The 104,520-nt window shown below is 42.2% G+C and overlaps 1 protein-coding gene across 1 annotated transcript; it reads right to left on the reverse strand.

Annotated features, from left to right (window-relative positions):
- Positions 1 to 5,469: 5,469 nt before the first annotated feature.
- ANKDD1B (ankyrin repeat and death domain containing 1B) lies at positions 5,470 to 102,953 on the reverse strand. Its single transcript, XM_073624041.1, has 15 exons — positions 102,522 to 102,953; positions 87,135 to 87,238; positions 85,872 to 85,970; positions 63,560 to 63,658; positions 54,030 to 54,134; positions 48,651 to 48,749; positions 36,467 to 36,571; positions 22,806 to 22,904; positions 20,978 to 21,076; positions 18,473 to 18,571; positions 17,745 to 17,843; positions 15,779 to 15,874; positions 13,058 to 13,250; positions 11,034 to 11,165; positions 5,470 to 6,186 (listed from the first exon to the last, which is right to left on the reverse strand). Exons 1-15 carry the CDS (start codon positions 102,703 to 102,705, stop codon positions 6,128 to 6,130), a joined length of 1,671 nt encoding a protein of 556 aa, XP_073480142.1. The 5' UTR covers positions 102,706 to 102,953; the 3' UTR covers positions 5,470 to 6,127.
- Between the last annotated feature and the right edge of the window lie 1,567 nt (positions 102,954 to 104,520).

The raw sequence follows: 104,520 nt of genomic DNA on the forward strand, positions 1-104,520 counted from the left end.
TGTAGGTGCTTGAAATATCTCCTGAACCTCAACGGTTTAGGAGATATTTACTAAAAAGACGAGCGCCAATGACTATGGCGCATGCGCCCTTTAGAAAGGGCACATTGTGCCATTTCTAATAGGGGTCATGCTGTGACTGGCACGCAACTCCAGCCAGTCACAGAGTCGGAGTTCGCGACCCTAGAAGGAAGAGGGGCGAAGATGGACGCTCCCTGCTCGTGGGGACAATGGCGACAGCACAGGCTTCGGTGTCAGGTAAGTGACACATACTGTGCAATGCATAGTAGCCCATTATGCTTTACCTTTGCAGGGAAATAAAGAGGAAGTAAAACCCACCAGGGTTTACTTCCTCTTTAATTGAACAAGCTGAAGTTAGAAGCTATTTGGCTACCATGCACAGCTGCACCGGGTTTTGCACTCTTCAGTTTTAGTAAATCAACCCTTTTCTGTCCTACAGTGCCTTAACCACTTTAGCCACAGAAGGATTTACCCCTTCATGAGCAGGCCACTTTTTTGCGATACGGCACTGTATCGCTTTAACTGACAATTGCGCAGTCGTGTGATGTGTTACCCAAACAAAGTTGATATCCTTTTTTCCCACAAACAGAGCTTTCTTTTGGTGGTATTTGATTACCTCCTGCGGTTTTTATTTTTTTGCGCTACAAACAAAAAGAATACTGACAATTTTGGAAAAAAAACAATATTTTTTTCTGTTTGCTATAATTAATATCTAAAGAATATATATATAAAAAAACTAATTTATTCATCAGTTTAGGCCAATATGTATTCTGCCACATATTTTTGGTAAAAAAACCCAAAACAATCGCCCCATACACACTATTAGATTTTCTGCAGATTTTTGTCTTCAGATATACCAAAACCATATAATATGACCCTTTTTGGTGACCAGTGACACCAATACAGTGATCAGTGCTATACAAATACACTGATCACTGTAAAATGGCACTGGCGGGAGGGGGGGGGGGATTAACACTAGGGAGCGATCAAGGGGTTAGTGTTCCCTAGGCAGGTGTGTCTATCATGGGGATGGACTGAGTAGAGAGAGGTGGCTGTTCCTGATCACTAGGAACAGCGCTGATCTCTCTCTTTCCTCCCCTGTCAGAACACGGATCTGCCTTGTTTACATAGGCAGATCCCCGTTCTGCCTCTCTTCATAGCGATCGCAGGTGGCCGGCGGACAGGTACGTCGGTTTGCGCAGCCGAGCCGCCTAATAAAAACTGGAAGCTGATTTGTTAATATGCAGAGCTGCACCAGATTTTGCATCCTCGAGTTTTAGTAAATCAACCCCTGTGGGTTTTAGCAACATGTGCTGAAAGAATCTACAGAAAACACAGCATTGTCATTTTGGGGACCCCATTAATATAAAATGTAGTAAAATACAAATGTAGTGAATTTTAATTTTGTCATATTACCAGCATGATTTTTTTTTTTTGTTTTTGTTTTGTTTTATGCCAAGAACATGCAGAGAAAATATATCGATAACTGCATGCTTCACAACCCAAAATCCTCAGTTCACAAGGGAGGAACTTTATTTTAGTTGGTTAGGCTGAAAAAAAAAAAACATAAGGCCATCTAGTTCAACCAATAAAAACGCCATGTCAAAAATCTTACAAGAACACCTGTGCTGTGAATAAGATATCAAAAACAAAAACTGACCCCAAAAATATGTGAAGAAAAAATAAACCTAAAACACGTAACATAAAATGGAGGTTGCTGTTATGCTATGTAACAACACATAAAATGCTTCAATAGTAATTTCCAAATGCCTGTGGGTAACAGCGCTACCGCCTCTTATATAAAGTGATTGCAAATAAAATGGTAAGCCTGGGTTCACACTTGTGCGTTGCAAGACACCGCATGTGATTTGCATCGCATAGCTGTGCACATCGAATGCAATGTCTGTGCGGTGCGATTTGAGACATGCATTTTGTATGGCTCAAATCGTATCACATCTGCACCGAAATAATACAGGACCCTTTTTTCTTTCCACACTTAAATCACATCACCTGGGTGTTCATAACCATGCGATCCGATTCTGGCAATTGCGCTGCATTTTGTGAGCTGTTTCGGGGTGGTGTTAAAGTGGAACTTCAGCCATTTTTTCATCTTTCCATCTATTAAATCTTCTGCCCTTGTTTTAACTTTTGGTAGTAAAACATTTTTTTTCTGCCAGTAAATACAATATACAGCCCACTTCCTATTTCTGGTCTGGTAAAAAGCCTAGGTTTATCACATCATACACAGCTCTCTCACTCTTGTGAGAGTTTGCCAGGAAGGGAGGGGGGGTGAGTCATAAGAGGGCCAATGAGCCCTGTATATTAGGGGAGGTAGTGCATTTGAGGATTAATATAAAAAAAAAAAGCCATATGACTATAATTTTCAAATCTCATCTCGGCAATGGCTCATTTACACTAGCAAGGGATGCTCATGCTTGTTCGGATCACTTGCCAGGTAGTGAGGAGGTGATATGTCACCCCTCACGACATGTTTTAACTTCCTAAATGCTACATGCATTGCGCGTGATTGCAGTGCTACCTGTTCACTTAAATGGGGCACGTTTGGTGGTTGGTAGTGCTAGCTAAACATGACGGGATATAATTCATGCCCCAACAATGAAGCAAAGTACAGCCCTGGTCACTGCCTTTCCAGCTAAGGGGTAGTGGTTGGGAGCCCTGTGTGCTTGCTTTGTAAATATAGCTTTAAGTATGTCAAAATGATCTCGTGCGCTGTTATAGGTTCAACAAGGACATAGGTAAGTGTGCCTCCACACTTTCTAAGTGCAAGGAAACAATCAAAATGTAGTGGTGCGCTATCCCTTTTAAGTGAACCACAAAAATAAACCAAAAACATTCTCCTGCTCACAACAATGTGCATACAATATTTAAATTATATAAAAATTTCCCTTACAGTGAGTATAGTATAACTCTTTTGAAATTAGTGCAACAAATATTGGATATACAAAATATACCGAATTGTTCAAGCCACCCATCAACAATAAAGTCTTAGGCCTGGTTCAAACCTATGCTTTTTTGGTGCTCTTTGCAGAAACGCACTAGAGTTCATTTAACATGGTTTCCAATGGGAAACATTCACATCTATGCTTTTTCAACCACTTCATTTTTGGAAAGAGTCAGGGACTTTTTTAACCTCCCTGGCGGTATGATTATTTCGGATTTTAGGTGCTGAAAGCGGTACAATTATTTTGCATGGAAATTTGGCGTTTTATATTGTAGGTCTGTAATTCTTAATAATAACACACTTAAATCTGTCCAAACCAGAGTCTAGTAGATATCCCGGGTATGATAAAGTTTGAAACACAAAAACATAAATTATAATATAATAAATAATTAAAAAAAAAAAATAATAATAATAATAAAATACATTTCCCCACGATTCACTATCGCTCAATTCTGCAAGTGTTCTAATTTACTATCGCTGTTTTCTAGCTGGTTTAAAGCCACTTTTGATGTAAAGGGACACTTTTTGGTTGCTATGGACAATCTCCAGTTTCCAGGCAGAAAGAACAGTATATATAACATAAAACTGCATGCAGGGCATAGGACAAAGCACTGGGGACAAAAGAGATGTGAAATAATTTCATACAGTACTGTAATCTGTAAGATTACAGTACTGTATGTGTTAGGATTTTACACTTTTTTTAATTTGCCGCCAGGCTCCGCCCCCGTGCATCACGACGCTCGCTGGGAACGGAGCCTGGCATGGAGAGGCTTCGGAGGAGGACAGAGCCCGCAGACACAGCGGGGGACATCGCAGGATCCCAGGGACAAGGTAAGTAAAGCCACACCAGGATCCTGCGATGTAATCCCAAGTGTGGCTCGGGGTTACCGCTAATAGTCCTGAATTTTAACCCCGAGCCACACTCGGGAAAACCGCCAGGGAGGCTACATGCAAAACTGTGCTTTTTTGCTTCTATAGACTGCAATGGAGAAGCTGCAGAAAAGCATGTAGTGTGTTTTTTACTGTGATTTTTGCCATGGTTTCCATTTTTCAATCCACCCAACTACAAATTTGCCAAAAAAAAAGCACAAAAACTACAAAATGCATGAAAAATGTATCAAAAACGCGTGTGCAAAAACACAAAGTGCACTGCAGAAACTGTGAACCGAGCCTTATAGGGGTTAATTTACTAAAACTGGAGAGTGCAAAATCTGGTGCAGCTGTGCATGGTAGCCAATCAGCTTCTAACTTCAGCTTGTTCAATTAATTAAGCTTTGACCAAAAAAAAAAAAAAAATCTGGAAGCTGATTGGTTTCTATGTATAGCTGCACCAGTTTTTGCTGAGCTTCAGTAGATCAATCCCACAGTGTAAAAACTGTTGTCCATATTCCATTAATTAAGGCTGGGTTCACATGGAGCAGATCCGTTGGACGGACTCCGCCAGTTCAGCGGGGGATCATTCCGTTGATCCCCGCAGAGCAAGCGGATGACAGGTCTGTCTCTGCTACTGTCTATGGGGAGATCGGATGAACATGGACCACTTGTGCGTTTTCATCCGATCCGCTGGACGGGTGGCGAAAGTATCGCCATCCTTCTGTTTTGAGTGGATCTTGTCTGATCGGATGGCAGGCGGTTGTCAGCGGACACATATCCCCTGACATAGAAGTCAATGGGGGGGCGCTTGGATCCGCCTGAAAATGGACTGGCGGATCTGAGCGGGCCGATCATGTGAAAGGGGCCTAATTGTGTGAAGTGAAAACTATAATAAACCTTTAATCGTGACAAATCCAGTGCTAAGCTTCACTATGCCACCAATCCACCACTGTGTGCAGTGTCTGCTCACCTCCAATTTTTGGCTGAAATTGGTTATTATGTACTGGTTGCAGATCCACCCTTTGACTGTTAGTGCTCACTTCCCAGTGTACGTCCCTTTAAGAGACCGGATCAAGCTGCCTCCAATCACAGTATAGCTGAGTGATGGAATTTCAAACAAAACCACACAAGGCCAGGGTATAATGGCAGATTTTATAGTGGAGGTAGGTTACAGAGGGAAGCAGGCAGCCCAGCTGTGACACCAATCCTAGCCTTGTGTGGAATTGTTTTGAGATCCCTTTATTTTTGTGGTTCACTTAAAGCAGTGGTTCTCAACTCCGGTCCTCAGGACCCACTAACAGGCCAGAATTTAAGTATTACCTTGGGGAGATGCAGACTAGAATACTGCAATCACTGAGCAGCAAATGATATCACCTGTGATGTATTTCAGTTATCTTGCAAACCTGGCCTGTTAGTGGGTCCTGAGGACAGGAGTTGAGAACCACTGACTTAAAGGGATAGCCCCCCACTACATTTTGATTTTACATTTCATTAAAATGACCCCGAAAACAACTAGGATAAGCATCATGACATTTCCAGCACAGTTACTGTAGGAGACAATGACAGTGTCTGTTCAATGGCATAACTTTTAAAACTGCTGAATTAATGTACACTGATAATTATTACAACTGTATTTAGTTTTGAAGGATATTGCACATTTATATAAATTATTATAAAATGCTTAAACTCTAAAGGTAAAAAAAAAAGAGAAATTATTTTACAACAGAATAAAAAAAAGAGACAGAGAAGTAGATTATAGACAATTTGAAGGTACTGATTTGTACAATGTAGACCTTTTTAAATCTGATCACAATGTCAGGTAAAGCAACCAGCACTGTCTTGCCCGTAGCAATGTTGCAGACTCTAGCAACATGAAAGCGAGAAATAAGTTTCTATGGTCAACAAATCCTGTTCTTACAATCAGACACTCTATAGGAGGCCCATATCATGATAGCCTTTACACTAAATTTGGATGTATAAGTGTCCTATGAAAATATTCATATAGGGAAGTCTGGATTAGAACAAGTCCATTATGGTCTACAGATCAAATTGTTCATCTTTACTGGAAGCAATTGCTTTAACCATCGAACAAATGCACCAATCTCATATCTTTTACCTATTTGTTTTCCATCTTACACTATTTAGTATAGTGCAGAGACCTCCTGACCAGCTTTTGAGCTCTACCATTGCATGTTGACTTGGTATAACCTGCAGCAGGCAATGCACCATCCTGGTTTAAATCGAGTTTGCCGCATTCTCCATGTTTGTCCACTTTCATGAAATAATACATTTCTTAGGCTGTAGACCATTACTGCTCTGAGCTCTGAAGGTTTCTGGGGAAAAAATAAACATGAAAATATCAAGAGACATCTTTCCTTACATTACCATTGTTATAGCAATAGACTAGAAATCAAAGTATAGGGAGTGGCGCTGTGTTAGAACAAAGGGTGTGGCTTGTAAAATTAACAAGTGCTCTAGTGTGTGATATAATCGCTTCTTAGAAGTGAAGAAATATGTTATAATATGAAACTCCCAAAAATCAATGTATCCATATGTAATTAGTAAGAAATCCTTATTTAGTGGTAGAGGGAATTTACAACTATATGTGCAAGCAGTAACACAAATTTAAATTATCACCATTATATAACATGTGTTGACAATAATATATAAATCTACTAATTAGTACATATAAAGTGACAAATACCAAGTGGTGCTGTGTATAAAAACTGTGGTTATCAAACCATTGTGCATTAATGTGCAAAAAACATTTAAAAATTGTAAATCATTAATAATGTGTAAAATCCACAACTATGTGTTAAAAGAGTCCCATATACTGTTTGTTGCAAAGTGTTTGTAACCGTAATATAATGTGCCATGCACCAAATCCCCGTAGAACTCGTACAGAAGGTCCCTCTTTGGTGGTAAGGAGCCATGCTGTAATTATTGGCAATCACCCCCCAATGTGGTTGCACTCACCAGAGTACTCCACCCCTGCAGGGGTACGAGTGTATGATGTTGATACTGTTGGTCTCTCTGATTATATGGGTGCCAGTATCCTTCCACGCGTCCCAATCCAAAGCAGCTACTCGCATACAGAGAGATGGGGACTCAATGTCCCTTGATGTAATGTAGGTCCCCACTAGATATCCACTTTGATGTTAAAAAATAAAATAAAAGGTTCCACATAGCGTGATTCTGTTTAAAATGGATTCATTTATTTATATTAAACAGTCCAGTCATATAAGACTGATTTCACACTAACGAATAAAAAACACTTTAAAATTAGTGTTCCCGGAGAGGAGAGGGAGCTCACAGGCTCATATGCTCTCCACGCAGTCCGGGGACGCAGCGCTAGCATGAACCACCGCTTGCGTTCCACCGGTCAGATATCCAGAACCACGATCCGTGGAAGTGACTTCCGCGGATCGTGGTTCCGGATATCTGACCGGTGGAACGCAAGCGGCGGTTCATGCTAGCGCTGCGTCTCCGGAATGTGTGGAGAGCATATGAGCCTGTGAGCTCCCTCTCCTCTCTGGGAACACTAATTTTAAAGTGTTTTTTATTCGTTAGTGTGAAATCAGTCTTATATGACTGGACTGTTTAATATAAATAAATGAATCCATTTTAAACAGAATCATGCTATTTGGAACCTTTTATTTTATTTTATTTTTTAACATCAAAGTGGATATCTAGTGGGGACCTACATTACATCAAGGGACATTGAGTCCCCATCTCTCTGTATGCGAGTAGCTGCTTTGGATTGGGACGCTTGGAAGTATACTGGCACCCATATCATCAGAGAGACCAACAGTATCAACATCATACACTCGTACCCCTGCAGGGGTGGAGTACTCCGGTGAGTGCAACCACATTGGGGGGTGATTGCCAATAATTACAGCATGGCTCCTTACCACCAAAGAGGGACCTTCTGTACGAGTTCTACAGGGATTTGGTGCATGGCACATTATATTACGGTTACGAACACTTTGCAACAAACAGTATATGGGACTCTTTTAACACATAGTTGTGGATTTTACACATTTTTAATGATTTACAATTTTTAAATGTTTTTTTGCACATTAATGCACAATGGTTTGATAACCACAGTTTTTATACACAGCACCACTTGGTATTTGTCACTTTATATTTACTAATTAGTAGATTTATATATTATTGTCAACACATGTTATATAATGGTGATAATTTAAAATTTGTGTTACTGCTTGCACATATAGTTGTAAATTCCCTCTACCACTAAATAAGGATTTCTTACTAATTACATATGGATACATTGATTTTTGGGAGTTTCATATTATAACATATTTCTTCACTTCTAAGAAGCGATTATATCACACACTAGAGCACTTGTTAATTTTACAAGCCACACCCTTTGTTCTAACACAGCGCCACTCCCTATACTTTGATTTCTAGTTTTTTGGGGGATCACTTAGGTGTCCCCTACTTACATAGGGGGGCTGCAGGTGTAAAATAGTCTGAAGCGCGGATCTGTTTATATATTTATAATTGTTATAGCAATATTAGTAACAGAAAAGTAAGTTGGCAAAAGAAACCCCCAAAAAAATTTTTTAAATATTATAGAACTGTGACAACAGACTGACAGTAGCTACTGATGTGGACTCCATAAATGTGAGAATTATAGCGATATGTAGGTAAGAGCAAAACACGAGGCAGATGATGCTGTAGGCCGAACAGTAACTTTTTTTTCTTTAAAATAGGGCATTTGTTCTGGGTTTATTTAGGTTCAGTACCAATGCAATCAGTTTCTGGCAAAGTCCTAACTAATTAAAACTAATTGATCTCTAGAGATCTGAAGTGCATAGGAAAGGAAAGGAAAGGAAACGAAAGGGATTTTCAAAGTTTTCCTGGAAGTGAAATTCTTTTTAGAAGAAATTAGACTCCTGAAGGTTGTGCAATAATTCTTCTAGGATAAGCTGGGACACATTTTTATTAACAAATCTCATACCATGGAAAGATGATCATTATAATAACCTCCTAAAATGTGCAAGGGATCATATTATATATACCATATTGGCACGCACATTAATTTTAAGAGGGAAATTTCGGGGGAAAAAAATTAAATTTTTAATAAGGAACTTTGAAGCAAAATAAGGGTCAGTGCCCATCTGCAGCCTCACCATTGCCATCAATGCAGACTGACCAATGCCCGTCTGCAGCCTCACAATTGCCATCAATGCAGCCTCACAAGTGCCATCAATGCAGCAGCCTCACCACTGCCTTCAATGCAATAGCCTCAACATTGCAATCAGTTTAGCCTGATCGAAGCCCATCTGGAGCCTAAAAGGGACAAGGAGGGGGGCGGGATGAGCGTCGACAGATCACATACAGTGAGAATCTCCTATGACAGACAGAGCAGTGGTCCAATGGCGGCCCACGAGACGGGACGTCCTATTACAGAGGCCTGCCAAGTAAACAGGAGATTCTCACTGTATGTAATCTGATGGCGCTCGTCCCGCCCCCCTCCCTGTCCCCTCCGAGGCAGCTATTTGCACCCGATTTTTTTGGGTGAAAAAGTGTGTGTTATACGCCAATAAATACAGTATTTATGTAAAAATTATATATTTATAGTGTGTGTATCATCATTTTAATATAATTTATCCTGGTGTTGCAGTGGGCAGCATTGTAAGCTATTCAGTCTAAAACACTTTTCCTAGGCCACAAACTCTAAGCTTTCTATGACACTCTAAAGGCTTGTACACACTATAAGAAAACTGGACGAACATTTTCATCCAAGGAAGGATCGTACGATTTTCTGGTAGTGTGTACACAGCTTTCAACAACTGATTCCGACTTTCTGAACGAAAATTTCCAAATGGGACAAACTCCAACATTTTTCTTGTTTGGGAACAGAACGAACGATTTTCATTCAATGTGTACCATTTCGTACCATTTCCGTACAAGAAAAATCAGAAAAGAAAGACTGCACGTGATCAGAATCAATAAACAACAACAAAAAGCCTTTGTCGTGTAAGAATTTTCATACATTATTTCCTTCCTTGGTTCCGACTTTGCTGTGATACAACTAGGAAAATCAGATGATCGTTCACCCAATTTTCTTATAGTGTGTACCCCACTTAAGGCTTTTCCACAGCAAATTGGAGTTTGTTTTTGCCCTGTATCATGGCTCTCATCAAGTATGTGTGTAAACCACCCAATGCCACATGATCCACCTATTTTATTTGTATTGAGAGGAGAGGTGACTCTGCTCTGCAAGAAAAGACTGGGGACAAGGGGAAGGGGGTGGCATTTGGTGGCCCAAAGTGGAGGTACTGCCCCATTCAGAAGTTGATCAGAGTGGAACCTGCAGTCAGTGACACATGCTGGGTGTTCTATAGCTATCTACTCATTGTTCAGACCTGCCATCACAGCACCTTGCAAGAGAAGTTTTTCAGCATCAAAGTCTTTAGCAGCTCTGATGTGTCATGTTACCAAATGCTGAGTGGTATTAAGTAAGTCAATGCTGGAAGAATGCAGTACTCTAAAATGTTTTTTGTTTATTTATTTTATAGCCTGGCCCACCCTCCTATTGGCCCATCACTATGGCAGATGGCTTTACTGACCAACGTGGGAGGGGTGAGCCAGCCTTTGACACTACCAGGAAGTGTTAAAGCTTGCAGGTTAGAGGGCCTCAGGTTTTGGGATCCCATAGTGCTCTAATAGAAAGCTGGAGATAGGTGTAGACACCTCTATGATTCTGGCCATTTGCATTTTTCAAAGGATAGTGAAACATCATTAAAGTATAACCATAGCTCCCAACTTTCCCTGATTTCGATGGACTGTCACTGATTTGGAACAATGTTCCTCTGTCCCTCATTTTAGTCTGATCTATATAGTTGTATATAAAACGCACTTTTTATATATCAAAAAGTGTTTTCCAGCGCTAAACCTTTCATCATATTTCTAAATTGCTGCATTTGTAAATTCCAAAAGCCAATATAAAGGAATAGTAGAGGTAAAAAAACACTTGTGGATTTAACCTATCTTGTTTTTTTTTGGTACAATTCTCCTTTAAGAGGGCGTGGCAAGGGGTGTGCATACTTTTGCTGATAGGTGTCCCTCATTCCCAACTCAAAAAGTTGGGAGGTATGGTATAACTATCACTATGTAAATATAGTAGGAATATGGAAATATCTATATTTACCAGCCATTTGTTGATGTCCCATTCGAACCAGATCTTCATATAAAGCCTTAATTGGATTTTCTTTTTTCAGCAAAATTCCATGCAACCAGATGAGAAGCATCCTGTTTCCATGTTCCTTGTAACTTGCTTTACCTTAGGATGAAGATAACATTACATTTCTGCACTGTGATCATGTGGATCCATTTATTTGTAAGTTAAATCAGTATTGATTTCTTAGTGGAATGGGGAATGTCAAATTTCTGTAAAAACCCAATGGGAGGATTTTCCCTCATTCCTGTTCATAATATGATGCCCGTAAAAGAAATATGGGAGAGGAGATGAGGTCACTAAGACAGGAAAGTAAACATACATTGTAATCCTCATGTATTATCATATATCATATTTGTATAAAAATAAACAAAATTTTTATGAATAATAAAATTGATACATAATACCAGTTTAAATTAACAAAACTAAGCTCCAGCCATGTTTTTTATTCCCTTTGATAAGCAGTTGTCACCAGAGCAGGAAGACCTAGACCAGGGGTGCTCAACCTTTTCGAAGAGCGAGGGGCACTTAAGTGATTTAGTAACCGATCATGGGCCACAATGAGCTATTGGGTTTTACTGCCCCCCAAACCACAAATGTTAATGAGCCCTTAGGCCCCTTTCACACTGGGGCGGTGGGGGCGTCGGCGGTAAAACAGCGCTATTTTTAGCGCTGTTTTACCGTCGTTTTTGTGGCTGTATTCGGCCGCTAGCGGTGCGGTTTTAACCCCCGCTGGCGGCCGAAAAAGGGTTAAAACCGCTCGTACAGCGCGGCTATAGCCGCGGTATTGCCGCGGTATAGCCGCGCTGTCCCATTGATTTCAGTGGACAGGAGCGGTTTAGGAGCGGTGAATACATCGCTCCTTCACCGCTCCAAAGATGCGGCTCGCAGGACTTTTTTTACCGTCCTGCCAGCGCACCACTTCAGTGTGAAAGCCCTTGGAGGCTGTTTAGGGGCGGTTTGCAGGCGGTATTTTTAGCGCAATAACGCCTGCAAACCGCCCCAGTGTGAAAGGGGCCTTACTGTCTTGAGACCCCTATAAGGCTGCTTTCACTCTAATGCACAGTGTACATTGCACCTGCAACATTCTTGCTGGTTAGCTGCGCTTTGCCATAGACTTCTACTAAATATTGCAGGTGTGGTGCACTTTCTGAAAGTGCACCAAAATGCCTGTATTGAGGCGTTTGTGTGCTTTCAGAAATCGCATCAAGCCCGCAGGATATAATAGAAGTCTATAGCTCAGTGCAGCTAATCCACAGAAATGCCTCAGATGCACTACACTGCACCTGTGGATCAGTGTGAAAGCAGCCTAATAACCCTTTCTTAAAAGTGCTAATATGCCCATTGCAAAACTGATGTGATGTTTAATAAACTGACCTTTTTCTCTTCCAGCTTCTAGGAAGGTCCCAGGGGAAGTGCACTTGGTATCACTCCACCTGGGACAGGAATTGGCGCTACAGAGGAAGCATTGGCTTATGCGGCTTATGCTTCATCCTCAGCTGCTGGCTTCCTCCACTGCCAGTGCCAGCTCCATGCTGATGCTGTGGGATGGTGGATTGGCAGCCCGTGATTTGGGCTTGCCACTCCACCATCCCAGAGAATGAGGTTGCACATCAAAGGGCTCTATTGGCCACGGGTTAAGCACCCCTGACCTAGACAGTGCTAGTAACCTGACAGAGGTTTTACTGAAATGAAGTGTCCTCTTGCAGTCTGAGTCCTCACTTAAAACATTTCTCATTACTTCCTGTCCAGACAGGAAGTGAGGGAAAATCTACCCCAACAAGAACAGCGACCACAACAAAAATCTGACATAGGTTCTCATTTCCTTCCTCACTCTGTCCATAGCTTAGAGGGAAGCTAGGCCAATTAACATACAGAAAGTATTAACATTATTTTAAAATATTATTAACAACCTCTACCAGTTCAGTAAAGCCTGGTTTTCTTTCATGGTTGACCTCCTGCCCTGGTGACTTATCTGGGTCAGGGTCCATCTTTACCTGTCCACTGTGTCTCAATGGCTTTAATTTGTGGCTCTGTGAACTTCCACAGCAGCGCCAGTTTCTTCCATTCGTCAGGCTTCAGGTGCTCATATGCTACACTCCAAAGAGCTGAGCGGAGCGGGCTTGTTTGTGATGAGTGGTCTTGTTTGAATGTCATATACTGCTCAGAGTTAGTACCTTCTATAAGCTCCTGTGAGGAGGAAAACAGAGCAAAAAACGAATAAGAGGAGAAATCAAAAAGCATGTTAATAAATTTATCAGGAATTTTCTGAGATCAGCATGTTGGGCATCCTACTATACCCTTTAGCCACTGATAGGAAAATGTAGCAATGCTTATACAGGAGAGGGAAACATGGGGTGTCCAGCCAATGCATATCACCAGGCAGATATAAAATACACAATTTCATGCAGCTTTGTATTTAACAATACAACATTAAGTTTATATTATGCAACAAAATACATTAAATCGCCCCAGGACTTTGAATGCAGTTGGCCAACAAATGCAGTCTCAAAATTTATTAAAATTGTTATGCAAACATAAACAGCATGAATCATAGCTAAGCCACTGAAATGATACATACAGTAAAAAATGTAATTACACGTATCAAGGTATAACATGTAAATTGCAAAGTACACAGGCATGAGAAGTAACCCAACGCGTTTCACAAGACCATGCTCACTTCATCAGGGGTAGATGTGTGTGTAGTACATCTGTAGGGGGTATAATGAACCAAATAGGTATCAACACAGAGATGTTATTGTGACAATTAGTCAAGAGGGTCCAAAAATGCACGGCCCTATACTTACCAAAGGCTGGATCAGACTTTATTATAGTATTACTTATTACTATTATATTATTAATAGATATTGGGAGATCTTTGGTGACACACACCCCCATCCTGGCCATGTCTGACCCCCATTTGTGCTTTGTTGGGTTGGTTTTTCTTCTGCCTCCTTAGCTCCCGGACGCTCATTACTGCCACCTCTGGGTATTCAGCATTTGGTAGTCTGATCCAGCCTATGGTGAGTATAGGGCCATGCGTTTTGGACCCTCTTGACTAATTGTCACGATACCATCTCTGTGTTGATACTTATTTGGTTTATTATACCCCCTACAGATGTACTACACATGCATCTACCCCAGATGAAGCGAGCATGGTCTTGCGAAGCACGTTGGATTACTTCTCATGCCTGTGTACTTTGCAATTTACATTTTATACCATGATACGTGTAATGACATTATTTACTGTATGTATCATTTCAGTGGCTTGGCTATGATTTATGTTGTTTATGTTTGCATGACAATTTTAATACATTTTGAGACTGTATTTACTCTGTCAATTGTTGGCTAACCGCATTCACCTCATTTAAAGTCCGGGGCAATTTCCTTTATTTTTTCGCATATATTGGGATGGAGATGGTTTGCAGGTGACATCAGACCTTTTCCTTTTTGTAAGTTTATATTATATTTATTTTCTCTTTCTTATCATTTTTTGTTTTTAACCACATTACCTCTTTAAGGTATTTGATCACCACTGGGTTTCTTATTTTTTATTATATAAACGAAAAAACAATATGTTGTATTTCCTGTAATAAAACATATCCAATAGAAAAACTGAATTGCTTCAAACATTTAGGCCAAATTGTAGAATTAAAGAATACAGTGGAGCCATCTGCCCCCCTGCTAATTGGGCCATCTACATACTCCAAATGGATACACACTTTAAAGTGGTTAGTGTAGAGCCTTACATATACCCAGTGAAGTGACAAGCCTCAGGCGATACATGGAGATTAAACTAATCCTCCTACATAAGTCGTACCTGTTTATCTGCAGCTGTTTCTCCTCTACAGCCCTTCAAAGCACAGGATTGCACAGCACCTGTCAGCTACAGAAGTCAGTGGGCGGGGATCTGAAAATAGCTGCAGTACCAATCCCAGCTGCAGCTGTCCCCTGCCAGCTCAGTGAGAACTGAACAATCAAAGACCATTAATCGCTCATTTCTCTGTATTCAGTCTGAAGAGAGCCGGTGACTGTAAGTCATTGGCTCTCTGCTCTGCCCCTCCACTGGAGCACTGTGCTGGGGAGGGGGCGGGATAGGGTTGCTACTTCATCCCTATAAACCCGAACACACATGAATTACACAGGTTCTGAGGCTAATTTAATGCAGATAAGGGACCTAAATGAGTTTAATTACCACCTTAATCAGCCTCAGAACCTGTGTAATATGTGTTTGGTTTTAAAGGGATGAGATGGCAACCCTAGGGTGGGAGTCAGCTGCCGGTCCAGGCGTCTGGGTGGGTCCCGACTGTTAAGTCGGGATCTTTCTAGAGCAGGGATCTCAAACTGGCGGCCCTCCAGCTGTTGCAAAACTACAAGTCCCATGAGGCATTGCAAGGCTGGCAGTTACAAAGCATGACTCCCACAGGCAGAGGCATGATGAGACTTGTAGTTTTGAAACTTCTGGAGGGCCTCCAGTTTGAGACCCCTGTTCTAGAGCCTGGACCAGCTAAGTTACTTCAGCCAATGCCAGGCTTTAGCCCACTGTTGGCTGAAAAGGGGTCACAGGACTGCAGAATGAGGTGCACTTCTGTGATCTATAGGACAAGCAGGCCCAAAATAGCTTTGTTCATACTTTTTCTTTAAGTATATATTATTGTTACCATCAAGACACATACTACTACTCTGTACCATAGTATTATAGATTTTTTAGTTCTTACCTTTCTCCATGTGTAGTATCTTTCTGCTTTAATGATCATATCCACAATCAGGAAGTGATTGCTTCTTGCTGATACACCTAGTGCTGTTTTACCTTGCTGCCGAATTGAAAATAAAAATGTAGTCACTAAGGATAAAAACAATTGCAAAAAACAAGGAATCAAGGAATTCTGACATATCACCAACAATTAAACTCTTTGGATTTATTTATTATATGCATTTATTTAACATATACAATTTATACAGCAGTTTACGTTCACTGTTCACATCAGTCTCTACCCTCAAGGAGCTTACAATCTAAGGCCCTTATGTGACATTTATACATACTAGGGCCAATTTAGACAGGAGACAATGAATCTACCAGCATGTCTTTGGAGTGTGGGAGGACACCCCTGCAAGCACAGGGAGAACATGCAAACTCCATGCAAGCAGTGTCCTGGCTGAGACCCAAGGGCAGCAAGACAGAAGTGCTAACCACAGGCCACTATGACCTCTCTAAATGCATATGGTATGAAGTAATTCATCCTCTGAGAACAAACACAACACAGACTCTAAAGTCAGGTTTCAGTCACTTTATAACAGCTTAGAACCACCACATGTATTTACATAGGAGGGCTGGCAGGTTGCCTAGCTGCCATAGAAGATAAAGGGCAAATGAACTGTGCCTTTGTTGTGAAGATGTATTTCTCCACAGTGTCTATAGCTGCAGAGGCGAATAAAGGCTTGTTTTAAAGTTATTTTACTGCTTTTCAGAATATGTAAACACTTTATTGTGTATAGTGTGGGCATGGGATAACTTAAACCACTTGCTTCAATAAAGCTTTTATAAATAGCGTGCACTTCAAGTGGTTAAAACAAGATTACAGCTTGTACAGCCACCCAATCACTTTTACAGTCATAGGCGTGTGCAGGGGGTGTGCCAGGTATGCCTGGGCACACAGTAATCACCCCATACGGCACAATTCCCACCTGCTATTTCACCAAAGCTCCTCAAATTTTTTTAAAAAATAATAAAAATATCAAATGTGCATGTGTGTGTGTTTGAGTTTTGGGATACATACCCTAATGCAATAGGCTGCACACACCTATGTTTACAGTACTGAGAATGGGGTGCCATCTCCCACACCTCCACCACCACATACCCACACATTCCCCACCACCACCCATGGTTGTTTTTAGACTCTCTCACTCGATGGGAACCCGTGACCATGGTAACTCACTTTAGGATGTCAAGTGTGAGGAGCATTTGTTCCCCATTCTGATCTGCAATGAATGAACCAGGAAGCAACAAGCACAAGCTATTATTGCAAATAAGCAAAACAGCATAGGGCAGCTATCACCTAATGCACATGGTGAAACCTGGATCATCTCAGGATAAATTTCTCTCAATTTGGCAACCATAGCTCAAATGCTCCCCACCACTCAGCAGACCCAATGCCTTCTTCAACTCTGAAACCCCGACTTGCATCTCCACCTTGAATGAACATCTAATCTTTTCTATCTATAAACATTTAAAGCTATAATGGCAACCTCTGAGGACCCCCCTTACTTTTTTCCCCTCCCTTTAATCCCCCCTTCTCATTCTGCCGTCATCTCTCCATAGCGTTCTCTTCTTTTGCTCCCTTCTGGTCTTCTCTTCCCATTTTAATCTCTCCACTCTCTCCAGCCTCATACTTACACCTTCCCCCTCTCGGAGCTAGATATGTAGAGTCATTTAACCTAGACCATCTATTATTCTAAATGAAACCTCTGGCAACTATTTTGTGGCATATATCTTCAAACTAGATCTTGGTCTCTCTGGTGCGCTTATGTTGCTACACTAATTATGGTATCTTGCCCCTTATCTCTCAGGATATTGTATTTGATTATTATATATTTCTGCTCATGACATTTAATTTGGCTTTATAAGCTATAAGCTCTAATTACCTCAGAACTTACGTTAGTCTTGTGTAATGTACATAATCTTACCTTATCTGCAATCGTGAGATCACAGCCAGCTATAAGAAGCCTCTCTACTAAATCTGTGTTCTTCAGTTCAGCTGCTAGATGCAAAGGAGTCTGTCGCCTCTGTGGATAAATAAAGGAAAAGAAAGTGATCAGCCACAGTGCCTACTGACTTGGGGAGGACTGGGCTGGGGAAGGGAACATTTGCCCCCTGGGCCAATATTAGTGGGATATGTTGGGCTGATGGGATCTGATTAGCGGTGCTTCACCATTCAGACCTCAATCAAAGTGGGTTTTTGCAGTCAGTGACAGCTGTTCAGAATTATTTATCTACCTGCTCTTTATTCAGACCTGTGATCACAGCTGGCGACTCTGAAGTGTCATGTGACCAAATGTCAAGAGCTTGAGGAAGAAGGCAGATGTTGGAAGACGCAAAAAGCTGTGTCACAACAGACGATGTCCTTTTGGAATACACACCATTCACCAAGCCCTCCAGTCACAGTACACTTTCTTTAGCCACCAAATTGCATTCCTACAATTTAAGGGGGTGTTTGTGCCCAGGCCAAAAGTTTTCCAGTCCTCACCAGTATAGATATTAGATGACAGCAGGACATTGCATGAAGAAATATTGTAGGGTGGGACTACAATTATGAGGTTCAATTAGGCACATACAGTGATTTGATGCTTATTTATTAAACTAACACCAAATGATTATACTCTCCATACTTCTTTTTAATCCATATTATACTTACCACATTGATTGTATTAATATCATATCCAGCCTCTAAAAGAATGTCTACTATATCCATATGATCATTCAGGATAGCCAAATGGAGGGGAGGGTTCATATCCTGTAAATTAAATAGAACAATTAAGGAGAAATATAAATATACTGTATATGAGCTTACATGGAGGTATCTATAAATATACTGAGTTTATAGTCTTTGAGTTGTTGTTGTTTGGTTTGTCTTTAAGGGATCTCTGTGAAATGTTTTACAAAAGATGAAAATTATGGCACTGCATATACAGTGCTTCCAGGTTCTGTACTATAGTGGAACTGCAGAAAATGCCAAATATTATTATTATTATTCAGGATTTATATAGCGCCAACAGTTTGCGCAGTGCTTTACAACATGGGGGCAGAGAGTACAGTTACAATACAATTCGATACAGAAGGGATCAGAGGGCCTCGTTAGAGCTTACAATCTAGAAGGGAGGGTCAAGTGGAACAAAAGGTAAAAGCTGTGGGGGATGATCAGATGGAGAAAATGAAAATACAGTTGTTAGGTGTGGGTAGGATAGGCTTCTCTGAAGAGGAGGGTTTTCAGGGATCGTCTAAAAGCTAAAGGAGTAGATGATAATCAGACAGATTGGGGTAAGGAGTTCAATAGGATTGGAGAGGCTCTGGAAAAGTCCCGGAGGTGATGAGGGAGCTAGAGAGCAGGAGGTCTTGAGAAGAACGAAGAGGACAATTAGGTTGGTATTTTGAGATTAGATCAGTGATGTAGCTGGGGGCAGAGTTGTGGATGGCTTTGTAAGTAGTTATTAGTATTTTGAATCTAATTCTTTGGGTGAGCGAAAGCCAGTGGAGGGATTGATAGAGAGGAGTAGCAGACACAGAGCGGTTGGTAAGGTGGATGAGTTTGGCAGCAGCATTCATGATGGATTGAAGGGGGATAGATGTTGTGCCATTAGTTAGAAAGGGGCATATTTTGGAGATGTTGTGGAGGTTGAGGTGGCAAATAGTCTGCCATTAGTGTAATGCAGTACAGTTCCCAGTGATTCACAGTTATCAATCTATTATTCAATTTATAAAATGCTTGGTGCTAATTGGTACCAATAAGTATGGTGAAAATATTTAAAAATGACCAGATGTTTATTGCCTTGCATTTGATTTTTATTTTATTCTCTTATATTTAAGGGTGTATAATTAAATAGTTTTGGTTTACCTGGTAAAGAAATAGTTTAGGTTAGCACTTCTGCCTGGCAGCACTAGGGTCATCAGTTCCAAGTCCCAATCGCAACACTACCTGCATTGGGTTTGCATGTTCTCCCTGTACTTGCATGTGTTTTCTTTGGGTATTCCAGTTTCCTCCCACACTCTAAAGACACACCCAGAGGTTAATTGCCTCCTTTCTAAATGGCCCTAGTATGTGTACATATGAATGTGAGTAAGAAACCTCAGATTGTAAGCTCCTTGAGGGTAGGAACTGATGTGAATGTTCATAAAGCGCTGCATAAATTTTCAGCGCTATATAAATTCCTGTAATAAATAAATAAGGAATTATTTGGTTGGTTACTATTTCCAACAAAGATGATTTTTTTAGGCAGCTGGAAAGCGAACTGATCATCAAACCACTCATAACTGCTATATAAGTTGTAGGTAGATATATTTGTCACGGACCCCTCGTCCTCAACAGGATTATGTCTGCTGTATACGCTTCCTTTGTCCGGTACCAGCACGATCCAAGAGCCCTTAGCCCACCCAGTCACAAGCCATAACTCAGTGTCAATAGGAAATGCTGAGTCCGGTGTAGTTGTACAGTGAGTCGGGTTAAGCAGACCCAACTGGAGTTCTCCGTCACCCTATGCCCCTAATAGACACAAGGTTACTTACACATAGGAGGGGCTGGGGGAGCTGGACAAGGAACTTCCCAACCTCTTTAAGGTAAGCTGGGTTCCACCAGCCCCCCCGCTCAAAGTGACTCCCGTCACAATATTGGATCTTTATAAAATACACAATGCATTTGTGTAATTCATTATAATACATTGAAAGTATGCTTTTTAAGGCTGGGGAAAAGTATGTTCCCCACTTTTGATGTTAGCAGCCTTAGCCACCTTTAGTTTTGCAGTTTTAACAATGTATGCCACTCTTCAAAAGGTATTCAACCCAGAAGCCTGAGCTCAAACTGCTATATAGAGCCAAACTGACCCCTGACACTGCTAGGATGGGGGGCGCCAAAGTATATTGAGAATCATCAGAATTGTCTGCAGGGAAACTGTTATTTCCAGTAGCACATCATTTTGTTTACCACAATATCATTGCTTCGGTATAGATGACATTGTCACATCACTCGTAATAACATCATTATTACAGCAGGGCCCCAGGCCATTATGGGGATTTCCAACTGTGCTGTAGCCAAAATCATTTACAACACTGAACTCCAGTTTTATTTAATCACCCATCTACTGTAAGTATAATCAAATGCAATGTAGAGTCTCTAACATAGAGACAGGCCAAAGTTTCCATTACTTACATTAGGTTTTGCAGTTAGGTCAATGTTGTTTCTAATAAGGAAAGTGACCAGGGATAAGTAACCCTTTTCCGCTGCTATGTGCAATGCTGTGTAGTCATCCTGAAAATATAAAATATAGTAAACAGCACTGTTTGCAATGCCACATTAAAGATAATGTATGAGGGTAATGTGTACAACTAGATTTGTTTGATTAAAAGTTAAAACATGTTCATTTGATTTTCACAAAGGAAGAACCAGAATATATTTCACACAAGTGACAAAAAAAACAATATAAGGTCAAGTTAAGGCCCAACTAGAGTCATATTATAATTTATTTTTCATTTTGGATAGTGAGTAAGAGCTAGTTTCATTGTCAGGTTTTTATCACTGTCTGTGTTTTATTAGGGAGAATACCCTCCTTTTTGTACTGCTGACACAGCGCAAACATTGGGTGTCACTTGGACAGGAAACATAGCACAAAAAATATCTGGGAGATGGTTTAACCTGGACTTTCTCAACCTTTTCAACACAGAGAAACCCTTAAACTAATATTCTGGCCTCGGGGAACCCCTGCTAAAAATGTCTATATCTACAACTCATGATACATTAGAGTGATGGTTAGTGGGAAGAATGCTCCTTAAACTTGTGGTCATTAGTAAGAATTACCCCTCTTACAGATAGCTAAAAAGATCAATGGTGTCAGTGGGAATTTATAAGAGAGGCAAAAATTGCTTATTGCTCAAGGAACCCCTAGAAAGCTCTGGAAGAACCCTAGTTGAGAAACCCTGGTTTTGTTTACTAAACACATTTGCTTATGTTGCTGTCTCTGTCTATCGAAGAGATATCTCATCACCTCCTATTATTGTGACCCACGTTTTACTTGGACAAAAAAAATAGGGTTTGTAACCTTTAGTTTCCATAAAAAAGTAAAAAAATAAATATTTGGATGAAGTTGGGCTTTATGTGTTTAGGGTACACCTCAAGGATCATTTTAGGAGTTTGGTTAAATAATAGCATAGATAAAATATGTAGACACAGTGCAAAGCTCAAACGAAGGGTCCTTGCATGCGTGATGAAAGGTTCATGTGCATTCTTGAAATGTCTTTCTGTGTAATTGCTGTTATACACCATGACTATTTGGAAGTCATTGCAGCACCCTTTTAACCATACGGTTGGTTCCAGAATGGTGTGCAAAAAAAAAATTCTCCATGACTAAGTTGGGGATTAAACTTTAAAGCGGTAGTAAAGTCACTTCAAAAATGTAAAGAAATGGGCCCCCCTGCAAGCTTAAATCATAATGTACTAGAATGCACTACATACTAGTACATTATGGCAGACTCACTGGCACATGGAGCCGTCCAGCACTGCGCTGTAATGGATCTCGCTTGTAGCCGGTGATTCCATGTTCACCTGGTCATTCTTCTGAGATTCTTATCATCGGCCACTTAAATGGCTGGGCTGATATCACTCCCATGCATGCGCACAGGAGTCACATCGCCGTATCACACAGAGCAGGCCATAAACATGTTCATGCGCAGCTCAGATCACATTTACCAGCTGACAGGCGGGGGGATTTATGACAGAAGAGACTTCTAGGGTCTCTTCTGTTATAAAAACCCTGCCTGTTAGTAAATTTTATAATTGTGACTTTACTACCACTTTAATTGGCAGTTTCAAGGTTAAGTGATCCATCAAAAAAACTACTAGTGCCACATGCCTGGCACCAAACTAAACAATTACATTTCCACAGTCAAAAGATTATCAAACACGTGGGAATTTTTGTTCAGTAGTAATATACACAATGTTTTCCCTGTGAAAGGTTTAAGGCCCTCCTCTAAAAAATACTTACATAGGTTATAGTGTTGATGTCGCTCCCAGCTTGCAGTAACTGATTGGCACAAGATTCATGTCCTTCTTCCACTGCCAAGTAAAATGGTGTGGCCCCATCCTAGAGAACAATAAAAGAGGTCATATCGTCACACAGGAATGTACTTTACTGTCATGAAACAACTACTGTGTACAACATTTAGACCAGTCATATGGGTAGATTGTTGAATAGATTCAAATCAATAGCCAACATCTGTCCATTATGACAGGTACTGAGAGCTTAAACCAGCTCAAATTTTCCTTTATTTTTGCCACTTCCAGTAAGGAACATTAGGAAGATTCTCCACTTTTATCTTCAATGTACCAACACCATAATCGATATCTAAATGAGGTTTCCTTCCTATATACCCATTGTGAGATGACCAGATAACCCTTTTTTTACTGATGACAACACCTTTGACGACCTGCATGATGCCATATTCCCAATGCCTGCTTTGACCTATCTTTAATTAGATGGTCACTGCAATTTGGTAAACCTCATATGATGTCACCTGATAGAGGATTTGGTCAGCAGTACACCTAATATCGTTCTTTATACCGGTGATTTGAGTCCCACATCTACCTGTCTACTGATCACGTTTGGCATGCACCTTTATTTCTTTCATTGCACCTGGACTTGGTTGCAATTAACTTTTTCTATATTTGAATTCTTAATATGTATTGGGATATTAGCGCAACTTTTTTCTTTATAATATAATATAATATAATATAATATAATATAATATAATATAAGCACAGTGAACACTAGTTACTGAACAATTCCAAATGTAATTTCCAAACTGAATTCAATTTCTACATGGGAAATTGTTTACTGGGTAGGCGTACGCTTTCAGTGATCCTATGTTTTTCACTACGTTTTCTAATTACTAATTTCTACTAATTTTCATTCTAATTTCTACTTATATTAAATTTACTAATAATTTTCAGTTTTGGTGCTAACTTTACATTAAATTAGAACACATTTTAAAATTGAGCTCCAGGCAATAAGATTAAAAATTATATATATATGAGAGCTTTTTTTAGCTACCAAAAGGAATTGTATTTTTGTCAACGCAGTCCTGAGATTTAAACAGCTCTGTCACACACAACAGCCAAGACTGATGACTACATATTTCTATACTCCACCTGTGAATGGACAGTGAAAGAGCAGTGCAATGTATGTTAACTAAAATTCCCTGTTTTATGCAGTTTGCTAGAAATGTGTAAGGGTGTATAGCAGTGTGCAGAGGATTGGTCCAGATCCAGAGTTCTTGAGCCCCTGGATACATTCCAAACCGGGCCCCATATTGGCACTATGTCCACTGAAATACGCTATAAGCAAGTAAATTGCATTTTGCAGAGTAGGGACTGGTCGGAGAGGGATTATTTTGACACAGTGGCCAGATAGAACATATATTGCAAAAAAATCCCTGTTTTTATGAAAAGTTTGCTAGAAATGTGTAAGGGTGTAAAGCAGTGTGCAAATGATTGATCCAGAGTTATTTAGCCCCTGCACTCATCCCAAGCTGGGCCTGATATTGGCACTGTAATACTCTATAAGCAAGTAAATTGCATTTTGCAGAGTGGAGTAGGGACTGGTCAAAGAGGGATTACTTTTTTTTTTTTTAAAGGTATAATTTTTTTAATTGTTTACATACAAACAGACAAAAACATAAATGCACAATGTAGCATTAAAGGAGCAAACAGTGCTCACTTAATCAGAACTAACCCCTGGATTGCAAATCTTATGAAACTTTTTTGGGCATCCTCTGGCCTCATAAGTCAATTTGTATAAAGGCATAGCTTGATTGACTATAGTGAGCCAGAAGGCTATAGTAGGTGAAGATTGGGATTTCCAATGCATAGTTATTGTTTCTTTGCATAAAACAGGATAATTCTTAGAAAGGTTTGTACATTCTTAAATATATTTTCATCATATAAATATCCTAGCAGGCATCTCAGGGGATTACAAATGTTAGGCAACTGAGTGAGGGAGCTGATAAGGGCCATGACCCCTGACCAGAATTATCTAATCAGCGGGCATTCCCACATTAAGTGGAAAAATGTTCTATCAGCCATGCCACATCGGGAATATATTGCGGAGGGTAGTCTCTTTAGTCTATGGAGTAAACAAGGGGTAAAGTAAGACCTGTATAATAATTTGGTTTGAATAACATTATCCTGGGAAGAGATAACAGACAATACCTGGAGGGGAAGCACTTTCTGCCAAATATCCTCCATCAGCTCTCGTATGTCAGAGCGCCATTTATTTTTTGTGGTGCTAATCCTAGTTGTCGTAGTATGAAGGAGCGTTTTGTAGTACGCGGACACACGTTTAGTGTGAGACGGGTCGGTCAATAAGCGTTCAAGTGGGTAGGGTTGGATATCTATGTTTCGAAGGTCAAACTGTGTTGTGGCTGTATGGCGTATCTGCAGATATTGGAAATAGGCCGTAGGAGGAAGGCCATAGTCCCTGTGAAATTCGGCAAAGGATCAAAAAACGTTCACTATAAATAGGTGGGTGATCAGTCTAACCCCACACTTGAACCAGAACCCACTGTCTGTTCTGTGGAAGAATTCTGGTAGACCTGGGTAACTCCATAAGGGGGCATTAGGGGAATAGGTAATATGCGCACTGGACGGCAGTAGCTTCGAAAGTTTGAATATCCATAGGGTCATAGAGAGAACTTTCATACCCTCCCTTTCCCTGGTGGAGAGACAATGTATTTGATTTTGGAGAGATTCATAGGAAGTAAGGATGGCTGTTGCCGCATTGTTCTCCTCGGGGTAGAACCATCAGTGTGCATGGGCCAGCTGTGAGGCCACATAATAAGTTTGAAGGCAAGGGAGCGCCAATCCCCCCTCCAAAATAGGTAGTTGTGGCGTGTCTTTTGCTATTCTAGCTACCCCTCCGCCCCAAATAAATGTAATAAGAATCGTGTCAATTTCCTTAAATTTGTTTTTGGGGATGTATATTGGGGAGTTACTCAGAATATATAGAAAGCAAGGTAAAAAGATCATTTTAAAAATATTTATTCTACCCAACAGCGTCAGGGGAAGATTGGCCCAGGTCTTAAGCGTATTCCTCATTCTATTAATGAGTGGATTCAAATTAATTTTGGCGTATGAGGAGATAGGCCGTTGTATCTCAATACCTAGATAGCAAAAGGTATGTGCAATCTGTAATGGACATGAGGGTGGTAGTGTATTTGGGGAGGATTGGTCTAGCATAAACAACAGGGATTTGTCCCAGTTTACTTGGAAGCCAGAAAAGTGCCCGAAGTGCCGAATAATATCCAGTAGAGTAGGAAGTGACGACTGGGGATCTGCCAAATATATCAACATGTCGTCCGCGTGTAAGGATACCTTTTCTTCCAGGCCCCCAGTCGTCAGTCCCACAACTTCCCCACTAGATCTGATCAGCGCTGCCAGTGGCACTATCTCCAGTGCAAATAGTAGTGGCGACAGAAGGCACCCCTGTCTGGTACCCCTGCATATCATGAAGGGGTCGGAAATAGTTGTTTTGTAATTTACTCTTATGCCCCGTACACACGGTCGGACATTGATCGGACATTCCGACAACAAAATCCTAGGATTTTTTCCGACGGATGTTGGCTCAAACTTGTCTTGCATACACACGGTCACACAAAGTTGTCGGAAAATCCGATCGCTCTGAACGCGGTGACGTAAAACACGTATGTCGGGACTCTAAACGAGGCAGTAGCCAATAGCTTTCATCTCTTTATTCATTCTGAGCATGCGTGGCACTTTGTGCGTCGGATTTGTGTACACACGATCGGAAATTCTGACAACGGATTTTGTTGTCGGAAAATTTTATAGCCTGCTCTCAAACTTTGTGTGTCGGAAAATCCGATGGAAAATGTGTGATGGAGCCTACACACGGTCGGAATTTCCGACAACAAGGTCCTATCACACATTTTCCGTCGGAAAGTTCGACCGTGTGTACGGGGCATTAGTTGTATACCCTGAGGAGATGTGGAATCAGTAACTCTCTATATTGCGTATACCATTCTAAAGGGAATCCGTCCAACCCTGCCATCCTATTTCTAGCAAAGGACTGGATGGTTTCTCCTATTTCCTCGGTCTTTAGGGGGGCATCTAGCAATGAGACCTGAGAATCTAGTAATTTTGGAAGTGAAATATCTTGTAAATAGTTGTCTAATTCCACAATAGTATAGTGGGCCCCAGTGGAATATAGAGTGAAGTAGAATGTAACAAAAGCCTCTACTCCCTCCTTTGTCTGTTCTACTATTATGCCCTCCGAGTTCTGAATTCTAGGGATGCTGCATGGCTGATATAGTCCAGTCTAGACAGGTAGGCTAGAAGGCGATTGTTTTTGTCGCCAAATTCGAAGAGATGCTGATTTTGATATAACAGTTTTTTCTGAGTGCGTTTGAGTAATACCATGTTTAATTCCCTGGCCTTGTGTCGCCAGGCAGCGTGTTTTTTGGGCATAGAGGATGCGGAGTAAGCCGCCTCCGCCGCTTGAAGCTCCCCCTCTGCATCCACCAATCTGGAGTGATATGCCTTGCGGGCCTGCCCTATGGCCGCAGCAAACGAGCCGCGCATGGTAGCCTTGAAGACATCCTAGACCACAGGGACGGATGCACTCTGTGTATAAGTAGCTCAATAGGAGTTCAGATCAGCCGTTCCCCGATCTGTGACAGCCTGGTCCTCCAGCCATAGCGGGCTCAGTTGCCACACCCAAAAAGTTGGCAATACCCCCAAAGCTAGGTCCACCAACAGTGGAGAGTGATCAGACACCGCTCAAGGGAGGTATCTGACATTGTTCACCATGCCGAGTAAATCAAAGGATAGTAAACACAGATCAATACGTGATAGTGTACCGTGAGGGTCAGATTGACAGGAACATTCCATCCCATCCGCATCTTTCCATCTCCAGGCCTCTACTAGGTCATATTTGGTCAGATAAGTGCCTAAGGGAGTGGGGGATACAGTAGAGCATCAAAATCTGTCAAGAGAGTTGTCAAGGACCGTATTATAATCTCCAGCTATCAATAAAGGATCTTCTGCAATTTCCAGGATGGAAGTGAGTACACGATCAAAGAGTTGTTTAGTAAAGGGTGGTGGGGCATACAGGCTAGTCACCGTGTATAGTTTACCAAGGAGTTCTAACACCCAAATTACGTAGCAGCCATCAGGATCTAGGTTAATATGCTTAATAGTAACAGGAGCTGATTTAGCTATGAGAATAGATGTGCCTCGGGAGTATGTGGAGTGTAGGGTGTAAGCTATTTTCGCCCTATTTAGTGCCATTACTCTGGAGCCAAGTAGGTGAGTTTCCTAGAGAAGGATCACATGCGGATTGTGTCGTGCCAGGTACTCAAACATCAGTGAACGTTTAACCTTGGAGTTAAGCCCCCTAACATTCCATGAAATTACATGTAGTTTAGACATAGCCATGCAATGTATACCATAAAGAAGAATATTTACTGTATTGTAGTGAGGTTAACCACTTAAGCCCCAGACCATTTGGCTGGCCAAAGATTTTTGAGCTATAAACAAAAAAGGCTACAATTTTGAAAGAAATGCATTATTTTTTACATTTTGCTAAAATAAATATCCCCAAAAAATATATAAAAATTTTTTTTTTTCCTCAGTTTAGGCCGATGCATATTCTTCTACATATTTTTGTTAAAAAAACGCAATGAGCGTTTATTGACTGGTTTGCACAAAAGCTATAGCGTCTACAAAATAGGGGATAGTTTTATGGCATTTTTATTAATAATTTTCTTTTTACAAAAAATGGCGGCGATCAGCGATTTTTATCATGACTGCGACATTATGGTGGACAGATCGGACACTTTTGGCAGTTTTTTGGGACCATTCACATTTATACAGTGATCAGTGCGATTAAAAATGCATTGATTACAGTGTAAATGTGACTGGAAGTGAAGGGGTTAACCAGGAGGGGGAGCTGCAGGGGTTAAGTGTGTCTGAGGGAGTGATCCTAACTGTAGGGGGGGATGGGCTACGTGTGACATGACACTGAGGGAGCTGTGATCAGTGTCAGTGTCATTAGGCAGAACAGGGAAATCCTTGTTTATATTATCATTTTCCCGTTCTTCCTCTCCGTGAGACGATCGTGGGTATCCCCACAGACATCGAGTCCGTGGGACCCATGATCACACTCATGGAGCTCGCGGCAGGGTTGCGCACATGCGACCACATGGCGGCAAATTTAAAGGGACGTACCTGTAAGCCCATTTGCCTGTCCATGCCATTCTGCTGACGTAAATGTCCGTACAGCGGTCGACCAGCGGTTAACCAGGTTTTAGAAACCTGCAACCCCAACCTAGCATGAGTCGCTGATAACAACACATAGATAAGAAGGTATAGTATTTCGATCCTACCAAAAGCCATGGGGAAAAAAAGACACAAAAGATAAACGTAAAAATAGAAAAGTGAGGAGCATGTCCCAAAAACAAGGGAAACAGGTAGAACAGCTCTACCCCTCCTGGGCCCCCAATCCCCAACACTTGGGGGCTTTGATCCCAGAAACAAAACCGTAAAACATGGGGGACATGGTGTAGTCCCGTACCCAACAAACCGTAGTGGGTGGTGATAGAGTTTGCAACATATAGACTCCATCTGTGCCTGCAAAGTGAACTATGCTAGGTGACCCGTGCCCTACAGGGATGTGTCAGTTATCTCAGTAGGACATCATCAAGGAGATTGCGGTGACAGCTATCCAGGAGTAGCTTTGTCCAGTAAATGGAGGACAACATAAGGTAATGGTTCATCAGTCACTCGGATGAGAAGTGTCAGAAAAAAAGGGGGGTATCATGAGTGAACAAGCTTTCTCTGTGCCTAATCTTGCTGATTGGTGCATATGAGAAAAGAAGAAGGGAGGGGAGCTGTGAAGGATAACTGAAGGTCAGTGAGGTGGAGATTTTCGTTGCTGGTGACGTTGATCAGGAGGACCCAATGAATCCACCTAGTGGGCCGCCTCTTTCGGATCTGCAAAGAAGTAGGCCTTTCCTTTATGGATGACCCTCAGTTGTGCAGGGCATAGCATACCATAGGACAGTTGGAGGTCTCGAAGTCTCCTTTTAATGGCCAGGAAGGTAGCCCTCTGTTTCTGCATAGCCACGGAGAAATCAGGAAAGATAGTGATTCTCTTGCCATTGAAGGATATGCGGCCCTTTGTGCGGGCGGCCCTGAGAATGCTTCTCTGTCCCTGAAGTGCAGCAGTTTGATGAGCATAGCACGTGGGGGGTGTCCCAATAAATAAGGGGAGCAGGGGAACTCTATGCGCTCGTTCTATGGCCAGTAGTGGAGAGAAGGTGGAGGCGCCAAAAGTAGATGTTAACCACCGCTCCATGAAAGCCTCAGGGGCCATACCTTTCAAACAGCCCAAAAAATGCAGATTATTACGCTTCAGGCGGTCCTCCATATCTGTTAACTTATCGGTGGTATACTTTTGGGTATTTCTCTAACAGAGGCCTGCAAGGGACGGCTATCATCCTCCAAATCTCCTATGCGTTGTTCTGCATTGGTCACTCTATGGCAGAGATTGTGAAGATCTTGCTTCAAGAAAGGAAGATCTGATCTGATAGAGTCTGAGTGGTGAGAGAAGCATGGCTGTGCTGAATAGCCTCCATAATTTGTGTTAGCGTGGGTTCGCAGGACCTGTGTCAGCATGGTCAGCACTGGGGAGAGAGGTGCTGTGACCTCAGGCTGTGAGAGCAGCAGGGGGTCATCGGGGCTAGAAGCAGGGGGTTTTGTGACTCACCCCTCCATGGTTTGTGTTGCGCTGCCGTGGAAGAAGAGGAGGGCTTGCTGTGATTCCTTCCATGAGGCTGGCCGGCGATATTTTGTTGCGGCTCACATGGAGAGAGCAGCGGTGGGAATTCGGTGATATCCTCTAGCGCGGGGTCGTATTTCATCATTCTCAGGTGTTCTCAGTGGTCTCAGGAGGGTAAGAAGGCTTGTGGGTTCTCACAGGGGCGATCGGGTCAGCAGGATCAGGCTAGGATAGGAGCGGGACAGACGGAGCTCAGGCAAACTGCTTCCTCATATCCCGGTAGTCAGCCACGCTCCTCGTCGGGCGGTAATCTAACAGGCGAGGGAGCCAGAGTTTGTGCTGTGAATTGTCTGTCAGGGTTGTGGAAGCAGAGGAATGCTTCAATGGAAGCTGCATGTGGCAGTTTGACAGGTTGGAGAACCTCGGTGGCAGTGTATTGAGTCAGCCGGGTGCAGAGGGGGAAGGAGATCAGGACACTGTAGCAGGGTGGAGCAAGATAGCCACTACACGTGGCTCTGGAGCTAGGACTAGGGCTGTGGCTCTAACTCGTGCTACTGACAATAGCAGCCATCCGCTGCTGGGGGTCACGGCATGACCTACTAAAGCATTCTGGCTTCCATGGCTGGCCCGGATCAGGCATGGAGGAGTCAGGTAGGCGAGTCCTGGGGTCCAGCAGGCCGCTGTGAAGCAGTGTCACTGAGTGCAGCATCAAGCGGTCGCAGACACGACAGACACGGCAAAGCACCACAATGTCAGTCTCGAGCGGTGGCTGTGTAGCTGCAGGGTCAGATGCAGAGTGGTCAGGGGGGCCCTGGTACCGTGGCCGGGTGGAGCAAGATGGCCACCACTCCTGGAGCTAGGCTGGAGCCATGGTCCGTCCTCCAGGTGGCTACAGATGTGGAAAATCGCCACAATTTCGGTCTCGGGGAGCGCCTGGGGAGCCTTGAGTGCAGCAGAGGGAACAAGATGGGTCCGCTGGAGAAGGGATTCCAAGGATGTCTAGCAGGATGGTAGGAGCTCTTCACAAACATGTCCTATTTAGACTGCCCTCAAGCCACAGAGAGGGATTACTTTGACACAGTTGACATGCTAAAACATATATTGCAATGAATGTGAACTAAAAATCCCTTGTTTTTATGTAAAGTTTGCTAGAAATGTGTAAGTGTGTAAAACAGGGTGCAGAGGGTTGATTTAGATTTTTCCCAACAAGGCGCACCATAATGCAAAGCTGCATGTTGTGGTGCTGTGCAAGTTGTGTTGTGCAGATTTGGAGAACATTGCGGAACTAGATAGAGCAAGCTTGTGGCAGAAGAGGAGAGAAGGTGATTATTATTTACTGTATCCACATATTTCTTAGAAACAATGCCATTTTATTCAGATTTAATGAAGGGTTTTTTTGTTGCCTTCCTCTGGATCAGCCATGTGTTCCATAACATACCACCACCTACTAAGTACATACAGAAGAAACCACTAAGAATTTGTGTCCTGCACCTACATCGTTTCCCTCTTGATAGAAACCATCAAGCTTCATGCCCGGTGCCAAAAGACACAGTGAAACCACCAATAACTTCTTCACTGTAGGTGTTTTTATAGTACTTTTGCTCTGTATGTATGGAAAATACAAATAAACTTCTAATGCCGCGTACACACGGGCGAACTTTTCGGCAACAAAGGTCCGACAGTCTTTCCGATGGACTTTCGACGGACTTTTGACAGACTTCCGACGGACTTTCGAACCAACAGACTTACCTACACACGATCACACCAAAGTCCGACGGATTTGTACGTGATGATGCACAACTGGACTAAAATAAGAAACTTCATAGCCAGTAGCCAATAGTTGCCCTAGCGTCGGTTTTCGTCCATCAGACTAGCATACAGACGAGCGGATTTTTCGATAGGAACTGGGTCCGGCGGAGTTCCGACGTAAAGATTTGAAACATGTTCCGTCAGATTTTCGACAGAAACAGTCCGCTGAAGGTCCGATGAAGCCCACACACAGTCGGATTGTCCACCGGATTCGATCCAGGGCATTAGTCTACTTCAGTCTATAAATGTGTGTAGCCATGATCCCCACCCCTAGAGGCCTAAAGGGGACCTCCAGAGTCAGAGAGAGCTGACATCCTTCTATGTAGAGTGGGTTACAAAGCGTGGTGGGTGTAGTGCAAGGTAGATTCATGGGCGCCAGACACTTCTTGAATTTACTGTGTCTTAAACAGAACTGTGGGGGAGAGGGTTTAGGGCCAGGACACCCTTCAGTAGTTGCAAAGCTAATTGGCAGACTCCGAGACTTCTATAGGTAGACAGCCACGCAGGGAAAGGCACCCAGCCGGACAACACATCTGCCTGTCTAGACATGCTGTCTCCTATGGCAACAATCTTAAACAGTTCCTAACAAAGGTTACAATTAACTCTTTCACTTCCTCTACAGTCTCTTCTTGTAGATATTCACTCAACTGAGCTCCCAGTCTCTCTCACTATACTTGCTGATCCACTGCCACTGGATCTCCTGAGCTCTTCCAATCTTCTCACTGAGTATCTTCCCCAGGTGTCACCCCCACGTCCCTGCTGGGTCCCTAGCTTGGCATTCAGGATGCTCCTCAAGCGTCACCCCACTGGCCTGCTCGGTCCCTGGCTTGACACACAAGGCTGCTCTGCAAGCATCACCTCTGCTGGCTGGGTTCCTGGCTTGACACCTGCTGAAGTTTCCCAATTCTTCATCCTCCCCGGTTGGGGAGAATATTGCTCTAGTACTTGCTTCAGCTACTCACTGTGGTCCCTGGTAATAAGGTGGATGGTCCCTTAGTGGCGACAGCTTCCCATCTACCTCCGACCACGACAGGTTCCCTGGCCGGCAGAACCGTCACTTCTGGTTGGACTGCAAGTCGCAGTTCCAACCCTACACTGCTCTTTTGCTTCTGGATAGCCCTCAGACAGCCTAGCAGCCAGATGTCCCCGGGATAGGCCCCAGGCTCTGGCCTAGCAGCCTGGGGCAGTACAACACACGTCCACCCAGACAGCCGTCCAGGTGACACAGAACCCTGATCACCTGACCTCACCCAAATAAATAGGCTCTCCCAGCAGGCTAAGGGACCTAAGAAAATCCCTGCCCATTGGCTGAGACACCCCATTCATTCCTAATCTGTCCTTGCAATGCCCTTGTCTTATCTAAAACCACCAGATACCCGGCCATCTAGTGGCAGAAGAGAGAAGTGCAGAATTAGGGTGAAATCAATTGACCTCCTATCAATTGATCAAGGCAACAATCACTTGGCAAATAAATTTATTAGCAACCCTGCCTAAACATCAGGGTGCTACATGTGTTTTATTGTAGTTGCTATTTCACTGTCTTGAAATCCTAACTGTGTGGACATGAAGCACACCTGAGCCAATCTGTTTACTTGGGGCAGAGGACACTTCTACCTCTGGAATGCTCTTATGGGGGCGATTGGTGAACTGTTATATTAGCCTTTTCATAGCTTTACCCAATTCAGTAATGAATTGAGGTAAATTAACTATTGCCTAATAGAGCTAGTAGTAGACTTCAGTCAGCAGGGTCAACAGTGGAGTGAAAGTTTCGCTCATCTGTAACATATACATCAAGACAACCTATGCTCAGTTCACAAAGCTATAACACATGTTATTTTTTTAATTTGTACTCTCGTTGGCTCTGTTGCTAAAACATTGGAAAATGATAATTATTACCACTGAATGAGCCTTATGTGTTATAGAAAAGAATGTTTGGACACATCACAATTTGATAACATATTTTAATTGTGTGGTGGGATGAAAAAATTGCCTTGGTCATTCTAGACTCCACCCCCTGTCCAGATTCCACCCAATCCCCAGATCTATTGAATACACCTCCTGCTAATCTCTGCTCCCTTAGTCTTGGTTCACACCGATGCAGTGTGGGATTCTCAGCGATTGCTGTGTGTTTCCCACATCACATCACAATTGTACTCTATTCATGTGAACCGCTGCAGGTGTCAATGTTAAGTTAATGACACCCCTAAAACAGGCAGCAAAATGCAGTGCGATTGGCTGAATCAGATTGAATGGGTGTTTACACCCATGCGATCTGCTTCCACTGTGGAAAAAAAGGTGCATGCACCATTTTGTGCGGGTGCTGTGCGATTTGAGCCATACAAAATGAATGGCCTCAAATTGCACTGCAAAGAATTGCATGTGATTTGAAAAGGAATGTGGTGCAATTCCTCTCCGAATCACATGCAGTTTCCCACACCGCATCAGTGCGAGCCAGCACTTAAGGAGCTCCTAGCTTCCCCTAAGTTTAAAAGTACACATCCTCTGATGAACACCACCGTTCCGCACGTGTTAGCTGTTCATTTGTGTCTAGGAGACAGGGAAAGTATTTTATTTATGCGCTCCTCCTTTCCCCCTATTCACTAGCAGTAGACTTGGCGTCTTCACATCTAGTGTAGGACTATGTGCCCTACGTCGGTTTAGGTGATGTGAAAGGCAGTGGCGGCTGGTGGTATATTTTTTTGGGGGGGGGTCGATCGATCCCCGCACTTACCCCATCTAGGTCGTGGGTTTCCTCTGGGCGGTGACTTCACCCTGCGTCTCCTCCTTCCTCGGCTTCACGGCGGCACGGATTCCCCTGCGTCTCCTCCCTTCTCCCCCTCAGTGGCCAGTAAAATCCCTTCTCCTCTCGACCAATCGGGTCTTAGGACCCACTTCCTGAGCCGGGATTGGCCAGGAGGAGAATCAGGAAGAAAATAGTGAATATTATTTCGCTATTGTCACACAAGTGGGTGGACTCGGGGCGCAGCGCTCTGAACCCCGAGCCTACCCTTTTTTGAAGCCAGAGAGAGCCTCCAGCTTTAATCATGTGCGTTTTTAAAAAAAAAAACAAAAAACATTGGAATCCATGCATCCAGCGCCCTGCATGTAAATTATGGGCTAGGCACATGGATTAGGGGGGGCGGTGCCCCTGTACACCATATGGACGGGCCGCCGCTGGACAAAGGGCATCCAAGTTTCCATCTTGTAGCATGAACAGGGCCAGTGCAAGGGTTTTTGTGTACACAAGCGAAGGTGCATTTTGCAGCAGAAAAAAAAAAGAGGAACATGAATAGGAGGGGAAGCGGGGGCAGCATTTACTGGAACCAATCCCATTTATTTTTCTCCTTCAGCAGCTGAATGCTTGCAGGAGAAAGAGGAGAATCCAACTTTCAGCTGCTGCAAGAGGAAAATACAGGGAATCAATTTTAGTAAATGCTGCCCCCACCGCCCCTCCTGACGCGATCTACCCGTCACCTGCCTGTGATCGACATATTGCCAACCCCCAGAGCTAGAGACCCCAGTGTTGGTGTTGCAGCTGAAGTCAGTGCAGTGGGAGTATGCAGCATACTGGAATTCAGATTTTACCGATCCCCTCCCCCTTCCCCCCCCCCCAATCTTGTCACCCTAAAGCGGCTTAGTGCTGGCAGCGACCCTGATCCAGACCAAAATAAGAGGAATGTAGGAAAGCAGTCAGCTAAACACACCTCTACAAAGCAGCACTAATGGGTCTGTTCTGCCCAAAAGTTATATTATAGTTTGCTTAGCTGTTAGAAAGTTGAATTATACACACAGGTTTGTTATGTCTTCCAGGAATTCCAGTGGAAAAATATTCCCACTTTTTTCATAATGTAGACAAAAAAATAATTAGGGAGACTAACTACAAAAAGGAGACAGTTTTGTTAGGACTTCATGGAAGACACTAAGTACAGTAGGGAAAGTTTCCAGTGATAAAATAAATGGAGGGGGGAAGGGTTATTTTCCCCAATGCCCACCCAAAATGACAACTTTGGATATAGTCTGCCTTTATGTTTGTGATAGGTCAATACCATGTTGAGGCTGTCTTTATCTTCCTTTTCCCATTTCTCCAGCAGAACTCTCACAACGGGATCATGGCCATTAGCGGCAGCCAGATGAAGAGCTGTATTACCATCCTGCAAGGCAGAAAATGAAGAGTAGAGGATTTTAAATGATTTATAAAATCAGACTGCATTTTGAACGTGTTACAAGAATATGTTACATTAAAAGTAAGTGTTTTGAACAGCTATGAATCTCAGCAAATGGTACAGTTATAAAAGGCTTTGTTCTTAAAGGTATTTACAGATTACCTCTAAGGCCTCACAGGCACATTGGGAGTTTAGCCCCAGTAGATAAGAATGTGGCATTTAGGTGCAGGCAGAAGGCGCAGATGCACTGTTCAGGCCCGCTTCCAGCAGCCTGTAAAAGTCTGTGAGAGGTTGACAGCTGCTGCAGCTGGATGGGGCTGGGCAGTGCACCTGTGACTTCTATCCACACCTAAAGGACTCATTTACACTTGCTTCGACTTCAACACACATTAAAGCACCTACCGCTTCAGCATGTTTTTTGATGTGTTTTTGATGCTTCCGTAAAGCTTTGAAGCTGCTTCGGTGGGGCTTCGATGATGATTCAGTGGTGCTTTTTTTAAGCTTTGATGAAGCTTTGCAAATGCCCTGTATGTGTTAATTTTCGATTTGTTTTAAAGGGGCACAGTAGAACCCCAGTGCAGTAGTATTCCCACTCATTCAGCAGATCTCCAGCTTAATAGTACCCTCATTCAGCAGATCCCCTGCTCAGTAGTAACCCCAGCTCTGCTGATCCCCCTGCTCAGTAGTAACCCCCAGCTCTGGAGATCCTTTGGTTTGCTAATCCTCCTCTCTCTCTGGTCCCCACTCACTTCCTGCTATATTGTTCCCATGCTGCACACCACATGTGACATTGCTAGTTTCTCCTCTCCGGTCCCCCAGCTCTGCTGATCCTCTGCTGCTCAGTTCTTTCCGGTCTCTGCTTACCTTCTGCTATAGCGTTCCCATGCTGCACAGCACATGTGCCATCTGCTAGTTGCTCTGCTTCAGCCCTGTTGCTCTACTCTGCACACCAGATGTGATGTCTGCACCATACACTTCCAGAATATATACAGGCAGTCCCGAGTTACGAACTACCCCTACTTACAAACGGAGGTGGCGTGACATCACTGTTTGCACTCCACGCTGGTCCTGGGTACAGCTAAGCAGCTATCTTGAGCACCAGACACATCCCACACTGCAGTATTACATGGCCAAAAGAGCCCCAAATAACACAACTGCACGCTCAGAAGCACCTGGAACATCTCACATCATTGCACATGCTGGAGTTACACTTAAAAATGTACCGTTCCGAGTTACAAACAAATATGACTTAACAAACCTACAGTCCTTATCTTGTTTGTAACCCCAAGACCGCCTGTATACACATGAATCTGAAGTGACTGCTAATGACGTCTTTCTGGTTCACTTGTTGGTTTACCAGTGCATCCTGGGATATCTTATACCTGGAATACGTCCAAGTGAAGCTAAAGCTGAAGAAAAACCTCTCAAAAGCTGCAGTAAGCAAGCTTTGTCATAGACATCTATGTAGGCTTTGAAGATGCTTTGTAGAATCAAGAAGGTAACATGGGGTATAATTTTTGAAGCCCAGCAAAGCAAAGCAAACACAATGTGTAAACAGGACTGTAAGATTACCATTTTATTTAGTGACAGGTGCTTTGATTGGCATTTAAGGTGCTTTAAGAAAGCGTGTCCAATGCCCAGAGGTGGCTCTCTAATTACGAAACTGCCTTAGGCCTCGCAAATCCCATGGGCCCTGCGGCTGCCTAATTTGCCTATACCTCACCCTTTCCCGGCAAATCAAAGTCATGGAATGCCTGCAGCTTGTGCGGGCTATTTTCGTTCCCGCACGCCACCCACAAGCTTCACTTTTTACTGCAAAGAGAGCTGAATCAGCCGACATCTCTCCCCGCAGTCCCTGGCTGCCTGACACACACATTGCAGAGTGCGCTGGAGTGAACTGAACCCACCCCTCCTTCTCCTGCTGTGTGATATTTCCTGTGTACACAGAGGAGGAGGGGGAGGAGGAGGCTCACCACACTGCGAGACAAAGCTGCTCATCTGAGACTGCCTGAACTAATGCAAGTGAGTTTCCAGAGGACGAGGGGGACAAGCCTACAGTTTACTTTGAGTAATTTGGGGGGAGAGGATATGTTTTAGGGGGCACTTTAGGACTTGTGCTACAAGGGGGCTTGGATATGAAATCTACCCCCCCTTAGCACATATCCTCCCCCCCCCCAATCAAAGAGATGCTGTCTGCCACAGAGGGGGTGGCCCTTGGCACCCCACAAGTGATGTGCACAATTGCTCCAGGTGCCAAAACTAGTGCCCCCCTTCCAGGCATGTTAGTGCAGCAAAGTGAAAAACACAGGAACACGCTGTGCGTTCTGTGCAATACACATGTGACCTGGGTGCAATTTCAGCCCAATTATGTCCGCACACTCTCTGACCATCTCCTGTAGTATTTCTGCAGTCTCTGACCATCTCCTGTATCATGTCCGCACACTCTCTGACCATCTCTTGTATCATGTATGCAGTCTCTGACCATCTCCTGTAGTATGTCTGCAGTCTCTGACCATCTCCTGTATCATGTCTGCAGTCTCTGACCATCTCCTGTATCATGTCTGCAGTCTCTCATCATCTCCTGTATCATGTCTGCAGTCTCTAACCATCTCCTGTATCATGTCTGCAGTCTCTGACCATCTCCTGTATCATGTCTACAGTTTCTGTCCACCTCCTGTATCATGTCTGCAGTCTCTAACCACCTCCTGTATCATGTCTGCAGTCTCTGACCATCTCTTGTATCATGTCTGCAGTCTCTGACCATCTCTTGTATCATATATGCAGTCTCTGACCATCTCCTGTATCATGTCTGCACACTCTCTGACCATCTCCTGTAGTATGTCTACAGTCTCTGACCATCTCCTGTATCATGTCTACAGTCTCTGACCATCTCCTGTATCATGTCTGCAGTCTCTGACCATCTCCTGTATCATGTCTGCAGTCTCTGACCATCTTCTGTATCATGTCTGCAGTATCTGACCATCTCCTGCATCATGTCTGCAGTCTCTGACCATCTCCTGTAGTATTTCTGCAGTCTCTGACCATCTCCTGTATCATGTCCGCACACTCTCTGACCATCTCTTGTATCATGTATGCAGTCTCTGTCCATCTCCTGTAGTATGTCTGCAGTCTCTGACCATCTCTTGTATCATGTACGCAGCCTCTGACCATCTCTTATATCATGTACGCAGCCTCTGACCATCTCTTTTATCACATATGCAGTCTCTGACCATCTCTTGTATCATGTATGCAGTCTCTGACCATCTCTTGTATCATGTATGCACACTCTCTGACCATCTCCTGTATCATGTATGCACACTCTCTGACCATCTCTTGTATTATGTATGCAGTCTCTGACCATCTCTTGTATCATGTATGCAGTCTCTGACTATCTCTTGTATCATGTATACAGTCTCTGACCATCTTCTGTATCATGTCCGCACTCTCTCTGACCATCTCGTGTATCATGAATGCAGTCTCTGACCATCACCTGCATCATGTCTGCAGTCTCTGACCATCTCCTGTAGTATTTCTGCAGTCTCTGACCATCTCTTGTATCATGTATGCAGTCTCTGACCATCTCCTGTAGTATATCTGCAGTCTCTGACCATCTCTTGTATCATGTATGCAGCCTCTGACCATCTATTGTATATTGTATGCAGCCTCTGACCATCTCTTGTATCATGTATGCAGTCTCTGACCATCTCCTGTAGTATGTCTGCAGTCTCTGACCATCTCCTGTATCATGTCTGCAGTCTCTAACCATCTCCTGTATCATGTCTGCAGTCTCTAACCATCTCCTGTATCATGTTTGCAGTCTCTGACCATCTCTTGTATCATGTCTGCAGTTTCTGTCCATCTCCTGTATCATGTCTGCAGTCTCTGACCATCTCCTGTATCATGTCTGCAGTCTCTGACCATCTCTTGTATCATGTCTGCAGTCTCTGACCATCTCCTGTAGTATTTCTGCAGTCTCTGACCATCTCCTGTATCATGTCCGCACACTCTCTGACCATCTCTTGTATCATGTATGCAGTCTCTGTCCATCTCCTGTAGTATGTCTGCAGTCTCTGACCATCTCTTGTATCATGTACGCAGCCTCTGACCATCTCTTATATCATGTACGCAGCCTCTGACCATCTCTTTTATCACATATGCAGTCTCTGACCATCTCTTGTATCATGTATGCAGTCTCTGACCATCTCTTGTATCATGTATGCACACTCTCTGACCATCTCCTGTATCATGTATGCACACTCTCTGACCATCTCTTGTATTATGTATGCAGTCTCTGACCATCTCTTGTATCATGTATGCAGTCTCTGACTATCTCTTGTATCATGTATACAGTCTCTGACCATCTTCTGTATCATGTCCGCACTCTCTCTGACCATCTCGTGTATCATGAATGCAGTCTCTGACCATCACCTGCATCATGTCTGCAGTCTCTGACCATCTCCTGTAGTATTTCTGCAGTCTCTGACCATCTCTTGTATCATGTATGCAGTCTCTGACCATCTCCTGTAGTATATCTGCAGTCTCTGACCATCTCTTGTATCATGTATGCAGCCTCTGACCATCTATTGTATATTGTATGCAGCCTCTGACCATCTCTTGTATCATGTATGCAGTCTCTGACCATCTCCTGTAGTATGTCTGCAGTCTCTGACCATCTCCTGTATCATGTCTGCAGTCTCTAACCATCTCCTGTATCATGTCTGCAGTCTCTAACCATCTCCTGTATCATGTTTGCAGTCTCTGACCATCTCTTGTATCATGTCTGCAGTTTCTGTCCATCTCCTGTATCATGTCTGCAGTCTCTGACCATCTCCTGTATCATGTCTGCAGTCTCTGACCATCTCTTGTATCATGTCTGCAGTCTCTGACCATCTCCTGTATCTTGTATGCAGTCTCTGACCATCTCCTGTATCATGTCTGCACACTCTCTGACCATCTCCTGTATCATGTCTGCACACTCTCTGACCATCTCCTGTAGTATGTCTACAGTCTCTGACCATCTCCTGTATCATGTCTACAGTCTCCGATCATCTCCTGTATCATGTCTGCAGTCTCTGACCATCTCTTGTATCATGTATGCAATCTCTGACTATCTCTTGTATCATGTATGCAATCTCTGACTATCTCTTGTATCATGTATGCAGTCTCTGACCATCTCTTATATCATGTATGCAGCCTCTGACCATCTCTTTTATCACATATGCAGTCTCTGACCATCTCTTGTATCATGTATGCAGTCTCTGACCATCTCTTGTATCATGTATGCACACTCTCTGACCATCTCCTGTATCATGTATGCACACTCTCTGACCATCTCTTGTATTATGTATGCAGTCTCTGACCATCTCTTGTATCATGTATGCAGTCTCTGACTATCTCTTGTATCATGTATACAGTCTCTGACCATCTTCTGTATCATGTCCGCACTCTCTCTGACCATCTCGTGTATCATGAATGCAGTCTCTGACCATCACCTGCATCATGTCTGCAGTCTCTGACCATCTCCTGTAGTATTTCTGCAGTCTCTGACCATCTCTTGTATCATGTATGCAGTCTCTGACCATCTCCTGTAGTATATCTGCAGTCTCTGACCATCTCTTGTATCATGTATGCAGCCTCTGACCATCTATTGTATATTGTATGCAGCCTCTGACCATCTCTTGTATCATGTATGCAGTCTCTGACCATCTCCTGTAGTATGTCTGCAGTCTCTGACCATCTCCTGTATCATGTCTGCAGTCTCTAACCATCTCCTGTATCATGTCTGCAGTCTCTAACCATCTCCTGTATCATGTTTGCAGTCTCTGACCATCTCTTGTATCATGTCTGCAGTTTCTGTCCATCTCCTGTATCATGTCTGCAGTCTCTGACCATCTCCTGTATCATGTCTGCAGTCTCTGACCATCTCTTGTATCATGTCTGCAGTCTCTGACCATCTCCTGTATCTTGTATGCAGTCTCTGACCATCTCCTGTATCATGTCTGCACACTCTCTGACCATCTCCTGTATCATGTCTGCACACTCTCTGACCATCTCCTGTAGTATGTCTACAGTCTCTGACCATCTCCTGTATCATGTCTACAGTCTCCGATCATCTCCTGTATCATGTCTGCAGTCTCTGACCATCTCTTGTATCATGTATGCAATCTCTGACTATCTCTTGTATCATGTATGCAATCTCTGACTATCTCTTGTATCATGTATGCAGTCTCTGACCATCTTCTGTATCATGTCCGCACTCTCTCTGACCATCTCGTGTATCATGAATGCAGTCTTTGACCATCTCCTGCATCATGTCTGCACACTCTCTGACCATCTCCTGTATCATGTATGCAGTCTCTGTCCATCTCCTGTAGTATGTCTGCAGTCTCTGTCCATCTCTTGTATCATGTATGCAGCCTCTGACCATCTCTTGTATAATGTATGCAGCCTCTGACCATCTCTTTTATCACGTATGCAGTCTCTGACCATCTCTTGTATCATGTATGCAGTCTCTGACCATCTCTTGTATCATGTATGCACACTCTCTGACCATCTCCTGTATCATGTATGCACACTCTCTGACCATCTCTTGTATTATGTATGCAGTCTCTGACCATCTCTTGTATCATGTATGCAGTCTCTGACTATCTCTTGTATCATGTATGCAGTCTCTGACCATCTTCTGTATCATGTCCGCACTCTCTCTGACCATCTCGTGTATCATGAATGCAGTCTCTGACCATCACCTGCATCATGTCTGCAGTCTCTAACCATCTCCTGTATCATGTCTGCAGTCTCTAACCATCTCCTGTATCATGTTTGCAGTCTCTGACCATCTCTTGTATCATGTCTGCAGTTTCTGTCCATCTCCTGTATCATGTCTGCAGTCTCTGACCATCTCCTGTATCATGTCTGCAGTCTCTGACCATCTCTTGTATCATGTCTGCAGTCTCTGACCATCTCCTGTATCATGTTTGCAGTCTCTGACCATCTCTTGTATCATGTCTGCAGTTTCTGTCCATCTCCTGTATCATGTCTGCAGTCTCTGACCATCTCCTGTATCATGTCTGCAGTCTCTGACCATCTCTTGTATCATGTCTGCAGTCTCTGACCATCTCCTGTATCTTGTATGCAGTCTCTGACCATCTCCTGTATCATGTCTGCACACTCTCTGACCATCTCCTGTATCATGTCTGCACACTCTCTGACCATCTCCTGTAGTATGTCTACAGTCTCTGACCATCTCCTGTATCATGTCTACAGTCTCCGATCATCTCCTGTATCATGTCTGCAGTCTCTGACCATCTCTTGTATCATGTATGCAATCTCTGACTATCTCTTGTATCATGTATGCAATCTCTGACTATCTCTTGTATCATGTATGCAGTCTCTGACCATCTTCTGTATCATGTCCGCACTCTCTCTGACCATCTCGTGTATCATGAATGCAGTCTTTGACCATCTCCTGCATCATGTCTGCACACTCTCTGACCATCTCCTGTATCATGTATGCAGTCTCTGTCCATCTCCTGTAGTATGTCTGCAGTCTCTGTCCATCTCTTGTATCATGTATGCAGCCTCTGACCATCTCTTGTATAATGTATGCAGCCTCTGACCATCTCTTTTATCACGTATGCAGTCTCTGACCATCTCTTGTATCATGTATGCAGTCTCTGACCATCTCTTGTATCATGTATGCACACTCTCTGACCATCTCCTGTATCATGTATGCACACTCTCTGACCATCTCTTGTATTATGTATGCAGTCTCTGACCATCTCTTGTATCATGTATGCAGTCTCTGACTATCTCTTGTATCATGTATGCAGTCTCTGACCATCTTCTGTATCATGTCCGCACTCTCTCTGACCATCTCGTGTATCATGAATGCAGTCTCTGACCATCACCTGCATCATGTCTGCAGTCTCTGACCATCTCCTGTAGTATTTCTGCAGTCTCTGACCATCTCCTGTATCATGTCCGCACACTCTCTGACCATCTCTTGTATCATGTATGCAGTCTCTGACCATCTCCTGTAGTATGTCTGCAGTCTCTGACCATCTCTTGTATCATGTATGCAGCCTCTGACCATCTATTGTATATTGTATGCAGTCTCTGACCATCTCTTGTATCATGTATGCAGTCTCTGACCATCTCCTGTAGTATGTCTGCAGTCTCTGACCATCTCCTGTATCATGTCTGCAGTCTCTAACCATCTCCTGTATCATGTCTGCAGTCTCTAACCATCTCCTGTATCATGTTTGCAGTCTCTGACCATCTCCTGTATCATGTCTGCAGTTTCTGTCCATCTCCTGTATCATGTCTGCAGTCTCTAACCATCTCCTGTATCATGTCTGCAGTCTCTGACCATCTCTTGTATCATGTCTGCAGTCTCTGACCATCTCCTGTATCATGTATGCAGTCTCTGACCATCTCCTGTATCATGTCTGCACACTCTCTGACCATCTCCTGTATCATGTCTGCACACTCTCTGACCATCTCCTGTAGTATATCTACAGTCTCTGACCATCTCCTGTATCATGTCTACAGTCTCCGACCATCTCCTGTATCATGTCTGCAGTCTCTGACCATCTCTTGTATCATGTATGCAGTCTCTGACTATCTCTTGTATCATGTATGCAGTCTCTGACCATCTTCTGTATCATGTCCGCACTCTCTCTGACCATCTCGTGTATCATGAATGCAGTCACTGACCATCTCCTGCATCATGTCTGCAGTCTCTGACCATCTCCTGTAGTATTTCTGCAGTCTCTGACATCTCCTGTATCATGTCCGCACACTCTCTGACCATCTCTTGTATCATGTATGCAGTCTCTGACCATCTCCTGTAGTATGTCTGCAGTCTCTGACCATCTCTTGTATCATGTATGCAGTCTCTGACCATCTCCTGTATCATGTATGCAGTCTCTGACCATCTTCTGTATCATGTATGCACACTCTCTGACCTTCTCCTGTATCATGTATGCAGTCTCTGACCATCTCCTGTATCATGAATGCACACTCTCTGACCATCTCTTGTATTATGTATGCAGTCTCTGACCATCTCTTGTATCATGTATGCAGTCTCTGACCATCTCTTGTATTATGTATGCAGCCTCTGACCATCTCTTGTATCATGTATGCAGTCTCTGACCATCACCTGTACCATGTATGCAGTCTCTGACCATCTCCTGTATCACGTATGCACATTCTCTGACCATCTCTTGTATTATGTATGCAGTCTCTGACCATCTCTTGTATCATGTATGCAGTCTCTGACCATCTCTTGTATTATGTATGCAGCCTCTGACCATCTCTTGTATCATGTATGCAGTCTCTGACCATCACCTGTATCATGTATGCAGTCTCTGACCATCTCCTGTATCATGTATGCACACTCTCTGACCATCTCCTGTATCATGTATGCACACTCTCTGACAACCTCTTGTATCATGAATGCAGTCTCTGACCATCTCCTGTAGTATGTCTGCAGCCTCTGAACATTTCCTGTAGTATATCTGCAGTCTCTAACCGTCTCTTGTATCATGTATGCAGTCTATGACCATCTCTTGTATCATGTATGCAGTCTCTGACCATCTCTTGTATCATGTCTGCAGTCTCTGACCATCTCCTGTAGTATGTCTGCAGTCTCTGACCGTCTCCTCTAGTATGTCTGCAGTCTCTGACCTTCTCCTGTATCATGTCCACACACTCTCTGACCATCTCCTGTAGTATTTCTGCAGGGTCTGACCATCTGTTGTATTATGGCCGCACAATCTCTGACCATCTCTTTTATCATGTCCTCACAGTCTCGTAGTGTTATATAGGATGAAATCAGAGCCAGCAAGCTGGAGCCCAGAGAGGACCATCTGACTGAGCCCTGCATGGTGCACCCGAGTGGTGGTCAGTGACAGCGTAGCAAGGCCAGTCTGAGGGGTAATTGCTGATGTAGGGGGCAGTGAATACAGTAAGGTAAGGGGGCACTGATATAAAGGTTCCCCGTTATATCAGTAAGCCCCCCCCTTTACCTTAGTGCATTCACTCTGCAGAAGGTGCTCTATGGTGACCAGAGTCCTCCCCACATTAGAGTTTCCATTTTAAATACAAGTTGGAACTCTGTGGACAATGACATAAATGGGAACTCTGATATAAGGTGATCTTGTCACCGGAGCCCCTCCTTACATCAGAGGTCCCACTTACACCAAAGTCTGCAACATTCACCCTTTCATCAAATTTCCCCTTGCACTGTTAGGGGGAATCCTGCACACTCTGATGTAAGGGGGAACTCTGTGTTGGGTTAAATTAACCTGACCTTCATGTAAATGGAGAAATATGGTTTTGACTCTTGTTATACCTTAAACATATTGCTAGTAGCAGCTGCACAAATGTTATCTATATTTGTGTGCGTGTAATACAGTATATATATATATATATATATATATTTGTAATCTAATATATATGCAGTATATATATTTGATTAAAGAAGAATTGGTTAGAGAAAGTTCTAGAAACTGTAAATTCATAGTTCATAGGATTTAAGGCTCTTTATATATGCAATTTATACCGTTAATTTTTCTCGCTTGAATTATTTTTCTCATTATGGGAGTTAGTGGGACCTCATGTCTAAGGTTTCCCTAAGGCCTCACAAAACCTAGAGCCGCCTCTGCCAATGCCACATTTTCAAGCAAGTGTAAATGAGCCCAAATGCTGGAGTCTTACACACCAGGGCTAAATGGCCAATGTGCATTAGGTCTAAGGCTTCTTAAACATGGATGTAATCATTTACTGATGTTTATACTCCGGATATAAGGCTGTTGTCATTATCAGTACAGGTTAGTGTTTGGCAGCATAATTACTGGGAACATCATTATCTGTATCAGAGTTATGGAAAGTATTCACTAATAAAGCCACTTGCACACAGGACCATCTAGTAGTGTAGCCTGTACCCGTGCGTGTACCCATGTAACCCAATAAAGGACTTTTATTCAAGAGCATCCAAGTCGCCAGCCCTTTTCTGATTCAAGTACTGCATTTTGGGGCCTGAACGTCCTGGCTAGAGCACCGGATCACAGTTCATAGAGCATCATATTGGCAGTGGAGCTGGGGTATTATTTTGCTTCTCATCTAGTTGCAGTGTGTCCCTCCTGGTATTTTACTGCCTGCAGCCTGTCAAAGGTGTCACATGGCGACACTTGTGTTACGCTGCTGTGCAGTGACATGTGGTGCCATGATTCAGTGCTATGCTGAAAAATGCAAACATGCTGCATTTTTCTGCACTGCACTGCACATCACACCAGCATTGTGGTGTGAACAGGGCAAATAAAAAATAATTGTTTGTGCCCTAGTGGTGACCTGCATTTATCCAGTGTGGAAAAAACACAGGTCACTGCACACAGTGTAAACGAGCCCTGAGTAATGCAGATAGTATTATTCCAACTTAAAGCGGAGTTCACCCAGAAATGGAACTTCCACTGATCGGTATCCTACCCCACTCCGGTGCCACATTTGGCACCTTTCAGGGGGAAAGGGGGAGCAGATACCTGTCAAATCAGGTATCTGCTCCCACTTCCGGGCATAGATCCCCAAACTTTCTGCGGCAAACTATGCAATGTCCGGCCCCACACACAGGTCTCCCAGAAGACAGCAAGGACCATTCAGATCACGCAGTGCGACTCGCGCATGCGCAGCATGAAAACAGGCTGTGAAGCCGCAAGGCTTTACTTCCTGTTCCCCTTAGTAAGGATGTCGGCGCCTGCACCCGGAGCTGAGGGACGGGTCAGCTTCATGTGAGGACACTGCGGGCTCCCTGGACAGGTGAGTGTCCTTATATTCAAAGTCAGCAACTGCAATATTTGTAGCTGCTGATTTTTTAATATTTTTTTTCCCAGGCGCAACTCCGCTTTAATAATATGCACACATATTTCTCTACATACTTTAACAAAATAACCTGAAAAACCAGTGAGTCCTATGAAGGAATGTTTCCATCCAACCACATAGACACTGCCACATCTCACTCTGTCACACTGAGAGACAGAAAGTGATCGTTTGGAGACATAAATGTACTGACCTTGTCTGGATCTGATGTAAATAATTTCATATTCAGCAGATTGTTGATCATATTAACATGGCCATTTTCAGCTGCAAGGTGAAAGGGCTCCCTACCTCTCTGTAAAATATTACAGAAAATAATCTTATTATACATCTTGTAAAAACATGTATTCATAAACAAAATAGTTAGCTAATCAATAATAGTTAGATAATTTATTTTAATTTAGATCATTACAATAATTACACCATGTCAATATGTATTGTTTGTTCAAGCATATCACCTTTATCTGTAGGTATTGTTTAGTTTATGTTTGTCTGGGCAAATGTGTTAAAAAAGTCAACAATTTCCTTTGGGTGAACCTAACCTCTTTCCAACCACCTAACCCATATGTAGTATGTACACAGGGAAGGTGGGCCCTAATGCCAACAGGCTGCACATATACTTCCACAGCTGCTAAGGTGCCTGTGCCCACTCACCATCAGTGGCGGTGCGTCCATAAGGGCACACGGGCGCCGCCCCTTCTCTCCAGCCACCCCCTCTATCACCAATAGATAGATTCATGCATTGCATGAATCTATCCATGGCCGCCGCTGCCACCCCTATTCAGGCGCCGGGTGCCTGCATTATAGTGGCTGGAGGGGTTTTGAAGCACCTGATTAGAGCCATAGGCTCTACTAGGCGTAAATGCTTGGCGCTTTTAGTTCACCCAGCTGTGTTAGAAAAGCGAATTAATATTCCCTTTCCTAACTCTGAACCGCCTCTCTGCCAATCAGGTGCTCGGGTCTGTAACCCTATCAGGCATCCAATCATAGGAGAGGACAGGAGAAGAAGACATTGAAGACATCACTCGCCGCCTGCCACTGTCACCCGCTGGCCCACCGAGACAGGGTAAGTGCCAGGCGGGGGCACAGTGGCAGCATTCGATGGGCACAGTGGAAGCATTTGATGGCACAGTGGAAGCATTTGATGGGCACAGTGGGAGCATTTGATGGCACAGTGGCTGCATTTAATGGGCACAGTGGCTGCATTTAATGGGCACAGTGGTGGCGTTTGATGAGCACAGTGGCGGCGTTTGATGGGCACAGTGGCTGCATTTGATGGGCACAGTGGCTGCATTTGATGGGCACAGTGGCTGCATTTGATGGGCACAGTGACTGCATTTGATGGGCACAGACAGGTGATGACAATTGATGTTTTCTTTTTTCAGAATTTTTCAGTTTGTTTGCACCCCCCAAAAATTTTAAGCACCAGCCACCACTGCTCACCATGCACTCCCAGCATAGTGAAAGAGATGTCACAGACAGGTCCCAGGCTCTGTGGTTGGAAGGTGGCTCAGGACGGGCCCCTATAACTTTTCATGTGACAACACTGAAGAAATTACACTTTGCTACAATGAGTGTACAGCTTGTATAACAGTGTAAATTTGCTGTCCCCTCAAAATAACTCAAAACACAGCCATTAATGTCTACACCGGTTTTTTTAAGGTCATGTGACAATGTGACCTTAAAAAAAAAAAAAAAAAAAGACCAGTTTTGCAGGGCTTTCAAAGCACTTTTAAGGCACTTTGGAAGCGCTGCCCATTCATTTCAATGGGTAGGGGTGTTTTTGGAGCGCTACAAACATGCCCCAAAGATGCTGCTTGCAGGACTTTTAATTCATAGAAGAAATTTAAAAAAAATGTGGTGCACTGCAATATAGTATCCAATCAAATTTAAAGTATAGCTAAAGCCAAAAAATTTATTTTATTTTAGAGGTAGGTAGTGATGGCTGCATTTGTTTTTCCTTTAAGCTCTTTTTCATTTATTTTCACTTGTTAATCCTGCCAGTAACACATTTACTGTCGTAGGATGAAAGCACTAACTGCACTATATGCAATGTTGTCACCCAAAGTTGTTCTTTTGATTTTGGACTACAGCACACCTCCTCCCCTTTACATCTCCATTACATGAAGGGGGTGTTTTGTAGCTCTCAAAATATAGCTGGGAAAGCTGATAACATTGTTTGAGTTACACAGACATTCCAATTTTGGCAAAAGCAACAGGTACTTTCAGAAAATGTACTTAACAAAAAAATCACAAAACAAATGTAGCCACCGCATTTAAAGCCTGGTAAGCTTGGTGTATATAACTGTATATAGGAAGAGTTGTCCTTGAAGAGTTGATTGAAGTCATGTGTTCATTCCATAAACTTCCCAATCCCTATCCAAGTTTTATCCCCTCAATAACATACCAAAAACAAAGTACTGGACCGTTTTCTGGCTCTGGGAGACAAATTTGGTGTGCCAGGCTCTGCAGGGTGGGGGATCCCTTTTCCCCAGTGGCTCATACGTGGGGTGCGCTACAATAGATTTAGATATACTTTAACCACTTCAACACCAGCCACTTTCACCCACTTCCTGCCCAGGCCAATTTTCAGATTTCAGTGCTGTCACACTTTGAATGACAATTAGTCATGCTGCACTGTACCCAGATGACATTTTTATCATTTTTTAGACAGATAGAGCTTTCCTTTGGTGGTATTCAATTACCACTGGGTTTTTTTTTAATCTCTTACTATGTAAATGAAGAAAATACTCAAAATTTTAAAAAACTGTGTTTTTTTTAGTTTCTATTATAACATTTTGCAAGTAAATAATCTTTCTTCATAAATGTAAGCCAAAATGTTATCTGCTACATTTCCTGGGTAAAAATAACCAATATCAGCGTATATTATTCAGTCTGTGTGAGTCCACAAACTATGGTATATATAGGGTGTCCTAAAAAATGTATACAGAACTTGAATGATTATACAGTCAGTAGTTATTATCATGCAGTTCACTTTCAAATTTTAAAATGAAATACATAAATGTACTTTTTTTTATACTTAGCGCCTGTTACCAAACTGATGACCATTTTTGTCTCGGCATTGCTGATAACGCAAGGCATAGAATCACAAACATCAAGAATCATTTTAATTGCTATCTGGGCGTATTATCTTTCAATGGCTACTCTTAATTCCTCAAAGGATGCCAGTTTTGTAGCATAAAATTTTTCTTTTTGAAATCCCCATAAGAAAAAATCCAGTGGGGTGAGGTCTGGTGAACGTGGAGAGTATTTTACTGAACCTCTTCTCCCAATCCATCTGTTTGGCAGATTCTCATCAAGATAGGCCTGTACATCAACGATAGTAGTGTGGAGGCGCCCCATTTTATTAGAAATAAAAGTCCTCATCTCGAAAATATTCTTGAATAAATGGCATGACAGATTCAAGCAGTAAGTTTAAGTAATGGCACCAGTTACAGTACAGACAAAAAAGAATGATCCAATTAATTCATGCACTGACAAGCTGCACCACATCATCACTCCTGGTAAATTAACATGATGTTCATCCATAATATATGGATTTTGAGGAGCCCAGTAAGCGCAATTGTGGTGGTTAAGTATAAAAATAAAAAGTGACCTGTATGGTAATAAACACTGTCTTTATAATCATTCAAATTGTGTATACATTTTTGGGACACCCTATATATACCATAGCTTGTAGACTCTAAAGTTTTCACATAGACTAAATAATATACTGTACACTTATTTGGGTTACTTTTACTAAAGAAATGTAGCAGAATACATTTTGGGGTGCGCACAAGTGACAAGAGTGACAGGACTTCCAGGACATCCACCTTGGATAGGGAAATTCCCGCCCAGCCGTATTATTATAATAGGCCAGGCAGGAGGTGGTTAATTAAACTTCACAAACTTTTTTCATTGTATAACATTCAGCACAGGTTTAGGAAATACCAGCTTTTATTCAATGCAGTTAACATATTAGGATTGCTTATATTGTATTAGTATTGAAAATGTAACTAATGAATTGGGAGGAAGGGTTTCATATAGGGCTCAAAAGTGCCCAGGTGTCCACCCATGGCAGTAGGTATGACACTAATGGGCACATTTTGTATGTACTCCATTGTCCACAAGGATTTCCGAATCACATGTTGATATGTACAGATACAGTGCCTTGAAAAAGTATTCACACCCCTTGATATTTTCCACATTTTGTCATGTTATCACCAAAAACGTAAATGTATTTTATTGGGATTTTATGTGAAAGACCAACACAAAGTGACATATAATTATGAAGTGGAAGGAAAATGATAAATGGTTTTAATTTTTTTTTTACAAATAAATATGTGAAAAGTGTGACGTGCAATTGTATTCAGCCCCCTTTGCTCTGATACCCCTAACTAAAATCTAGTGGAACCAATTGCCTTCAGAAGTCACTTAATTAGTAAATAGAGTCCACCTGTGTGTAATTTAATCTCAGTATAAATACTGATATAATATAATAATAGTTCTACAGTATAATAATAGTTCTGTGAAGCCATCAGAGGTTTGTTAGAAAACCTTAGTGAACAAACCTCCTCAAGAAGGCCAAGGAACACACCAAGCAGGTCAAAGAAAAAAATCATTGTTGAAAAAAGCCATAAGAAGTCCCATTTGCTGTTTCCCCCACATGGCTTCTTGCAAAGTGCAACATGTGGAAGAAGGTGCTCTGGTCAGATAAGACCAAAACTGAACTTTTTGGCTTAAAAGCAAAACACTGTGTGTGGCGGAAAACTAACACTGCACATCACCCTGAACACATCGTCCCCACCGTGAAGCATGGTGGTGGCAGCATCATGTTGTGGGGATGCTTTTCTTAAGCGGGGCAGGGAAGCTGGTCAGAGTTGATGGGAAGATGGATGGAGCCAAATACAGGGCAATTTTACAAGAAAACCTGTTAGAGTCTGCAAAAGACTTGAGACTGGGGCGGAGGTTCACCTTCCAGCAGGACAACGACCCTAAACATACAGCCAGAGCTACAATGGAATGGTTTAGATCAAAGCATATTCATGTGTTAGAATGGCCCAGTCAAAGTCCAGACCTAAATCCATTTGAGAATCTGTGGCAAGACTTATATATTGCAAAGAAGAATGGGCAAAAATGTCACTCTTTAGATGTGCAAAGCTGGTAGAGACATCCCCAAAAAGACTTGCAGCTGTAATTGCAGTGAAAGGTGGTTCTACACCTGAGTCAAGTATTGACTCGGGGGGGCTGAATACAAGTACACCCCACACGTTTCACATATTTATTTGTAAAAAAAAAATGAAAACCATTTATCATTTTCCTTACACTTCACAATTATTTGCCACTTTGTGTTGGTCTATCACATAAAATCCCAATAAAATACATTTATGTTTTTTGTTGTAACATGACAAAATATGAAAAATTCCAAGGGGTATGAGTACTTTTTCAAGGCAGTGTAATACATATCTGTTTTATCTTTAATTTATCTTTAATTAGGTCTTTTTTTTTAAAAAAAGGGCAGAAAACCTTTCAACTTTTCAAGATCCATTGGAGTAATGGAAGCTGTAAATTGTACCTTATCCTTAATGTTTAAATCACTAAGCTGTAATTCCTTTAGAAGATAATCCACTATTTCATTCTTATCATTCTGGGCAGCAAAATGTAAAACATTCATTCCATCCTGTAACAAAGAAAAAAAAGGTCATCATCATTTCATAATTATTATTATTAATTTGTGTTGGGGTGTCAGGGTTTTTCAAATATATATCAAATTATAAATAATATGTAATAATAATGGAAGCACAACTTAACTTCAGATGAACTCATCATCACAGTTGTCTAAGCCTCAAGAAATGCTAAAAACTGTGTACATCAAAAATCATTAACGATGTACAACCTTATGGAACCTCTCTACAAATGAAATCCAGAGAGAGAGAGGTCAAATAAAAGTGAACTGGATTTATTTCACTATATTACAAAACAAAACTATTCCAAACCTCGTAGACATCATTAGAATTCCGAAAATATTAGTGCTGATGGTTATCATTGAGAACAGACTAATATGTCATACTACATTTTTTTGTTGCATACCTTAAACAAAAAATAAACAAAAATTCAGAAAAAAATAACTGTAAAATGTTTCAATGTTTTACAAGTTATTTATATATAGAGCACCATGCTAGAAAATAACAAAACAGAACAATAATTAGGATTTCATAATATGGATGTTTTCAGAAATGAGATGGAAAATGATGATGTAATATTTATCTAGATGTCTTTTGAGGATTATCAATTAGTACATAAAAATTGACCCATGGGTAAATCACACATCTTTACCAAATGTTCAATGAATATAATAAAGGAACATTCAAAATTAAGATCATAAATGATATTATCCACATCATGGATTGCATACATCCTATTATAAGGATAATATATATAGATTTTACCCATGGATAAAAATATAATACTCCAGTTAAGGTCAATTTGGGAAAAAAAACAAATTTTAATTCCAGAAGACCTAAAATTTGAATCCCTTGTCTTAGAGCGACATCTGGCTGACAGGTACAGTCAACCCCTAAACAAGCATTAGGTTAATCTTTACAAGTGCCATCCAACCAGATGTGGGTAAATACTCTGAATTACACTTTCTAGGCTAGTCCTTAGAATGGGAATTTTGAGAATAAAAAGGGAAAGCTCAGAGAGGAAAGGGCTAATCAGTCACACATTTGAAGACACTCAAAGGTCACCACCCTCTCATACACTCTCATCTGAAACATCATGCTATCTTGATCTAAGGCTCTGGTGATCGATCTCCTTGAATTTCCCCTGGTGTGGTTCTCTACTCCATCACAAATATTGTTGTTGGTAAGGTATAATTTAATAACTTTTTCTCTCACTTTTGAATCTAATTGAATGTGTACTGCATTATTTGGTGTGAAAGAGCTTTAGCATTACAGTGGAACCTTGGTTTATGAGCAACGTGGATAGCGTTTTGAATGACGAGCAACTTTAAAAAAAAAATTCTGACTCGGTTAACGAGTGTTGTCTCGCAAAACGAGCAGAATTCAAGCTAATGGGCGGTGCAGTACCGCATTTGGCCAGAGGTGCGGGGGTGCCGGTGACACTCGAAACGGTTTTGAGCTGTTCAGAAATACTCGGAAACACCCGGAAGTACTCAGTTCCCGAGTGTTTCCGAGCCTTTCCGAGTTCAGTCGAGCTGTCCCCGAGTATTTCCGAGGATCTCCGGCGCCCCCCCACCTCTGGTCACATGCGGTATTGGGTGTAATAGAAGTCAATGCGGAACTAATTATCTACGTTTCCATTGACTTCTATGGAGAAACTCGCTTTGATATGCGAGTGCTTTGGATTACAAGCATTCTCCTGGAACGGATTATGCTCATAATCCAAGGTTCCACTCTATATCATATTCAAAGGCATATTCTCCTGCTGTGTCAGTCAGTAGCATAGGCTTGACCATCACCTTCTGCTGCAGGAGAATTTGAGAGGAGGGTCTGCTTGGGTGGACCTTATTGTTTGCTAGTTTAGTTGTGATCACTGATAATCTGAGGTAGTGATGACTATACCTAATTAACCTCCCTGGCGGTATAATTATGTCTGATTTTTGAATGTCAAAGCAGTACATTGTTTTGCATGGAAATTTGTTGTTTTATATTGTAGGCCTGTAATTCTTAGGAATAACTCACTTAAATCTGTCCAAACAAGAGTCTAGTAGACATCCCGGGTATGATAATGTTTGAAACACAAAATCATAAATTATAATATAATAAATAACTATAAATAATTATAACAAATGTAGCACTGACCCCCGCAGGAGCTGCTGTATTTTAATTGGGCCTGTACTCTGCTTCGTTTCCCCTTTGATTTCTCTCAGTCCCCCTGACACAGCTGTGGTGTAATAGTGTGCAGTAAAGATTCTAAAGACAATTTCACAATATACAATGTAATATACCTTTTTATCTTTACCTTTGGTCTCCACTTGGTCGATAATGCAAAGGAAAACAACACTCACACAATTCTACTTAAACAAGAACTTTGTTTACTGTATTTGCTTTAAAGTAAAACACTCAATAGTTGTACTGTCAGACCAACGTAATCTGACAGTTAACTGACTTCAGCTTACAAAGATATTATACAGATGTAAAGTGTTTGTAATAACTTGCTAGTAATGTGCTAAGGAAAATAGGATAAATGGCAGAGTGACTTGATTTCACTATGTGCACTGTCCTATGCTTTGCACGCTTTGTAGCTATAAGGAAATCAAATGCTGATTTAATAAAGTATAGTACGATATTTAGGGAGCTCCCATTATCTGATATCACAGTAACACTTAATATGGCAATGAAACACAAAGCCTTGTGTTTTATTAGACAGTCCTTCTTTTCTTCTTTCTTCTGCTAGCTATGAATAAAGTGAATTTGTAATCCAATGGTTAATGACTCCCGATAAAAGCAAGCTGGATATTAAATCAAAGTTATGATAAAGCAGTACTGCAGCTATCTCTAATGCCAATGACACAGTACCAAATCCTCAATGAGACACAGGCCCGAGGCCTAGTTTTAGCTCAGCCTAATCCTCTTGACTTTGCTTGTGGGACTATGGATCCTAGCAACTCTGTATTGTACAAATGAATGTGTAAAAGTGCATCAAGGAAACTTTTTGGGCAACAGCCCTCTCACCCAACCAGGACAGTGTTGTCAGAAAGTTCCGCTCTGGTATACAGGGACCTGTCTTCGGCCGGCAGGCTCCTCTGTGCTGCTCCACTCCACACGAGATGCTCCGACACTGTCAGATGGCTCCGACGGGCTCCTCTGGCTCCTTCCCAGTCTTGCCCCGCCGTCAGCCCAGCTCTCTGGTGTGTCACAGTATCGCTGCTCGGATCGCTCTTCCGTGAAGGTACGGCGCACTGCGCTGGAGACCTCACACAGATCCTCTCAGCCTGGCCATGCGTTTCCAAGAGACCTAAGATGGCCACGCCGAGCCCTTTTATAATCTTCCCACAATGCAGTTCTGTTCTCCTGATGTTCATGGGAGTTAATGGGCATTATGGGTAGGTCAAGTTAATGTCCAATGTAAACAAACACTTCCATGTTAACTTCTTGAACGATGAAAAATAAAGATGCAGTCCTTTCATATTTTGGCCGCGAGATGGCGCCAGATGCTAAGCTATAACATACATTAATTTTATATATCAAAAATGTGACCGCTACACAAACAATAATACATTTTATTCAATAATGTAATCAAATCAAAAACACTGAAATTTGTCCAAACAAGGGTGCAATATTACTAGTCACTGTAATACTAGACACTGAATATTAGTTTAGTAAACATCCTGGGTATGAAACATTTTGAAACATGGAACTGGACAAAGTCCGACGTCACAATCAAGACAATGGAACCTGATTTCCTTTTCAGATTTTCTTTCCACTGTCATCTCGCTTTGAGCAACAAACCACACACGTCCTTGTAGGTGCTGACTTTTTCTCGGTTGGTGGGATGCAGTCCATGAAGTGACGACCAGTCAAGCGTTCCGGGTTGACAATGCCAACAGCACGGTGTCCAGCTCTATTCACAGCCATTGATGGTGTTTGGTGGTTCACAAAGATTCATTCAGCAACTTTCCAAATGGAGTTAGAATGAACCACAGGCTTTTTTTTTTTTTAGCAGAATGTAGGCATTCCACAAGCTTTGCTCAAGGAGATGCCTGAAGATCTTCTTGTAGTACTTTTTTTGCTGTTTCCTCATTGCTGGGTAGAATGTCATTGCTTTGTCAGCTCTGACAACACCTCCCATGGTTTTATTGTAGTCTATCACTACTTGTAGCTTCATGATTTCTTTCCCACCTTTTGTGCGTACCATGACAGTGGAGGTATTATGAACTGCACTCATTAGGCATACATCTTTCTTGTCACTCCATCGCAGTGCCATCATTTTGCATTTCTGCCAGGCAACCATTTCTCCAGTCTTCAGTTTCCTATTGCCAAACATTGGCAGCATGTCACACCAGTTAGCCTTATCGGTTTGATTGGCATCTGTTTTGTTTTGCAGAAGAAACTCATAAAGTTCAGGAGGTGTGTAAAATTTGTTGGTTCTTACGCAATAGCCCTGATTTAGCAATGGCTCAATTAGTGAAAGAACGGAAGATGTTGCCATTCCATAGTTGCTGTATTTTGGACTAGACATGTGCAGGATGAAAACATTTGTTTAGTTTCATTTCGTTTCGATTTGTTATTTAACTAAATTCGTTTAGGTAAATTAGTTGCATTAATTACATTTGTTTTCGGATTCGTATTCAAATTTGAAAAAATTCTACCGCATTCGAAAAAAAACTATCAAATTTGAAAAAATTTGACCGAATTTGAAAAAGTAAACGATATATAACCATTCTGCGAAATTCGAATTTCATATAGAATGAAATCGAATTCCAATAGAAAAGATTAGAATAGAATAGAAAATAAGAATAGCATAGAAAAACAATAGAACAGAATAGAAAAAATATAATATATTCTATTCTAATCTTTTCTATTCAAATTCTAATTCATTCTGTACCAAATTCCAATTCCAGAAGATGTTTTTCCTATTCTGTTCTATTGTTTTTTTCTATTCTAGTCTTTTCTATTAGAATTCGATTTCATTCTATTTCTATATAACCATTTTCCGAAATTCGAATTTCGTATAGAATTAATTTGCATTCAAATAGAAAATATTTGAATAAAATAGAAAATAATAGAAAAGAATAGCATAGAAAAAACATAGACCAGCATAGAAAAAAAATTATATATATATATATATATATATATATATATATATATATATATATACACACCGTATTTACCGGCATATAACACGCACTTTTTTCCCCTGAAAATCAGGGGAAAATCGTGGGTGTGTGTTATAGGCCGATCCCCGCCAATTTTGTGTGATCGGAGCGATCGCGGCGATTGCCACGATCGCCACCGACATACACAGCCATGTGTAAATTCAAATATAGGGCCGACACTGCAGGGACTCGGCGGAGCCGAGATACACATACCCGAGAGTTCTCGGCTTTTCTCGGCGCCGCTTACAGTCCCGCCCAGTCCCGCCATTGGACCTGTATGATGTCCATCATTGGGCGGGACTGTAAGCGGCGCCAAGAAAAGCCGAGGACTCTCGGGTATGTGTATCTCGGCTCCGCCGAGTCCCTGCAGTCTCGGCGCCATATTTGAATTTACACACGGCTGTGTATGTCGGCAGGGATCGCGGCGATCACACAAGGCTGCACTGGGGCAAAGCTGCACTGGGGCAAGGCTGCACTGGGGCAAAGCTGCACTGACATGGCTGCACTGACAAGGCTGCACTGACATCTTCCGAAATTCAAATTTCGTATAAAATGAATTCAAAATCGAATAGAAAAGATTAGAATAGAGTAGAAAAGAATACACTAGAAACACAATAGAACAGAATAGAATAAAACATAATATATATTATATTTTATTCTATTCTGTTCTATTGTTTTTCTAGTCTATTTTCTATTATTTTCTATTCTAATCTTTTCTATTCAAATTCGAATTCATTCTATATGGAAGCCATCTTCCGAAATTCGAATTTCGTCTAGAATGAATTCAAATTCTAAAAGAAAAGTTTAGAATAGAAAACATTAGCATAGAAAAACAATGGAACTGAATAGAAAAAAATATTATATATATCATGTTCCGAATATTATATATATCATGTTCCGAAATTCGAATTTCATATAGACTGAAATCAAGTTTGACTAGAAAAGATTAGAATAGAATAGAAAATAATAGAAACGAATAGCATAGAAAACAATAGTACAGAATAGAAAAAAGATATAATAAATAAATAAATAAATATATATATATATATATATATATATATATATATATAGAGAGAGAGAGAGAGAGAGAGAGAGAGAGAGAGAGAGAGAGAGAGAGAGAGAGTGGTGTAGAGGAGAACCGCACACAGCTTTCAATCTAGTGTCAGCAAACAGGTCCCCCCACTGACCTTGTATATATAAAAATAAAGTTCAGATGTGTTCTGACTGATCTAAGGAAGGGTGCGAACAAATCAGCCTGAAACGTAATCTTTGTCTGAACAGATGATTGTAACGATTTTGCTTGGAATGACTCTACTTGCTTTGTAATCTTTTTCTAAAGATTTGATGGAATAAAGCAACACATTTTTTAAGTGCAGCAACCTTTGGTACTTTATCTATCTATCTATCTATCTATCTATCTATCTATCTATCTATCTATCTATCTATCTATCTATCCATCTATATATATTCTATTGTTTTTCTAGTCTATTCTTTTCTATTATTTTCTTCTATTCTAATTCGATTTCATTCTATATGAAATTAGAATTTCTGAAAATGGTTATATATATATATAAATCCATTTTCCGAAATTCAAATTTCGTATAGAATGACTTTGAATTTGAATAGAAAAGAATAGAATAGAAAAACAATAGAATAGAATAAAATACAATATATATTTTTCTAGTTTATTATTTTCTATTATTTTCTTTTCTATTCTAATCTTTTCTGTTCAAATTTGATCTATTTCTATATGATATTTGAATTTCTAGTCTATTCTTTTCTATTCTTTTCTATTCAAATCTTTTCTATTCTAATTCAAATTCATTCTATATGAAATTTGATCTTCAGAAGCCATGATCCGAAATTCGAATTTCGTATAGAATGAATTTGAATTTGAATAGAAAAGACTATTATAGAATAGAAAATAATAGAAAAGAAAAGAAATGAAAAGCATAGAAAAACAATAAAACAGAATAAAAAAAAATATTATATATATGTATTCTATTGCTTTATGATTTTATATTCTATTTTATTGTATTTTTTAGAAAATCGATTTCTATTGTTTTCAAATCCGATTCAAATTTGTTTTCAAATTCGATTCAAATATGTTTTCGAATTTGATTCGAATATGTTTTCGAATTCGATTTGAATTTGTTCGTTTTTTTTCGGATTCGTTTAAATTCATTACTTTTGTAATTCAGAAATTCGGATGCATCCGAATTTCCGAATAATGAGAAATTTGTCCGAATTTCGATTCGGAACGAAACGTAGTGCACATGTCGATTTTGGACTGAATTGTGTTCCTTTCCCAGTGTATAGGACTGAATTCCAAATGTAGCCAGTTGACAATTTGCATAGCATGAAGCATTTTACGCCAAATCGTGCTCTCTTTGATGCAATGTATTGTACTCAGCTGAGCCTTCCCTTGTAGGCCATTAGACTTTCATCTATGCTGATATCTTTTTCTGGCACATAGCTCTGTTTAGAATCATTTGAGATACTTCCCAAGTTTTCTCGAGTTTTGGTAGAGGATGAGTAGTTTCATCAAACTCTTCATTGTTTTCAAAGTGTAGATATTTCATGATCAGGGAAAATTTGTACTCTGACATGAGCGTGCCAAAGAATGGAGTGGCAAGTCATTTGTTAGCTGACCAATACCACTTCTGCAGGGGTTTCCCCACCACTCCCTGAAGTATTATTAGGCCCAGAAATTTCCTAATGTCATCTTTGGTCACTGGTTCCCACTTTCTGCTTCTTGGAAACTTCCGATGCGTAGTAGCTAATTGTTGCTCTTGGTATCGGTTTGTCTCAATAACTTTTTTTTCAATAACCTCATCGGTCAGAAATAATTGTAAGTATGTCAAGGGGTTGTCGTCTTTAACGTCTACTTTCCTACCAGATGCTCCAGTAAATGTGAATCTTGAGGGCGCTGCGTGATCCATACCACAATCAATAGAGCACCAAGTTCATACATTACTGAGCTCGTCGCTGTCGTCACTTTCAGTGTTTGATGACAAATTTCCCTACGAATCACTATCGCTCAACTCTGCAAGTGATTCTAATTTATTATCACCGTTTTCAAGCTGGTCATAAACTGGACAAAGCACTAGGGACAAAACTGATGTCAAATGATTTGATGCAGTAATGAAATCCTAACAGATTACAATGTATTGTGTGTGTGTGTTGTGTTTTGTACTTTTTGAATTTGCCACTGGTTCTGCCCCCAATGCGTCGCAATGCTCGCAGGGAACGAAACCCGGGAACAGTGTTACATTGGGCGGAGGATCCGGCCGGGGGACACAGCACATCACGGGATCCTAGGGACAAGGTAAGTACAAGGTAATATAATCCTGAGCGTGGCTTGGGGTTACTGCTATTGGTACTGAAAATTAAGGGAGGTTAATGAAAAATAGGCTATCCAATTTCTATTACATTTTTTCAGCCCCAATATATATATATACGGTTATATTTATTATTTCTAAAGCATAGGTTATTGACATAAAGGTTATTCTAGGTTGCATGATAAATCCTACACATTTATGATTTTTAGTGACTTGATGATAAATAAATTGTTATCTATTTTAGCGTTACATAGTCCATACTTTCATTAATAATTTTATTGGGCTAAAAAATCTCTATACAAAGTAAACCAACTGCAAAAATGAATCAAGCCAGTGTGGTTTATATTTACTAATCTATTTATGCTAATTAGCATGCCAGAAGGCATTGTCATATATCAATTCATTACATAACCAATATTGCTGTCTTGATTAATCATTTACATTTCCTAACAGGGGTATACATATTTTTTCCCTTTTATAAATTATTTTAGTATTACTTTTTACCTGGCTGATGCCTTATTTAAGAAAGATATTTTTTCTAGGGGCACTTGAGAGCACCTTAAAAATATAGAGGGGTAGCAGACAACTATTCAAGCTGTCAACTATTCAAGCTAATCAAGCTGTCATCCATAACCACTATGTTACTATGATTATATGTATTTTACCATATATACATGCTATTTTGTTGCCAACATTAATACTATATGTATTGCATTTTATCAGACATCATAATTGTATTTTCTACCAAAACTTATTAAAAACTTGAATCAGAATTGTCACCAGAATTGTTGATGACCCCAATAATCTACCCTCCCTCTTTTCACCAGATTAATCCCAACATCAAGAGTGCTGATTGAAAAGAAATTTGAAACATCAAGTTATTTTATCTCTACGATTACTTACAGTCAGATGTACACTTACCTCATTTGCTACTTTTTGGCTGGCTCCAGCTTTAATCAACATCTGCACAACGCTCAAGTCAGCGGACCAGGCAGCCAAATGCAAGACTGTTAGACCATGCTGAAAAGAAGCCAATTGGTCAGAATATTGAAGGGAATGAACCACTTGAGGTTGTTATGAAGGTTATGACTAGCAAATATTTTACAGGAGAAAGACAATGAAGCTATTTAAATCACCACTGTCTCAGCACTGGACCTGATAATACAGTGTCATAAACCACAAAGGATTGTCCATATCATGTCATCCCAAAAGTCAAGAGTATAAGAATCCCCTCATGACAACCAAAAGAGAAAATTGTGGGACATTAAAATGAAACAACAACATATGTTAAAAACAGTGTTTATTATGTGTATGTATATATATATATATTATATATATATATATATATATATATATATGTATATATATATATATATATATATATATATATATATATATATATATGTATGTATATATATATATATATATATATATATATATATATATATATATATATATATATATATATATATATATATATATATATATATATATATATATATATATATATATATATATACACACACAGTAAAACCTTGGATTGCGAGCAAATTCTTTCCTGAAACATGCTTGTAATCCAAAGCACTTGTATTTCAAAGTGGATTTTCCCATAGGAAATAATGGAAACTCAGATGATTCATTCCACAGCCATTTATTCATAAGTCCTTCAGTTTATAGTCCATATAAAAAGATTATAGCAATGTGATTGTGTAACAATAAAATGTCCATCCGCAAATGGCAGCCTCCACAAGGGGATTAGAAGCAAAATCCAGCAGGAGCCACAGAGTATAAAAGAGAAGAGAAGCACCTCTAAGTGTAGCAATATGGTTACATTTAATGAAGGTACAACATTTAGCATGGTTGATTAAAACAGGCACATCTAAGTATGCAGGCATCCGGGGTAAAGCTGTCCAAATAGACCATCCTCCACACCACCGGCTCTCACCGCTGTCAGTCTGCAATTGTGACCGGGAAAACTACCGTGCAGTAGAGCGATCTGAAAGTGAGGCTTGATGTGGACAGCTTTACCCCACATGCCTGAATACTTGGATGTGCCTGTTTTAATCATCAGCCAAGTGAGTTGCTAAATGTTGTACCTTCATTAAATGTAACCATATTGCTACACTTAGAGGTGCCTCTCTTCTCTTTTATACTCAGTTGTGACGTGACGCTAGTTGTTTATCAAGTCAAAATGTATTTAAAATTTTTGCTTGTGTTGCAAAATGCTCTAAAATCAAGTTACTCTCAAACCAAGGTTTTACTGTGTATATACAGTGGAACCTTGGATTATGAGCATAATCCATTCCAGGAGAATGCATGTAATCCAAAGCACTCGCGTATCAAAGCAAGTTTCCCCAAAGAAGCCAATGGAAACTAAGATAATTCGTTCCACATTGACTTCTATTGCATGCAATACCGCATGTGGCCAGAGGTGGGGGGGCACCAGAGAGACTTGGAAAAACTGCTCGAATGCACTTGGAAACCCTCGAAAAGGCTTGGAAACACTCAGGAATGGAGTATTTCCAAGTGTTTCTGAGTATTTCCAAATGATTCTGAGTATTTCCGAACGGCTCCGAACAGCCCGAGTGTCACCGGCGCCCCTGCACCTCTGGCCAAATGCGGTACTGCACACCGCAGAGGCTTGAATCCTGCTCGTTTTGTGAGACAACACTCGCAAACCGAGTCAAGATATTAAAAAAAAATAGCTTGTACTGCGAAACGCTCGTTAACCGCGTTACTCGCAATCCGAGGTTCCACTGTATATTAAACGAATAGTACATTGTCAAATTGCAAACCCTTTGTGGTGGGAGTGTAGAGGCAATCATACAACTACTAATGTATTAAAAAATTTCATATTTTGAGAGGCGCATGCGCGGCAGCGCCCTAGATGGCCACTTTGACCAGGAGCTCCGCTGCAGCCTTTTAACCCACACCGCAGCCATCTGAGCCCTGGTTCGGCAACACCACCAGCCGACCGGGGGAAATACCCGGCCACCACCCGATGTCTGCAGGCTCAGCCCGGAGGGACCTGTCCCAGCAATTGGACTCTGCAGCAACGCGGCCCAGCCATTCCAAAATGGCGGCCGCATCCACACGGGTCGTAGCCTGTGCAGAAGAGGAATCCATAGCAGACCAGGATCAAACTGACTAATCAGCCTCACACCAGAATGCGGCCACAGTGGGTACTCCACTGCAAGTGGCTCCCTCCCCTGCATCCACCGAATCTCTGTTAGGGAGATCATTGGGAGACCCTGCCATGACGCCATTACAGGAGCTGCTGACGATCCTGGACCCCTGGGAACAGAAGACCCGAGACGCCACTCTCACCCCCTCAGGCTTTCCCTCCATGATGGCTGCATTTTCCAAAATACTAACTCGGGGCCTATGCCAAACTGCGGCCCAGATCACAGCCTCTATTCATGCCGATCTGCAGCAAATAGGCACAAGAATAGAAGTAATCGAGAAGAAAGCAGACCAAGCGGTTTCTAGAATTAACCAGAACTTGGCCAAAATCCAAGATCTCCAGGACCAACTAGAATCAGCAGTCTCCAAAATTGGTGACCTCGAAAACAGATCGAGACGCTACAAGTTCAAAATCGGGGGACTACCAGAATCTGTTAAAGAAGTCTATCCAGCAGTTCAAGACTTTATTAAAAGTCTGATCCCTGACATCCCAGTACACCGTCTGGAACAGGATATAGGTCATAGAGCGCTACAACCATAATGCTCTGATGGTCTGCCTAGAGACATTATAGTAAAACCCCACTTCTATACAGTTAAAGAGGAAGTGATGAAGCTGTCCCGCGCCACGGATAAGCTAGAAATCATGGGTCATTCGATTCAAATCTTCACAGACCTTTCGCCATACACGGTACGAAAGCGTCGATCTCTAAAACAGTTACTCCAAGTCCTGGCGCACAAAGACATCACATATAGACAGGCTTTCCCGCTTCGCCTGAACTTCTCATACTGTAACAAACCCTAAAATTTCTCCTCCTTTGAAGAAGGCAAATGATTACTACTACACATGGGACTGATCACTCAAGAACTGCCTCAACCATTATCCAATAGAGGGGCACCATCATCAAAACGGCCATCACCAACAAGTCCACTGACTCATGTGTGGCTGAAGCAACAACCCAAGAGATCAAGGAAATCCCCCGTGATGTCGACAACCCACCTTCAAAGCCACTTCAACCTCCCAGTTCTCTCTAGAACTGTGCTGTGGGGACATCTTCCCGCCTTACAACCAACAGGCCGTCTACCCCGAGTAACTTTCGGGTTTTAAACCTCAAGTTCCAAAAGGGGGAATTGTTCCAGGGGATCGGATTCTTGCGAAACTCCCCAGGCCCCCGGGTTACCTGTTTTTTTTTCTTTTTCTTACAGTTAACTGTGCTAATGAAATGTTATTTCAATCATTTTTTTATTTCCACATGCGGCTCTGGATCCCTTTATATCCTGCAACGCCCACATTGGACTCTACAGTTAAGGGAACCCAACGGGCCACAGCAGCTCACTTCAGGATGCATCCCCGGCTGGGGCGTGGTCCTCCTCTCAAATCATTCCACAGGCCAGTCTATGGCGGCCGCCTCATTCTCTCCCATGGCCGATAGTAGGCGTCACCATGAAGCTTATCGTTCCTATACATTTTACATCAAGGTGATGTGTGTTGTTGAGTGGGGGAGTGGGGGAACGGTTAAGTGGGCCTGGCTGTTCTCAATTGCAATGCCAACAGGGCTCAGACTATAAGTTTGTTATAATGTCACTGTTTATCTTTAAGCTGGAGGTGACTGGAGCCGTCACAGTGCGCCTCCATCTGACGCTGATAGGAGAGTTTCATTTTTTTCTCCTCTCGGATTCAGATTATCTAGTCCTATTTAGGACGACTTGGTTTACTTTTGGGTAAAGGGTTGGGAAGGGACGGGTCCTTCACCAGCCCTAGTGGGATTGGGATTGCATTGAAAATTTGTTTTCTAATGCTTCTTCTTTTTCGTTCACTTCTTTCTCTCCCCTCTTCTGCATAGCCTCCTCTCGCTCCTGTCCCCCACTCCTCACAGGGCCTTGCTGGAATTCCTACCTCAAAGCACACAGGATCAGGACACCATAGAATGCATACAGCCTTCACTCTGCCAGGGAAGCTACCTTGAGCCAGTAAGCATGCTCAATTTACAGCACCTTCCTCTCACCTGAACCATGTCTAGTACAGCACCTACAGATCTGAAACTCCAGATCTTCTCCCACAATGTGCAGGGATTTACCTCCCCAGTAAAACGAAGCAAAATACTTCAACAGCATCACACACTAAAGGCAGATGTTCTGCTGTTACAAGAGACGCACTTCCCAGCTACATACAACCTCTAATTTCTCCACAAGAATTTTACTCAATTCTACTTAGCAAATGCAGAGAACAAAACGAGGGGAGTAGCAGTATGTTTCTCTAATGGGGTTAACTTCTTACCCACTAAGGTAATTATGGACCCTGAAGGTCGATACTTACTAGTATCTGGCACAATTAACAGGGAGACTTACACATTAATCTCCTATTATGCTCCTAACAAAGGCCAGGGAAAGTTCTTTGAAGCGGTCCTGCAGACCTTGAAACCTCTCCTTAGCCAAGTCCAACTCACGGATACCAAAAGCCAAGCGCCCCCCCAGATGAAGCCTGAAAGTGGTACACAGCCTACAGGCAAATGGCCTGGTAGACATCTGGAGGGAAATGAATCCCCACACCAAAGTCTACATGCACTACTCCATTCCACATCGCACCCATTCCAGGATAGACCATATTTTTCTACAATCCGCTGCCAGCCCTCTAGGGATACCCTCTAAAATCCAGGACACCCCCTATCAGATCACTCCATAATGACACTAACCCTGAGAAGCACCTCTGGAGCGAAGGGGCCTTCAATTCCGTTTCCTGGGCATACATGTTTCAAGTTTTAGAAGCCTGGGACTTTGAGCCTAACTTTCTATGTATTATGGGCACATTATATTTGCGGCCGCGAGCAAAAGTTAAACAGGCTGGGTATCACTCCAATCCCATAGACCAGTGGTCATCAACCCTGTTCTCAGGGCCCACTAACAGGCCAGGTTTTATGTATTACCTTGGGGAGATACAGACTAGAATACTGCAATCACTGAGCAGCAAATGATATCACCTGTGATGTATTTCAGTTATCTTGCAAACCTGGCCTGTTAGTGGGCCCTGAGGACAGGGTTGATGACCACTGCCATAGACCTAGCATAGTGCACTCACCAGGAATGTCCCTTGTACCTTTTAATTTAATTTAAATGCTTTTGATTGTGATTGAAACCATGGCCATTGCCTTTTGTGATGATCCGGATATTAAAGGGGTTAACTTTGGATCACAGGAGCAAAAATGTGCATTATTTGCGGATGATGTCCTCCTCTATGTCACATCTCCTTCTTATTTCCCTCCTCAAAGTTCTGCAAATGCTGCGGGACTTTGGTGGCATTTCTGGGCTCCGAATTAACAAGACTAAGCCCATGGCTTTTAGCATTAACATCCCTGATGCACTATTGTCACAGATACGTAGTGCTTTTGAGTTTCATTGGTGGGACAGAGATCTGCCGTACTTGGGCATTCACCTTGCTGCTTTTTATACCTCATTGTACAGGGTCAACTACCCCCCTTTCTTTCATCGTTTAGAGGACCTCCTCTTGGGATGGGCTACGTAAGATTTATCGTGGCTCGGCAGGATACATGTGGTCAAAATAACAGTGCTATCCAAACTACTTTATCTCTTCTGCTCATTACCAATTCCCCTCCATAAAATAGATATGGCTCAGATCCAATCTAAAATTCTCAAATTTATTTTGGGTCCTAAGGGACATAGGCTGCCTCGTGCCTCTCTATACACACCTAGGTCTAAGAGAGGGCTCGGAATCCCTGATCGTTGGACTTTTTACAAAGCAGTACAATTAATGTAATTGTCGGTGGTTTGTTCACAACGCGAGTGCCCCGACTGGGTATCGATGGAACGGTGGCCAGTAGCAGCCCATACGATTGACTTTTTAATGTGGTGCCCTCCCAAATACATACCATCTGTGTTGGCACCTATGCTATGCCACGCTTTTGCCCTCTGGGACCGCCTATGTTTTCTTCCAACACTGGTTTCCGACTTCACCCCCTTGGATCACTTATTCCATAATTCTAAGATCCTTCCAGTTCAGGACATCAGACCTTTCAAGTGGAGAACTAATAAAAGTTTGTATCGTATAGGCCACTTTTTTCACATAGCGGCCCCTTCTCACTTTCTCATTGCACTACCAATTTAGAGATGCCCCTGCTGAACATTTTCGTTTTATGCAAATAGCTCATTTTTTGAGGATCTACGCTCCTCCTCAGACCCGCTCTCTTTGACGGCCTATGAGAAGTGGTGTACTCAAGATCAGGACTCCAGGGGCGGTATCTCTATTGCATATGTATCCTTGCTGGCCTCGTCTCACAAACACCCTTACATGCTGGCCTAGAAGAGGGAACTTATATGTGAACTTGAGCAGGAGCGGGAGACTCCAGGCTTCCTACAAGGGGATATTGAATGCATCTCTGATGGAAGCTGGTATTAAAGTCCTGAAAAGGTGGTATTTGGTCCCAGCTTGCCTGGCCAGAATGTATCCAACGGCATCGGCAGAGTGCTTCAGGGGTTTCTCCCTACGTGGCACTATACTCCACATTTGGTGGGAATGCCTCAGGATCCGCAATATTTGGAACAAGGTCTTCTGTATGTTTTGCAAATTAACAGGTGCCCCAATAGCTCAACAGGTTCATGTTGCTTTGCTCAATGACTCACCACAAGGATTATCACGCCCTATGCGGCGCTTGGTTCACTTTGTATTGGCAGCCAAAGTCACTATTGCGCGATCTTGGAAGTCAACCTCTATCTTCTTCTACCGTTTGAAACACAAATTAAGGTCCATAAATGGGTTGATAGTGTGATCAATGATAAACAAGCTCTGTTCCAGCAAACTTGGGAACCCTAGGCGACTTACATGAAGGTACCTCTATTTCCTTCCCAAATGTAATTCCTAGCCGTTGACTGTGCCTTTAAAAAGTATTCGTACCCGTTCTAAATTTTCCACATTTTGTCATGTTACAACCAAAAACATAAATGTATTTTATTGGGATTTTATGTGATAGGCCAACACAACATGGCACATAATTGTGAAGTGGAAGGAAAATGATAAATGGTTTTCAACATTTTTTACAAACAAATATCTGAAAAGTGTGGGGTGCATTTGTATTCAGGTCCCTTTACTCTTAATTAATTGAGTCCACCTGTGTCTAATTTAATCTCAGTATAAATACAGCTGTTCTGTGAAGCCCTCTGAGGTTTGTTAGAGAACCACAGTGAACAAACAGCATCAAGAAGGTCAAGGAACACACCAGACAGGTCAGGGATAATGTTATGGAGAAGTCTAAAGCAGGGTTAGTTTATACAAAAATATCCCAAGCTATGAACATCTCACGGAGCACTATTTAATCCATCATCTGAAAATGGAAAGAGTATGACACAACTGCAAACCTACCAAGACATGGCCGTCTACCTAAAATGACAGGCTCGGGAAAGGAGAGCATTAATGAGAGAAGCAGCCTAGAGGCCCATGGTAACTCTGGAGGAGCTGCATGTGGGAGAATTTGTCCACAGGACAACTATTAGTCTTGCACTCCACAAATCTGGCCTTTATGGAAGAGTGAGAAGAAGAAAGCCATTGTTGAAAGAAAGCCATAAGAAGTCCTGTTTGCAGTTTGCGAGAAGCTATGTGGGGGGGGGGGGGGTCACAGCAAACATGTGGAAGAAGGTGCTCTGTTCAGATGAGACCAAAATTGAACTTTTTGGCCTAAAAGCAAAATGCTATGTATGGCGGTAAACTAACACTGCACATCACCCTAAACACACCACCCCCACCATGAAACATGGTGGCAGCATCATGTTGGGATGCTTTTCTTCAGCAGGGAGAGGGAATCTGGCCAGAGTTGATGGGAAGATGGATGGAGCCAAACACAAGGCAATCTTAGAAGAAAACCTGTTAGAGTCTGCAAAAAACTTGAGACTGGGACGGAGGTTCACTTTCCAGCAGGACAACGACCCTAAGCTTACAGCCAGAGATACAATGGAATGGTTTAGATCAGAGCATATTCATGTGTTAGAATGGTCCAGTCAAAGTCCAGACCTAGATCCAATTGAGAATCTGTGGCAAGACTTGAAAATTGCTGTTCACAGACTCTCTCCATCCAATCTGACAGAGCTTGAGCTATATTGCAAAGAAGAATGGGCAAATATGTCACTCTCTAGATATGCAAAGCTGGTAGAGTAATCCCCAAAAGACTTGCAGCTGTAATTGCAGCGAAAGGTGGTTCTATAAAGTATTGACTCAAGGGAGCTGACTACAAATGCACGCCACACTTGAAAAGCATTTATCATTTTCCTTGCATGTCACAATTATGTGCCACTTTGTGTTGGTTTATCACATAAAATCCCAATAAAAAACATTTACATTTTTGGTTGTGACATGACAAAATGTGAAAAATGTCAAGGGGTATGAATACTTTTTCAATACACTGTAGGTCTCCTCCTTTATCCTCTCTGCTTTTCTTCCTTCTCCATTCTCTTCTGACCTCCTTCTGTCACTTTTCCCTGCATTCCTCTTTCAAGGGTATTTTTTTTATTTTTATTTATCTTTGGACTTATGGCTTATGTGGAAGTTATTACATAAATTTACAGAATTTATGATTTCTTGGCCATTTTTCAGAGAATATGAATAACACAAAAACTTTTCTTTCACTCATGGTTAGTGTTTGGCTGAAGCCATTTATTATTAATCAACTGTGTTTACTCTTTTAAAATGGCAACAGAAACTACCCAAATGACCCTGATCAAAAGTTTACATACCCCAGTTCTTAATACCGTGTATCACCCCCTTTAACATCAGTGACAGCTTGAAAGCTTTTGTGGTATTTGTGGCTGAGGCTCTTTATCTTCTCAGATGGTAAAGCTGCCCATTCCTCTTGGCAAAAAGCCTCCAGTTCCTGTAAATTCTTGGGCTGTCTTGCATGAACTGCACGTTTGAGATCTCCCCAGAGTGGCTCAATGATATTGAGGTCAGGAGACTGAGATGGCCACTCCAGAACCTTCACTTTATTCTGCTGTAGCCAATGACAGGTCGTCTTGTGTGTTGGATCATTGTCATGTTGGAATGTCCAAGTACGTCCCATGCGCAGCCTCCTGGCTGATGAATGCAAATGTTCCTCCAGTATTTTTGATAACATACTGCATTTATTTTGCTATCAATTTTGACCAAATTTCCTGTGCCTTTGTAGCTCACACATCGCTAAAACATCAGCGATCCACCTCTGTGTTTCACAGTAGGAATGGTGTACCTTTCATAATAGGCCTTGTTGACTCCTCTCCAAATGTAGTGTTTATGCTTGTGGCCAAGAAGCTCAATTTTGGTCTTATTACTCCAAAATGACTTTGTGCCAGAAGGTTTGAGGCTTACGGTCTGAGCGTGGTTTGGTTTCAACCAGGGCCGGACTGGGAGGAAATATCCCGGTAGGCTGGCTGCACTGTAGTACCGCTGGGGCCGCTCACTGCCTGTGTCAGCATCAGCACTCTAAAGAGCAGCAGCGGCGCCCGCCGCTGCTGCACTATGCCAGCTGTGTGTCACTCTCACTCACTCTCTGTGTGTGTCTCCGGGGCCGCTCACTGCCTGTGTCCTGACCTAAAGATCAGCAGTGGTGGCCGCCGCTGCTGCACTATGCCATGGCTGCCTGTGTCTGTCACTCACTGTCTCCTCCATTCGGCCGGCGCGCCGCCCACCACACTCATCATCATGCCTCGCTCTCTGTGTGCCTGAGGGGGAGGAGCAGGAGAACGCCGTGCTGCTCCATTTTGCCTCGTCCCGTGCGGCGCCAGCCAGCACCGCCCACTATCTGCACGAGGAGAGAATATCAGTGAATGGCCGGCAGTGCAGCTGCTACAGCACAAGAATCAAGGTATTTATTCTCATTCTCTCTCTCTCTCTCTCTCTCTCTCTCTCTCTCTCTCTCGTTTTGTTCAAGTGCCAGATAACTTTGAAAACTGTGCCCGTAGATTGCCAACACTGTGCCCTGCCCATGAAACGCAGCCACTGTACCATCAAACGCAGCCACTGTACCCATCAATTGCAGCCACTGTACCCATCAAACACAGCCACTGTACCCATAAATTGCCACCACTGTGCCCATTAAACGCTGCCACTGTACCATCAAACGCAGCCACTGTACCATCAAACGCAGCCACTGTACCCATAAATTGCCACCACTGTGCCCATTAAACACAGCCACTGTGCCCATCAAACGCAGCCACTGTGCCCATAAATTGCCACCACTGTGCCCATTAAACGCTGCCACTGTGCCCATCAAACGCAGCCACTGTACCCATCAATTGCCACCACTGTGCCCATTAAACGCAGCCACTATACCATCAAACGCAGCCACTGTACCATCAAACGCAGCCACTGTACCATCAAACGCAGCCACTGTACCCATCAATTGCAGCCACTGTGCCATCAAACACAGCCACCGTACCCATCAATTGCCACCACTGTGCCCATTAAATGCAGCCACTGTACCATCAAACTCAGCCACTGTACCATCAAACGCAGCCACTGTACCCATCAATTGCAGCCACTGTGCCATCAAACACAGCCACTGTACCCATAAATTGCCACCACTGTGCCCATTAAACGCTGCCACTGTACCATCAAACGCAGCCACTGTACCATCAAACGCAGCCACTGTACCCATCAATTGCAGCCACTGTGCCCATCAAACGCAGCCACTGTACCATCAAACGCAGCCACTGTACCCATAAATTGCCACCACTGTGCCAATTAAACACAGCCACTGTGCCCATCAAACACAGCCACTGTACCCATAAATTGCCACCACTGTGCCCATTAAACGCTGCCACTGTACCATCAAACGCAGCCACTGTACCATCAAACGCAGCCACTGTACCCATAAATTGCCACCACTGTGCCCATTAAACACAGCCACTGTGCCCATCAAACGCAGCCACTGTGCCCATAAATTGCCACCACTGTGCCCATTAAACGCTGCCACTGTGCCCATCAAACGCAGCCACTGTACCATCAAACGCAGCCACTGTACCCATAAATTGCCACCACTGTGCCCATTAAACACAGCCACTGTGCCCATCAAACGCAGCCACTGTACCCATAAATTGCCGCCACTGTGCTTATTAAGCGCTACCACTGTGCCCATCAAACGAAGCCACTGTACCCATAAATTGCCACCACTGTGCTCATTAAGCGCTACCACTGTGCCCATCAAACGCAGCCACTGTGCCCATCAAACGCAGCCACTGTGCCCATCAAACGCAGCCACTGTACCCATAAATTGCCACCACTGTGCCCATTAAACGCAGCCACTGTGCCCATCAAATGCAGCCACTGTACCATCAAACGCAGCCACTGTACCCATAAATTGCCACCACTGTGCCCATTAAACACAGCCACTGTGCCCATCAAACGCAGCCACTGTGCCCATAAATTGCCACCACTGTGCCCATTAAACGCTGCCACTCTGCCCATCAAATGCAGCCACTGTACCATCAAACACAGCCACTGTACCCATAAATTGCCACCACTGTGCCCATTAAACACAGCCACTGTGCCCATCAAACGCAGCCACTGTACCCATAAATTGCCGCCACTGTGCTCATTAAGCGCTACCACTGTGCCCATCAAACGCAGCCACTGTACTCATAAATTGCCACCACTGTGCTCATTAATCACTACCACTGTGCCCATCAAACGCAGCCACTGTGCCCATCAAACGCAGCCACTGTACCATCAAACGCAGCCACTGTACCCATAAATTGCCACCACTGTGTCTTATCTATATATAATGCACTCTTTAAATGTGCTTTAAAATGCATGGTTTTCCATTTTATGAACAAGAAAATAATGACGTTATGCTGTTGGGCTGGTATAATAATGCTATGGGGATGGTATGACATTTTTTCCAGGGCTGGTTTTCATTCCCAGTCCGGCCCTGGTTTTAACAGAACCCCTCATTTTCCACTTCTTGATTAGAGTTTGAATACTGCTGATTGGCATTCTCAATTCCTTGGATATCTTTTTATATCCCTTTCCTGTTTTATACAGTTCAACTACCTTTTCCCGCAGATTCTTTGACAATTCTTTTGCTTTCCCCATGACTCAGAATCCAGAAACGTCAGTGCAGCACTGGATGAAAGATGCAAGGGTCTATCAGGAGTCCACAAACTCATTGACCTTTTATAAACACACACTAATTACAAGCAAACAGATCACAGGTGAGGATGGTTGCCTTTAAAAGCCATTCAAACCCCTTTGTGTCAACTTGTGTGCATGTTATCAGGCCAAAATCACCAGGGTATGTAAACTTTTGATCAGGGTCATTTGGGTAGTTTCTGTTGTGATTATGATTTAAAAAGAGTAAACACAGTTGATTGATAATAAATGGCTTCAGCCAAACACTAACCATGATTGAAATAAAAGTTTTTGTGTTATCATTCATATTCTCTGAAAAATGGCTAAGAAATCATAAATTCTGCCAGGGTATATAAACTTATGAGCACAAGTGTATATATATATACAGTATCTCACAAAAGTGAGTACATCTCTCACATTTTTGTAAATATTTTATTATATCTTTTCAGGTGACAACACTGAAGAAATGGCACTTTGCTACAATGTAAAGTCGTGAGTGCACAGCTTGTATAACAGTGTAAATTTGCTGTCCCCTCAAAATAACTCAACACACAGCCATTAATGTATAAACCGCTGGCAACAAAAATGAGTACACCCATATACATATAAAATTGACATGGTACACCTAAAGAGTTTCCTTCTGTAGCCTGCCAATGGATTGGTGGAGAAAGGGATTACTCACCCATTGACAACCATTCTCTATTATTCAACATTATCCTAGAATCCTGTCCTATTGAATAAAATTATGTTGTTCCACTCATTGGTTTTTAATTGGGCCTTTTTCACACTGCCACGCTGCAGCCAAACTACAAACCGAGTGCAGTGCAAGGAACTGTATGTCCCACATTTTTGATGCGTTTTCTGAAAGTACACCAAAAGTCCTGCATGCTGCATCTTTGGTGCACTTTCAGAAAACGTGCCAAAAAAATCTATAGGAAACCATGTGCAACCCACATGAAAACCGCGGGTACACACACTGCAAAACCACAGAGCTGCAGTGTGAAAGCTGTCATAGGCAATCCCGGTTGTTTTTTGCTACAGGAGCTGTATATACTTCAAATGTCTTAAGACCCTGAAAATCTGTCTTATCTGCTTTCATTTGTAAATCTATTCGCTTTTCTTGAATACATATGGCTCCCTATATGCCCACCTGAACATAAAAAGGTATATTAGGCAACACAGTGGCCTACTGGTTAACCCTTCTGCCTTGCAGCATTAGAGTTCTCAGTTTGAATCCCAGTCAGGAGTCGAAACTACCTGTATGAAGTTTTCTTCCACACTCTAAGGACATGCTGGTAGGTTAATTGGCTGCTGTCTAAATTGGCCCTAGTATATGCATGTGAGATAAGGACTTAGATTGTAAGCTCCTTAAAAGTGGTTGTAAACCCTTACAAACCACTTTTTACTATAGGTAAGCCTATAATAAGGCTTACCTGTAGCTACCATGGATATCTCCTAAACCTGCACGGTTTAGGAGATATCCCCTGTATCAGCATGTGCCAACGTCATTGGCAAATGTGCTCTGAAGCAACTGCTGGTTCGTGGCGTTGCTTCAACTGACGTGCTGTTACTGGCGGCTCCCGCTCAGCTGACGTCATCGTGGCTCCGGCCAATCACAGCGCTGGAGCCCGGGATTCCCGGAAATAACTTCGGGAGACATGTCGCCGGGCAGAGCAGTGTGCTGGGACCACTGCGGGGGCTTAGATCTAAGGTGAGTATTTCACAATGAGCTAGTATGATATGCATACTAGCTCATTATGCCTTTGTCTTGCAGGTTTTTTTTTTTTTTTGTGGGTTTACAACCACTTTAAAGGCAGAGACAGAGACTCATGTAAATGTACAATATGGAAAGCACTGTGTAAATTGGCAGTACTATATAAATACCTGATTTAATTTGGTGTACTGTACAACAGAGAGCAGGAGTATAGCCTGAGGTACTCTTAAATTCCCTAAGGCTGGGTTCACACCATTGCGAATTGGATGCGGATTCCCCTCATCCAATTCGCAATAGCAGGAGATTTTGACACATATTGTCACATATCTCCACTGCGGCTCCGGTGTGAATTTGCACAGGGGACCTGTGCGTCTTTTGGTCCGTTTCAGGTCCCAATTCAGTCAAAAATTCAGGCTGAAATCGGACCTGAAATGGTGAATGGGGACGCACAGGACCCCTGCTGGGAACCCCATCAGTATTAGGTGTGAACCCAGCCTCAAGGAGGTTTTTTTAGTTAACCATGGCTCTCACTTGACCTGCTGTTTTGGGAAAGAGTAATGAATAAAGTAATAGATAGGTTGAATAGAGTCAACTCTTGCAATAAATTGTTCAAAATGGAGATTGGAGGACTTACAGTTATATGCAGAAAATATTTTTTTTTCCTGGCCCACCTCACGTCAGCACATAACGGGTTAACGCCTCATTTGGAGCCCTACATGACCACATGTTCCAAGCTGAATAAAAGACAGCCCCTCTCCAACTAAGGTGTTCTTTTTTTGGTCAGCTCCAGGCCACTTGTTAATTGCAGTTGGTAAGTAATTTGTTTGCTGCATCCCCCCTAACAAACCTACCCCTCCATGTTCAGCTTCTCATGGTGTTGGAAGACCCTGAATGCTGGAGCTAAATCCTTCTAAGAACTGGGTGCCTTTTTGTGCCAAGGCCGTGGGCAAAATTATGCTTAAACAGCACTGACATTGTACAGGTGTGGTAATATAAGAGCTCTGCAATGTCATCATTGCCTCTCCCTTGGGGTTTTTTTTTCCTATCTTTTATATGCAGTGCACTGCTCTCCTGACTTTATTGTCACTCTGAGAGCGGCTGTGAATGGTGTCACAGGGTGCTGGGAGATAGGCAGCACAGGATGGGAACAGCCAGACGTCATGCAATGGTGTAAATGGTCTTGAAGGTCTGCAGTTGGGAGGGCTTCTCTCACTCTCTCTCTGCAGTCCTGCCAGGTAAGGGACTTACCTCTGATTATGACTGAGTCTCCTGTCTGCCTCTGGATGTGCTGTCCTAGCTCCCCTGCTATGCTGTGTACTTCTGTGGGTTTGACAGTCTGACTGGTTTTTGTCTCAGACTCTAATGCCGCATACACACGGTCGGAATTTCTAAAAACAAATTTTCGATGGGAGCTGGGAATGGGAATTCCGACAAACAAAATTTGAGATCTGGATCTCATATTTTCCGACAACAAAATCCGTTGTCGGAAATTCCGATCGTGTGTACACAATTCCAGCGCACAAAATTCCACGCATGCTCGGAATCAAGCAGAAGAGCCGCACTGGCTATTGAACTTTATTTTTTAATCGTCTCGTCGTAAGTGTTGTGCGTCACCGCGTTCTTGACGTTCTGAATTTCCGACAACATTTGTGTGACTGTGTGTATACAAGACAAGTTTGAGCCAACATCCGTCGGAAAAAAAACATGCATTTTGTTGTCGGAATGTGCGTTCGTGTGTACGGGGCATTACTGTGTCTGCTGTCTGCCTTTAGAAGTGCTTCCTGAAGCTCACCTGTGGCTGCTTCTGAAGTGAGTGGATGAAGGCAGATGGCTATTAAAGAGACAGTGTACCTGTTTTTTGGTGAGAGCTAATATGCTTTTCTCCATATATTTTGTGCAAATATGAGCTTGCCACACCTGTTAGTGGCACAGAAGATTAGCAAAGGTAGGAGGGGGCAACTTGGGACATGGTTTTTAGAAGAGTGCTCAAGGAAATTATGCAAATTAAGGTGTTTTGCATTATTTTAGGAGCAGAAACATTGAACACAAACGCTCCAAAAAACATAAGACCTGCCAACGATCATTTGATCCTGACCAGGACGATGACACCTGATAGGTTGTCACATACATTAAGCATGTGGTCAATACACTCTAAAGGAGTTATTTCCACTTACCCTGTGAAGGTACAGGATCCAGGAAATTGGCATTTGCGTTTATGCCAGCATGATAGAAAATGTCTCAACAAGCTCAGGGTGCATTTTGGGCATGCAGTCTGCAGTGGCAGAGAAATGAAATTGCACAGGTTGCCTCACAAGGATGTGGTTTGTGAAAAATTCTCAGCTCTATTAAGGCGGCTATAGCAGAAAGTATGCTGCAAATATCCACGCCATAAGCAACACCCATAATGATAGAGCGTAAATTGCTCATTGATGAAGGATGGTCTTTTCCCACAGTGATAGAGCGTAAAGTGCTCGTTGATGGAGGATGGTCTTTTTCCCACAATGATAGAGCGTAAAGCGCTCGTTTATGGAGGATGGTCTTTTTCCCCACAATGATAGAGCGTAAAGCGCTCGTTTATGGAGGATGGTCTTTTCCCATAATGATAGAGCATAAATCGTTCGTTGATGGAGGATGGCCTTTTCCCACAATGATAGAGCGTAAAGTGCTCGTTGATGAAGGATGGTCTTTTCCCAAAAGTATAGAGCGTAAATCGCTCGTTGATAAAGGATGACAGAGACCTTGTCAGAAGACCGATTTACAGTAACAGGTTCTCTAAGCTTTATCCATATAAGATGGTTGATGTATGTTTATTCACTGCACTTTCAGGGGTGGATGCTGCTTTCTAGTGTCTGGTGCAGCAAGTGTCTTTGCCTCTTTATAACTCAGTTGCCTTCAGAGATCCCATGGATGATAAAAGTGGATATGTTCACACCAGATGCAGTCCAGTGTGATTTTATTCTGCATCAAGAACTCATGGACAGTGTTTAACTTTTATTCCAGTTACCTAGTTCACAACAGTACAGCACATTCTAGTGCAGTCAACAAAAGTAGAATGTTGCATTGTTTCCGTGGGGAACACATCTGGAAAGTGACAAAACGCATTGAGAATGCATCAAAAACACTCATGCAGAAACACCTCTGGAACACAGAAATTGTGGTGATCTAGCCATCAGGCTTGCACAGAATCTATACAGTGACAGATTTTGCCTGCCAACCAGCAATAGAGTTAACTTTGCTATATAAACTTTAGAAATGGCATTACATTCAACACTGGAAACTGCAAGGTTTGGCACAGTTTCTGGAAAGAGTGGAACCTGGCAACTGACTTTTGGTTGATGCTTTTGATAGACCTAGTACAAGCACTGGCGAACTCAGTCACAAGCTTCGACATTTCCTATAATGGGAGGTTATTGTTCGACCAAACGCTGAACAACGTAATTAAGCGAATGACAGGAGGAAAAGTCTGGACTGTGGCCACAGACTAGTGAGAGGAAGCCGCCATCCTTCACTCAAGCCCACTGAACTTCAGAGGGTGCAGGAGGCCAAATCTTAAAGGACAAGCTGCATATTTAATAGATCACAGTGGAGGTGTCTCAAAGTTACTTTTGACATGAAATCAAGTCCAGAGCAAGCTGCTAAGATGGCTGGAAAGTCTTTTTGAAGGTGCGTCCAACCAGTCTCTTTCAGTTAGGGCCAGAGGGGCCTGAGTGAGGTTGATGATTGTAGCCTCCTTCTGGAGGGTTTGGATGACAATCATCAAAGACCAGTGGGTCCAGAAGACAGGTGGGAGTACAATGGAGAATTCCAAAACTGACCACTGAATCCATTTAATTTATGTCCAACAGATCTCAGAAGAGAAAATGTTTGCAAGATTTTTATACTGCTACAAGGCCATCATGCCAGTAATCTAGAAAAGATAGAATCATCCGGGGGCCTTTCTCCCTAGTTTTTCTAGTACCTAAGGCAGGAGCCTTCTGGCCTGTTTTAGTCTGAAGGAATTAAATGTGTTCATATACACCAAGAGGTTCAAGATGGAGTCTATGCAGACGATCACAGGGACAGTTCAGCAGGAGGACCAGTTGGTATCAATCGACCGGCCGACTCATACTTCCATGTACCGATCAATGCCCAGCACCAGAGGCGTGTGAGATTTTTGGTAACCAGATGTCACTTCCAGTTCAGGTGTCTGCCTTTTTACAGAATTGGTACAGCCCCAGGAATCTTTTTGAAGATCGTGGTGGTACCTTGGGCCAGGTGGCAATTTCAATTACCCTTCTTTAGCCTATGAGCTGGGCCTATGAACCAGAAAATCTTTGTGCCTATACAAATTCAACAAGAACTGGAATTTTGGACATCACCACTGTGCTTCTTTCGGAGGCATGCCTCTAAGCCCAGGAGATAGGCTGATTCTGAAGCCAGATGCCAGCCTCTGGGCATCTGAAGCGCAGACTCCCCAAGTATCTTGAATGGAAGGAAGCCTTTTTCTAGCATCGCAAGCCTTTCAGGATCCTCAAGGGGGCCTGAGTAAGGTTGACAACAAGACAGTAGTAGCCTACATTGCCTGAAAAGGGGACACCAAAAGTCTTTTCTTGTTACATCTTGCAAAGAAAATTTTCGTGAGGCAGAAAACCACTTACAGTCAGTTAAGGTTGGTCTTCTTACCAGGGAAGCAAATCCAATTATTGGTTCGGTTAGGCAGAATATTTTTTCAACAAGTGTCTCATACCAATATTGGCCCTATGGGGCATTCCAGCAGTACTTCTCAGGCAGACTTCACTGAACACGCAGCTTCTGATATTTGCAACAGGATACCAATGCAAAGACTCCGTCATACAAGATAGGTTCACATGGAATTTCCTCTTTGATCTTTGTCTCTGGTCAATTGAAATCTTTTATGGCAAGGTCAGTAACAGCACCCCAATCCAATGAGACTACTTTTAATAGCCTGGCTATGGAATAGGCTAAACTACAGGTGCAGGGATTCTCATCTGAGGTTGTTCAGACCTTGGTGACCAGAAGATCATCCATGAAGGCTACATAGGAGAGGATATGAAAGAAGTCTGTTTTGTCTGCTCAGCAAAAGCTTTCTCTCCTGTGTTCGCTGCTCTAGCCAATATCCTTGACATTTTATAGTCAGTGCTAGAGGTTGGTCTGGCATACAACTCCATTTAAGGTACAGATCTCTACTTTATCTTTTCACGGGCTGCAGATGGGTACAAAAGCCAGTGACCAGATGCTTCTTCCAGATGACAATCCATATGACCTTGAGGGAAATCCTTGTTCCCTCTGTGGGACTTAGGCTTGGATCTGAGAGCACCCTTTGCTCCAATAGGTTTAATTTCCTTTGAAGTACCTCACGGTAAAACTATTTCTCCTGACAGCAACTACTTCAGACATAAGGATGTTGCAGATTGCAACACTTTCCTGTAAAGGCCCTTTGGTGTCTTTTTTTTTTTTCCTTTTTACCAGAGATAGGGATACCACATCTATCTCCAAAGTTCAATTTTTATTTTTTTTTCCACAAAATGTTTTTATTAGGAGTAACAAAGAAGGTACATACAAATCGCACCAGATATCAAACAAAAATCTTGAACAATCAGGATACATTTGAACAATTGTAGGATACATCTTATAATTACAACAGGCAGAGTAACCAGGAACAGGTGGCGATGAAAACAGTGTATCCTTGTGTGAGACATTAGAGGGCACATGTTCGTTACAATATCTTAGCTCAAAGATTGTGTAAGCGACAAAGAGGGGGGGAAAGAGGAAGAGAGGGAGAGGAAAAGAGGGGGAGGGCCAGGAGAGAGAAAAAAAAAAGGGGGGGTGGGGGGGCAGGACGCACACATAAAAAAGGAGGGAGGACAGGGGGTATGAGAACCAAAGAAAGGAGAATTAAATGGCGTCACAGGATATTAGGGACCCACTCCCCACTGTCTTCCGCTCTCCAAAGGGTGGTTATGAACAGCCTTCACGGCATGTAGTGGCGATAGCGTGCGGTAGTTTTAAAGTGGGTCCAGCATGCCCATATGGATGAGAATTTATGGATCCTGTCTTGAGAAATATGGATCAATTCCTCCATCTCTTTTATCTTGGATAGCTTTGCAAACCACTCTTTAATCATTGGAACGTTTGTGGAGTGCCAATGTATAGGGGGATGCAAAGTCTAGCCGCATTCACCATGTGCATGGCCAGCGATTTATAATAGTCCTTATTGGCCAGGGACGTGTAGTGTAGGAGGAATTGCGCAGGGGTACAAGTGTTGGGAATAGTGGGGGAAAATTTATGAAGTGTTCTGTACCACCTGGTGAGAACCTTGTAGCAATTTTCTTTAATGGCTACATTGAGGGAGCATTTGTGTGTATAATCGTGAATGGTATCCCAGTCCTCTTCAGTGAGAGATTTCTGTAAATCCTTACTCCAGGAGGCCTGTGAGGGAGCCGGGGTGGGGGTGGCTGCATTTGAGAGAAGGGAGTATAAGAATTAAATCAAGTATCTTTGTGGTGTTTTACGATTACATACGAATTCGAAAGGTGTGAGGTGCCTTGTTCAGTTGGTTAAGTGTGAGTGGGTTGAGAGGAAATGTCGGATTTGCCTATATGACCAGAAGGGACACGAGGCGTTCTTGGAAATGGCTACCAGATTGTCGATTGTCGAAGGAGAGGGGAGACCCCTTTGAAAAGAATTGACATGCTAGCACATCTTCATATGGCCATTCGTGGTGTAGAAAGGAATGAGACTCACCCGGAAGGAAGGTTGGGTTTCCTCTCAAGGGCCCTGGAACTGGAGTGAACATTTTGGCTAAAGTTGCTCTTCTAAAGGCCTGCAGGAAAGGATAAATAAGCGGGTGTGTTGTGAGGGTCTTTGGCCAGTGTTTGGGGGCAACCAGGGAAGTAGGGGTAGGGATGTGGGTGTAGGGAAATTTTCTAGGGACACCCATGTCTTCTGTGATATATGCATGTTCCAATCTACGATTGTTGTGAGGTGGCAAGCTAGATAATAATTGTGTAGGTCTGGCAATCCAATTCCCCCTTTGGCAAGTGTGAGGCGAGTGTATTTGATGCGTGGGGGGAGTTTCTCCAGATGAATGTGGAGCAGACTCTCCGATAAATTGAGAAGAAAGATGGGGGAGGTGGATTGGGATGGTTTGTATTGGGTAAAGTAGCCGAGAATGGATGATTATTTTGACCAGTGCTGAGCGGCCAAACCATGATACATTTAGGCCCATCCAATCCTTGAAGTGAGTTTGAACCTTAGTTAGGGCCACATGCAAGTTCTGAGAGTAGAGGTGTGCTAGTCGGCCTGTGATTTGAATCAAAAGTTCAATTTTAAAGTCATATCCAGGGAAGTAGTCCCTCCAAGTTTTCACACGAAAGGCACTGAGTGCACAACAGGAAGACTTCAGTTTTCTTACACATGGTCAAGTTACTGTGTACTTGGTCAAAAGAGGGAAAGTGTACAATCTTTTCTTTTAGCCATCAGGCCCTCAAGAGTCATCCAATCTTGGGTTACCAGGATGATTAGATTGGCATGCAGGAAGCAGGCCTTTTTGCTCTGAAACAATTGCAAGCCTATTTGACTAGAGGGGGGGCAGCCTTTGGGGCAGTTATGCCAGGATTGCTTGGAAGATATAGGTAAGAACTAGCTTGATGGTCTGTGCGGCCTTAATTCAACCTTACAACTAAATATGCGACCAGCAAGTTTGGGACAAGAGAGAGCAATTCTTTCTGGCTTTAGCAGCTTTTCTTTCATTGTCAGTGTCCCTTTTCATTTGTTCTCTCCCGCCCTATATTAGCTTTGGTATATCCCATTATGTGCTGACGTGAGGTGGGCCAGGAAAATGGAAAATTGTTATCACTTACCATCATTTTCCTTTCCCGGCCCATCCTCACGTCAGTACAGAACTCCCTCCCTAGTGGCCTGTCGCAGGCTAGGTTATCGAACATCTTAGTTGGGGGAGGGGCTGTCTTTTATTTAGCTTGGAACTTGTGGTCATGTGGGGCTCCAAAGGAGGTGTTAACCCATTATGTGCTGATGTGAGGATGGGCCAGGAAGGAAAATTACGGTAAGTGATAACAATTTTCCGTTTTATTGTACCAGCCTCTAAAACATTGATCATCAACCCCAGAATACATGGTGTGAAGTCTAGTGATGTACTGATTTTGTCTTGCTGAACAAACCTAAAAGTGTATAATTATTAATGCAAGAGTCATATATACAGTAGTTCCTTCACTTACTTTATCAGGAATGTCTACTCTGGCTTTATGGTGCAGAAGAAAAGTCACAGCCTGGTAATGGCATCCAGCCACAGCGAAGTGAAGAGCTGTACGATTAAGCTAAGAAAAGGGAGAAAGAGTTTTTCTTCTGGTCAGTCTATGTTACATATTGTGAATAAAAATAATAACCAAAAAACATTTTGTCATGTGTTAATGGAAAAATGTAGTGTATTTTCAGTGAGGCACTGCGATGTTTATATTAATGTAATTTTACTTTTTGCATGCTTGTTCTTCCATAATTTCATGATAGTATCGTTGAGATATCAGCCACAGAGTGAGTGCACAATTTACGGAGAGTCATCTAATTTAAAACCCCATTCACACCACCTGCAATTTGGTAACATCCCTTGCATGCATTGGTAGGTTGTAGTGAGACCAGCTTTTGTCAGGCGGGGAATGCCAGCCAATTGCTGCGAGCGCTGACTGGCGTGCTCGGGTTGGGGGGCAGTTCCCCTATCAGAACACAATAGCACAGCAGGGAGATCACTGTACTAACATCACATAAATAAAACTTCATTGTGTATCAGGCATAAGACAATGTCTGCGATGTGCGGTGTAGTGTGAATGGCCCTATAGACCCGCATTGTAAGAAAGAGCAGTGAAGCAGAATAATTGCAAACAAAGTATAAAGTAAGCCTTGAATACATAAAGAATAAATATGGCTGCCCGTATGCCTGTATATATTTATAAACTAAACATTTTTAAAACATTAATACAAATTATTTTCATCAAATTGATTAATTTTACATTTGTATATGAAACATTGAAATGTGCCTTTTGAATTCAAGTAAAGTCAAATTTTTAATGATTTTTTTGTATATTTGTTTGAACTGATGATGATACACAGTTGGTACGGGCAGGCTGGTACACTGAAATTTATTTTGATATGTTGTTAGTTGCACGGTCTATTATATATTAATTAACCCTTAATTTTTTTTCAAATTTGTTGAATCTGACCCAAGTGAAATAGGAAAATTAGCTTTACATCACTGATCCTGTCCTTTGCAAAATATATGAATGCTCACAATGTCATATCTTCCTGCAAATTCTGTAATAAAAAAAAAAATTGAGCAACCTCAAACAGGACAGATGAGTGTGCAAACAAAGGGTTTTATTTTCATAGGGATGGTTTATATCAGGACTGAGGTTACACACAGGGTTAGCGCAAGGGGAGCCTTTTGAATAGGACACTACTACCACCAAGCTAGAAGGACGAATACTTACAGCATTTCTAGAATTGATGTTCACTCTCCGTTCTTTGAGCTGGGTCATTTTTTCCACATCATTTGCCTTGGCTGCTTGATGGAATTCCATTTCAGTTTTTAGCACTAGATAAGATAAAATATAGGTGTAAATATTGTGCATAAGATTTCTGTCTATTGAATTAATGATGCTGATATGCTGCAGCTGTATAATTGAGCAGGCTAAATCAGAAACTATTATTTCCCATTAACAATATTCTGTGCAAATCATTTTAAAGCTGAAGTTTAGATTTGGCAATTTTTACAGTTACATCTGTCCTGTTTGGATTAAAGGAAGTATGTATGTGTCATACCTGTTGGTTCCCCATGGAAATCTAGTAGACACCACTACTACAAGGATTTCCGCTAGCTTCTGGGTCCCGTGCCAAGTGGCTGCCCTAATGCTTACTGAACACAGGAGGTCACCTGCTCAGCACAAGCACCATTCAAAGAACACTTTTTTTTCTCAATGAATGCATGGTGTTCTCTGATCGGATGAGGTGGAAATCGTGATGCTTCCACCCAACCTCTCCACCTCATCCAAACAGAGAACGCTTTGTCATGTGCAATGGTGTGGGAAAATCTTCCAATGGGGACACTTGTACTATTGACAGCTTTACAAGAAGCAAAACATTCTCTTCTCTATCTAAAACAAAAAATGTTTTGGCTTCACATTCATTTTGATGTAAATATAAATTTTAGGTAAATAAACTGGCAGCATTTTAATACTTTTAATGTGAAGTAGTTGGTTGTCAATAAATTTAAAGTCTAATTTCATTCAGTTTCGAAAAACCTGCTGTATATTTACATTTGAAAATGTATTTATTCACAATGCTTACAGATACAGAGATGAATGGGGGCTTGCTTTAGTGTGCTTTACCAAAACTCCCAACTGTCCCTAATTCGTCACCTGGAGCTGCCCTTCCATGGGATGAAAGAGCTCTCCTTCCCTCCTATGTAAATCCACTAAACATATTATAAAAAAATGTAATGACTCAAATAGCGTAACACCATTGAGACACACTTTATTAAATAAGAGGAAATTCACTCACAAAAGCTTAAAAAACAAAAGCTCCTCACTGAGACCCAGTCAGCTGCTGTGGGAATTCGCTCTAGTACAGTTGTCGAGAGAAAGCTGGATGCTCTGCTTAAGCTTGTCTTCCATCCACAGCCCAGATCAGCAAGTAACCAACACTGCTAGCCTCGCTCTGATGTGTTTCATTACTACAAACTTTGTCAAAAGGATGACAAAACGCAACTTAAGCCCCGTACACACAAGCCGAATGTCAGGAGACATCAGTCAGTTAAAAAAAAAAAAAAGTCTGACATTCGGCTCGTGTGTATGTCAGTTTGTCCAACAGAAGCCGGCCGAGCATGCTAGACCAGCAGCTGACCGACTCCAGATCAGCCAATGGCAGAGAATGTTGTTTAGAGCGTTCTGGCGGGGGGGCCGCCCCCCTGTCAGAACACAACAGCTCAGCGAGGGAGATCAATGCACTAACTTTGCATAGTTAGTACAGCGGCTCCGACCGGAGCTAACGATTTTTTTTTCATTCAACCCAAAAAAACTAGTGTATAAAAGACTTTAAAGTCTGTGATGACGAAAAGCATCGGGGGGTGACTAGCAGTGCTGATTACTCGCTGATCTGGGCTGTGGATGGAGGATGAGCTAATGCACAGTAGTTGAATCAGAAAAAAATAAAATATATGTATATATACACTATGATACCAAAAGTATTGGGATGTCTGCTTTTACACCCATATTAACTTTAATGGCATCCCAGTCTTAGTCCGTAGGGTTCAATATTGATTTGGCCCACCCTTTGCAGCTATAACAGCTTCAACTCTTCTGGGAAGGCTGTCCAGAAGGTTTAGGAGTGTCTCTATGGGAATGTTTGATCATTCTTCCAGAAGCGCATTTGTGAGGTCAGGCACTGATGTGGACAAGAAGGCCTGGATTGCAGTCACCGCTCTAATTCATCTCAAAGGTGTTCTGTCGGGTTGAGGTCAGGACTCTGTGCAGGCCAGTCAAGTTCCTCCACCCCAAACTCGCTCATCCATGTCTTTATGGACCTTGCTTTGTGCACTGGCCCAAATCATTTGGTGGAGGGAGGATTATGGTGTGGGGTTGTTTTTCAGGGGTTGGGCTTTTCTGTTTCAGTGAAGGGAACGCTTAAGGCATCAGCATACTAAGACATTTTGGACAATTTCATGCTCCCAACTTTGTGGGAACAGTTTGGGGATGGCCCCTTCCTGATGCAACATGACTGCTCAATCAGGGCACAAAGCAAGGTCCAAAAAGATAAACAAGATCTACTGTATAGTCTAAGAACATACTTTCATTTTTTAACTACAGCATTGTAAACACATAATAGTTATTTCTGACCATCGAATAAAAGCTTACTCAAAAAATCTCTCTTTATGTATTGAGTTCTGCCTATTTGCGGGCTATCTCTTTGCACAACTTCCTGGATTCCCTGCATGTTTTGCACCTTCCATCTGCTCATTTATTTTGTTTACTTTCAATTTCTAAGGACTACATATCCCATGGTACCTTACTGCCTGCAAGCAGTGATTCCTGTACTGACTGTCTCCTGAAACTCCTCCTCTCAGCACCTCTGTAGTTAAGAAGGCAGTCTCTGTGAAATGTGCGACACAGCAGTGCCTACTCACAGGTGGGATCAGGGGGTGCTGGCCAATAGATTACCGCCAGCACCTGCTGCTCGTCTGGAACACACACAGAACAGGGCAATGTAAACAAGGAACAGCCCTGTCCTGTCAGCAAGAAAGTAAAGAATTCGGGAATTAAATTGATTACTTCCCCTAGTAAAAGCACCTCACTTAGTGTACACAAACACTGGCTAGACACACACTTAACCCTTTGAACGCCCTAGATGTTTAACCCCTTCCCAGCCAGTGACATTAGTACAGTGACAGTGTATATTTTTAGCACTGATCACTTTATTAGTGTCACTGGTTCCCAAAAATTGTCAAAAGTGTCAGTGTCAGAATGTCCACCGCAATATTGCAGTCCCGCTTTAAGTCGCTGATTGCCGCAATTACTAGTAAAAAAAAAAAAAAAAAAACGAAAAAAATATATAAATAAACAAAAATATCCCATAGTTTGTAGACACTATACCTTTTGCACAAGCCAATCAATATTTTCAATTTTTTAATTGGATAGGTTATATATATATATATATATATTTATTGTGTTTTTTTTCAAAATTGTGGGTCTTTTTTTGTTTATTGCGCAAAAAATTAAAAACACAGTAGTGATAAAATACCACTAAAAGAAAGCTCTTCTTGTGGATAAAAAATTACTTCAATTTTTTTTGGGTACAGCATCACATGATCGCGCTATTGTCAGTTAAAGTAATGCAGTGTCGTATCACAAAAAATGGCTGGGTCATGAAGGGGGGTAAACCATACGGAGGTCAAGTGGTTAAGCATAATTAGTCATTAATCTTATGTTCAAAATAAAGCATTAGACAGAACACAGATGGACATGATAACATTTTTAATTTGATGAAGGGGTGGATTTTTTGGATTACGTGGATGTTATAAATAACATAGAAGTCTCTCCAGCCGAAAAATTTGTAAATAGAAGCTTTCACTCATTCCTTTAACACCAATTTTCCACCAAACCATATGATACAGGCAATCAGTCATAAGCTTGTGAGGATAAAAATGCAATTACTCCATTAATTTGCTGGTGGGTTATACAGGCCCTAAGATGCTTGTAATTTGTTTACAACCAAGGGAAAGCTTTCTTATCAGGTCTAGATCAATCAAGGCTCTGGCTTAACAAGACAAACATGAATGAGTGATCCAGCAGGTTCTGTAACTTTGTCTTCACAGATTATTTGCTTAGGGATGATTTACATCCCCTGATATTGTAAAGCACTGCAAAATGTAGGTTCCATATACAGTGGATATAAAAAAAAGTCTACACAGCCCTGGTAAAATGTCAGGTTCCTGTGATGTAAAAAATGAGACAAAGATAAATAATTCCAGAACTTTTTCCACCTTTTGATGTGACCCATAAACTGTACAACTCAATTGAAAAACAAACTGAAATCTTTTAGGGGTGTGTGTGTGTGTGTGTGTGTGTGTGTGTGTGTGGGGGGGGGGGGTAAAAAATAAATAAAATAATGTGGTTGCATTAGTGTGCACACCCCCTTATAACTGGGGATGTAGCTGTGTTCAGAATTGAGCAATCACATTCAAACTCATGTTAAATAGGAGTCAGTACACCACTGCCATCATTTAAAGTTCCTCTGATTAACCCCAAATAAAGTCCAGCTGTTCTAATAGGTCTTTCCTGACTTTTTATTAGGCGCATCCTACAGCAAAAGCCATGGTCCATAGAGAGCTTCCAAAGCATCAGAGGGATCTCACTGTTAAAAGGTATCAGTCAAGAGAAGGGTACAAAAGAATTTCCAAGGCATTAGATATACCATGGAACACAGTGAAGACAGACATCATCAAGTGGAGAAAATATGGCACAACAGTGACATTACAAAGAACTGGACATCCCTCCAAAATTGATGAAAAGACCAGAAGAAAACTGATCAGGGAGGCTGCCAAGAGGCCTACAGCCAGGCCTGTACTGGCCATCGGGACTACAGGGAGTTTCCCGGTGGGCCGATGGCTCGGTGGGCTGGTTTCAGTGACAGCCTGTCAAAGTAATGGCTTTCTTGGTTCGCCCTCAACTTCACACAGTGATGTGAGAAAGATGAGAAAAATACAGAGGAGAATAAGTGAAATAGTAAAAGAGGTTAGTGAGGACTCCTTATGTTATGCTACTTATGTTTTTTTGCACAATTGCGTATAGTTTATATACTGTTTTTGTGCTTGTTTGCACAAATAAAGTGGGCCGGTCTGGATGAAGTCCAGGGCCAAATTTTTATCCCAGTCCAGCCCTGCCTACAGCAACATTAAAGGAGCTGCGGGAATATCTGGCAAGTATTGGCTGTGTGGTACATGTGTTTTTGCAAAGAAGAGTGGGGAAATATTGCCAAGTCAAGATGTGCCATGCTGATAGATTTATACCTGAAAAGACTGAGTGCTGTAATAAAATCAAAAGGTGCTTCAACAAAGTATTAGTTTAAGGGTGTGCACAATTATGCAATCATATTATTTCAGTTTATTATTTTTTCTTCCCTCCACCTAAAAGAATTTAGTTTGTTGTTCAATTGAGTTGTACAGTTTCTAGGTCACATTAAAAGGTGGAAAAAGTTCTGAAATGATTCATCTTTGTCTCATTTTTTTTACCTCACAGAAACCTGTTATTTTAACAGCGGTGTGTAGATGTGTTTATTTTAAGAAACATGTGTTTTGGAAAGGACTCCATTCAAAAGTGAAATACCTCAGATGGCAGCAGTCAGGTTCAGCTTTGCTGCCCGGGGGTTTAAAGCGGAAATAAAGTCTCAATTTTAAAGACTGCAATCGGGCAGGCTCTTTATTTCAGCCTCTTTGCCAGAAGAAGCCTATGACGGGAAAATGCGTTGGGTGGAGCTGGATTGGTGTTGTCAATACACACTGGTGCCCTGGCATGTCCCACGGCTGTGCTTTGTAAATCAGTACACCGTTTGTTACCCTGTTTCCCCGAAAATAAGCCATACCCCGAAAATAAGACCTAGCGTCAAGTTTTGATCTGCTACATACTTCATTCATTATTGCTCATTTGAATGCCATGTACAAGTGATAGCTATGTGAGTGCAATATTTTACTTTTAATAAATCAGTTGTCTTTTCACATACTACACCATGGCGGTCTATTTGTTGTTTTGAGCCCTTATCCACACAACTTATTTACAAGCAGGTGTGACTGTTGGAACAAAGAGGATATATTTAAAGGTGAGGATCACAGACCATTCCTAGACATCAGATCACCCCCAATATTAAGGAACAAGCATTATTAGACCTATCATATAGGTCTATGAATCAGGTGTGGTGGAGCACTGAAAAAGGCAATTTTTATTTGCTGCACTGGAGTGCTTTATACCACTAATAAGTTCATCTTCATGCATATAACCTTGAAGGATAAGGATAGCACTATTGTAGGAATTTGCATAACACTGAGTGATTTTTTTGATTGACAGAACCAGGATTCCAATCTATGTTTGTGTGGACATTCTTTACTGGATTTTTTTTTCACATTTGTTTATTTAGGAGGATATCTGAGTTTGTTAATTTTTTTTATTGATGCGCAGTTCAGTGTTGCCAACCACCCGTAAATGCCCGTAGCAGGAAAAAAGTGCCAGTAAAAATGTCTGGAACCAGTTCGGCACTGCGTATTCGCAGTTCCCGGAGATACCCGAGCCAATCCAATCCTGTATTAGGCTGGCGCCAGCGGGCATGGCCTGGCATGAGCAGGCGGGTCCGGGATGGGTCTGGCAGAGGCTGTACAGCGCGCCAACTCAAGTCGAATGATGATGTCACACGCCGCAGGAACCGTGCGGGCAGAACATTGAAACTGAAGGCATCCCTCCCTGGAGTCTGTGATGTAAATTATAAGTTGTACCTTGTTTGCAGAAAAGGTCATTTTAGACATTACCAGCTGTATGGGTCTTGTATCATATCCGCAGTCTCTGACCATCTCTTGTACCATGTCCGTGGTCTCTGACCATCTCTTGTATCATGTCCGTAGTCTCTGACCATCTCTTGTATCATGTCCGTAGTCTCTGACCATCTCTTGTATTATGTCAGCAGTCTCTGACCATCTCATCAGAAGTTGTGACCAATCTGTTGTATATAGTCACTTTGGAATTGGGCACCAGTCACTTTGGAGAGTCACGTTTATGGACATTAATTGCACAAGTCACTTTGGATTATTATAGAACATTATATATATATTTTGTGTTTCTTTTATACACATATATTCTTTTGTTTAGCAATTTACAATTCTGTTTATGTATGAAGATTTTGTAACACAGCAATATTTGCATATCATTCTCATAGCTTTACAAGGTAGTAGCTGAATGTGATATAGTTTGAGGACGTGTCTGGAAGTTCCCTACCTTGACCACTGGGGGCACAGACGTTTAATTGTCCTTCTGTGGGTCATGTTATTCTAACTAAGCAATCAGGTAGATCAGGCATCACTAAATGGTGGACTGAGGGCAAAGTCCAGACCACGTTAGTGCTCTATCCGGTCATGCCATTTAAGATCTGCTTTTTTTCTTCAGCCAATGCTGCCTGCTGGCTCTGTTATTTTCACATTGCTGAATATCGGAAGAGCAGCACAGCGATGCATGGAGGGCGGGGGCTGGCCCAGTTATTAGATTGGTTGTTAGAATGCAGGGGCGGTTCTAGCAACCAATCAGTTAATTGGGGAAGGTCCCACCCTCTGTCTATTCCTTTGCTGCACTTCCAATGTCAGCTGCTGTGCCGTGTATAGGGTAAGACAGGGAAGAGGGCACTGTTCTGAAGGAAAGAGGGGAAAGGATAAAAAAAACTGTAATGCCCCGTACACACGGTCGGATTTTCCGATGGAGAATGTCCGATCGGAGCGTGTTGTCGGAAATTCCGACCGTGTGTGGGCTCCATCGGACATTTTCCATCGGATTTTCCGACACACAAAGTTGGAGAGCAGGAGATAAAATTTTCCGACAACAAAATCCGTTGTCGGAAATTCCGATCGTGTGTACACAAATCCGACGGACAAAGTGCCACGCATGCTCAGAATAAATAAAGAGATGAAAGCTATTGGCCACTGCCCCGTTTATAGTCCCGACGTACGTGTTTTACGTCACCGCGTTCAGAACGATCGGATTTTCCGACAACTTTGTGTGACCATGTGTATGCAAGACAAGTTTGAGCCAACATCCGTCGGAAAAAATCCTAGGATTTTGTTGTCGGAATGTCCGAACAAAGTCCGACCGTGTGTACGCCCTATAAGGCCCCTTTCACACGAACGGACCGTTCAGGTCCGCCTGTCAGTTTTTTAGGTGGACCTGAACGGACGCTCCATGCAGGTCTATGGAGCGAAGGATGTCAGCGGTTACCATGTCCGCTGACATCCGATCCGCTAAAATCAGACGTATGGCCCTACGTTCGCATCCGTCCTGGCGGATCGGATGAGATCTGATGAAAACAGACATGCTGTCCGTTTTCGTCCGATCTCTCCATAGGAATCTGCGGTGCTCTGACAGGCCCCTCCCTGCTCAGTGAGCAGAGACGGACCTGTCATCCGCCGGCTCAGCAGAGATCAACGGAGAGATCTCCTGCTGAGCTGGCAGACAAAGCTGAGCAGATCCGCCTTGTGGGAATGAGGCCTAAGGAAGGAGGAATATAAAAGGGAGGCAGGAATGTGAAGGAAGTGATATGCAGGGGGATGGGGTTCTACAAAGGAGGTGAGGACAGGAATGTGAAGGGGTTGCTATAAAGGGGTCGAGGACAGGACTGTGAAGGGGGGTTCTATAAAGGGGGTGAGGACAGGAATGTGAAAGGGGTGCTATAAGGGGGTGAGGACAGGAATGTGAAAGTGCTAATAAAGAAAATGTGTGTGTGTATATTTTCTTTATTAGCACTTTATTCTGTTTATGGATGAAGATTCTGGCACATAGCACTATTTGCAGTTTTGAAAACCATTTTTTATTTTATTGGTGAAGTTTTTGGCACAATAGGATCATTTGCAGTTGGTTGGTAACAATTTGCACTTGCACATGCACTTTAGCACATTTTCAAGGTTGCTTTGGTCAATATATTACTATGTCTCTTGCCAGCGCCACATACCTCTTTAAATTGATATTGCTAATAGCACTAGCTACACGTTTATAGTTTAAATATTGATATTTGCACTGAAAATGGCCCTTTTATGTACTTTTTTTTGCAGCATCAGTAAAAAATGTGGCTGTGAGTAAATTTCATGATTTTTGCCAGTAAAAAATTGATATAGTTTGTAAATTATGGCGTCCTACCAGTAAATTTCACTTCGGGGGGTTGGCAACACTGGCATAGTTCACATTTCTTTATTGCACATACATGTTTATTTATACAGCAGCGCATCATGTTTTATGTTATTTTTTATTTGTTGATGTGAGGAACACACATTTTCTGTAATTGCAGCAGCTGTTGGATTCATTATGCAGGCCATACATGGGTCAAATTCCGAAAATATTTTCTTTCGAAAATCAGAAATTTTGTACGTTTTGTGAAACGATGGTGTCATCATTGATTTCGAAATTCGACCAACCAAGCCTTCAATTTCACCTCATGTTGATACAGAGAAGAATTTTCGTGGCCGGGAATCTTCTTTTCTTTTTGAGAATTTTCTTTTCTTTCCAGGAATTTTCTTTTCTTGTGCACAAGCACATTTCTTTTTCGATTATATTTCTCACATGATTCTCCCATCATTGATTAGAAAATGGTTCAAAAGATTTCCAACATGCCCGATCACTCAAATTTGATGGCTGTGCAAAAATCAGCTGTTGCTGCGGCCCACTAATGGTACGAAATGCGAACTAAAATACTCAAAAAGATTTTCTAAAGAAAATTATTTCAGAATTCGATCCATGTATGGCCAGCCTTTGTTTATCAAACGCAGGTTGTTTGGGAGGACACTGGTTTTCCCTATATACAGATTCCTGTTTGGGGACAATACACTGACTACACAGTGGAAACCATAGGTTTCTGTGGACTGGAAAAAGCGTGCTGATACTGCTAAATTTATATGGAATAATAGAGGCAATCGCATTGCCTGTAAAATAATGTGTAGACCAAGAGAGAAGGGAGGTGTACTCCTTCCAGACTTTGAAAAGTATCATGAGGCAGCAGTATTGTGCAGGATCATGGACTGGGCCCATAGTTCCACGCATAAAAGGTGGGTATCTTTGGAGGAAAGTATGAGTAAAGTGGCCCTGGGCCAGATTATTTGGATCCCAAAGCAATATAGAGGCCTCTCGGGAGAAATGGCCCCAATTACCAAAGAAACATTTAGAGTATGGGATAAACTACTTAAAAGCATATCATGGCAGTATAACAGTCCTCTGACCCTCTTGTCAGGTAACAACTATTTCCCGCCAGGGAAAGATAATAAACAATACTTAAAATGGATCTTATTGGACCATTTGAGGCTTAAAGATGTCCTAAAGGGGAAAGCTTTGTGTTCACTAGTGGAGCTGCGAGAAAGGTACGGTACGGTATCATGGGATGTATGGAGATATAGACAGCTTGGTTGTCCTTCCCTTTTTTTTTTTCTCTCTTCTTTTTTCTCTCTCCTCTCCTTTCTTCACGAAGAATGCACGATTGTTGGGGGCATATAGTGGTGGTAGAGAGGTAAGACTCTCTCCACCTCATTAATAAATATAAAGGGTATGGGTGGGTCACAGACACATTTGTGTGAGTATATGCATGTGTGCACCTAATAAATTTGTAAGGAATGGGGAGATGAATCCTCTAAATGAAACAATTTGGTTAGAGTTAAATGAGGGAGGAATGGGGAATAGGCACGGTAAGGAATAATGAGATATATATATATATATATATATATATATATATATATATATATATATATATATATATATGAGATACTACTTAAGAGCACTAAATAAATAAGGAAGGAGTGGGGTAGTGTGTTTATTTAACAAATAACTTAGATCACAGTGAGGATGGGAGGATAGGTACTTCACGTTAAGGAACAATGAGTTTGGGGGGGGAGGGGGGGGTAAGTGGGATGTATATAAAAAACACATAAATCCAAAAAATCCAAACACATTAACACAAAAATAAAGGCAAAGGGTGGGAGAGGGGTAGGGAGGGGTAAGGTAGGGAGGAAAGGGTGGGAGGAATTTCATATTACTATTATATAAAAAATATTTTTTTTTTTCTTTTGGGGGGGGGGGGGGGGGGATCGAGAGTTAAGGGTGTAGTATCTCTATCTTTTTGAATCGTGAATTTTTAGAAATAAGGCCATTCGAGAAGTTATGTTATAGGATAGATCCATTCTTTTTCTACTTGTATATGTGTTATGTATTTTATATGTTTGGAATGATATGGAAGATTTTGTATGTCTATAATAATTTAATAAAAATAATTGAAAATTAAAAAAAAAGAAAACACACCTGCAGGGAACACATTTAACCCCTTGATTGCCCCTGATGTTAACCCCTTCCCTGCCAGTGTCATTAGTACAATAACAGTACATTTTTTAGCACTGATTACTGTAATAATGTCAATGGTTCCCAAAAAAAGTGTCAAAAATGTCAGTTAGGTGTCCGCTACGTTCCCTGCAATGTCGCAGTCCCACCAGAAATCGCAGATCACCGCCATTACTAGTAAAAAAAAAATATTAAAAATACCAGAAATCTATTTACTGTTTTGTAGAGGCTATAACTTTTGCACAAACCAATCAATATACGATTATTGCAATTTTTTTTTACCAAAAATATGTAGAAGAATACATATTGGCCTAGACTGGGGAAGAAATTAGTTTTTTTATTTTTTGGGATATTTGTTATAGTAAAAAAAATTGCTTTTTTTTTCATAATTGTCGCTCTTTTTTGTTTATAGCGCAAAAAATTAAAACCACAGAGGTGATAAAATACCACCAAAAGAAAGCTCTATGTGTGTGAGAAAAAAAAGGAGGTAAATTTTGTTTGGGTACAGCATCATATGACCGCGCAATTGTCAGTTAAAGCGACGCAGTGCCATAATAGAAAAAATGGCCTGGTCATTAAGGGAGAAAATCTTCCCGTCCTTAAGTGGTTAAAGTGGTTGTAAAGGCAGAAGGTATTTTATCTTAATAGATTCTTTGCATTAAGATAAAAAGCCTTCTGTGTGCAGCAGCCTACCTCAGCCCCCCTAACACTTACCTGAGGTTCCTGTCCAGCGATGTCTATGGGTGTCTCAGCCGTCCGAGATTCTCCTTGCTGATTGACTGAGACACAACAGCGCCGCCATTGGCTCCCGCTGCTGTCAAAGTCAGCTAGCAAATCAGGGGAGAGAGGGTGCAGATCTCCGTGTCTGAATAGACACAGGGAGCTGTGACTCAGCTCGAGTGCACCCATAACAAGCTGCTTGCTGTGGAGGCACTAAACAGGAGGGAGGGACCAGGATCACCGAAGAGGGACCCGAGAAGAGGAGGATCCAGGTTGCTCTGTGCAAATCCGCTGCAACGAGCGGGTAAGTAGAACATATTTATTATTTTTATAGGAAAAAAAACGAGACTTTACAATCACTTTAAGCCATCCTATGGAGGGAAGTGGGTCTTGTTTTGAGGAGATATAGAAATGTGCATGCTCTGTAGCACTAATACTCCATGAAGCTACAGTAAGCAGTTTTAGAGCAACCTAAAGAGGTTCTTCACCCTAGAAAGAGAAAATTAAAAGCCATCAGTTTCAAATACTGTAGCTGCTGGCTTTTAATAAAAGGACACCTATCTGTCTAGGGATCCAGTGCTGTCCTCACCTAGGCCAGTTCTTCACTGGTCTTCGGGTCCCCGACACAGGCATGTTTACAAAGGGAAGCCTTGCCTTGCAGCATCACAGCTGGCTTCTCATTGTGCATGCTCAAGCTGCTCTGTGCTTTATGAATGATCACGCAGCCTTCTGGGACCTGCGATGAGTCCCAGGAGGCTGAGGGCAAAGGGGTGAGGGGTGAACTTCAGCTCAAAACACCTAGGCTCAAAACTAGGTACCCGTTCCCTCCAAAGAAATGTATTATGCCAACTATGGTAGAGGAGGGAGGAAGGGGAGGAGGGCATAATGCAGAATTTCCCCTTTAGAGCCCTTTCACACTGGGGTGGGCGTCAGCGATAAAGTTCCGCTATTCTTAGAGGAGCTTTACCGTCGTTTCAGCGGCACTTTTAACTCCACTAGCAGCCGAAAAAGGGTTAAAAGCACCCGCAGAGCGGCGCTGCCCATTGACTATACACCACTCCTAAAGCGTCCTGCCAGCGCACCACTCCAGTGTGAAAACCCTCGGGCTTTCACATTGGAGTGACAGGGGAGGCGCTTTGCAGGCGCTATTTTTAGGGTTATAGCGCTTCAGTGTGAAAGGGGTCTTAGGGGCTTTAAGCTCTCCTGATCATCTGGCAGCTGATCAAAATTAAAAAAAAGTATTATGTAAGTATCTGCAAATGTATTTATTTCAGGTAATTATTTATTTATTATATAGCACCAACGGTTTACACTATATATATTGTGCATTCACATTATTCCCTTCCCTCAAAGAGCTTACAACCTAAGGTCCCTTATCTCACGTATATACATACTAGGGCTAATTTAGGCTGGCCATAGACAGTTTGAATTGAACCGAGTATGGACAGGCTGAATGTACCCAAGTTGATTGATCGATCGATCTACTTGGGTACAACCAGCTGTTATAGCTGCTAGCAATAATCACTGTCTTTTCCCGGCAGGGATGCCCCCCCCCCCCCAAATCGGCAGAAGACAATGGCTCGGCAGGAGGGATTCCCTCGTCAGCACTGTCTGTATTGATAGGGGGAATCAAGAAATTCACTATGTCTATGGCTGGCCTTAGGAGCTGATTACCCTACCAGAATGTTTTGGAGTGGGGGGGGGGACCCACACAGGCACAGGTAGAACATGCAAACTCCGTGCAGGTAGTGTCATGGTTGCAATTCAAACCAATGACCCTAGTGCTGCCTGATGGAAGTGCTAACCACTTAGCCACTGTGCTGGCAAGGGAAGGTAGAAAGTTGTGGATAGCACAGGAATTTACACTGGATTCCCCCCGTGATAATGGCAGTTTCCAACTGTCAGAGTGGTTAAAAGCAAGCAATAAGAAAGTGTTATGCTGTTATGTTCAAAGTAAATAACAAATGTGAAATAAGGCCTTCATTAAAAGTCCCAAGATGATCTTTAAAACGTACGTCCATGTGTGAAGTTCAATCTAGCAACACCATCACTGGTCTCTGTGCTCAAACCTCCACTACACAGATCTGCTTACCGGGACCCAAGACCTCAAAATAAAAGAGTTCTAATATCACTTTAATCTCCTTTCCATGTAATGGATGTCTCTCCAACCACAGGGCACTCATATTACAACCGTATCTCCTATGGCAGTGCAGTGCCCACCAATAGGTGAGAACAGAAGCCAAACACATGTGAATGGAATCAAAGGACTATGAAAAGCACTGCAGCAAGGAGATACGTTTGGACGATCGTAGCAAAGCCCTCTCTCTCCCCGATCTTCTCTCTGCCGATCTCAGAGATCGGTGGAGAGAAGATCGGGGAGAGAGGGCTTTGCTTCTCGGCATTCGTCCATCCATCTCTATGGTGCAATTATCCAGTGACAGGGGAAAATATCTAGGAGGTCCTGATCTCTGGCTTAGTTATTTTAAACAAAGTGCATTAGACCACTCTTATTAGGGGGTCGCACATCCTCTGGTAAGCACGGTTATCAATTTTAGGCTGGTGACACTTACCCTATCCTACCGTCATCACTTTCACGTTGTGAGGGACTTTTTCATCCTGATTGCTTTTATGCGATTGCACAGATTGCTCATGAACATTTCTATGGAATTGCACTTTTATGGGCTTGGTTAGATACTTGGAATAATTTTGTGCATGTTCACTACCTGTTTTTCTTTATTTTAGCACTGCACTATTTGCTTTATATTTTATATTACATATGTCAAGTGTCTAGACATTGTGCACAGCTGCTGTTTCATTTGGTTACTTGTTTCACTGTTTGCGCAGATATACATTTTTGTTTTAAAAGGAGATACGGTTGCAATATACTAGTTGCCATGCTGTTAGAGCCATCCATGCTTGTATGAAAGGGTTCGAGCCATCCATTCCCTTGAGAGGACTTTAAAGCGATATTAGATATCTTTTGTTTTGAGGTGATGGGTTCTGATAAGCAGATCTGTGTGGTGGAGGTTTGAGCACAGAGACCGCCTGTGTATGGATTGACAAAGGTGTTAAAATAGTGATTAAATTAGCAATTTCTAGCACGCAAAGAATTTTCAGCATTTTGAAAATGTGTACATAACTAATCATTCTCTTTTTTTATGGAGACAATGTAGCCAACCATTAAACAGGCATATGTTATATCAGGGGTAGGCAACCTCGGCTCTCCAGCTGTGGTGAAACTACAAGTCCCATGAGATATTGCAAGACCCTGACAATCACAGGCATGACTCCTAGAGGCAGAGGCATAATGGGATTTGTAGTTTCACCACAGCCGGAGTGCTGAGTTTGCCTACCCCTGTGCTATATTGTACCTTTGGTCAAGCTGTAAGACATTTGACATGATTTGAAAGGGAAGGTCAGGTTTCTCACCTCCCTGTTTTCCATTATAAGATCTACTTGTATAAAACTTAACTTAGCAAGTAACTCAAGTACAAAACATTGACTTTATATGTAAGTGTATTTAAGAATTCTTTGCATGTGACTTACATATCTCATGATTTTCCGTTGGAGGTGAAGTTTTAGTTTTATTCCGAACGGTCTGTACCAGGCCTGTGACAGTACCATTGACAGTGTTGGTGACATTACCCAGCTTCTTTTGTGCAGTGCTCCCCATTCCAGCAACAACTCCCACCATTCCATCTCTCTTTGACAAGTTTTCCCAATCTATCATCTTCTGTGATTTCTTTATGCAGTGAAAATCTTGCAATCCTCATAAAGCCAGGTGACAGCCTGCTTAATTAAGTCTTCATAGTCCTTTTCCAACTGTTCTTTTCTATGCAGAGCGCTGTGTAATGTAACACTTTCTATACTTTTGTACAGTTTTACATGTGAGAGTAGGGCTGGGTTGCCGATCAGGTCTCTCCTCCCTGACTAGGTTGTCACTGTCATTACGCAGGAATGCCTGTGTGCTAAAGAACTCCCCTGCAGGTACACCCAGATGAAAATGACTCATTTCTGCCTTCTGCAAACTTTTAACTCATCAGACTAGTCTTAGCTGCTTGTTGCAAAGCAGGTGCAAGGAAAAGGGTAAAAGGTTGGATCAATTATGATTTTTGTAAATTAAATTGTTGGTATTCAGCCTTTTGCTACAGATGCATTATTGTTACAGGTACACTCAAAGTCAGCCCACAGCAAAAAAGGCACAGGAGAACCTCTACGCACCTGAGTTGAGCTGCTACTAAAGACCCATCCCTTTTTCCAGCCACTCAAGTTCCAGTGCTGGCTGCTGTCAACAACCATGTAGCTCACCACTGGATGTGGATGTACATGTTGAAAAAAATAGGATTTTTTATAACAGCTTACCTGTAAAATCCTTTTCTTGGAGTACATCATGGGACACAGAGCCTTAAGTAATTACTTAATGGGTTATAGGCCACCTTCAGGTGATGGACACTGGTATAACCAATCCAGGAAGTTCACTCCCTATATAACCTCTCCTAATTCCAGGAGCACATCAGTTTTTGTAGCAAAGCAATATACTTAAATCCCAAAAAAAGAGGGGAGGGACCTCTGTGTCCCATGATGTACTCCAAGAAAAGGATTTTACAGGTAAGCTGTTATAAAAATCCTATGGGACACAGAGCCTTAAGTAATTATTTAATGCGACATCCCATAGCAATGCTACTTGAGGGGAGGGAGACACAACCCGGAGGGTACCCCCAGACTTGAGGACCTATACTGTTGTCTGCAGCACACTGCACCCGAAGGCGATATTCTCATACCTCCTTACATCCTCCTGATAAAATTTTGTGAATGTATGCACTGAAGACCAAGTTGCCGCCTTACAGAGCTGAGCCATGGAGGCCTGATGACGCACTGCCCAAAAAGCACTAACCGCTCTGGTAGAGTGCACCTTAACTTGAAAAGGGGGAATTTTACCCCTTAAATTATAAGTTTGAATTATAACTTGCCGAATCCACTTAGCGACAGTGGATTTCGTCGCTGCCTGTCCTTTCTTAGGACCCTCTGGCAGAATAAATAAGACATCAGTATTACAAATCTGAGCAGTTGCCTTTAAATAGATTTTTACTGCTCTCACCACATTAAGACAATGTAGTGACTTTTCTTCCCTGGAACATGGTTTTGGAAAAAACAATGGCAGGACAATATCTTGGCTCTGGTTTCAAGTTTTCATCTCTTTTGGCAAAAAGTCTGGAGAGGGCGTAACACCAATTCCTCCTTGCTGAGGATATAGCAACCAAAAATACCAACTTTCTTGTCAGAAGGACTAGGGGAATGTGTTGTATCAGTTCAAATGGCTGTTTTTGTAACACAGACAAAACTAAGTTCAAGTCCCAAGGGTTCAAGGCGGTTTGACTGGCGGATTAGGCCGCATCACCCCTTGCATAAAACCCCGGACCAAAGAATGTTTAGCAAGTGGTCTTTGAAATAAGACCTATAAAGCCAAGACTTGGCCTTTAATAGTACTCATGGCCAATTTAATTTCTACCCCTAATTGTAGAAAGGCGAGAATTCTGCCTATGAT

Source organism: Aquarana catesbeiana, linkage group LG01 (genome assembly GCF_042186555.1).
Source record: "Aquarana catesbeiana isolate 2022-GZ linkage group LG01, ASM4218655v1, whole genome shotgun sequence".
Taxonomy (NCBI): Eukaryota; Metazoa; Chordata; class Amphibia; order Anura; family Ranidae; genus Aquarana; species Aquarana catesbeiana.

Coding starts and splice junctions, on each gene's coding strand:
- ANKDD1B (XM_073624041.1), bottom strand. CDS start 102,705: ATGATAGATTGGGAAAACTTGTCAAAGAGAGATGGAATGGTGGGAGTT. Junction 85,971..87,134: donor ACATCAATTCTAGAAATGCT/GTAAGTATTCGT, acceptor CCCTTTTCTTAG/CTTAATCGTACAGCTCTTCA. Junction 17,844..18,472: donor ATATTAATACAATCAATGTG/GTAAGTATAATA, acceptor ATTTATCCACAG/AGGCGACAGACTCCTTTGCA.